The 144,179-nt window shown below is 35.5% G+C and overlaps 3 protein-coding genes and 1 pseudogene across 3 annotated transcripts; 1 reads left to right on the top strand and 3 right to left on the bottom strand.

The window, feature by feature from the left end:
* The first annotated feature begins 22,446 nt into the window (after window positions 1–22,446).
* Window positions 22,447–31,651, top strand: LOC131380849 (putative uncharacterized protein encoded by LINC00615; annotated as a pseudogene).
* Window positions 31,652–35,845: 4,194 nt separating this feature from the next.
* Window positions 35,846–37,741, bottom strand: CCER1 (coiled-coil glutamate rich protein 1). The gene is made up of 2 exons (XM_058425625.1): window positions 37,582–37,741; window positions 35,846–37,447 (listed from the first exon to the last, which is right to left on the bottom strand). Exon 2 carries the CDS (start codon window positions 37,198–37,200, stop codon window positions 35,998–36,000), a length of 1,203 nt encoding a protein of 400 aa, XP_058281608.1. The 5' UTR covers window positions 37,201–37,447; window positions 37,582–37,741; the 3' UTR covers window positions 35,846–35,997.
* A 9,114-nt stretch (window positions 37,742–46,855) lies between these two features.
* Window positions 46,856–89,625, bottom strand: EPYC (epiphycan). Its single transcript, XM_032171678.2, has 7 exons — window positions 89,600–89,625; window positions 87,057–87,234; window positions 61,462–61,636; window positions 55,995–56,153; window positions 54,970–55,172; window positions 53,260–53,355; window positions 46,856–47,500 (listed from the first exon to the last, which is right to left on the bottom strand). The coding sequence occupies exons 2-7, from the start codon at window positions 87,219–87,221 to the stop codon at window positions 47,330–47,332; spliced, it is 969 nt and encodes a 322-aa protein (XP_032027569.1). The 5' UTR covers window positions 87,222–87,234; window positions 89,600–89,625; the 3' UTR covers window positions 46,856–47,329.
* Window positions 89,626–135,148: 45,523 nt separating this feature from the next.
* On the bottom strand, window positions 135,149–142,658 carry KERA (keratocan). The gene is made up of 3 exons (XM_032171679.2): window positions 142,378–142,658; window positions 140,046–140,939; window positions 135,149–136,174 (listed from the first exon to the last, which is right to left on the bottom strand). Exons 2-3 carry the CDS (start codon window positions 140,929–140,931, stop codon window positions 136,002–136,004), a joined length of 1,059 nt encoding a protein of 352 aa, XP_032027570.1. The 5' UTR covers window positions 140,932–140,939; window positions 142,378–142,658; the 3' UTR covers window positions 135,149–136,001.
* Between the last annotated feature and the right edge of the window lie 1,521 nt (window positions 142,659–144,179).

Below are 144,179 nucleotides of genomic sequence, written 5' to 3' on the forward strand. Positions count from 1 at the left end.
CAGTAATAGGAATTGAAGAGAAAGTTGAGAATAGATTTGAGAGGTTTTTTTTTTTTTTCAACCTGCGATGGAACAGAGACAGTAGAAATAAGGTGAGGTGAATCAATGCAGATGTTATTTAAGTAGCAAAGTTATAGTTGGGATTGCTTATTTTCATAATAGAAATGACAAAAGAATTGAGGTGGACACACAACGTGAGACAAAAGCAATAGTTACTTTGGGGCTTACTGGAAATGCTTTTACACAGAGCCAACGGGCAGGGATGTTTGAATATTGGAAGAACAAAAGATAGAGTAGATTCTATTAATGTCTGAAGTTGTGACCTTTTTCTAATGCAGAACTTGTGCTTATAAAAATTTCTTCAGTGTTCACCAATGTTTTAATTGTTTCTGGAAAGTGTATTTCCCCAAATCATCAATTCTATTTAATTTTGCCCAGTTCTGTAACAACAACAACAAGCTACTTCATCTTTTGTTCTTGCCTATCTTGGAAAAATTCCTAGAAAGTGCAACATACAAATTGTCTTCAGTAGTTTAACTATTTTTATACAATTTTGCATTAGAATCTGTCTATATCATAAAATTATTGCTTTGCAGGAGAGCCTGGAAAGTCATTTTTACTCTGATTGAGATAGTATATGCTGGATCTCATATAAATATTTTAAAAGGACAAAAATTAAATGCAATTGAACAGCTGGTAACTCTAACAATTTTTGTGGCATGTATTGTGTTTTCATTAATATAGAATTCTTTTCATCAATTTAGATAATTCAATTGGTAGGCAGTTAACCAACTTGCTCAGGGTTCATACTTATTGAGTAATAATAAAATGTTCAATCAATGAAACTGAAATTGCATATTAAGTCTTGTCACAAAAGAATCAAACAACACTACTATTATTCTAAAACATAATATTGATACAGTTGCTTCAATTAAGAAATAACCATATGGACTGTATTTGTAATCTGACTGTGTGAATAAGCAACAAAGAGGATCTAATTAAATGACCATACTTTACAATCTTTTCCATAATAAATTGAGATTAAAGCAGACTTTTGTTTGCAGGAAATTTGTGCTGATGCTAACATTCTTCATGATTTTCTTCATGTCTGAACAGGTTTATGTTGTGCAGAATGCAAAAATAGTAGTTGCATTTTGATAGGTTTCATATATATCCGAGCAATTTTCAATGAAATCTACTCTGATGGTGTTAACATAGACACGACTTCAAATTTCAAATATCCTAATGTTACTGGGAAGTGTGGAAATCCTGGTCCTTTGTCTTTCTTGGGAGAAAGAATTTGGCCAAGAGACAATTTAGCCACAAAAGAGAATTTATTGAAGGAAAATAGAGAGCAGAGTTTATTTAAAGATACAGTACACTTTGAAGGATGAGGCGCAGCTGGCTGCTGAAAGAGAGTGAGCCAGCAGCCCTCCAGAGAGTTCTGCATTGGGGTTTTAATGACGTCAGAATCTTTTTTTAAGTTCCTACCCCTGTCTGGGCTTCTTTTGTCTAGTTTTTTCCATTTCTGCCTTTCTCCACATAGTTCCCATCCCAGGTTTGTGGGACTCTCCCTTACTGTTGGTTAATGAGCATGCTTCGGCTTGTGTTGACTACAAATTTTAGGTAATGATTGCCTTGCTAATTACTGCTACCCAAGGAAGATTATATAGCTGTTAAATCTATACTTGCTGCACATGTGCATTTCTTAGGAAATTCTCCTTTGCCCTTTCTCCTCCATATCAGTATGTAGCTCTAGCTACAGTTTGACCGTTTGACTGCAGAGTGAGCTGTTACTGGGCATCTTAAGAGGCGTTCCTTTTTGCATAGGTTTCTCTTTTCCTTGCTTACACTTGACTAATTGCCCACCCACTTCCTCATTAGAGATACTATCAACATGCAGATTTTGGGTGGTCCCTGGGCGTGAGTGAGGCTTCCCAGACCTTCTTTTCTCAGGGCTTCCTCTCCTGCCCATGTATATCTATCTGCCTACTCTTAACACTAATACTTTTGCTAAAAACAAACAAATGGAAACAGTTATCTCATTCATGTTATGCAATACCCTCAAAAGAATCACACTTGATAGGCTCCCATGAACACCAATATTCAACTATATTTTTAATCCAACATCTTCCTGGGCTGGCTACTTGGGCAACACAGGACTGAACATCTACTTGGAGGATGGAGATGAGCAAAGGGTCTCAGGGAGTAGCATTTGATCTGGAAGTTGTATATTTCAGTAAGATTTTGTTAGGAGTGTTTGGTAGGAGGTAGGCTCTTGGACAGCAGAAAATTTCCACAGGTCTAAACATACTTTGGTAAGCATGGGAAATGCCAAGTGCTCTGAAGTGAGTTTGGAGTCCAAGTTGGTGAGAATGAAATTAGATGAGAATTTAAATATTTTTATAAGAAAGGATGGACCAACAGAGGTGTTTAAACAGAAGGGAAAAAGGTTATATCTAAAGTTATAAAAGATCAGACTGGCCTCTGAATGGAGCATCAGTGAGCTGGAAAACAGGAAAGCCAGTTAGAATCCTATACTATCAATCCAGGTAAAAATTAATAGACACCTGAATTTAGGCAAAAGTCAGGAAAATATTCTTTCGAATTTAATAGCCATTTCCACCACCCTCCAGGCCCATTTTCATCCTTCACACTCATATATTTTAGAGGGAGAGTATATACTTCATTATTATTCTTTCCTTTCCAACTTCTAAGTAAAATAGTTATTGTCTTCTTTTAAATTCTATGGCTCCTGACCCACAGTATCGCACTGAGAATCCAATGAAAGAGCACATTTGAACGTATATACTAACATGTATAAACTCTCTATTTTATATATGTATATCTACATATATAACATACAGTTCAGTTGCTTTCATTTTTTAGGATTTAGTATTATTTTTAAGAAGATGTCTTCAAAATAATCCCATTCCAACCACTCTCATGATACATATTTACCAACTGTCCATTTAAATGTTTTCACTTTAATGTCTCTTGGCCCTTGAAACTTAAGTTGTATAACATGAAACTCAGTCAGTTGCTTCTGAATTTCCTATGACCATGAATGGTGCATCCATTCTTCTAGTAACTCAGACTGGAAGGTCCAGCTGACTATGTATGCAACCTCTGCAAAGCTTCACGCCTGTCCTCTTTTTCATTTTTAAATCCACCACAATTACATAGGCCACAAAATCTCTCTTAGGAACTACATCCAGAACCATTTACCTGTTCAATGTGCTTCCTCCTGCACTCTACCTAATAAGATGAAACTTCCTAAAGTAAAGTTCTCCTCATAATTAGTCCCCTGCTCAAGAACCTCCAATTGCATTTAAAAGTGCAACCTGCTTTTCTAGTCACAATTCCTGCTTCTTGCCTTTAAAAAGTTTATAATAAAGCCAAACTGGGTGCTTTCTTCACTGAATTTAACGCGTTGGGTTTTCCTGACTTTGGATATGTTCTTTCTAAAGTATGGTGGAATATCATCTCCATATGAAGATTTTTTTTGCGATATTCTTCTTCCCACTACCAAATAGGGTTTCAGCCACCATTAAAAGTTCATAGTACTTTAATTCATTCTCTTTAAGTTTTCTACTTCAATTTACATCTTGATAAGTAATTGTCTTAACATAAAAAATTGACTATATTGTAAATTCTGTGTGGGAAGAGATTGTTGTCCATAATTAATACTAGCACAGAGACATGCATGCAGAAGCAGTTCAATAAACATCATATTTATATTTACTTAATTTTACTGGACATGCCCTCAAAGCACATATTTTCCCAGCCTAGCTGCATTTGCTCTATTTCGGTTGAACATGCAACATTCGCTCATGCACCTTTTTGTCTTTCATTGTCAACATCACCACCATTATGTTCATCATCAATAAAAATTCATTGAATTAATACAAATGCAAGACATTCCTATTTTAGTAGAGTTGTATGTAATCAGCAGAGATTCAATGCAAATAATAACTTGCACTCCAGAACTTCATTGATTGTGATGGTCAAAGTTAAGTATGGTTTGGTAATACTGGCAATGCATTTAAATCATGAAATATCTTCAGGTACCCCTCATATTGATGGAATTTAGAAGTTTAGGCGCTGCAATGCTTTTGTTTGGAGATGCAGCTCAGTTCTTGTTAGTTTAGCCTTTCTACTTGTTTTGCTGTTGTTGTTGTTGTTGTTACCAGCTGGTATATTGCACAATATGCAGTTGATTCTCCTTATTCGTGGTAGTTATATTCTATCACATTGCTGAAAATACTGAATTAGCAAATGCTGAACTATTGCTCCTAGGGGAAATATAAAATTATGTTTCTGCAAACTCTGGTCACAATATTTTTGGCAACTGATCAGTACATAACTTTGTTTTACATATGTTTCTGTTCAAAGGCAACTAAATTTAATGTATATTGTTGATTTATTAAAATTAAAGTCGCACCCAACAGTGTTTTAACTCAGGCCCAAAGGAAGCTTGTCTAACATACACATTTTCTCCATAAAGCACATTGCTACCTTCTTGTGCTTATGAATGCTAAACAGCACTTCCGCACTATACTTTGGGGCCATTTTGAGCAAATAAATACATACATAAATAACCAAAAAAAGTACAAAAATGCAAAATGTATGGCACAAAAAAGGCCTTGAAAAGGATACTTGTTTACAGTCTGAGAGCTGGAATAAGAAGATGGAGCATTGCCTTGTCTAACGTCCAATGGGAACGTGTAAGTTGGGCAATAAGATTTTTCACCACTATGCGCCATGTACACTAATTCCCACAGAAGTGCTGGCAGTATTGATTGGGGAATTACAAATAAATTTTAGTATGTAGGTGAACTTACAAATACGGAATGTAAGATAATGAGGATTGACTGCACTAAAGACAATTCAACCATGAGACACCAAAGATTACATGTTATTAGGTTGGTGCAAAAGTAATTGTAGTCTCTGCTAGTACTGGTTTTTGTTTTCTTCTGTTGTTTTTATGCATATCCTCTGAGGCCTCTCTCCTTTGCTTGTATGTATTTATTTAGAGACACAGTCTCACTCTATCACCCAGGCTGGGGTACAGTGGCATGATCTCAGTTCACTGCAACCTTGCATCCCAGGTTCAAGCAATTCTCGTGCCTCAGCCTCCTGGTAGCTGGGACTACAGTCACACAGTCACGTGCCACCACTCCCAACTAATTTTTGTATCTTTTTTTAGTAGAAATGGGTTTTTCCCATGTTGACCAGGCTGGTACTGAACTCTTGACCTCAAGTAATCCGCCTGCCTCCACCTCCCAAAGTGCTGGGATTACAGGCGTGAGCCACCGTGCCCAGCCCTGCCATTACTTTGAATGGCAAAAATTGCAATTACTTTTGCACCAACCTAATATTAGTTCTTTAGTGAGGTTGAAATAATGTTTTTAACTTTTTCACCATTTTTCAGCTTGCATTTTATACTAGTGGTAAGAAGCTGTTTACAGTTTCCAGATACATTTATTCTTACAAGCCTCTAAATTTTTGATGTCATGGCTCCCTCTGCCTGGAAAGCTGCAGTCCTATTTTCTTTCAATACTTAATTTTCATGCAATCTTTAAAGCTCAATTCAGCATAATCTCCTCCAGGAAGCCTACTTCCAAGCTGACCAAGGGAACTCTGAATTTTTGCATTGATCTATTTTCACATTTGGAATTTAACAGATTTTCTGTCACCTCTATATTGAGAACTTCTTAATAAGGCCTGTATTTACCATTTTGTAGCCTTAACATCTAGCACAATGCCTGGCTGATAATAGGTGACAAATATTGACTTGAACTGAGCTGAATGAGGAAAAGCTTTGGAAAAAAAACTGCTAATTTAAAAAAGGATGATAATTCAACTTAAATATGTTTAAAAAAAACCTACGACTGAATTAAATAAATTTAAATTAAAGATTACAGTGAGGAGCAAAGTATAAATTTGATTGATTTAAGAAAGGAAAGATTTTGTGTGCTCAAGTACAGAAGAAAAAAATGACTTACACTCATCGTGTAATACAAATCAGATGAGTCAGCTGCATAAAGCAATTATTTATAAAGGAAACATTATGCTGGAATATATTAATGGCAGTATGACTAGCTTATCATGAGTGAGTAGTAATCTTTCTTCCATATTTGGCAATAATCAAGCCTTTCCTAAAGTATTTATGAAAGTTGTAGAGAAATTGGAGCACATTCAAAGAAGATCAACAAAAATGAAAATAAGACTATTAGAAAAGATGAAAGGGACTCCAGGACTCCAAGCAGGGCAGAGTACAGCAAGAAAGATCATGAATTAAAACTTGTCATCAAGCCCAGCCCAATATTTGGCACAAAGCTCAATAAGAAACTATTTGATTAGTTAAAGTACTTAAATTGAGGCTCAAAGGACAAAGATCAGTAGTCCTACATTAGCATAGTGGCCAAAACTGTATGAAATATATTAAAATTCAAGAAATAGATTAAAAGTTATTTGAAGGATGGTACCTGATGGTACCAAGTAATTAAACACTGGAACAAAAACTTCAGTGGGAATCATGAAATATTTCTGCATCCATATCAATTAGAATCATTTAGATGATAAACTGCTTTGAATGGTGTAAGTTTAGCCTAGAAACAGAGAGCTGGGCTAGTTGCCCTTTTAACCACTCTCTCAGAATCATAAAGTTGATTGGTATACCTAAAAATCTGTTACTATAGTTTTATTTAATCAATTTAACCTGTATGTTAAAGAAAGAAACAAACAAGAAAGAAAGAAATCTTGATTGGGTGAGTAGACTATATCTCTTGTATAAATAGAAAAAATAATTATTTTTATAGTGTCTATTAAGAACATAATTTCTAGGCCCTATGATTCTGGCTTTATATGCTTCATCTCCTTTAATCCTAAAATAATCTGAGAAAGGTACTATTGTAATCTCTTCCATGGATAATTTTAAGTAAATTAGTCTAAGTCGCAGGAATTAAGAGAAAGAGTGAAGATTGCAATATAGATTTTTTTGACTCCAGAACACAAATTCTTAACATTTTCTATTCTAGGCCATTCTTTTCTATTCTATTTTATTCTCTATTCACCCATTTATTCAAAAAGTATTTATTGAAGCATCAACTGCACATCATGCTTTTTACAGGTGCAAGGGTATAGATTGGGTTCCCCATGAAACAAAGTCTGAGATGGTTTGCCTGCAGGAAGTTTATTGCGGAATTCTCTCAGGAACAACATTTGGAGGGAAATGAAAGAAGCAGATGTTGGCAGAGGGAGAGTTGAATCATAGCACAGTTGGAAAAAAGACCTCCACCTTTGAGCTGAGCTCATGAGCTCAAGCTCCATGCACCTTGAACGTTGTCCTTAAATGTGGCAAGGAGCCTTGGCCTTCATACTCTCATCTACCAGTCATGGAATGGTGGCTTCTCCCAGGGGAAGCACTTACCTTGCTGAGGTATATCCTATTTGGCCAAGGGCATTTACAGGGAAGAGATTCAACTGTGGGCCCACTCCCAAGTGGACACCACAATGCACCAAAACAGAAGAGTACCTACCCTCATGATGCTTACTTACCAGTGGGGAATGGGATAAACTATCAATTAATCAGTGTGTTGTTTTGTATTTTTCCTATGGCAGATTATGATATGTTGTAAGGAGAAAAAGATGAGAAGAGGTAGTTTAAAGGGAGAGGGCTGAGTGTGATAATATTTAAGTAAAGTTTCATTGAAAAGGTGACATTTGAGCAGATTTGAAAGAGATGAAGAGGAGATACACGAGTACATATGGGGGAAGATCATCGTTGGTGGGGAGAAGAGCTCCATGCACACACTCCAAGAGGGAACATGCCTAGAATGGTTGAAGCACTGCAAGGAGGTCAGCTGGCCATTGTGGATAACAGCCTGTAAATAACAGAATTATAAGAGATAAAAGTCAAAGAAATAATAAGAGACAGAAGCCTAAATAATTCAGGGACTCTATGACACATTAAGGACTTTGCTATTTATTCTGAATGAAGGAAGTCCTTTGAGAGTTTTGAGGAGGGGTGTGAATGATCTGACATATTTTAGAGGGCTCCCTCTTATGTGTTAAGAACAGACTCCAGGGAGCTGGCAAAAATAAAGCATGAGTTGAACTGCTGCAATAGTTGAGGCAATAATTGGTGGTAGCTTATGCCAAAGTGGTAATCGTGAAGATGGTGAGAAGTAGTTAGATTCTGGACACATTTAGAAGATGGAATCAGCAGAATTTGCTAATCACAGCTCCACAATTTACTGTTTAGCCTTAAGCAAACTAGTTAATTTCTTAGAGCCTTAAAATCTTCTCCTTTAAATAGGGATAATATGTCCATACTACAGAGCAGATTGTGAGGCTTAAATGGAAACTATATGTGATGTGCTTGGCATTGTGCCTGAAATACAGCAGATGTCCAATAAGCACAACTTTCTCTCCTATCTTGTGGCTCCTATATTTTTCACTGTGCTTTTTCTTTCATCACTACATGTGGTCTTAAAAAAATACTCTAAGGTACCAGAGTACCTCAATAATACCTTAAAAATAAAATACTCTAAAGTGCAATACTCTAAAATACCAAATCAACCTTGATTTATAAATAAGGCAATCAATACAATTAATTTAAATGATTTATATAAAATTGCATCAAAAGTTAATGAAAACATCTCCGGACTTAACTCCCCATGCACTGTAGATTCGAGTGTGGAGTGAGATTTCTTACATGTTGATGTTTGAATCTTTTCAGATATCTCAGAAGAAATTAAACTCACCCTGATGGATTTTAAAAGAGTGCTCTCCAAATTTTAAATTTTAAAGGTTTCTTTTAAAGAAACATATGCTATCCCAGCTGTCTACATCTAATAAAGCAACCACTGACATAAGGGGGAGAAAAACGGAATATAACATTTCAGAGGTTTTTCAGATACACTGGGGACTTTTGAATAATATGAATGCTATTAAATCAAGTTAAAATGTATGTATAGGAATTATGGAAGGGTGAAATTCTCTGCAAGGCAAGTAGTATCTAAGACTTTCAAAGGCAATACTGTCTACAGTGCATATATTATTAATGAACTAGAAATATCACAGGTTATTAAAAACAAAATCTCAGTTGTTTCAGCTATTGACATATTTAAAATAATGTGTTTTTTAAAAAGATTCTTATATAAGATTTTATTATAACAAGATTTATAATCTTGTTCATCTAACTTTTATTCACTATGTGAATAATTATGCAGAGTACCAGTGCATATCTCTGTGTGTTATACTTGCTCCTGGTTAGAACTAGAAGTATTGCAGCATTCTGTTGGTAATATTGCTCACCAAAAAAAATTTTATTGAAGGTCACAATAGTCAAAATCTGTGGTAGCACTCCTCACAGCAGGCACCAGCTGTGGTAGCACTCTTATGTAGGCCTAAGACTAACCTTTTTCCTACCACAGATGCTTAACTGCCCCCTACTGGGGGGTCGGCAGAAGTTTATTACCCTCAAATGGTGTTTGCTTTAGGCCTTGGGACCTGGCCTTTAATCTTTACCCTCTAGTGGTGTTTACTCACGACCTTTTAATCTTTACTTAATAAACGCAAGTCTCACCGATGGAGGCTGAGTCGCAACGGTTTACAGGACTCTGCTGGAGTCTATAAGTGGCTCGGACACACTCAGTTGGACTGGTAAAGCAGAATATCTGTGTGTCTATGTACTTGATTCATCGGTCTCTGGGTCAAGGGTCTGCAGGGGACAGAACCCCCGCAGCTGTTGCCCCCGTGAGAGGAGCGCTACCAGAAAAGTCAGTTTAAAAAAAAAATTAACAGTATTATCAGACTTGCTAATAACTAATGCTATGCTTTCAAGTTGAGTCAATAACTTAAGTAAAACAATTTTTCATATAACTGATTGATCATGAGAGCTAATATTTTCTGTTATTCATTGTATGACTTAGTTTTCAAAGTCAACTTAGTTTCAGGCACAAATAATTCTAATCTTAATTTGCTCATAAAGGGCAAAATTAATGAGCCAGGGCCAAAAAGAAAGAACAAGGGCTCCCCAAGCTGTCTACTCCCTCTTGATAGTCTTTCTTCTGCTGGGCAAGTCCAAATAAAGACCTAATAAAAGGAGAGTTATGAAAGGCCCAAGTGAGCCTCACTATCAGAATCATCTAGAGGTTTATTAAACATACAAATTCTTATACCACACCCACCCCTCCAAAATCAGAATCTCTAGGGTGGGACCTAGAAATCTTACTTAAGATTTTAGATGGTGTTGGCCTACAGAACTCTCCACCCCAAATCAACAGAATATACATTCTTCTCAGCACCACATTGCACTTATTCTAAAATTGACCACATAATTGGAAGTAAAACACTCCTCAGCAAATGAAAGAGAACAGAAATCATAACAGTCTCTCAGACCACAGTGCAATCAAGTTAGAACTCGGGATTAAGAACTCACTCAAAGGTGCCCAACTACATGGAAACTGAACAACCTGCTCCTGAATGACTACTGGGTAAATAACGAAATTAAGGCAGAAATAAAGAAGTTCTTTGAAACCAATGAGAACAAAGACGCAATGTACCAGAATCTCTGGGACACAGATATAATAGTGTTTAGAGGAAAATTTATAGCACTAAATGCCCACAGGAGAAAGTAGAAAAGCTCTAAAATCGACACCCTAACATCACAATTTAAATAACTAGAGAAGGAAGTGCAAACAAATTCAAGAGCTAGCAGAACACAAAAAAATAACTAAGATTAGAGCAGAAGTGAAGGAGATAGAGACACGAAAAGGCCATCAAAAAATCAATGAACCCAGGAGCTGTTTTTCTGAAAAGATTAACAAAGTAGATAGACTGCTAGCCAGACTAATAAAGAAGAGAGAAGAATCAAATAGATACAATAAAAAATGATAAAGGGAAAATAACCACTTATTCCACAGAAATACAAACCATCATCAGAGAATACTTCTATGCAAATAAACTAGAAAATCTAGAAGAAGTGGATAAATTCCTGGACAGATACACCCTCCCAAGACTAAACCAGGAAGTTGAATCCCTGAATAAATGAATAATAAGTTCTGAAACTGAGGCAGTAATTAGTAGCCTCCCAACCAAAAAAGGCCCAGGACCAGACAGATTCATGGCCCAATTCTACCAGAATTACAAGGAGGAGCTAATAACATTCCTTCTGTAACTATTCCAAACAACAGAAAAAGATGGAATCCTCCCTAACTCATTTTATGAGGCCAGCATCATCCTGATACCAAAACCTGGCAGAGACACAAGAACAAAAACAAAAATTTCAGGCCAATATCCCTGATGAACATTGATGCGAAAATCCTCAATAAATACTGGCAAACTGAATGTAGCAACACATCAAAAAGCTTATCCACACAGCCAAGTTGGCTTCATCCCTGGGATGGAAGGCTGGTTCGACATATGCAAATCAATAAACATAATCCATCACATAATCAGAACCAATAACAAAAACTACATTATTATCTCAATAGATGCATAAAAGGCCTTCCAACATCCCTTCATGCTAAAAACTCTCAATAAACTAGGTATTGATGGAACGTATCTCAAAACATTAAGAGCTATTTATGACAAACTCACAGCCAATATCATACTGTATGGGCAAAAGCTGGAAGCATTCTGTTTGAAAACTGTCACAAGACAAGGATGCCCTTTCTCACCACTCCTATTCAACATAGTATTGGAAGTTCTGGCCAGGGCAATCAGGCCAGAAATAAAGGGTATTCAAATAGGAAGAGAGAAAGTCAAATTGTCTCTGTTTGCAGATGACATTATTGTATAATTAGAAAACCCCACTGTCTCAGCACAAAATCTCCTTAAGCTGATAAGCAACTTCAGCAATGTCTCAGCATACAAAATCGATGTGCAAAAATCACAAGCATTCCTATACAACAATAACAGACAAACAAAGAGCCAAATCATGAGTGAACTCCCATTAACAATTGTTGCAAAGAGAATAAAATACCTAGGAATACAACTTACAAGGGAAGTGTAGGACCTCTTCAAGGAGAACTGCATACCACTCCTCAAGGAAATAAGAGAGGACACATACAAATGGACAAACATTCCGTGCTCATGGATAGGAAGAATCAATATGTGAAAATGGGCATACTGCCTTAAGTAATTTATAGATTCAGTGCTACCCCCGTCAAGCTACCACTGACTTTCTTCACAGAATTAGAAAAAACTACTTTAAATTTCATATGGTACCAAAAAAATCACATGCATAGCCAAGACAATCCTAAGCAAAAAAACAAAGCTGGAGGCATCACACTACCTGATTTCAAGCTATAGTGCAAGGCTACAGTAACAAAAACAACATGGTACTGGTACCAAAATAGATATATAGACCAATGGAGCAGAACAGAGGCTTCATCCCTGGGATGGAAGGCTCGTTCAACATATGCAAATCAATAAATATAATCCATCACATAAAGAGAACCAATCACAAAAAACACATGATTATCTCAATAGATGCATAAAAGGCCTTCAAACGGAATGCTTCCAGCTTTTGCCGTTCATATTGGCTGTGAGTTTGTCATAAATAGCTCTCATTGTTTTGAGATACATTCCATCAATACCTAGTTTATTGAGAGTTTTATCACATGAATGGATGTTGAATTAACACCACACATTACAACCATCTGATCTTTGACAAAGCTGACAAAAACAAGCAATGGAGAAAGGATTCCCTATTTAATAAATGGTGTTGGGAAAAATGGGTAGCAATATGCAGAAAACTAAAACTGGACCCCTTCCTTACACCTTATACAAAAATTAACTCAGGATGGATTAAAGATTTAAACATAAGACCTAAAACCATAAAAGCCCTAGAAGAAAACCTAGGCAATAATACCATTTAGGACATGGGCATAGTCAAAGACTACATGACTAAAACACCAAAAGCAATGGCAACAAAAGCCAAAATTGACAAATGGGATCTGATTAAACTAAAGAGCTTGTGCACAGCAAAACAAACTATCATCAGAGTGGATATCCAGAATCTACAAGGAACTTAAACAAATTTACAAGAAAAAACAAATGACCCCATCAAAAAGTGGGTGAAGGATATTATTGGAGGAACCTGCCCCCGATATTTCAATGTAAGTTCTTTCTATTTTCCATAAGTGTTGGCCAGCTGAGAAATAAAGAGAGACAGTACAAAGAGAGGAATTTTACAGCTGGGCAGCCAGGGGTGACATCACATATCGATAGGACCGTGATGCCCACCTGAGTCTCAGACCGGCAAGTTTTTATTAAAGGTTTCAAAAGGGGAGGGGGTGTAAGAACAGAGAGTAGGTACAAAGATCACATGCTTCAAAGAGCAAAAAGCAGAACCACTAATAAGGGTCTAACAAAGATCACATGCTTCTGAGGGAACAGGACAAAGGGCAAAAGCAGAACCACTGATAAGGGTCTATGTTCAGTGGTGCACGTATTGCCTTGATAAACATCTGAGACAACAGAAAGCAGAGTTTGAGAGCAGAGAACCAGTCTTGACCACAAATTTACCAGGGCAGAGTTTTTCCCCACCCTAGTAAGCCTAAGGGTTAGGCAGGAGACCAGGGCATATCTCAGTCCTTATCTCAACTGCATAAGACAGACATTCCCAGAGTGGCCGTTTATAGACCTCCCCCTAGGAATGCATTCCTTTCCTAGCATATTAATCTTAATATTTCTTGCTAGGAAAAGAATTTAGTGATATCTTTCCTACTTGCACGACCATTTATAAGCTCTCTGCAAGAATAAAAATATGGCTCTTTTTGCCCAACTCCGCAGGCAAACAGACGTTATGGTTGTCTTCCCTTGTTCCATAAAAATCGCTATTATTCTGTTCTTTTTCAAGGTGCACTGATTTCACATTGTTCAAACACACATGTTTTACAATCAATTTGTACAATTAACACAATTATCACAGTGGTCCTGAGGTGATGTACATCCTCAGCTTATGAAGATAACAGGATTAAGAGATTAAAGACAGGCATAAGTAATTATAAAAGTATTATTTGGGGACTGATAAATATCCATATTAATATGGAATCTTCACAATTTATGTTCCTTTGCTTTGCCGTGGCTCCAGCTGGTCCCTCCGTTCAGGGTCCCTGACTTCCCACAACAGGATATGAACAGACACTTCTCAAAAGAAGACATTTATGCAACCAACAAACATATGAAAAAAGACACATTATCACTGGTCATTAGAGAAATGCAAACCAAAACCGCAATGAGATTCCATCTCACGCCAGTTAGAATGGCGATCATTAAAAAGTTAGGAAACAACAGATGCTGGAGAGGATGTGGAGAAATAGAAAACTTTTACACTGTTGGTGGGAGTATAAATTAATTCAACCATTGTGGAAGACAGTGTGGTGATTCCTCAAGGATCTAGAACCAGAAATACCATTTAACCCAGCAATCCAACTACTGGGTATATATCCAAAGGATTATAAATCATTCTACTATAAAGACACATGCACACGTATGTTTATTGCAGCACTATCCACAATAGCAAAGACTTGGAACCAACCCAAATGCCCATCAATGATAGACTGGATAAAGAAAATGTGGCCCGTATACACCATGGAATACTATGCAGCCATAAAGAAGGGTGAATTCCTGTCCTTTTCAGGGACATGGATGAAGCTGGAAACCATCATTCTCAGCAAACTAACATAGGAACAGAAAACCAAACATCACATGTTCTCACTCATAAGTAGGAGTTGAACAATTAGAATGCATGGACCCAGGGAGGGGAACATCACACACTGGGGCCTGTTGGGGGGTATGGGGCTAGGGGAGGGATAGCATTAGGAGAAATACTTAATGTAGATGATGGGTTGGTGGGTGCAGCAAACCACCATGGCACTTGTATACCTATGTAACAAACCTGCATGTTTTACACATGTATCCCAGAACTTAAGTATTAAAAAAAAATTCAGATGGTATTTTCTTTTTATAATATAATATAATATATTTATTATTTTTCCATAAGTTATTGGGGTACAGGTGGTATTTAGTTACATGAGTAAGTTATTTAATGGTTATTTGTGAGGTTTTGGTGCACTCATTACCAGAGCAGTATACAATGAACCATATTTGTAGTGTCTTATCCCTGAATTGTGCCCCTATAAACATGCATGTCCAAGCATTCTTTTTGAATAATGACTTATTTTCCTCTGGGTAGATACACAGTAGTGGGGTTGCTGGATCAAATGGTAGTTCTAATTTTAGTTCTTTAAGGAATCTCCACTGTTTTACACAGTGGCTGTACTAGTTTACATTCCCATCAGCAGTGTAGAAGTGTTCCCTGTTCACCGCATCCATGCCAACATCTACTGTTTTTTGATTTTTTTTATTATGGCCATTCTTGCAGGGGTAAGATGGTATCTCATTATGATTTTGATTTGAATTTTCCTCATCATTAGTGATGTTGAGCATTTTTTCATATGTTTGCCATTTGTATATCTTCTTTTGAGAATTGTCTGTTCATGTCTTTAGACCACTTTTTGATGTGATTGTTTGTTTTTTTCTTACTGATTTGTCTGAGTTCACTGTAGATTCTGGACATTAGTCCTTTGTCAGATGTATAGATTGTGAAGATTTTCTCCCTCTCTGTGGGTTGTCTGTTTACTCTGCTGACTGTTCATTTTGCCATGCAAAAGCTCTTTAGTTTAATTAGGTCCCAGCTACTTATGTTTGTTTTTATTGCATTTGCTTTTGGGTTCTTGGTCATGAATTCCTTGCCTAAGTCAATGTCTAAAAGGTTTTTTCCAATGTTATCTTTCAGAATTTTTATAGTTTCAGGTCTTAGGTATAACATCTTAATCCATCTTGAGTTGATTTTTGTATAAGGTGAGAGATGAGGATCCAGTTTAATTCTCCTACATGTGGCTAGCCTACTATCCCAGCACCATTTGTTGAAAAGGGTGTCCTTTCCCCACTCTATGTTTTTGTTTGCTTTGTCGAAGATCAGTTGGCTGTAAGTATGTGGGTTTATTTCTGGGTTCTCTATTCTGTTCCATTGGTTTATATGCCTATTTTTATACCAGTACCATGCTGATTTGATTACTATGGCCTTACAGTATATTTTGAAATCAAGTAGTGTGATGCCTCCAGATTTGTTCTGTTTCGTTACTCTTACTTTGGCTATATAGGTTCTTTTTTGGTTCCATATGAATTTTAGAATTGCTTTTTTCTAGTTCTATGAAGAATAATGGTGATATTTTGATGGGGATTGCATTGAATTTGTAGATTGCTTTTGGCAGTATGGTCATTTTCATAGTATTGATTCTATCCATCCATGAGCATGGGATGTGTTTACATTTGTTTGTGTTGTCTATGATTTCTTTCAGCAGTGTTTTGTAGTTTTCCTTGTAGAGGTCTTTCGACTCCTTCATTAGGCATTTCCTAAATATTTTATTTTTTCTGCAGCTATTGTAAAAAGGGTTAGGTTCTTGATTTGATTCTCTTTTTGGTCACTGTTGGTGTATAGAAGAGCTACTGGTTTCTTTACACTAATCTTGTATCCAGAAATTTTGCTGAATTCTTTTTTCAGTTCTAGGAGATTTCTGGAGAAGTCCTTAGGGTTTTCAAGGTAAATGATCATATCATCAGCAAACAATGATAGTTTGACTTCCTCGTTGCTGATTTGGATGCCCTTTATTTCTTTCTCTTGTCTGATTGCTCTGGCTAGGACTTCCAGTAGTATGTTGAAGAGGACTAGTGAGAGTGGGCACCCTTGACTTGTTCCAGTTCTCAGAGGGAATGCTTTCAAGTTTTCCCCATTCAGTATTATGTTGACTGTGGGTTTGTCATAGATGGTTTTTATTACATTAAGGTATGTCCCTTGTTTGTTGATTTTGCTAAGAGTTTTAATCATAAAGGGATGCCGGGCTTTTAGAATGCTTTTTCTGCATCTATTGAGATGATTATGTGATTTTTGTTTTTAATTCTCTTTACATGGTATATCACATTTATTGGCTTGCATATGTTAAACCATCCCTGCATCACTGGTATGAAACCCATTTGATTATGGTGGATTATATTTTTGACATATTGTTGGATTTGGTTAGCTAGTATTTTGTTAAGGATTTTAGCATCAATGTTCATCAAGGATATCGGTCTGTAGTTTTATTTTTTAGTTATGTCCTTTCCTGGTTTTAGTATTAGGGTGATGCTGGCTTCATACAATGAATTAAGGCAGGTTCCTTCTTTCTCTATCCTGTGGAATACTGTCAAAAGGATTGGTACAAATTCTTCTTTGAATGTCTGCTAGAATTCTGCTGTGAATCCATCTGGTCCTGGACTTTATTTTGTTGGTAATTTTAAAAATTACCATTTCAATCTGGCTGCTTATTATTGATGTCTTGAGGGTATCTAATTCTTTCTGATTTAAGCTAGGAGGGTTATATTTTTCCAGGAATCTATTCATCCCTTCTAGATTTTCTAGTTTATGTGCATAAAGATGTTTATGGTAACACTGAGTGATCTTTTATATTTCAGTGGTGTCAGTTGCAATATCTCCTGTTTTGTTTCTTAGTGAGGTTATTTGGATTTTCTCTCCTCTTTTCTCAGTTAATCTTACAATGGTCTATCAATTTTATTTATCTTTTCATTTATATTTTTGTATTTTCATTGTCGTTGCTGTTTCAGTTTCATTGAATTCTGCTCTGATCTTGGTAATTTCCTTTCTTCTGCTGGGTTTGAGATTGGTTTGTTCTTGTTTCTCTAATTCCTTGAGGTGTGACCTTAGAATGTCAGTTTACGCCCTTTAAGTCTTTTTGATGTGGGCACTTAGGACTATGAAACTTTCCTCTTAGCAGTGCCTTTGCTGTATCCCAGAGGTTTTGATAGGTTGTGTCATTACTGTCATTCAGTTTGAAGAATGTTTTAATTGTTATCTTGATTTCGTTTTTGACCTAATGCTCATTTGGGAACAGGTTATTTAATTTCCATGTGTTTGCGTGTTTCCGAAGGTTCCTTTTTGAGTTGATTTCCAGCTTTATTCCACTGTGGTATGAGAGAGTGCTTGATATAATTTCAATTTTATTAAATTTATTGAGGCTCGTTTTATGGCCTATCATATGGGCTATCTTGGAGAAAGTTCCATGTGCTGTTGAACAGAATGTGTACTCTGCAGTTGTTGGGTGAAATGTTCTGTATATATCTGTTAAGTCCACTTCTTTCAAGGTATAGTTTAAATCCATTGTTTCTTTGTTGACTTTCTGTCTTGATGACCTGTCTAGTGTTGTCATTGGAGTACTGAAGTCCCCCACTATTATTGTGTTGCTGCCTATCTCATTTCTTAGGTTTACTAGTAATTGTTTTATAAATTTGGGAACTCCAGTGTTAGGTGTGCATATGTTTAGGATTGTGATATTTTTCTATTGGACAAGGGCTTTTACCATTATATACTGTCCCTCTGTCTCTTTTAATTGTTGTTGCTTTAAAATTTGTTTTGTCTGATATAAGAATAGCTACCCCTGCTAACTTTTGGCACCCATTTGCATGAAATGCCTTTTTCCTCCCGTTTACTTTATGTGAGTCCTTATGTGTTAGGTGAGTATCCTGAAGGCAACAGATAGTGGGTGGGTGAGTTCTTATCCATTCTGCAGTTCTGCATCTTTTAACTGAAGCATTTAGACCATTTACATTCAATATTAGTGTTGAAACATGAGGTACCATTGCATTCATTGTGCTTTTTGTTTCCTGTGTACTTTGGGATTTTTGTTTTATGTTTTTGCTTTTTAATATTTATTTTTGTTTTATATGTCCTGTGTAATTTATGCTTTAAAGAGGTTCTGTTTTGATGTGTTTCCAGGATTTGTTGCAAGATTTAGAGCTCCTTTTGGCAGTTCTTGTAGTAGTGGCTTGGTAACGGCGAATTCTCTCAGCATTTGTTTGTCTGAAAGCAACTGCATGTTTCTTTCTTATATGATGCTTAGTTTTGCAGGATACAAAATTCTTGGCTAATTGTTTGGATTCTGAAGATAGGGCTCCAAATGTCTTCTAGCTTGTAGAGTTTCTCCTGAGAAATCTGCTATTAATCTAATAGGTTTTTTTTTTATAAGTTACCTGGTGCTTCCGTCTGACAGTTCTTAAGATTCTTTCCTTCGTTTTAACTTTGGATAATCTGATGACAATGTGCCTAGGCAAAGATCTTTCTGCAATGAATTTTTCAGGTGTTCTTTGTGCTTCTTGTATTTGGATGTCTAGGCCTCTAGCAAGGCCATGGAAGTTTTCCTCGATTATTCCCCTGAATATGTTTCCCAAGCTTTTAGAATTATCTTCTTCCTCAGGAACACTGATTATTCTTAAGCTGTTTGTTTAACATAATCCGAGACTTATTGGAGACTTTGTTCATATTTTCTCATTATTTTTTCTTTTTCTTTGTTGGATTGGGTTGATTTGAAGACTTTGTCTTTGAGCTCTGAATTTCTTTCTTCTACTTGTTCAATTCTATTGCTGAGACTTTCCAGAGCATTTCACATTTCTAAGAGTGTGTCCAAAGTTTCCTGAGTTTTTAATTGTTTTTTCTTTAAGCTATCTATTTCCTTGAATATCTCTCCCTTCACTTCTTGTATCATTTTTTTTTTTTTATTTCCTTGCATTGGGCTGTATCTTTCTCTCATCCCTCCCTGAAGAGGTTAATAACTAACCTCCTAAATTCTTTTTCAGGTAAATCAGGGATTTCTTCTTGGTTTGGATCCATTGCTGGTGAACTAGTGTGATTTTTGGGGGTTATTAAGAAGCTTTGTTTTGTCAACCAAGGTTGGTTTTCTGGTTCCTTTTCATTTGGGTAGTCTCTGTTGGAAGGAAGGTCTAGGGCTGAAGGCTGTTGTTCAGATTCTTTTGTCCCATGGGGTGTTCCCTTGATGTAGTACTCTCCCCTTTATCCTGTGGATGTGGCCTCCTGTGAGCCAAACTGCAGTGATTGTTGTGTCTTTTCTGGGTCTAGCCACCCAGAGAATCCTGGCTCTGGGCTGGTACTGGGGGCCGTCTGCACAGAGTCCTGTGATGTGAACCATCTATGGGTCTCTCAGCTGTGGATACCAGTGCCGGCTCCAGTGGAGGTGGCGGTGGGGTGCAATGAACTCTGAGTGTTCTTAGCTTTGGTGGTTGAATTCTCTTTTTTTGTGTTGGTTGGCCTCCTGCCAGGGGGTGGCGCTTTCCAGAAAGCATCAGCTGTAGTAGTGTGCAGAGGTACCAGCAGTGGGTGGGTCCCTATAACTCCTGAGATTATATGCTCTTTTTCTTCTGCTACCAAGATGGATAGGGAAGGACCATCAGGTGGGGGCAGGGCTAGGTGTGTCTGAGCTCAGACTCTCCTTGGGCAGGTCTTGCTGCAGCTGCTGTTGGGGAAGGGGGTGAGATTCCCAGGTCACTGAAGTTGTGTACCTAGAAGGATTATGGCAGCCTCTGCTGAGTCATGCCGGTTGTCAGGGAAGTGGGGAAAAGCCAGCAGTTGCAGGCCTCACCCAGCTCCCACACAAACCAAAGGGCCTGTCTCACTCCCATTGTGCCCCCACGCAACGGCCCCAAGTCTGTTTCCAGGCGGAGAGCAAGTTGGGCTTGAAAACTTGCCTGATGCTACCTGCCTCCCAGCTGGGAAAGAAAAGGGCTTGGTTCTTCCCATGTCTGTGGAGTCTGCACACCACATATGTGCCCTCCTCCAAGTTCTGGCCAGGAGACTTCTCACTCTGTTCAAATTGTTACAAATTTCAGCTAGAGAATTCTTTCTCTCTGTGGAGTTTTACTCCCTGCTCCTCTGGTCACCCTCCCTATGGATCCCTGTGGTGCCAGGCAGGAATGGCCTGCTAGGGGATGCAGCAAGCTCCCAGGGCCTTTCTGCTGCTTCCTGTACCCCTGTATTTCACTCAGCTCTCTAAATTGACTCAGCTGCAGGTAAAGTCAGAAACTTGTCCTGCAAATAGACCTTCAGCTTCTCCGGTGGGAGTGTGTGTTTGGGAGAGAAGGGTCTCCCTTTCTCACTTCTGCAGTTGAGGCCCTCACAATATTTGGGGTGTTTCACAGGTCCTGCAGTAGCAGTCTGCTTCATTCAGAGGGTCTGTGGGTCCTCTCGGGATTGCTGGTTTGTTTTCGCAGTCAATCTGGAGCCAAAATTCATAAAGTGAGTTTCCACAAGCTGCTCTGTACTGAGCTATAATCTAGTCCTTCCTCCTGTCTGCCATGATCACTTCTAGATCACTTTTAATTTCTTAGATGGTATTTTCACATACTAAAGTTTGAGAGTCACAAATCCTAACTTCAAAAATAACACAAACAAGTCACTGAAATTTGTTAATGCACAATTCTTTTATATGTAAATTGGGGATAATTGTATTCACCTCATTAGATCACTGTGAAGATTAAATCAGATAAAACCAAGTTAAAACACATGAAACATGCAATGTTTGGTACTATTTTTTGTCATTTTTATTGACTTCAAGTTTATGGTTTCCTGGGCCGGTTCAATGGAAAGAGAAGAGATAAGATATTTTGAAAGACAAGAGATAGTATATTTTTAAGAAAGCAATTCAAGTAAGATTGTGAAATGTATACATTACTGATTACAGTGAAGCCAGAAAAATTTGGCAGAGTGAAATAAAAATGAGTTCTGGAGGGTCTGAGACTCTTAACAATTTCAAAGAAAATTTGTAATGAACTTATCTGGAGAGTTAGCAGGATGGAGAATGGAAAGAAAGCCTGTGCTCCTTCACCTTAAATTTCCAGAATCGAAGTGCGTGTGCAAGTGTGTGTGTGAGTAGTATGCATATAAAATTGTTGGAAATGTGATAATACTATCAAACATACATGAAATCTACTACAAAGATACAAAACATATGACATTGGGCATTTGATATGTGATGATTTAAAATCTTTGAGAGAAAATAAAATCCTATCTCTATTGCATCCAAATAATCTTTTTCTCTCCCCTAAAAAGTTGGGTCAGTCGTTACAAGAGTAAAGGGTTAGAGAACACAACAGGGGAAAATTGTCAAAGAACAGGAGGTTAAAATGTAAGATTTCCTAGTTCTAGTGCCTCTTGGCTATGTCAAGGTGCAAGATATAACCTCAAAATTATTAAAGTGGAGTTGAAGAGCAATGGGGCTGAGGTCAAACGCCCGTGACAGAGATTGTTGCATGGATTTTCAACATAGCTGGAGGATGGCAAGGTTTGAGGGGGAGAAGAAGATTGTACTCTAGAGGCAAAGAAATAATCAGTGAAAGAGGGAATAGAATACAGGAAGCTGACTGATGAAAAGTTGTAGAGTGTAGTGGAACCACAGTCAGGATATGCACCTCGTTGACATTAGGTTGAAAGAGTAATCCTTTATAAGTGAGTCAGCATTGTGAAGTTGAAAATTCTTCCTGCTTCCCTTTCCTCCAGGTCCCATAAGCATGAGAGAATAAGCAATGCATGCTCAGGCAGATTCCAAAGAACCAAATACCTCTGAGGAGCACCAGATTTCAGTAAGACAGACATCTGATCTGTAAAAAGGTTGAGAATGTGGGGAAAGCCATTTATTTTGGAGGGGGCAGGCACAATTTTGTGACTGCTCTCAGTGCCCTCAAATAGAGCCTCACTCTAAAAAAGGAACCCTGCTCTTTGGGCTTAATGCTCTGTGGACATATCTTGAAATTCTTAACAAGATTATCTTGGAATTTGTGTTCTGTAAATGGAATCTGATGGAATATTAGTAGATGTGCCAGAGCTTGGAATCTTGTCCCACCTGTGATACTGCCTTTCCACTGCTTTCTTGCCTCCTCACCTTCTCAGGACAGAATCACAGCTATCTGCTCCCCCTGACCTGCCCAGTGACCACTGCTACCCATAGTGGAGGCCTAAGCATGGGTCTGGGAAGGGACAAGGTCAGGTGTATGAGCCCCACAGTTTGAGTTGTGGGCAGGACCCAGGTACCTGTGAGGGTTTGCACTTGCCTCGCATGTATTTCCATGCCCCAAAGGGCATGAGATTAAATAACAAAACAAAAGAACAAAAATGCCACATAACTGGTTTAGAGATAAATCACAGGAGGAATGTGATTTTTTTTTTTTTTTTTTTGGCCTACTTTTTGTACAAAGAGCCTTGCATTGACATTTTGCACTGGGCTCCACAAATTTTACAGCTGGTTCTGATTGGAGGTTTCCAAAGGTCACAGTGGAAAGAGTAGAGAAGGAAGGCAATGGTGAGGAGTTGGGAAAAAGGAACATCAACAAGACTTCATGGGAGGATGGATTCATACATTGAGATAATGGAGCTGATGAACTTAACATTTTGAAAAGTGGCCAAGGGTAAGTTTGCAAGATACAGAAAGTTAGTCTGTCAAAGATCCAAATGGAACTTGGGCCAAAATTTTAGTAAGTATACGGAACTCCAGTGCTTAATTTTATTGTCCATGGCCTCTGCTCAGGGTACCAAACATAGAGTTGAGAGGTTCTTATAAGTTACTTCAATAAATCCTTTCCCAGGGGCTATTTAGACACTTCACTTCAAATTTGAAACCACTCTTCTAGTGAATACAGGAGTAAACTCATGTTATTTGTGAGCAGGACGAAGCCAAGGGAAGGCAGTGGAGACATAGTATGAGTCTCATTATGAAGAGCTGGTTACAGCCAAAACATTAGTGAACTTACAAAGGAATCAGAAAATTCTTTGAGTCTTGGGTTTCTGGTGGCGAACTTTTTAACTCTAATGAAAGACCTTAATTCTTCTCAGGTTTATCTGTATAATGGAGATGATGATGATTCCTGCTTTTTGACTGCTCAGGGCAGTTGCAAATGTCAAACTACATAATTAATATAAAGTTTCTTTGCAAATAGCAAATATCGTTATTTTAATTCTATATCCCCCCCCTTTTTTTTTTTTTTGAAAGCTTATGGGATGCTTTGATTGCTCTGTGGCTGCATTTAGGAGAAGGAAGCTGCAGTCATGCGTCATCACTGCCAGCCTCACATCTCTTGATGGTTAAAGCCTTAGGGTGCAGCAAGGGAAAATTTAAAATAACAAACAAAGCAAAAGCAGGAGGTGATGTTCCAAAGCAGAGGAAGGCTAAGTTTATATATACAAATGTCAAGTGTGTATGGGTGAGTGTCTCAGAAGGTTTATATGTTCTATATAAATATAGAAGTAAGGAGACTGTCTGAATAGGAAGAAAGGTCTTTTTCTTCTGAATTTTAGAATATTTTCTGCTCCATATCATTTATCTACATCTAAGTAGTCTGTTTTTCTATTTTAATGTCTCCTCCTGCCTTTCAATATATTACAGAACGGGCTAAGATGTAAGCGGGCTTAGCCTTGCCTAGTCACCTGTTTCATTCACCAGTGGGATATCCCACCTAAAGGAGCTGTCACAAAAGAGCAGCTATGAACAGCATGAAAAACAGCAACAACAATTATAACTCTAAAGAGATGGATGAAACCCATTGTTATTTCATTAAACACTAGTGTTGGGGTTTTAGGAAAAAAAGCTGTAAGCAATGAGTCCAGAAACTAAAATTTGAGTGTGATTTATCATGCTACATCCACAATTAACCAATATCCCAGAACTAATGTTTTTGAAATATCTTTTCTCCAACAGGTATTTAAGTTCTTAAAGTAGATAATATCGATATTATTTTTAAGGTTTTTGAGAAGAGGCTTTAAATTTATATTGTGTCCCCACCAAAAAATTGTATTTTCCCTTCTGTGTAGATGAAGGTAGTATTATTAATAGCTAGAGTGGGGTATATATACATTTATATTAACTCAATTTTCTTAGATGGAAGTGCCTGTACAGCTTCTTTGAAAAGATCGCCACCTAGGGGAAATTAACACGAGTTAATGCAACATCTGCAATGCACCACATATGCTGCGTAATATCTAATGGCATATGTATTTAAGGAAAAAAATTATGCAAAACTGTGTCATATTTCAGCAAATGTGGTGGGCCACCTAGGAAAAATAGACTACCTTGTAGACCTAGAAAGTGTGCTTGTGCACAATTTTATTGTTTTTTCTAACACAGAACTGCATGTAGCTTTTGTTTATTCATTAGGGCTTGATTTTAATGACTTTCTCCATATCCAGAGAGATTTTACAATATAGAATTTTTTACAAAATAGATATCCATTTGATTATGAGTATAAAACTTATATTTTTGGCAATTTTTACAATTAAAAAATAGTTTTAATTAGTACAATTGTTAAGATTCTTACATGTAAAAGAATTTCTATCTGAATTAAGCCTCAGAAATTAACAAAGATGTTTCTCCTTAAACTCATTTATTAGTTTCTGAGAATTTATAACTAGATCTCCAAATGAGAGCAAGTAAAGTGGGAAATAATTTAGTTGGTTCATTCAAGTAAAAATGGGTTATTTTTCTGTACTTGAATTTCTGATGTTTTTGATAAATGTCTTAGAGAATCACTGCATTTTCTGAAAGCACATTTAACATAAAATATGAGCCATGTTATAATCTTTACATGCCACGTTGCAGATATGGGAACTTGAAAGAATGCAACATATCTTTAAGTTGAAATGGATGCTTTAGCAACCATGAAAAATTTGTTTCATTTCATAAAAACAAGCTACTAATTTCAAAATCAACTTTCCAAAAAGTCAAAATATAATTTTAAATTAAATCACATGCTCTGAAGATAATTTTTGGTTAATTAGATACTTTTGGATCATAAATTTTAATGCATCAAGATTATAAAGTAGGCAAGAGTCTAATAGGGAAAAAACTTAAGGGATTATTTGAAAAAGTTTTATGTATGCTGTGTTTACAATTATTAGAACAGTTGTCAAACTGTCTAGTGACTGCCTGTTAACTCAATCTTCCCCATTAAGTGGAAAACCTCTTGGTAACAGTGAATATTTTTATATACAATTATTCCTGAGGTGCTATTTGAGCAGTGTCTGTTCTGATTACTTGGTGCCCATAGAACCAGTGGTTAAACAATTTGAATATAACTCCTAGATGTATCAATAGCATTTAGAAGAATGCGTGGCATTTAGAAGGAACATGAGACACAATGGGTGAATGAGTGAATAAATAGCCCCTCAAATTAGGCCTGTCCCCTGCTTTAAGTATATGTTTATGGAATCTATAACCCTCTCACAAAAAAATGAGTCTACTGTAGAAGGCATAGTTAATCTTTGTAAGGTAAAGGTAAATATGAATTATTCTATCACTTTTGAGATTATCCCTGCCATAATCATCTTGATAGATAATCAAGAGCTGGCGGTACACCAAAGGAATCTGTTTTGTCATATGAAATTATATGTATGTAATTATTTATTTTGTGTATATATATACACTATATATATATATTGTGTGTATATCTCTCTATATATAGATATAAAATTTTAGAAATCAGTAGTATATTTGATCATGGGATAGAAAAGATTCTTTGATGAACTAAGATGAATTTATATACCTGGACAAGTAAACTTGATATTTTATCCCTGCTTATTAAAATCATTTAAATTATTTGGCAATCCACCTGTAACATTCCTTAGCTATGCTAAATTCAAGAAGCACTAATTATCTTCAGTTTACAAGGTGAATATGTTTTAAGGTATACCAACATTTAAACTCTGTCTTTTCCTTTACTTCTGGCTGAATCTGATGGTACTCTTAGTGAAATAGGAGTTATAATATCTTACCTATAAGAGTGTTCTTAGACAAGTTCTTATTTCTTACTAAATCTAATCCATAGTGTCTATTTAGATTTTTGCCTGCCCTGAAATTTCTGATACTTTCATGGCAAATCTTTTCACCCTTTAACTGTCATTCTTCATTATATCCATTTTCTTTCAACTGACCTTAGATAGTGCTATTACTTTGCTTTTATACTGTATTTTATTTTTTTCCTAATTGTGACTGCCACATAGCAGCTCTTGGGCTCTTCTCCTGCCAGTAGCTAGCAGTTTTCCATTTCTACCTACTTCCATTAGTAAAGGCTGATTCCTAATTTAGAGAATTAAGAATTCTGCAATCAGAGTGAACTTTATACTTTCACCTTAGAAGAAAGGGAAAAGGGGCCAGGGAACCGTTTTAATGATGTGAATATTCTAGCACAGTTTTGCACTCTGCTTCTTTACTCTCTTTAAAACGTCTCATCACATAAATAATTTATCACAGAACTTTTGGACATCAATTACTGAGACTCAGCACTTTTTCCAGGACAGCATTACAATATGCAGTATGACTGCAAAAGTTTGGCTTTGGCTATTGACTCAAAGTTATGTCCTTGAATAATGTGAACTGAATCTAAGATTTCATCACACTCCCCTCCATTTCAGAGTGGACTTAATGATATAAGGAAACAGACTATGTGGTTTCCAACCTCTGTCACCTATTAGCTGTGGGATCCTGGATAACTTGGTCAAGAGCTCTTAGCATTGGCTTTCTCACTGCTAAACTAAGCATATGTTCTTAGCACAGGTCCTACACAAGGTAAGCACTCAGCAAAGTGAAACAGAATAAAGTAAGTGTTGGCTACGTTAAGCTTCACGAGGTACTCTAAACTGTAAAATTATAATAATCTAAAAATGTATTTTCCTGTGCCTTTTAGAAACAGGAACATTGCCATGAGCATTTTTAAGATGGTTTATACTCATGGTGATTCTGTGGCCCAGCAAGTTGGAACCAAGAGCTTCTTGTTACATTAAAAAATTTTGTGTTCAGTTCCTGTGCAAATCTATGCATGAGGACAGGGCTATTATACCACACAGTTTAGAGTACAAGAGATGTGGTTGAGTCTCTACTTACTCCTTCTTCTGCTTTACTAATGAAGTAGGTTTTAGTACACCCATGTATAAGTCATTATGCTTCTCTGTTGGAACTACCTAAGAATCATAGATTATTTCATAGATTTATTTTTATTTTATTCTTTTTTAAAATATTGAAATTACATATTAAGGGCTTCTTATGTGCAAGATTGTGCACTGGAAGTAGAAAGATGATCAATTCCTTGCCCTATAGCCTTTTCTAGACAGAAGAGAACCACAGGTAATTAACCAGAATTTAGAAAGGATAATGGAAATACCAATAAAGTGAAGTGTTAACGAAGTACAAAGCAAGAAGTACAGAGCACCTCTTTCTAGAAGCACTGTGGAGGAACTGATGAATGCATCACTAAGGCAGTTGTAAATGCAGAAACTCTCTCTCAGGCTAAGGCAGAGCCCACTCGTAGCATTGATTTGTGCTCCCACTAGACCTAGACAGCAGCTGGAAAGAGCTGGGAATCAGGCAGCAATAAAAATATTAATTATCTTCTGGGTGCCAGACCAACAAGCAAGCAAGTTTGTTTCTTTCCCTAACAAGATGTACTCTAATTAGTGGCCATGAGCATTAACAGATTACACCATGTTTGAGTCCCAGGAGGTGATTGACTATCACAAGTCCTGCTTTCACTACCAGGCCAATGGATACATACTCTCATTTTTATTTCTCGAGATTAAAGTGTTAAGCATTATTTAGTTTAGCAATTTCAAATTTGATAATTGTCTTGTTTATTGTCAGTATTTAAAGGAAAACAAATACACTGTCAGTGCAGATTGTGAATGTTAATTAGTGGTGTTACTGTCAAAAGGAATTCGAATAGACAGATAAAACATGATTCATGGAATAAAATTATTATAACTTTATCAAAATAATAATCCACAGGCCTCAAGCACTCTTGTGGGCCAATGTTTTCCCCCTTTCCTTCACACACTTTGGTAGTTTATGTTTATGGCTTAGCCTTATAGGTCAAAAAGATACTAACTTTTAAACACCAAGCCATATAGCAGCATATTCAAATAAATACTTTAAGGATCTATCTTAATACGGTGCTTTGTCACAATACCATTACAGTACTCTTTTTGCATTTGTATTAATGTATTATGTGTTCTAAAAAATGCATCTGTGAATATAGTACAACAGCTCATCATTAGCTTACCTTTAAATGTTTTGCCTTTGCCACCAGGTGGCACCTATATATTAATAGTTGTAGAGCGTAAGTTCTACGTAAGAAGGCAATATAGACAGTGGAGAGAAAAGTAAGCTATTTTATTAAATTTGTTTTGTATTTAAATATTTGTTCAGGAAATAATGTAGAATTCACAAAATTTTTTAAGACTAAGGGAAAACATTAAATACTCATTATTCTTTTTTAAAAAAAGATGAACATTGATTTTGGAAAAATCCACTGGGGGCTGCCAGGGGAACATATAGAGCCACTTAGTTTTGACCTCAGCTTGCCATCCTATATTATAATCTCCCAGTTCAAGGAAATTCTGCAATCAATAAAAATTAATAAAAAATGAGAACTGTAATTATATATGGCAGCATTAAAATTCTGCTTTTGGTGATACTATTTAATGATAAATGTCATATGAAATGTGCAGTCTAATAGAAATTTTTGTGATAAATGATACATTAACACCAGTTAAGAGTCTTAAATTACTAGGACTAAAAGTGACATGCTAAAAATCTAAATATATTCATAGGAGAGGATACACAAATAATGCATGATAACAGAACTATCAATCATTATAAAAATTTCAAATGCCCTCTGAAACCATCAGAAGATGCCAATATTAATAGCTTAAATAACAGCTAAAAATGCCAGTTAATGTCAAATCTAAATTTTTAAAGAGAAATGTGGATTTCTAGTCTTAGGTGTTAAAAGTTTACTCAAAATAACCTTCCCGGGATAATAAAATATCACCAATAGAATTTGAAAGAAATCAAAATGTAAGAGAACATGCAGTAATCATTAAAATTTTATTACAACTCTTGGTACTGTCTATGCTTCACTAAATATTGCATTGCATTTATTTATTGAAATCACAGTATTGAATTTAGGCAGCACAAGCTTAATAGCTGAATAGAAAGAGTGTCCAGCTCATGAGAAGAGTGCATGGATAGTATGTGATTAGTGTCTTAAGTTGAGAATAACCATTCTAAAAGCAACATCCAAAATAGAAAAAGAAAAAGATTTAGAATGAAGCAAGCAGCCTAGAAAGAAGGTAAGTCAAAACCTATGTAACATGAACAATGGCGTAAATAAGTAGGGGAGCTTCTTCAAAAGATAGTCCAAATACAGCCAAGTCCTTTTTGTGTTTGAAATATAATACCTTTGTTTATTTTCCTATAGTGCAAAACTAGGACCAGTTGGTGGAATTGGTGGTCAAAAGCAAAAGCCTTCCTTTTTTTTTTTTTTCAAGGTAAGCGTCTTGCTCTGTCACCCAGGGTGGAGTGCAGTGGCTTCATCTCTGCTCACTGCAACTTCCACCATCTCCTGGGCTCAAGCCATCCTTCCACCTCAGCCTTCCGAGTAGCTGAGACCACAGCCATGGGCCACCATACCTCAGATAACAAACATTACTTTTTTTTGATAGGGATGGGGTTTCTCCATGTTGCCCCCGCTGGTCTCGAACTCCTGGGCTCATACAATCTCAAAGTGCTGGGATTACAGGCATGAGCCATTGCGCTGGGCAGGACAATTTTTTTTTTAAAATTAAAACTAGAACTTCTTATTGCGGGAAATAGGACCATGTATTTTAAATTGTAAAAAACAGTTCTGCATGTGATCTTCATATAGAAAACGTTAATATATTTTCTGTATAAAAAGAAGGGAGGAATAAAAGATTTGAGCTGATGACCTTTCAACATACAAAGTCTATAAGTTTTTTATTTAAAGCCATTGTTTGTATGTTTAATTTTACAATAATTGAGATAATTATAGATACTCTAGTAGTTGGAAATGAGTTAGAAATGCATGCATGGTCTACATGTTGGAAATAATTTTGTTATACTAAGGTAGACCCACTAGGGTACTATAGCATCTGCAGTGGAGAAATGACCCTAGCAAGCTGTCAAAAGTCACTAGGGGCTCAAAGTTGTAGGGCATTAGGACCTAGTGTTCATAGTTACAGAGAATATTTTAGCTCTATTATGTAGTATCCTATAGCTGCCCATTATTCAAGGAGGGCAATTGTCAGTCACTCCCCTTGGGAATCCTTCTGAATATAGGATTTTTCTGTTAGAGAAACTCTGCTATGTACCTCTATTTATACAAGTATTTATATGTAAGCGGATTTCTAAAATGGTTGACATCTAAAAGTTAAATTCTGCACTTGTTATACCCATCTTGACTGGATTTATCTTGAAATGAAAGTATACTTGATTTGAGGCAATGCCAGAGAAGTATTTAAATGTAGTTTGTTCCAGGAACACATTTGTCTCAAACACTCCCTCCCTGCCTCCCACCTGCCCCTTGTAGTAGAACTACTAGATCATATTACCATGCAGCAATATATAGGTAGAGCAGTAAAAGATTCTCCCCGGGGCCTGAAAGCTTAAGGGAATGAATAACTCCCCCCTTCTGAGGCCCAGTCCCAAGACGCAAGACCACTTGCACCAGCAGCGTGCATCAGCAAGACAGCAAAAGCAGTAAGAGAGCTGCCTGGAAGACATCTACCCTGGCCAGAAAACACCTACGCTTGCCGGAAAACATGTACCCCTGAAGATACTGAAAGAGGCCATCCGGGTACTACGCAGCACTCACGTCAGACTGGGACACTTCCTGTTTACCGAGGACTGTAAAACCCCTGTCCTGTCCTCACTTGGGGCTGACACCATCTTAGGCCTCAGCCCGCCTGAACCCAGGCGTTCATTAAAACAGCGTGTTACTCCACACCGCCTTTTATTGTTTGTTGGTTCCACTCTCTGGGCTCCAAGCAATACAAGCACCTTTCAAGCAGTATATTCTTCAGTGTCTTGATCCTCCAAATAACTCTCTTCTAATTCCTCCTGACCACAAAAAGCACTTAGACTCTAGGATGACTGATTCCAGCCCAGTGGCCTGGCAATGGTGAATTATACCTTGCGTATCACATTCTTGACATTTGTGTGTGCTAGCATAAGAATTATAATTGAAACAGGGATTTAAGTATCTCCTCTCTAGGTGCCTACCCTCCTTGGACTCAGGTCAAAATTTATTAAAGGAAGTTTTTTTCTAGATAGGTTGTTTGAAATAAAACAACAGCAAGTTCAAGTAACACAGTGTACCTACAGCTTTTAACTAAAATAGAGGACTTGGGTCCTGAAACAATTTCCTTTGATTTTCAGGTACTTTATCTATAAAAAGAGAGATAAAGCATTAGTTCATAGGATAGCTGTATGTTTAAATGTGATAATGTATGTTAACCACCTTGCATGTACTCAAATGTGTTTTGAAATCTAACATCTACATTTTGATAGTTTAACCGTTCTACATAAGTGACTTACAACAGGCATTAAATATAGTTTGGCGTTTTCATATATCTGTATCTGTATCTTAATCTACAATGAGCTTAACTTTAAGTGCAGCATAAAACAGAACCTTCAATAAAGTGGTAATATTAGGAATGATATCCAGTTATCTTATACACCTATAAAGTTACCTATAAATTCTTACGAATATTTTTCTAAAGTAAAATTTTGATTTTACTTTAATTATAGATGAGAAGCAACAAAGCAACATTTATAACAATTTATCCCACTCAGGCATTTTTTCCCACCAAATGTGTATATTGATATATATACACATAAAATATTCCTGTGTTAGATCGTCATCACATCACTTATATAAACTATTAATCCACTACAAACAAATTTTTTTCAAGTATTACAGTTGCATTGATTTTGATTTTGAAAATATGCATTCAACTATCCATTACTGCTATGGAAAAGGACAGGTAATTCTTAGCACCAACCATTAGAGCATTAGTGTCAACCATAAAAGGAAACATCATTGACCTGGGGCAAGGACAAGGACAGAGGGGAGATAAAGGACAGAGAATATTATTTTGGGAAAGAGTTCAACTCTAGAGATTTAACTGGTTCTCATATAGTCTGCATAATGGTATCTGCAGCTCAAAGGTAATGTATCTGATTAGAGTTATACTAGGGGAAATAAGACAGAGTTAATGAATCATTTTGTTATTTTGGGAGATTTTACACTTATAGTTGCTTGCATCACTAACAAGTAACTTTTAGACACCACATAATATGTCTATGACCTCATTTGTGTATTTACTGAATACTAGGAAGTATTGAATGCCACTGTTTGGAGTGCTTGGTAACTATTATCTCACTTAGTCTTTACAATCTCATTTCATCCATGAGGTAGGTACTATAGATGAGGAAAATGAGATGTCAAAATTTCAGTAACAACACTGAGGTCACACAAGTAAAAAAATGATAGTTTTGAATGCATAAACCACAGTCTTAATCATTAAATTCCCATGAGGCTTCTGCAATGGATCTAACACCTGGGTGTCAGTGCTGTTGGTTCATAGAACACACTTTAAATATCATGGCAGTAGACCATGTGAAGTGTCCATTTACACACTATTTTACCAGAAGCCAAAACTACATTTGAAGGACAAGCTGGTTCATACTTAGTTCTGTGGCATTAATAACAACTGAAATATCTGATATGTCAGCCCAATAGAATTGCTATGAGATTTTCTGGGCCTTGCTAATAAATTTAGACTGAACTAATGTTCAGAAATTATGTGAGATGACTTTGTAAAATGTAGTTTAACATTGATCAACAGCATTTTGCAGTTATAATACAATTCTTCTTAAATATTGAGTATTTTGTCTTCACAATATACCTAAGTGATAAAGTCTAATCACTAACACTGAGGAAACAGAAACCCAAGGCCAGTGGCCACCACCACAGGTCACTTAGGCAGCATGAACACACATCCAGGCCTTCCCATGCCACATCCAAATCTTTTCTTCTCTTCCATTAGCCGACCTTGACATTGGACTGTATTCCACTAATTAACTAAAACTAAATAAAGAAAAATCCTACTTAGCTACTGAAACAGCTAAGATAGCCACATTCTGATTTCCATTTTAATATATAAATAATCAAGGCCAAAGTGATTTGACAACATTGAGTAATTTTCAGTTGTTTTACATTAACATAAACCTTATTGAATACAAAACATGGCTGCATGTATCATTTTATTATGCTGCTAAAAAAAAAACTATAATTTAAGGACTTTTTTTTAGTCTTATCGACTCCCTTAACCCAAGGTCACCTATGGGAGATGTATCATTTATTTCCCAGATCTGTAGGTTTGGTGTTAGCTGGAGGAAATTGGTCATTTCACCTCTTACATTTATTTTAATGGAACTAAATATGTTACAAATACTGTCTTCCTCATATATGGATGTTCTAAAACTTTATAAAATCATACTCAGAGTTCAGAGTTGATCTCTAGATGTAAAGTGTATTTACCATCTTTAGAGGGCTAATATTTTCACGGAAAATAAAATTCCTCTAAGTTACTGTGGAGACAAAGTAATGAAGACAAATCAAGAAATGCTGTCAGTCTCTAGAGGATGAAAATGCCAGAATCTCTACGTGAGAAGAAAAACCTCAGAATAGACAGCAACGATGCTTATCAAGTCCAGCCCCTATAATCATGTTTTATGATTTATAATGTTCTTTTTCTGACAACTGGCAAAATAGCTCCATTCTTGAAAGAAATGCCTAACTAGCACCTCATCCTCACTGTGTTCACCCAATAAAGTTTGAAATGATTTTAATAATAATGAATTTATTTTGGAAAATTGTATTTTCCCTTCAAGTGTACACATACCTCTAAAACTAAAGACTGGGTTATTCAGAGCCATACTAACACTGTAAAGGGCACGGGATCATCAAGTTGTACTGAATAAACTGTGCAAGAGGCTCTCCATGGGAGTTGAGAACTATGGTGCTCCAATCATGCTGAGCAGGAAACCCTAAGATCCCCCTCATTACATGATAGTGGGTGGTTAGAATGGTGGGTGTCCTGGGATGACCAATCCCTTCAACCCCTGACATGGGTTGATTATTTCATATTAGCCATCAGGATTAGTAAAGCAAGCATCACAATATCTGGCTAGTTAAAAAAAAAAAAAAGGTCAGCTATTATTTTGAATGATGTATTCTCTATAGGTAATTGCTGTTTAGACATCAGAAACTAGCTCACAGAGACTCACACTTACACATCTTTGTTTTACTCTTTATAACAAAGACAAATTCAAAAACAAAATAAGATATTCCACCCCCAAAAGGTAGATAATCTTTTTATCTAAAAAAAATCCATTCTGGAAAACTATTTTTATGGCTGCTCAGAACTTAGGATAAAGACTATATCCAATAATGAGGCTTCAAAACCTAAGCTATGTTCCATTGTTTGCAGTTACCTTGGACTTTAACTAGATGTGCAAGTTGACTTCTGACCATGGGGAATCCTCTCCATGACTGGATTATGGATTGTTGAGGCCATGGCTGATAACCAGTTCCACAGAAGCAACTTCATGTTCTCCTGAGGAAGATCCATAGCACTGTGGAACAAGGAATATCAATAAGCGATGCCACAAGAGACTGCAAATGGGGTTAACAAAATACAACCCTCAAAAATGAACTCTGATGGTGGAAAAATCTATGAAGAAAAATATTGTTGAAAAAATACAGGGATTGAAAATGGCTTCAGTTATGTTAAGAGCACTGGTGAACATTTAGTAGCGTTAGAATGTGCTTCTTACACATTTAACAATCTCTTGATTCCAAACTCATTAAGTGGCCAAGTTGTATAAATTTGTTTCAAAAACAAACGCTTTTTCAGCATCGCCAGATTTAAAAAAACAACAGCAACTCTGTTTCCTAGAGGGGAAAACACCAAATGAAAATATTCAAATGATAGTAATAAAATATTTGGCCTTTAGTAAGTTCCAGTAAAATTATATTTGAAAGTTCCCCCACCACCCACCCACAGTCATACACATACGCATCAAATTTTAAACATTTTATAATGGCCAAAGAAGGTGTTTACATAGATCTGTTTATTAATGGAACTCACTTTTTAATCAGTTTTTAATAAATTGATAATCCAGTTTAGCCTCAAATCAGTTCCATCCCTTTTCTCAATCCCTTTTCTGATGTCTAACAGTTAAAGTCCTGTGCCATGAACAGGGATTCCTGTGGCACTTTGGGAATTATCTGCTCTGGGTTTAAAAAAGTGCAGCTTATAAAGTTCTCTCTCTTTTCTTCGGCCCCTACGAAGATTGATAAAGGCATTTCCAGAGGCAAGTGAAATTCTTCCCCTCTCTGCTCGTTCTCCTCCAGGACCTCCTCTTCCTCTTCCAGCTCCTCCTCTTCCTCCTCCTCCCCCTCCTCCACATATTCAGCCTCTTCGACCTCTTCCTCCTCATCTTCGACCTCTTCTTCTTCCTCCTCGCTCGCCTCCTTTGCATCACACACCTCCTGGTCATACTCCTCCTCATCATCATTTTTCTTCTCCTCCTCTTCCTCCACCAGCAGCGGGGCAAGAGACTGGTTTTCCTCTGGGTTGGGACTGAATGCTAGAGAGGGATTCTGCACAAAGCCATACAGAGTTTCCTGCAGTCCCCAGGCTTCCTCGCCGCCGCCAGGGGGCGCGTCGTTTCCGGAGGATCTGGCCGGGGAGGCCTCGCCGCTCGCCGTGGCCTTCTGCGACCGCAGCGCCTCCTGCTGCCGCTTCAGCTTCTCCTGCTGCCGCATGTCCTCGTAGATCTGGTTCATGATGAATTGGGTGGTGTTGGGCGGCGCTCGCATGCCAGGCTCTCTCCACTCACACAGCTTGACCGGCTGCGGCAGCGTGCTCACATCCGCTGGCGGGCTCCGCGGGGAAGAGCGACGAGGGTGGTGGCGCAGGCCGCGGCCTCTGCGGCCCCAGCGCTTCTTCCTGCCTGGGGGCCTCACCCAGCCAGTGTTCCAGGACCTGCTCCAGCAGGAGCAGCAGCAAAAGCAGAGAGGGTGCAGGCCATACACCCGAAACACTTGCACCGGGCAGGGGAAATTCCGGAATCTTGGAGGAGGTGGGCGCCAGGGCCCTCCCCAGCACCCCCAGTTAGAGCACACGGGTGGTTGGAACCAAAAGCCCGGGCCGTGCTGTTGCTTCGGCTGCCTCCTTGGTGGCCCATACTCGGTCTTGGGGCTATAGCGGTGCGGCCTATTGTACACTGGAGCACCCGGGCGCCTTCGATGGCAGGACGACCAGGAGCTCAAGGAGGCCGAGTGTGCCCAGCCACAGCCTCCGCTGCCGCCGCCGCCGCCGCCGCCGTCCAAGTTCAGAGGGTCTTCCCTTGTGTCGAGGGTCTGAGTCATGGTTCAGGGAGCTCCGAGAGGTCTGGATGGTAGCGACCTGAAGCTGTCGTCAAGTTTTGCCAGATGGGACGGTCAGAAGAGCCTCGTCTCGTCAACCTGTCTCTCCACGCAGCCACGTGTCTACCCCTGGGATCACGTTTTCCTCTCCGGTAGGCCGCTCTCTTCCTGGTTTGCACGCTCTTCAGTAATAATCGCTTGTCCTTCGCACCTGGGTTGTCTCGCCCAGGTGTGCTGGGTGGGACTGGGGCTGGGTAAGGATGGTGGGGGAGGAAGGTGTTGGCAGGCGACACGCGCAGTGAGACCCACTCCCGGGTCCTCCCCAACACCCGGCTCTGCTGAGGCACGGGCTGGGGCCGGGGGAGGCAGGGGTTGCGCAGTTACCTGCTGCTCCCTCTCAACCCAGGTGCTTCACTGTCGCCGTCCTGGCAGGACTGTGGTGGCGAGGGCAGCGGCAGCCCTTAAATACTGGCTGTGGTGTCCCTCGTGCCCACCGCGTTCTTGGGCACCCAGGGCAACAGCCAATTGGGGTTGAAATCGTCCTCCCTGTGTGCAAGGCCGGGCTCTGTCTAGAACCAGGCTTCAGGTGAACATTCGCAGGGGGCTTGTGACGCAGCGTTTGGGGGAGGTGAAGAGGGACCCAGATTGGGTTTCTGCTGCTCAATTCAAGCAAGTCTGGAGGCAGTTTATCCGAAAGCTTTTTATCACCTTGAGGCGGGGGTTTAGAAGATGGGCCTTCATCTGAACCCGGTGGGGGCGGGAGAACTTGAGTTTTGAAAACCCCACATTCTACACCTTTGGAGGGCCGAAGGGATAATGGAAAATTACTGGAGAAAGACAACTTGGCCCAACCTCTTACCTTCTGACCGGTGCCAACTCTTCTTACTCCTGAGAATTGGGATTCATAATACATAAAACAAGACCATAAACATTTATTATTGCATGTGCTCACTGACAAATAATCCTGTCATCTACCCTGAGAGGCGTAACCTATCACAGATGAGGGAACTGAGAGGTTAATTTCCCCGTGGTCGTGGGGCTAATAAATTTCTGGGCTACGATTTAGGCCTAAACCTGTTTGACCCAAAAGTTAGGTTCTTAATGACATTGCTATATGTTCTACCAAACCACCAGTAGGACCCTTGTGATAACTAAATGACATACATTTGGGAAGGTACTTTGCTATTGGTAATATACCATACGTGTGTACCTCAATTAAACAAATATTATTATTACCAGGATGAATACCACAGGGTTGTCCTTGGAAAGAGGAATATTCTGATTGTCCTTCCTTTTGTCCTTTCACTGACCATACAGCATATACACAGGAAGCCTTTAAAGCATTGTGGTTAAGCATATGGGTTTTAATTTAAATAAATGGGATTCAACTTCAACTCACCAATTATTAATCTCTGTAAGCCTCAATTTCCTTACCCATCCCATGACTATACTACATTTTCCATACAGTTGTGTAAATAATTAAATGCGTATAGTAGGTCCTCTAATATGAACGTCTTGCTCAATGTCATTTCCTTATAACGTTGCTGAGGCAAAGCAACAACAATAACAAAACCACGTTTCATTATATATCTTCTCATTTAAAAGTAGCAGTTTCCAACAACCTACGATGCTAAGTGAGGATTTACTGTGATTTCTTAAAGTACTTAGTGCAGGTACCCTGTAAGTACTCAGTAAGCTGTTAACTATCATCCTTATATTTAAATACTTCATGACTTCTAAAAGAGGTGATATAGTACATGTAAAGGCACTTGCGCTTGATGCAAAAATAGGCATCCCCACCCTGGCTTCTGTCCTTTTCTTGTCCTTCTTTGTAAAACGTCAAGGAAAGTGCTACCATACTTGGTCCTGGAGAAAACCGTCTCAGTGTATATCCCTTTATTACTTTTCTGTGCTGAGTGGAATTGCACAAAATGGAAAACTGCCTGCTGGGAACTTTAGTTTATATAAGGCTCCATTAAATGCCAGAAAAGCAAAATGTGTGAAAGCCCTGAAGCTGGCAAAGGTCATTTATGCATTCCTGGCTGAAAATTGAGAACATTATAGGGGATCTTGGATCAGGACTCCAACATTTGCCCTGAGACCTGTAGAATCCACAGGCTTCATTTAATTTCATTTCCTCTGTGGTTTGCTGAGGACATGCCTGCTCGACTCAAAGTACAGAATGCTGACATGTTTAGCCTGCAATATCCCTTTCTAGATATGGACTCACCTTTGGCAGCTGTTCTGACCCTGCTCTGCTTACTCAAAATGGAATGGTGAGAGCCCAGATTTATTTTTTCTAAGTACATGTGTGTTATGCAAAAATGGGTTTTAATTGAGAGCATTACAGATGGACCATGTTGCTGTATTGGAATTCCAATCAGTTTCTTTTTGTTTTTTTTTGTTTTGTTTTTTTTTTTTTGAGACGGAGTCTCGCTCTGTCTCCCAGGCTGGAGTGCAGTGGCGCAATCTCAGCTCACTGCAAGCTCTGCCTCCCGGGTTCACGCCATTCTCCTGCCTCAGCCTCTCCGAGTAGCTGGGACTACAGGCGCCCGCCACCACGCCCGGCTAATTTTTTTTTGTATTTTTAGTAGAGACGGGGTTTCACCGTGGTCTCGATCTCCTGACCTCGTGATCCGCCCGCCTCGGCCTCCCAAAGTGCTGGGATTACAAGCGTGAGCCACCGCGCCCGGCTCTTTTTGTTTTAAAAGAGATGGTTAACTCATTTTACAGGTAATGAAGGACATCATTTTTTGATCAGTTGATGTGACCTTTATACGGTTAATCTTGGCATTATATACTTTTTGCATGGTGAGAATATTTATTCTCCCTACTAAACAACATTGACACGTTATTGGCTTGCCCAAATTTTCTTAAGAGAAGCAGCAATGTATTATTTTGATTATGATTTTAGTTTTACAGAGATTGGAATTATAATACAAGTTTTGAATGTACTGGTAAATCGTCCAAGAAAATTTGCCACTAAAGCATGTTAAACAAAAAGACAGACATTTAATTAATTTTTAAAAACACACTTTATAGTTCTTTTTTTAGTGACAAATGATTTTATATATATATATATATATATATATATATATATAGCACCATGTGATGTTTCCATACATATATACTTTATGGAATGATCAAATTAGGCTAAGTAGTATATTACTTCAAGTATTTGTCATTTAATTGTGAGAATTTAAAATCCTCTCTTGTAGCTATTTTGAAATACACAATACATTAGTGTTCGTTGTAGTCACCTTGATGTCCATTAGAACACCAAAACTTACTCCTTCTCCCTACCTGTAACTTTGTACTTGTTGACCAATGTAAGGACACATTTTTAATTGACTCATATTCTTTCAATACCATGAAATATTCTGATTCAATATTGAAATATAACACATTCATCCGGTTGTTGAATATTGTATTAGCTTTCTGTTGCTGTATAACAAATGCTCACAACCTTGGTTACTTAAAACAATATACATTTATTATCTCAAGGTTTTCGGGAGTCAGGGTTCCAGGAATATCTTAATGGGCCCTCTGTCCAGGGGCTCAACAGGCTGTGATATGGTTTGGCTGTGTCCCTACCCAAATCTCCTCTTGAATTGTAGCTCTCATAATTTCCGCATGTTGTGGGAAGGAGCTGGTGGGAGATAATTGAATCATGGGGGTGGTTTCCCCATACTGTTCTTGTGGTAGTGAATAAGTCTCACGAGATCTGATGGTTTTCTAAGAGGAAACACCTTTTGCTTGCTTCACATTCTCTCTTGCCTGCCGCCTTCTAAGAGGTGATTTTGTTCCTCCTTTACCTTCTGCCATGAGTATGAGGCCTCCCCAGCCAAGTAGAACTGTGAGTCCATTAAACCTCTTTTCCTTTATAAATTATGCAGTTTCGGGTATGTCTTTATTAGCAGCGTAAGAACAGACTACTACAGGCTGTAATTAAGATTTTGAATAGTTTGAGTTCTCATTGATGTGCTCAATTCAGAAAAATTCACTCCTAAGATCACTTATGGCATTGGCAGAATTTATTCCCTGTGGCTCTAAGACTGATGGCCCTGCCTTTTAGCTTTCTGTTGGCTGGAGGCCAGCTTTAGGACTTGAGGCTACCCACTAGTCCTAGGGGCTAAAGGCAGTTCTTAGACACTGCCCACAGCAAGAACTGTGGGCTTCCTCAACGGGGCTGCTCACATCATCAAATTGGCAAAGAGAATCTCCATAGTTTCTCCTAGCAAGATGGAAAGTTACAGACGTAAATACAGACATATACACATGTGTGTGTGTGTGAAAGTCTGTGGCTGTTTATCATAATCCTGGCCTTGACATTCTTGCCTTAACATAATCCTGGGCTTTCCATCACCTTTGCCATAGTCTGTGGGTTAGAAGCAAGGCCCAGGTCCCCGTGGACACGCAATGTGGAGGGGTTGGGGGAGTGGGTATTACACAAAGGTGTGAACAGGAGACCAGGAGGCAGACAATCTTACCATCTGTTTCCCACATATATAAAGTAAATTGACTCAAATATGTCGTTCATACTCTCTTGTTACTACTTTATTTGGAAGATTTTAATGACACCGTTGGCCTTTTTGAAATTGTAATAAGTGCCGTATGATGGAGTAGGCTCTGCTATGTTTTATGCTGTGCAGAGCATTATGTTTTTAAGTTGAAAACATATTGCAATTTTGGTGTTGGTTTTTGTGCATTTTTGTGACTTGTAAAGAAGAATTCTAACACTTGATGGCAGTAGTAGCTCATTCAAAATACAGTCAGCAACAGTTCTTATACAAAACAGAGAAGTAAACAACTCATTTTTGTGTTTTATCATGAATTCCATTTTTAAACAATTCCAGGTTGCAATATTAATCACCTTTTATTCTTGTGTGTAGAATTGGGTGTTTTTATTATACTTTAGCATTTTTCAATTGGCTTTGAAAAAGCAAACCTCTGCCAATTAAACTTGTAAATAAAATTCTTCAGAGAGAAGTTGGATATGCCCGATCCAGTCAGATAAATTAAATTCAACAGATTTTTTTAGATCCATTTATGTCACTAATACAGTACTATGTGATATTTATATTCATGTTGTACATTGTTGACCAATGTAAGGACACATTTTTAATTGACTCATATTCTTTCAATACCAAGAATGCATGCTTGCTTATAAGTAGTTTTAAAGTATAATGTATTCTGGGGCAGTAGGATGCAGTGCTCATTTTTTTCTTGACAAATAACCTGTAATATTTAGAGAAAAATAAACATATATAGCTATTAAATAGAAAAAAAAGCAATTCGATGCTTAAAAATATATGTTCTGTCAGGCTTGCCTTTTCCTACTGCAGACATCCACGCAACAGGATTTTAAAACCAAAGGGTCAACGCCATCTTGTGGTCACAAAGGCTAAGTACAAAGTATTAAGCCTTTCTGGCTTTTCAAAGGTGAGATAAAAAGATTCAAAGGTACATATTGCTTTCTCTTAATAATTTGGGAAGTTTTGGTGTTAGTTTGCAGATTTTTGAGGTGTATTGTGCATCAGGGAACACCATTGTGGTTTTTGTCCATTTATGAATCCTCGAGTCATTTTAAGCAAATTTTGAAGAGGGAGTTAACTTTGTGATGACAATGTTTCTATAGATTCAGAGAAATAGGAAATGCCAGTTTTACAAATCATAGTACTATGTGTAGATATTATTTGCTACCACCTTTTGAAATTATTATTGATCCTATAACGATTGAAGATTTGCAGAGGATTAACACAATATATTGTAGTTGTCACATCTGAAAAACCTGGACACTCAGAAATACGTAGATAGGAATTGTTAGCCTGGTCATGTTTGCTTGTAAGTAGTTTTAAAGTATAATGTATTCTGGGGCAGTAGGATGCAGTATTCATTTTTTTCTTGGCAAATAACCTGTAATATTTAGAGAAAAATAAACATATATAACAACTGAATAGGAAAAAAAAACAGTTTGATGCTTAAAAATATATGTTGTGTTTTAATCAGAAGTCAGTTTTAAATTTAGAGTTTTCAAATAAGACTGAGGTATTTGAAATGGCCACTTAAATATGATACATTTAGCAGGATCACTAAAATATTATCATCACATTTTAAGAGTTATATAAACACTTTGTCCTTCTAGAGTTCATGTCAAACTACATCTGCAAAGCGACCTTGTCAGTAGGCTGTCATAATGCCTGTGAGAATGTCGGTTAGCACCATAACATTTGCCCTTTTTGTCCCAGTATTTTATTTATTTTATTTTATTTCACTTTATTTCTTGCTAAAGTCTCTTCTTCCCCCAGATTCTGTAATAATTGTATGCTAAGTAGGCTGTGACGACAGAAAGTTATTCTATGCCATTTGTGGGGGGAATCTGTTATCAATAATGTTCTTGTAGGCAGGACCTCATTAAGACTTCCGTGGACCCCTTTCTTCATAAAAAATTAATTAAACTCTATTTTATGGCTTGTCGCTACAGAAAAGAATATAATCCAGGTTTGACTGATTATTGCACATATATTATATTACCACGTTCTCTTTATTTTAAAAGAAACTAAATATTTTCGTACGATCCGAAGACTCTTGCAAGCTGTGGGCACTGTGCCGACTGTACCTAATGAATAAGTCAGTACTGTCTGCTGGGAGTCTTCTCTTACCCTGATGGCACTAAGTATCTCAGTCCGTCTTTTTGCTGATTTTCCAGAGGCCAGTTATCTGGAGGACTACTCTGACCTCGGGAAGTGGTCCCTCCATGGTGCTTGAAATAAGGCACTAGACCAGTGGGAAGTCACTGTTGCATACAAAAAGCTGGCACTGATCTTTGCATCTTTGTCCAGCCTGTACACCATTTTCTTATTTTATAAAACTGGAAAAAGGCATGTCTGTGGTACTTTAAGTGCAACAATGGAGTCAAATAGCACAGGATTTAGGAGTCGGCTGTGGATCCAGGCCAAGTTATTTAAGCTCTCTTCTCTGATTTGTGACTTGGAATAGTGATTATCTCCAGCTTCTAGGATATTGTGAATTAATACATGCTGAACACCTTCGTAGATGCCTGGCACATAGTTTGTATCCAATAGTTGGTTGCTATTATAACAATGTGTGTATACATGAATTAACTTTAAAACAACATTTAATATGCTTCAAAGTTATAAATGTCTCTTTTAGCTTGGTGGTTTGTGACTCAGACACTAGAGACATTGAGGTTTCATTTATAGAATATATTAAAACTTTTTTTATTTCCATTGATTAGAAATAAATTTTATTCTGTAGTTTTTATGAGAGACCAAGCATTCTTCTATTTAGTACAGTAAAACGAAGTTTTGTAATATTTTTCTTTAATGAAAAATGTGTTTGCCAATTAAATTTGCTCTAATGTTAAGCATGATTAAATCACATATTTAATCTGTGTAACAACTAGGAATTTAATATAAATTTTACTTGAACATCTTTCTCTAATAAAAATTAGACATCAAAAAAAAAAAAAAACAAAGTTAAACGCCAGGCCTAAAAATGATTTTCTGACACTATCCTCTAAAGTACACTGTTATATGGCTTCTTCTATTTTATAGCAGTGATGTTGTGTAGCTCTTATTTCTGTTTTAATAAGAGTTGTGCAAAGTTGTCCTGTGGCCGTATGGACACTCTGGGAGCTGCAAGTTTGTCCATTGACAGTGTTAATCATTGAACCTCATTAAAATGCATACACAATAAGATATAGCAAATGATTTTTCTTTCTCCCTTATTACTTTCATTTATATTTACCACAAATGCAAGCAAAAGTAACATTAGAAGATAGTTTTGGCTAAAAATATGTCTACATGTTTAAAATAACTTAATTTTTCAAAGAATCATTGCAATTCTTTTTCTTAAACTATAACAAGAGAATCAAAACCAAGTCATCCACTTGTCTACCTCATTGGCACAGCAGAAATTGAAAAGTCAGTGACATTGTATATTTCTTTGTCCACATAGAGACATCATCAAAGGATAACTATTCCATCCCAGAGAAACAATAATAAAAGACTTTCATTAAATGTTACTGTTTCCTTATTATTCCCACTGCTATCATCGCTATTTTTTATGTGTTTCTAGGAGGATTTAGGAGTAGAGAAAGAAGGTCATTATCTATGGTGAATCACCACTTGCTTATACTACTAGGATTTGGAGATTGTGTTGGGTAGAATTTTAAAGATAGCTCTCTGAGATTCCTGCCTTCCGGTTATTCAAACATTCTTCTAGGTACTGTTAAAAAACAATTACAGGTCCAGGCGCAGTGGCTTATGCCTTTAATCCCAACACTTTGGGAGGCCAAGTCGTGCAGATCATGACTTCAGGAGATTGAGACCATCCTGGCCAACACAGTGAAACTCGTTTCTACTAAAAATACAAAAAGATAGCTGAGTGTGGTGGCATGCACTTGTAGTCCCAGCTACTTGAGAGGCGGAGGCAGGAGAATCGCCTGAACCCAGGAGGCAGAAGTTGCAGTGAGCCGAAATCACGCTACTGCACTCCAGCCTGGCCACAGAGCGAGAGTCCGTCTCAAAAAAAAAAAAATGCAGATGTAATTAAAGCACCAAACCAGTTGGCCTTTTTAAAGATCATATGGAGGTTATCTGGGTTAAAATTAGACAAATGGTTGCAAAGCTCTGTTAATACACTACAAAACAATTAATTGTCTCATTTTTTAATATGTTAATTCAGAAATAGACTATGAAGTGATGAAAAGATTTGATACTAAACCATCTTAGTTAAGTTCTAGAGAATTATGTACTTTCCCACACTGTTGGTGAAAGTGTAAGTGGTTGCACTGTCTTTGAAGGGCAATTTAGTAATATTTATTAAAATTTAAAATAATAATCTTTAACCCAGAATTCTACTTTCATGATTTTATCAATACATGTACTCTCACATGTATACAAACTCATTCATGTTCCAGCAAGGGTATTCTTTGAAGTTTGGTGTAAATGAAAAAAATGTACATCCATGTGATGGACTGATATGTGGTTTTCAGAATCAGTACAGCTATATGTGCTGATATGGAATAATCATCCAGCAATAATTTTAAATTAAACAAGCAAAGTTCAGAATAGTGTTTATCTTCTGAACTTCAAAATGCATATTTTATGTATAAATACACACATTCTGGTGAAATGCACATGTAGCATGTGCACATATGTATTTATGTAAAAAAGAAAAAGTTACTTATATGCAAGTTTTTGTTTCTTGTGGAAATCTTTATGAAATCATGCAGGAAAACATTATTTCCGGGGAGTAGACCTGGAGGTGTTGCAGCTAGAAGGAAACTTACCTTTCATTGGATACTCTTTTATTGTCTTTCAGTTTTGAACCATGTATGTGCCTGTATTATGATTATACATTTTAGAAAGATGAACTCTCCTAAGAAAGTATTACTTCTTCCCTAATATGATTATCATATCATCTTCTATATTTTCAATTTTCTATATTTTATTTTCCTTACAGGCATAGAAATACACTACATAACTAACCAGTTTATCAAAGATCTAAAATGAGTTGTCAGCTCTTTAAGATGATAAAAAGTTATCATTCAAAAACTGGAGGTTATGTGTATTATTGTTGGATATGATTATTTGCATGGTGTGATTATAATGAATACTTCACAAGGCCATTATAATTTTCAAATACTTTTATTCTTTTCTTCATGCTCTTTAATGGATTAGGGGAATAAACATGCATTAGTGGAAAAAAAAGGAAGAGAAAAGTTTAATTAAAAATATCTAAATCTTGGCAAAAATACCTAAAGTGTTCATTTCAAAATTTTACTTTATTATGTACTTAATTTGAAATTACATAGTATATGAACTCCTAAAACTTGCAAGTGATACATGATCTATAAGAACATATGTGAAATATTTTCTATCACTTAGTTTTGTTCTTTTTGTAAATGTTATAGGTTTATTCCTAACTCATCTGGTGTTTTCTTAAATTACTACATTTTCATTATAACATTTTTAATTGTATTTTATGTAGTAATATTATCTCTCAGAACACAATCTCAAAGTATCATGCTGAGTTTTGTTTTGGAAGAGAGCAGTAAGAATGGTTTATTTATAGTAGCCATCATAATGCTAACCATTATCTGAAATTAGACAAGGCTCCCAACAGGCAGACGAGGTAGACACGTGTATGCTTGAGGAGTTTTGCTGAGATTAATAGGGTTTCCATCCAATCGAATGTCCTCTAGTGCCTTACGAATATAAGTCAAATTTTTAACATTGCAGAACGTATCTTCATGCATCTCCAGAATGTTGTTATTCTAAAAAAGATGAAAATAAATTATGACAAGATATAACACATCCTTAGTATTGATTGATAGCGCAGTCCGCTGTGCTTCACCCTTGTTTTTATTCTTTTGTTATTTTCCTCAATCAAAATTACTTAATGTATATGCCAAGCACTTTCTAAGCAATGGGGATAAATTAGGAAATAGACATGCTCCTGTCTTTAAGGAACTTATACTTCAGTAAGATAAATACAATTTGAGGTGAAAAAACTACTGAAAGAAAAACAAGTTATTTCCAGAAATGTTGAGTATTGTGAAGAAAATAGGATGACTATGAAAAGTTATCTTTAGAGGTAACAATTGAACTGAGAATGGATTGACAAGAAGAAAAAGGCATGAAAAAACCAAGGGAAGAACATTCTAGGCACAGAGAACATAGAGTTTAGAGTCCTGAGGAATCAACATGGAATGCTCCTCCCTCAACATTCAACATTCAAGTCAATGTGGCTGAAGTGAGGGGAAGGAAGGAGGGAGCAAATATCTGGAAGATAAGCAGGGCCCAGGATTGGATTTTTATTATTTATTTATTTATTTATTTTTTATTATTATAGGACTGGATTTTTAAACCTAGGTTTATTTACTGTATCGCACATACCATAAAATTCACCCACTTAAATGGTACAGTTCAGTGTTTTATAGTGTATTAACAGAGCTTTGCAACCATCTGTCTAATTTTTAAGCATTTTCAACACCCCCAAAAGAAAGCCACACATTCCCCTCCTCCCACCCTAGCAACTGCTAATCTATTTTCTTTTTCTATAGATTTTCCTGTCTGGACATTTCACATAAGTAGAATTATGTATATATGTTTTGGTACTGAGTTCTTTCGCTTAGTATTGTGTTTTCAAATTTCCTACATGTTGTAGGATGTATTGGTACTTCATTCTTTTTTGTTGTCCAGTAGTATTTCATTGTATTGATATACCACATTTTTGTTTATTCATTAATTAATGGAAATTTGAATTATTTCCAAATCCAAATTATGCCTCTTATGAATATACTTCTGTTAACATTTGTGTAAAAGTTTTGTATGTACATATGCTTTCAGTTCTTTTGGGTATATACTTAGACATTGAATTGCTGAGTCATAAAGTAACTTCATGTTTTATTTTGAGGAACTGTCAGACTGTTTTCCAAAGTAGGTGCACCATTTTACACTTCTACCAACAATGTTTGAGGGTTACAATTTTGTCTGCATCTTAACCAACGCTTCTAATTGTCTCTTTTTTTTAGCCAAATAAGTGAGTATAAGTTAGTATCTCACTGTGTTTTTGTTCATTGTTAATGTATTGAAACATAATTGATAGTTTATATTGATTTTATAACCTATAACATTGCTGAACTTATTTATTAGTTCAAATACTTTAGTGGATTCCTTAGGATTTTCTATACCTAAGATTTATAGATTAATTTGGGGACCATTTCCACCTTAGTCGTAAGTCTTCTGATTCATGAATATGGAATTATGTTTTCTTTATTTAGATCTTAATTTCAACAATGTGTTGTAGCTTTAAGTATACAGAGCTTGTACTGCCTTTGTTAAATTTATTTTAGGTACCTTTAAAATTTTGCGACTATTGTAAACAGGATTGTTTTCTTAATTTTTTTTCAGATTGTTCATTGCTAGTGTATAGATATCCTGTATGCAATTGGTATTTGTGTATTTATTTTGTAACCTGCCACATTGCTGAACTCATTTATTAGTTCAACTAGTTTTTAGTGGATTCCTTAAGATTTTTTATATGCAAGGTTATGTCATCTGAAAATAGAAAAATGACCTTATTTCCAATTTGGAAACCATTTACTTACTACATTTTATGTATTTATTTGTCCTAATAGTCCTAGCTATAACTGCCAGGCTCAATACTGAATAGAAGTGGTGAGACAAACAATTTTAGTCTTGTTTCTGTTCTTAGGAAGAAAGCGTTCAGTCTTTCTCCATTGAAGATGATGTTAGCCTGAGTTTGGATTGAAGAAGTTCCTTCTATTCCTGGTTTTATTTTTAGTAATATTATAATAAAATGGTGCTGGATTTTGTCAAATGCTTTTTTTGACATCTACTGAAATAATCATATAGTTTTAAACCCTTTATTCTATTAATATATTACACTGGTTGATTTTTAAATGTTAAACTATTCTTATATTTCTGCAATCCCATTTGGTCATGATGTGTTATCTTTTCTATATGTTGGTGAATTCAGTTTGTTGTGTTTCGTTGAGGCGATTTGCATCAATATTTATAAAGGATGTTGGCCTGTAGTTTCATTTTCTGGTGATGTATTTGTCGAGTATTGTTATTGGGTAATATTGGCTTCACAGAATGGGTTAGGAAGGAAATGTTCTCTTTTTTTGTTGTTATTTGAAATAGTTTGTGAAAGATTGTTATGAATTCTTCTTTAAATGTTTGATAAAGTTAACCAGTAATGTGGGAGTGGGTTGTCTTTTATGGAAGATATTAAATTGCTAAGTTAATATATTTGCTTATTATAGTGCTATTCAGATTATCCATTCTTTAATCAATTTCAATAGCTTGCATTTTTCTAGAAATTTGTTCGTTTAATTTGTTGGTTTACAGTTGTTATAGTAATCCTTATGATCCTTCTTATTCCTGTAAGGTTGGTGGTAATGTCCCCTTTCTTGTTCCTGATTTTAGTAATTTGTGACTTTTTTCCTAGGTCACTTCAGCTAAAAATATGTCAATTTGTTGATCTTTTAAAGAACCAAATGTTAGTTTTGTTTCTCTATTATTTTTCTATTATATATTTTACTTATTCTGCTTTAATTTTTATTATTTCTATCCTGCTTGCTTTGGGTTAGTTTCCTCTACTTTTTCTATTATCTTAAGGTAGAAGGCTAGGTTATAGATTTGAGATCTTCTTTTTTAATATACATATTTACAGCTGAAAATTTCCCTTTAAGTGCTGCTTTAGCTCCATCCCATACATTTCAATATGTTTTATTTTTGTTTTTATTTATCTCTGATTTTTTTAACTTTCTTGAGATTTCTATTTTGGCCCATTAGTGATTAAGAAAAATTTTGTTTCATATCCACATATTTGTGAATTTCTTAAATTTTATTTTTTGTTGATTTCTAATGCAATTTCATTGGAATCAGAAAACATACTTTGTATAATTTTAATTATTTTCAATTTACTAATACTTGTTTTGTGGCCTAGTATGTGGTCTACCTGGGAAATGTTTCTTGTGCACTTGAGAAAAATGTGTATTTTGAAATTGTTGGGTGGAATGTTCTGTCGATGACTGTTATGCCGAATTGGTTTTCAGTGTTGTCCAAGTTTTCTATTTACTTAGTGATCTTGTAGATAGTTGTTCTATCCATTATTGAAGCAGGGCCAGGTGAGGTGGCACATGCCAGTAATCCCAGCACTTTGGGAGGCCGATTCAGGAGGATCACTTGAGGCCAGGAGTTCAAGACCAGCCTGGGCAACATGGTGAGACCTGGTCTCTATAAAAAATTTAAAAAGCAGCCAGGCATGATGGTTCACACCTAAAGTTCTAGCTACTTGGGAGACTAGGGTAGGAAAATTGCTTGAGCCCAGGTGTTTGAGGCTGTGGTAAGCTATGATCATACTACTGCATTCTAGCCTGGGTGACAGAGCAAGACCCTTTCTGTAAAAAAAAAAAAAAAAAAAAAAAAAAATTAAATTAAAAAATAAAAATAAGAAGATGGAATACTTCATTACTATTGAACTGCCTATTTCTCCTTTCATTTCTGATAGTTTTTGCCTCGTGTATTTTGGGCCTCTGTTGTTAGATGCATATATGTTTATAATCATGTATGTATTCACCCTGATGTATTAACCCTCTTATCATTATAAAGTGTCAATGAGGAATAATATATATTTTGTGCCTATTAACTCTGCTATTCCCTTTGATATGTGATAGATATGTGTTGTTAATAACTGTGACTTACATTTAAGTATTTATCATATATCAGTAGCTATATTAAATGCTTTATAAACATTGTTTCATTCATCCTCCCAGCCATCCTGTGTAGATCACCCTTTAATCCACACAAGAAATCAGAAATGCAGGGAGTTTCAGATAGTTTTGGGTCTAGAATTTCAGCCCAAGGCATATGTTTTTGCCAGAGCCTTCAGTTTTAACTGCTATACTACATGTTGGCAAACATTTTTCAAATGAATAAAAAAGGGGATTTATTTATGTATTAAAAATATAGAAATTGAAGACAATGTAAGCTAAAAACAGACATATATATATTGGATGTTGTGAAGTGACAGTGACAGAGAAAAAATTTTTAAGTTGCACTTATTGACTTTCAAAGCTTAGAATGGGAATGTAAAAGCTATTACTTTAAAAAATTCCCTCATATATATAAACAAACTATGTTTAAATATAACATCAAAGACTTGTTTTATTGGTAGAATCAATATCATCCCAGATAATGGTAATAAAATTTAATTCATAATTGGAAAACACATTCCAAAATCTCTTTAAGTACTCCCTTGGAAATCTTTCCTTCAGTCATAAACTAGGAAAGACATCTTTATATGCATAGAAATTCACTCCCAGAGAAAAAGAGAGAGCCATCCAGAAATCAAACCAAATGGCTAGAAAATACATATACAATAGGCAAGTAAACAAATCAGACAAACCCACAAAAAGAGACAGATATCCAGGACACAGACATATATATATATATATATATATAGTGTGTGTATATACATATATGTATAGAGATATATATTTATATATATGTAGACACCAAAAATATGAAAATATTTATATTAATAGGAAAAAAGAAAAGGCACAAAGGTAAATATTCACAAAATCCACAAGGGGAAACACAGGAATTCATGTCCAGCTCTTAAATAGCAAAATCACTTTTTGTACATTTTCTGCCATAAAAGATAATGTTAAACTATAACGTTGTTTCTTTGTTTCCTTGTTTCTTTGAGCATGAAATGGGTGTTTTCTCTATATATTTATTCCATAGAACAGATCAATTTATTAGAGAATGTTTATTATAGCTACAAACTAAAATTTACAACTGAAATAAGAAATAATTTATATTTAACAACCAAAAATATTCATTATGATTGAACAATTTTTTAATCACATAGGTGAAAATAAAATATTCATTCATTAAACTAATCAAACTGAATACTTCAAAGATAACATGTAGCTTAATGGGATTTAAAATAACCAAAACTTTCAAATATGGTGTGTTTTTTTGTTAAAAAAAAAAAAAAAACCTGCACTTTGTTTATCCAGAGAGATGGAGCTTGCCATCTCTCAGCACATAGGAATGCCTTAGGACTGAATTTAATTCAATGCATAAAACCTAAAATCACAGGCTGAAATTGTTTTTTTCCCCCTGACGGCTAAACGTCAAGTTAGATTTTTATTTCTCCCTTTTCTTTTCCACTTCTAATCTTTTCATTTTCTTCAACAGATGAAACTTTCAGTGTTTTTTTTTTCCTAAAGAAGATTTGTGTACCAAAAGGATGCATTTTGCCTTGGAAAATAAGGAAAAGAGTAAAGTTATCGGAATTCAATTAGAATAGATAGAGCTATGAATGTATAAAGATAGCTTTGTACTCAGAGAGAATAAATGAGAAAAGGGAAAAAGAAGAAAAGTTATCACAGTGTGTCAACATGCCATTTCAGACAAATTCTTGTGTCCTGATGTCCTTCTTGGCTTTGCTTTCTCTGAAGCTCTTGGGCACACCTTACTGGTAGACTCCTACCTGGAGGTGAAGGGCTTGTAGATTTTCTGGGAGTGGCAGAGGGATGTGGTCCAAGTTGTTATCAGTGAGGTACAGATGATGGAGATCATACATGTCCTGTAAACATTCCAAATGTGGGAACTCAGTAAAAACTAGTGGTGCCACAGTTGTATTTCCCATTCCCTCTACATGCAGATATTTGTAAAATAGCATGTTCCAGTTCAGGTCTTGTTTTGTAAAGTTGAGGCAGCTTAGTTTTCTGAGTTACTAGACAATTCAGATGAGTTTAGGAAAAATTGGCTACAAGCAAATATTTCTTCATGAAAATACAATGTGTTTCTCAGTCTCTAGGAAGAACCATGTTTTGTTCAGTCTGACTTTCTCAATTTAAGCAAGGCTGCTTCTTCCTATGAAAGACATTCTGCAGTGGGATTTTGAGGATTTTGATGAGGCATAGCAAGCATTTCCTTTATTTTATAGGCATGGAAACAAAGAGTTCCTCCCCAGCAATGGCCTGGTAGCCCAAGTACCAGGAAAGGGGCAGCCTAGCAAGACAGAAAACATTTAGACAATAGCTGTTCTACTCTAGCCAAACACCCTAGAATAAACTGTGACTCATCGCCACCTGTGCCAACAGAGGCACAGTGGGCACAATAGACTATGACCCTTGCCTGGCTATAGTGAGATGTCCTAACTACCATTGATGGTATCACAGGAGGCCTAGCAGAGAGACAGGGCATTCACCACCATCAAGTGGTAATGAGGCCACACTATCCCCTATGCCATCCCCGAGAATAATGTGGTGTCTCTCTAAAGAGTATTTTAAAATTATGTATTCAATGTACACTGAGAGGGGCTGCTTGAATGCTGTAAGAGGGGGCAAGAAAGCCAGTTGGTTACTGTTCTCAGAGCCTATGCTGTTTTTCCAAGCAAGTCCTCTAGCCCCAAACCTGTTTGCTTCACTTAGAAAACAAAATCTCTAAGGTTAACTGAATCCATCCTCTTTATAAGGTCATTTAGTAGACTTCTGTCTTCAAGACACTGCCCATTCCCTGCCAAGTAGCTATCCTTTTAACCAGATAATCTTTCTGAGTGGAGGGTCTGATCAATACAGATTCTCTGGCTTGCACCACTTCCAGGTGCTCCTGTAGATGGTGCTTCAGGTAGCCACCAACTTCTTATTCTAGCCCTGCTTTGTGTTCTTGGTGCTTGATTACCCTCACAATGTACCAGAACATGGTATTTCTCAAAAGCATGATAGATGCAGCTGGGAAGTTTATTCCGAAAGTTAAAAGTCTCACTAAATTAAATCCCCTTATAGAAGTTGGCCATAGTGGCTCACACCTATAATGCCAGTACTTTGGTAGGCCGAAGCAGGAGGATCACTGGAGCTCAGGAGTTTGAGACCAGCGTGGGAAATATGGTGAAACCGTGTCTCTACAAAAATATACAAAATTTAGCCAGGCATGGTGACACATGTCTTATAGTCCCAGCTACTTGGGAGGCTGAGGCAGGAGGATCATCTGAGCCCAGGGAGGTCGAAACTGCAGTGGGCCGTGATGGCACCACTGGCACTCAAGCCTGGGTGACAGAGTGAGACCCTATCTCAATAAATAAATAAATAAATAAATAAATAAATAAACAAATTTCCCCTATACAAATAAAAAGGCTAGTCAATGACAGCAAATAAGATTGGAAGATAAAAGTCTGCATATCAAACTTAAAACTTACTTTAAATGCTTCTTGCTTTATCCCTTTCCTTCCAAGTCTATTGTTGCTAATATCAATAAATGTCAAAGTGATTGGCAATTCTGGGAGCTGCCTTATTTTGTTGTCACGCAGGACAAGCTCTCGAAGTTGAGGCAGTTTTCGGAATGCATCTTCATCAATCTCAGATATTAAATTTGATGTCAGATCAATCCTTCTTAAATCACCTAGAAGAAAAAAATAAAGGAAGTAGTTAAATATTCTTGTTTTGCTCACATAAAAATATAAATGTAATTTTCCTTTATTTTGCAAATGTAAATATAAATTTAGCAATGCACAGTTAATGAAATGATTATCTTTCTTTTTATAAAAATTATTTCCTCCAAATACTAGTCATATGTGTGTACTTAGGAGTATAACTTTAGCAAAGAAATTGGTACACCACATTTAAAATAACTAGTCTTCTCTCCATAATCTTCATAAAGTTTGTCTGGATTTTGTCATTTAAAATGTTCCCCTCAATGATAAAGAGTGTTGTGTTTTCTAATAGTCAGATACAGGCATTAGAAAGAAATCTTCAAATGATTAAAACACTTTATGAAGACACATACCAAAATTCTTCTAAGTTGGCAACAACTATAAAGTCAGAATTTAGGCTTACATTCATCCATCATAAAGCAACTATGCTTTAGTGGAAGTTTATTTTTGAAAAGCCAGCTCCTTATAAATATGACCATAATATTTTACTCATAATGTCATAATATGATAAAACGTTCCAGCATGTAAAATATAATTATTTATCATGCATATTTAGTTTAAATTGCTCATTTGAAAACATCACCTATGTGGTTTTGAAATGACCATTGTTTGTTTGTTGTCTTTCTTATAATTATTAAAGCAAACTCTCAAATTTTTAAATAACAAAAAACTATCGATTCATGAACCAGGCTTTGGCATTCAAGTTTCATTCTCAGTGCTAACGTTTAACAATGTAAAAATTTTAGGGAAGTCTATAAAGCGGTGAAGGCTGTTAATGCTGTCATCCATACTTAGGCTTGCAAAGTCGTTTTTGTTGATCTTTTTAATTCTGTTAAAGCGGGAATAGAAATAAGCAGTGTTCTTGGGCAGCGGAGGAATAGCATCAAGTTCATGGTCATCACAGTACACGGTGGTACTTATACAAGTACACAGAAGACAGGTTGGAAAGTCTAAAAGATAAAGGAAAATAAAATTATATGTAAGTACCAAATCCATTTCTAAGAAATAATGTGGAATGTTTGATAAACAAGATTAGAGTCTCCCACTAACCAAGTAGATTTTATATTTTCTCATAATGCGTTCTGTAAATAGAATATTCAAGTCAAACATACCAATTAAAATTGTCTCAACAATTAATATATTCAATGTAACATTTTAAAAATAATTTAAAATTAGTACTTTTCTATTTATTAGGAGTTCTATATTCAAAATTTAAACATTATTGTGCTTTTCATAAAGTTAAAATATCACATGTAATATTTTTATTAAGTCTGGTTTACTAATGAAACATTTCACTGAAAACACTTGCTTCAAGAAAAATAAAAGATAATTATTTATATTATATTTTATTATATTAATAAATAATATATTATTATATTATGTTATATTTATATTATATTATTTATAATATAATATATAATATATATTATAAATAATATAATATATAAAATAATATAATTAATTATATTTTATTTATATTATTATTTATATTATTAATAAATAATATAATATTTATATTATATTATAATAATATAATAATTATATTATTAATATTCAGTTGCTCACTACATATTATTGAATCCTTTCTATGTAAATGGCACCATGCTAGCTGGTGAAACAGTGGTAAGCACAAACAACGCAGTTGTGTTTTATGATCTGCTATGTGAAGTGAATGTTAATCACACAAAATTATGAATGTGATAAATGTCATGAAGTGTCATCTGAACATAACATAGGGGGATTTGACCTAGTCTGGAAGTCATGGAAGGCATCTCTGAAGTGAAAGCTGAGCTGAGATCAGCAGAAGAGGAATAATTGACTATGCAGGTAGGAAGGGAATAGTATGCCAGGCAGAGGAAGCAGCATGTGCCTTCACTTTGGAGGGACTGAAAGATAGTCCATATGGTTAAAACTCAGAGAGCATTGGAATGTATGGGACATAACATGCAGGGGCCTTGTAGGCTGTGCTGCAGCTTTTATTCCTTCCCATAAGGATGGGCAGAGGTATCATACAATGCAGTTTGCATGGTAAGAGTTAAGTCTGCTGGAAGGTGTAATGGAAGACTGAAGCAGGGCAACTGGAAAAAGTGGAAGTGAATCATAGTGTAGATAAAATATGATAACTTGGCTAGGGTAATGGTGATAGAGGAGGCAATGGAGCCAAAAATGTTTCTGAGGCTGAGTTATATCTTGACATACTGATTTTTCTTTTCTGTCTTACATACACACGCACACACACACACACCCCTACCTCTCCACCCCTTCTTCATTTTCTGTTTAGTGATCATGGAGAGGACAGTAAACTTCTAAAGGAGATGGAGAATTAATGACCAGAGGAAAGGAGGAGAATCAGGATAGGGCAATGTCATGGAGGCCACGTGGGGAGAGAGTTTTAAGGGAAAGGAAATAATCAACAACCTAAGCCTCCTGAGATGTCAGGTAAGTTAAGGACTGAAAAGTCTTCTTGGATTAGTTATTGTAGTGGTTATCATAGTGTTTACAAGATTTGCAAAGTGAGGGAGCTGAAATCCAGATTACAGTCCATTAAGGGAGAAGTTGGAAGTAAGAGAAAAGTTGCCACAAATGTCGAAAATGCTGAGAGGTTTGTGAAGAGCAAGGGATGAGACATAGTGATATCTATAATAAAATATGCTTGGGATTTGTTTGATGAAGGGGGTGATTAACGTGGAAGGAATTTGGAGAAAAATATCCAGAGGAGGTGAAGTTGAATATAAAAATGATCATGAGAGGACAGGAGGAAATAGAACTCAAAGAACATGGAAGGATTCTCATCCCACGTGTGGAAGGACAGAGTGTCTTTGTTGTGCTAGAAGGAGAGGGAGATAGAAGAGCACATTGATATAGATGTAGGTAGATTATTTGTCTGGAAACACGAAGACCAAGGAGCTGCTGACTGAGAAATTGCATTTTCTTTGTGAAGTAGGAAGTTACCTGACAGGCTTGAGGGGTGTCGGGATGAGGTAAATAAGGGTTGTAAGCTGTGAAATGAATGGAGAAAGTGAAATCTCTATGACATAAACTAGAAGAGAAAAGTGGTGGAAGAAATGTCCTGAAATTTCTCAGTGATCAATTTGTCTTAGTTTACCTGAGACTTTCCTGTTTATAACATTGAAAGACACTTGTTTCAGGAACTCATCACACCCAGACAAACCAGGATATTTGATCAACCTAGTTGAAAGGTCTGTTAGTGGTTTGTAATCAAGAACTAATAATATACCCATTAAGGTCTTATTACTATCATTAAATACAAAAGTCATTTCCATTTTAAGAATGGAAAGCCAGGAAAAAATGTTTAAGCAGGAGCTGTAAAATATTTAATATGTGCTAATTTCTCCAGTCATTATAAATTATTATTTTCTACTCATAAAATTTTAAGAGTTAAGGCATTTGATTCTTCTATATATCACCTTGATAATTAAGAAATGATTGCTTAGGGTAATTTATATATATTCGCAGTAGTTACAGTTTAATTCTAAGTTTTTCTACACTTAACTCAAGGCTACATTATACGGTTTTAGAATGTTATTTTTAGAAATTTGTTTTAGTAGTAAAAATATGGTATTTTTATTTTTAATATTCTAAATATTTCTAAATCAATTTTGATGAATGTGCCTCTTCTTTGAAAATTAAAATGTGAGTTTGAGTTTTTAACTTTTTTATCCTTAAGTACTTTAGAAACAAAAATTTTCTTTAAAAGTCTTAGTTTTTGTTATGTTTCTAAATTGACATTAGTGAAGCATTACTTGACTCAAGCTTCTGAAAGGATTGGGCACTCTGCTTCTCTGTTGTTTCTGGCTCAGCTGAGAGATCCAAAGTACAGGTACTGATATCAGGTTGGTCAACTTTTGAAGGATCTGAAATCATTTAAACATAAGTAATATTCTAGGGATATTTAATTTTCCTATTTTGGGTGCTTTATGCTGGATATTTACATTTCCTTCTCACTGTGTCTCTTCCTTTTTCTACTTGTAGAGTGTTTTACTACACAGAAATTTAACTACACAGAAAGGATATAATATATTCATTAATGACACTGACAGGATTTATTGGTCTCTGTTGCATTCCATATATCACCTCTGTGATACTGGACACATTTTATACTATGTTGGAGTTTTAGTTTTCTTATTTTTAAAAATGGGTAATCAGTGCCTAGTACGTAGTATTATGACTCTTCAAAAAGTTAATGTAGATAAAACAATTCAACTGTCTGGCATATAGAAGGCATGGGATGAAAGGGCAACTTTTCATATTACTTATTGAAGAACAGTTAACTAAAAACAGTTAAAGAGGCAAAGAGTAAAATGGTGGTTATCAGAGCCTAGGGAAATGGGGAGTTGTTCAAGGGGTATAAAATTTCACTTATACGGGACGAATAAGTTCTAGAGGTCTGCTATATCATACTATTCGTAGTTAACAATACTGTATTGTACACGAAAAATTTTAAGAGAGAAAAAAATGCATGAACTCCTTTATCAATAGTAGAATTTTCATAACTAACACTTACTATGTTTACTATGGGCCAGTAACTACATGTATTCATTTAATCCTGACAACACCTCTATAAGGTAATTTCTATTATTTATTATCCCATTTTTTTAGATGAGAAAACTAAGACACAAAAATATTGAATGCCTTGCTCAAGACTATAAAAACCCCACAAGTCACAGTGCTGGGATTTGAATCTATGTGTTTTGGCTCCTTTGTCTCTCCAAGAAACTCTCAGTTTTGATTCCTGTACTTTGCTCTTAGTCGTGCCTTAGGTAATATTGCTCCTCCCTCTCTTTTTGTCTCCCAATGTGTTCTAGACAGACTTTTCTCATAACACATGTAATACAGTGACATGATTTGGCTGTGTCCCCACCCAAATCTCGACTTGTAGCTCACGTAATTCCCACATGTTGTGTGAGAGACCTGGTGGGAGATAACTGAATCACGGGGGCGGCTTCCCTCGTACTGTTCTTGTGGTAGTGAATAAGTCTCATGAGATCTGATGGTTTTATAAGGCATTTCCTCTTTCACTTGGCTCTCTTTCTCTCTTTCCTGCTGCCATGTAAGATATGCCTTTTGCCTTTCACCATGATTTTGAGGCCTCCCCAGCCATGTGGAACTGTGAATCCATTAAACCTCTTTTTTCTCTATAAATTACCCAATCTTGGGTATGTCTTTATCAGCAGTGTGAAAATGGATTAATACATACAGTATTGCCTCTAAATTTGTTTCTATGTCTATCTTCCTGTGCTAGGCAGAAATATTCATGAGAACAGTAGTTATTTAAAACTAAGTTTTGTGTCTACAGAACTTGGAATACAGAGACACTCTATATTCACTCAACCTTTGCAGTGGGAACTCTCCTTATTTTTTTCTATACTCCCTAACTGTGCCATTCTCTCTGTATATAAAAGTATTCCAGTGTGAGTCCTCTCGAATACCCCCAAGGTTGACAGTGACACATTCGAACAAGAAATATAGACATATTATAGAATTACATGTAGCACCAAGAATTCCTTCTCATTAACTAAAAGGCTCTGGTTTCATCTGCAGGCCATGCAACATGGTGTCTGATGTTGTGCAATATTTTCCTCTCTCTGTTGCTTCTTAGGATTGAGTGAGAAGAAGCCTGTTTTTAAATAAATAAACAGCCAAGAATCTGAACAGGCTGGCTTCAAACCCGCTATGTAACAGCTTCGTGATGTCTGGCAAGTTACTATCCCCTTTGAAGTATAGTTTTCTCGGTGATAATGAGAAGAGTAATATTAACACTCTCACAGGGAGGTTTTAATAATCCAATGAGATAATGTGAAGTGCTGAGCATATGGGCCACAGATAGTATATGCTCAATTAGTGCAAAATATTATTACTATTACCATTATCTTCATCCTCATCATCTCTTATCCCCTTGAACTGCTATGGCCTAATCTCAGAGGCAAAGATTTTATCCTGCTCATCATATGCTCTCTGTTCTACAAATACATTCCACCACCAGGTTTTGAGTAATGATGCACAATATTTTCATCCCAAATCTTTGGTTATTTGTTCATTTTAATGAGACCAAAGCTGAATGATTAAAACTGCTTTATATTTGAATATAAAATATATGTATAAATATACTTCAAACCTAGCCTATTCCAAAACTTTTTTCTTGGGTCATGTCATGTGGTTTCCCTGTAGAGTTGAAGCTTTGCAGTTTTGAGGATAACAAAGTGGACTCAATTGTAATTCTGCTTTGATGTACCTGACCTTCATTTGTGTGTGGCCCCAGAACCCCTGTGAATTCAGGCTCCTGGGGGGAAGAGCCATCAATCAGCCTGGGAGTGGATTCCTCCTCCTCTTCCTCTTCCTGGGCCTCCTCAGGCTGCGGGGGTGGAGTGAGGAGCTCTCTGTTCCCTGAAGGCATCACAGTGGCTATTTCAATCTGAAAAAAAAAAAAAAAAGAGAGAGAGAGAATTTCTTTAGGCAAACTTCTCAGTCACTCTGTGTGGCAGTGACACAAATTTAAAATGTACACATATTTGCCACAAGAGGACACTCATGTTCTAAAGTTCAACAGTTTGACCATCCTGCTTCCTTGGAGAAACACACAAGGTTCTAGTAACTGTTGTTGTTTTTAATTAGTTTTGTTTCTCAAATCTTAGAAGTTGTTTCCAATGCCTTTTTTTTTTTTTTTTGGTCTTCTTGTTCTTTAACATCTTGTATGTCTGTTCATTTCATAGGTTTTAAAAAAAGCTCATTTATTGTTTTCTAATAATAAGTAGCATTATAAGAATGCATCAGTGTTGTGAAAGCTTCACATTAATTCAGAAGTGTACAGAGTAAAATTCAAAACTCCCCTTCACCATCTAGCTCTCATTCTACTCCCCTTGAAGGTAATAACTGAGCAGAAATTGATACTATTATCTTGTCTTTTCAATCTTTGATTTCTTAGGTTCAAATATTCTATTCCTTACCAATGACTTATACTGTCTCCAATGGCATTTTACTGAAAAGTATCCTTTATACTAAAATAAAATATATAGTGACATAAAAACTGTGATTTGATTGTGATATGCCATTTCTCATGTGTTTTCAATATTATTAAAATAACAAATATTGTAACGATATCTAGGTATGTTAAAATGGACTTCTTTGAGAACTTTGACACTAGGAGGCAGTTATAAAATTACAAAATTATTCAAAGGTTATTTTTTAGATATTGTATTTTAGATTATAACTGCTTTGTTCTTATCTAACTTGTACGTTTTAAGTAATAGAGTCATTGCTTTTAAGAATACTGTTTGGATTTAGAAGAAATCTTCTCTTTCAGATTTCTTCCCTTGTCTGAATGTCTATTTCTTTGTGGTACTTAGTAAATATCTACTTTTCTCACAGTCTTGTAAGCTTGGGCTGAAAATTTGCTCCAGGCAATTGGGATGGCAACATCCAGGACTCACCTTTTGTGGCCCCATGTCCTTGTGGTATCCCCAGAAATCCCAGAGTTTCCCTTAACCACACCAATATGGGCTTTTGCTTTTTTCCACCCTTCTTTATTTGCTTTCATTAAGAAAGTAAAGAAACACATAAATTATTTCTGGATTACTTTATACCAAATGATGTGCAAACTATTCCTTTCATCTATAACACAGGTATATTTTCAGACCAGATATTTTCTAGGTGTTTGAGTAACCAAAAAATTTTAAGGATACACTTATGATTTAATGTCACTTTTAATAGATTTAAAAGCATTGCAAATCACAAATGAAAATTATCCTTTTTAAGGAACACTAAACTTTCTTTTATCAGTTTATATTTCTGAATTGTGCATCCTTCTGTGCTTCCATAGAGTCTATCTATTTCAGCTTTTTCTGTGCTGTATTACATTGGTTCCATTTGTTTTCTGCATATCCAAGCCTGCTGGATGGTAAAGTATGTCATGTCTTTTATCTGTGTACCTCTAGGCTGTAAGCATAATAGGCAATCAGCAAGTACTTCTTGAAGTGTAATTTTTTCAAACTTTACTTGTCCAAAATATATCTAATTCACAGCTCTATGTTTAGAGATTTTCTGAGACAAATCAGTGAATGTGCTAATACTTACTTTAAATTATTTAAAGCATGAAATCAAAACAAAAACAGATTATACTGTCTTTGATACTTTAGGAGCAATACATGAAGATACAATAAAGCTTGACCAGAAAGCTCCAGCTGAGAAGTTTGGGCACATTTTCTTAAACAGAAAGACATACGGTTTCCATCTGTAGGTCAGAATGAGGCAGATTCAGAAGGAATGGATTTGTAGAGAGACCAAAAGGAGGCTCCAGAAAGAGCGGAAATTGAGACAGATGTTTCATGGAATGGAGGCAGCCTAAAGGGAGAAACAAATTCCAGACACGTTGCCTTGAATCTTAGCTTTGTAAGAAAAATGTTTGCACATACTTTTTACAGATAATTGTTTTTCCACTGATTTGATGTGAAGCTGTAAGATCTCACTTGTCATCCAATATAATGAGGCAAAACAGCTTTTTGTGTTTATCAAAAATTGTTTTGTTCATGCTTCCTTGCAAATAAAACATAAATGCAATACAACTTTGAAAACCAAGAAAAAGGAATGCCTTTTCACATCAGCAAAATTGAAGAACCTCAAAATACTATGCCTGGAGAGACTTTTGTTTTGTAGACACATTTATTTTCACTATTAAATAGAAGTGATTTAGGCATCTTTTCCCCCTCTTCAACAATCTTCATACTGTGGTATGAAGTTATGAGGCAATGCACACACACACACAAAAATAGTCCAGGGAAACAAGACCACCTGGCCTTCCGTGTGGCAGACTTGTATGCTTATGTTGCAGAAAACCATATTTGAACATAAACACAAATGACCAGAAAAAAATCCCTGCCCTTTTTCTCAAGCTACAATTGGTAACACTTGGATGCAAACATAATTGAGCCTCTTCTACAAATATTCATAAATTCTTTCAGCTTTATCCTCTATTCTTTTTTATTTGGCTGCTTGTTTTACGCTGACTTGCTTCTTCCTGAATTAACTTTTAAATCTGTTCATTATCTTTCCCTAAAGTTTAAAAATATAATACAAATGGTCATTACTACGTATGACTTTGATTTCAGTCAAAGCCACTGCACTTGTGTGTCTTCTTAACATAGTACCAGCAGGGTACATCTTTGAGTTGACTGGTTTGCAGTAAGTTACCTATTTTTATTCTCTTGTGTACCTGGTCTTAGAACTGTAGATAACTTTTTTTTTTTGGTTTTAAATTTATTTAAAGAGAATACAGTTAATATTTCCTATATAATAGAGTTTTACAGAATGTGATAATACCCTCCCATATATTTTCTTTTTTTTTTTTTTTAATTATACTTTAGGTTTTAGGGTACATGTGCACAATGTGCAGGTTTGTTACATATGTATCCATGTGCCATGTTGATTTCCTGCACCCATTAGCTCGTCATTTAGCATTAGGTATATCTCCTAATGCTGTCCCCGCCCCCCCCACCCCCCACCCCACAACAGTACCCGGAATGTGATGTTCCCCTTCCTGTGTCCATGAGTTCTCATTGTTCAATTCCCACCTATAAGTGAGAACATGCGGTGTTTGGTTTTTTGTCCTTGCGATAGTTTACTGAGAATGATGTTTTCCAGTTTCATCCATGTCCCTACAAAGGACACGAACTCATCATTTTTTATGGCTGCATAGTATTCCATGGTGTATATGTGCCACATTTTCTTAATCCAGTCTATTGTTGTTGGACATTTGGGTTGGTTCCAAGTCTTTGCTATTGTGAATAGTGCTGCAATAAACATACGTGTGCATGTGTCTTTATAGCAGCATGATTCACATGAAGAAATGCTCATCATCACTGGCCATCAGAGAAATGCAAATCAAAACCACAGTGAGATACCATCTCACACCAGTTAGAATGGCCATCATTAAAAAATCAGGAAACAACAGGTGCTGGAGAGGGTGTGGAGAAATAGGAACACTTTTACACTGTTGGTGGGACTGTAAACTAGTTCAACCATTGTGGAAGTCAGTGTGGCGATTCCTCAGGGATCTAGAACTAGAAATACCATTTGACCCAGCCATCCCATTACTGGGTATATACCCAAAGGAGTATAAATCATGCTGCTATAAAGAACTGTAGATAACTTATATCATGGTAGCCTTTGCTTAGGGAGTACATTCTGTGTCCACAAAACAGTATATCTATTCCAGAGATGACAAATGGATAGCTCACAGTGACCTAGGCTGAGTGAGAGATCAGCAGATGTCAGTATGAGAGATCAGCAGATGTCAGTATGAAGAGATAACTACCAAGAGAAGAAGTACTTAGGCCTGTCCCAGTCTCTGCACCCTGCACAGCCCTGACTCCATGTAAGCAACATATCACCTCAACCCATTCTCAGGGTAAAAGCGGTTGAAGTGACCCTGAAGTGTCTCAGACTAAGTTTCTGCTCCCTGGAGAAATAAAGAGACTCTCTGTAGAAAATCATCCAATTACATTTATTGTATCAGATTGAACTGGGACTTTTACTAGCAATATTTATGTTATTATTAAAAATATGACAAAAGATTTAAAACTTTTATTTTCTAATAATCACCATTGTTGTCCACAGAAGGTTATCTCTATAAAAACACTCAGAACCATTTTAAGTGACAATAAGATTTGGTTAACAATAATTTTGATGAAATTCATTTGCCCCTTAGCAAAAAGTGCATTTAAATGATCTATATAATTATATTGCTGCCACTAAGCCTACTTTTTTGTCTTAATTTCAGGGTAAAAATATGAAAAACTGGTATGTTCAGAAACAGCAATCACACTTCTTCCTGATTGCTTCATTATCCACTGAGTCCTTTTAGTACAGATTTCTTGTTGAACATGTTAATTATTCCTGTTTATAAGGATCATAAACCATTTTCTGCCATTCAACATTGTGTTTGAATTAATAAAACTCTTTTTTTAATATTTTAATTTTAGTTAATCTACAGCTAAGTTTCTAATAAGGAAATCAATGATAGTGTGATATATATGTTATGAAAAAAATGCTGTTAAGAAATTCAAATAAACCAGATTTGATTCCTGCCTTTATGAATGAATAAAAGGGTCACCAGGTGAATGTGTGAATTTGTAAATGATGGAAGGTTTGCCAGTCTTTATAATTATCTAAAATGTCTATGTCAAACATTATGCTTAAGTTATGATCAACTCTTCATTTTATTTGTCAATATTGTTTTCTAAACATCTATCAATATCATTCCTTTCGCTCCCTATCTGCCATCATCACCATTATCTAAATTACTATCCTCTCTTAGCTGGAATACAGCAATAGACTACTTATATAAAGTTAGGATGTCCTCTAGTGTAGATGTAGTAAGAATGGACTCTTTTAAAAACAGCTTTATGGAGATATAATTCATATATTATACAGTTCATCCATTTAGAGTATACAGTCCAATGTTTTTTAGTATGTTGACAGTTATGCAACTATCACCCAATTTTATAGCATTTTCATCACCCAAGAAAAAACTCTACAACCATTAATAGCCATTTCCAACTTCTCTCTTCTCATCCTCTCTCCTTCCGCCCTCCAACCTCCTGGCCCCAGGCAATCACTTACCAACTTTTTGTGGTTGTACTTTTGCCTAATCTGTTTCTGTATTTGCCTATTCTGGACTTTTCTCTCCTCTTTAACTGTAATTATGTATCTTTTGACCAACATTTCCCCATTTCCCTCTTCTGCCTAACTACCTAAGCCTCTGGTAACCACCATTCCACTCTGTCCTATGCAATTAACTATTTTAGATTCCACATACACCGAGATCATATGGTATTTATCTTTCTATGTCTGGCTTATTTCACCTAACATAATACTCTCCAAGTTCATCCATGCTATCTCAAATGACAGGAGTTCATTCTTTTTTATGTCTGAATAGTATTCCATTGTGTGTATATACCACATTGTATTTATCCATCCATCCATCCATTGATGGACACCTAGGTTGATTCCTTGTCTTGGCCTTTGTGAATAGTGCTGCAATAAACCTGAGAGTATGGATATATCTTTAACATACTGATACATTTCTTTTGAATCTATACCCAGTAGTGGGCTTGCTGGATCTTATGGTAGTTCTATTTGTAATTTTTTAAGGAATCTTCACACTGTTTTTCATAGTGATTGTACTGATTTACATTTCCAACAACAGTATGCAAGGGTTCCCTTTTCTCCACAATCTCACCAACACTTACATTTTATCTTTTAGTAGCCATGTAGTCAATGTGAGGTATGCATTTGTCACCTCCGGAATAGAGATACTGTTTCATGGACACAAAATGTACTCCCTAAGCAAAGGCTACCATGAGATAAGTTATCTACAGTTCTAACTACTAACAGTTCTAACTACTAACAGTTCTGATATCACCAAGCGGTGAGTGCCATTGGACCCCTTTAAGCTTGCTATTCTGTCCTATTTTTCCTTAGAATTTGGAGGCTAAACACTGGGCACCTGTTGGCCAGTTAAAAGCAACTAGCGCAGCTGCCAGACTAAAAACATGGGTGTCAGGCTTTCTGGGAAAGGGCTCTTTAACAACCCCCGACTCTTCAGAGTTGGGAGCATTGGTTTGCTTGAAACCAGCTTCCACTTTTCTTGTACTTCTGCTCTGAGCTGAGGGTCGACAGAGAGGAAAGCCATTCAGCTCTGGGGTCCCGACAAAAAGTTGGTTGACCCTGCAACCATGAGAGGAACTCTCAAAGTCACGTCACCCAAGTGAGACTTGCCCATCTATCCTATCTATTCTGACCCTTGACTCCTGGGTCCTAATGCCTGTCAGACAAACTTCCTCCCACATCTCTTCTCTGAGGCTAGTTCTGCTTCTAAAAACCACTCCGTCTCTGGTGCTTTTCTGTTTTTTTTCATATAAGAATGATTTCTAGCATAAATTTCGTGACTCTGTTCCTTTCTTTAGGCACCCAGGCTCACCAATCATAAAAACATAATTTTTGCCCAAAGCCCCACTGTGGGGGTTACTATCTGGAATTTTAGGATCCCTCCTCAGACAAGCAGGCCTAACAAAAGCTATTCCTAAAGCTAGGATATGGGGAGCCTCAGAAATGATATCCTTCCTATTCATATGATGAGAAGTAAGGACAAAAGGCATCACTCTTCCAACCCTGGAGATCCCATCCCTCCCTCAGGGTATGGCCCTCCAGTTCATTTTTGGGGCATAACATCTTCATAGGACAGGGGTAAGGTCCCAATACTAACAGGAAAACAGGACTGTAACAGGTTTTTGAGAATGCATTGGTAAGGACCACAAAATCTGGCTTTCCTTGGTCCTCTTTGTGGTCTAAGGAAAAGTGGTGTTTCTGCTGCTGCACTGGTGAGTGCAACTATTCTGATCAGCAGGGTTCAGGGACCACTGCAGGTTCTTGGGTTGGCGGCAGGGGGAACAAACAAACCAAAACTGCAGGCGGTTTTTTCTTTCAAATGGGAAAGACTCAGGCATCAACAGGCTCACCCTTAAAATGCATCCTAAGCTATTGAGACCAATTTGACCCACAAACTCTGAAAAAGACGTGGCTCATTTTTTTTCCTGCACTATGGCCTGTCCCCAATATTCTCTCTCTGATGGGGAAAAATGGCCACCTGAGGGAAGTATAAATTATAATACTATCCTGCAGCTTGATCTTTTCTGTAAGAGGGAAGGCAAATGGAGTGAAATACCTTATGTTCAAGCTTTCTTTTCATTGAAGGAGAATCTACAACTATGCAAAGCTTGCAATTTACATCTCACAGGAGGACCTCTCAGCTTACCTCCGTATCCTAACCTTCCTACAGCTCCCCTTCCTATTAATAAGCCTCCTCTAATCTCCCCCACCCAGAAGGAAACAAGCAAAGAAATCTCCAAGGGACCACAAAAACCCCCGGGCTATCGGTTATGTCCCCTTCAAGCTGTAGGGAGAGGGGAATTTAGTCCAACTTGGGTACATGTCCCCTTCTCCCTCTCTGATTTAAAGCAGATCAAAGTAGACCTGGGGAAGTGTTCAGATGATCCTGATAGGAACATAGATGTCCTACAGGCTCCAGGGCAAACCTTCAACCTCACTTGGAGAGAAGTCATGCTATTGTTAGATCAAACCCTGGTCTTTAATGAAAAGAATGTGGCTTTAGCTGCAGCCTGAGAATTTGGAGATAACTGGAAAGGGACAAATTCCTTACTGGTCAGCAAGCCATCTCCAGTATGGATCCCCACTGGGACCTCGACCCAGATCATGGGGACTGGAGTCATAAACATCTGCTGACCTGTGTTCTAGAAGGACTAAGGAGAATTAGGAAAAAGCCCATGAATTATTCAATGATGTCCACCATAACTCAGGGAAAGGAAGAAAATCCTTCTGCCTTCCTTAAGTGACTATGGGAGGCCTTAAGAAAATATACTCCCCTGTCATCCAACTCCCTCAAGGGTCAATTGATCCTGAAAGATAAATTTATTACCCAATCAGCCACAGATATCAGGAGAATGCTCCAAAAGCGAGCCCGGGGCCCTGAACAAAATCTGGAAGCATTATTGAACCTGGAAACGTTGGTGTTCTATAATAAGGACCAAGAGGAGTAGGTTGAAAAGGAAAAATGATATCAGAGAAAAGCCACAGCCTTAGTCATGGCTGTCAGACAAACAAACCTTGATGGTTCAGAGGACAGAAAATGGAGCAGGCCAATCACCCAGTAGGGCTTGTTATTTGTGTGATTTGCAAGGATTTTTTTATAAAAGATTGTCCAATGAGAAACAAGCTGCCCCCTTGCCCATGTCCATTATGCCAAGGCAATCACTGGAAGGTGCACTGCCACAGAGGACAAAGGTTCTCTGGGCCAGAAGCCCCTAACTAGATGATCCAACAACAGGACTGAGGATGTCTGGGGCAAGCACCAGCTCATGTCATCACCCTCACTGAGCCCCAAGTAAGTTTAACCATTGAAGGCCAGGAAATTGACGTCCTCCTGGACACTGGCGTGGCCTTCTCAGTATTAATCTCCTGTCCCAGACAGCTGTCCTCAAGGTCCATTACCATCTGAGGAATCCTGAGACAGCCTGTAACCAGGTATTTCTCCCACCTCCTCAATTGTAACTGGGAGACTTTGCTCTTTTCACACGCCTTTCTTGTTATGCCTGAAAGTCCCACACCATTATTAGGGAGGGACATATTAGCCAAAGCTGGAGCTATTATCTCTATGAATATGGGGAACAAGTTACCCATTTGTTGTCCCCTGCTTGAGGAGGGAATCAAGTGTGAAGTCTGGGTATTGGAAGGACAATTCAGAAGGACAAAAAATGCCTGCCCAGTGCAAATCAGGCTGAAAGACCCCACCACTCTTATCAAAGGCAATATCTCTTAAGGCCTGAAGCTCATAAAGGATTACAGGATATTTTTAGACATTTAAAAGCTCAAGTCTTAGTAAGAAAATGCAGCAGTCCCTGCAACACCCCAATTCTAGGAGTACAAAAACCAAATGGTCAGTGGAGACTAGTGCAAAATCTTAGACTCATCAATGAGGCAGTAATTCCTCTATATCCAGTTGTACCCAACCCCTATACTCTGCTCTCTCAAATACCAGAGGAAGCAGAATAGTAGGAAGCAGGATAGTTGTCCAGAAACATTGCAAACTTTCATTTGTCCTCTATGAACCCTATTTAATAACCATATAAACAAGCTGGGGCCAGCTTGTTGGAAGATGAGAGAGCACATGGTGGAGGGGAGAGGAAAGTCACTTCAGCTGAGGCCAAGCTAGTCCAGCCAGCACTGTACCAACCTAGCATATACCTGAGTCAACCCAGTGAAAACCAGCAGCACATCAGAACCCATATATCTGAACTACAGAGCTGTGAGCTGAATAAATGGTTGTTTTAAGTAACCAAAATTTGGGATTGCTTGTAACACAGCAAAAGCTAACTGATACAGATTTTTATATTGTATCTGTGAGTATTTGATTAATCTCTCTCTCCCCATGAGGATAAATACTATATATTTCTTTTTTTCCCCATTATAGTCCCAGCTGCTACTCCAGTATGCCTAGCAATTATTGGCCCTCCTGAAAAATACAGTTGAATCAGTACAGGTAAATCATGGCAATTTTTGATACATTAAATGATTGTTCTGTGTATAAGACTAAGAAAATATTATAACAAGGTTAAAGTTGCATGAGAGTGACAGAGCAGGAGTATCACCATCTTGGACAAGCACTGTCATTTTAAAGTTTCTGTTGATCAAAAACTGCCTAAATTCAAAGGGCATCAACCTAATGGCTAAGTTCAGCATAACCATAAACCACAAATAACATCTCCAACCAGAAACATTCCAAACCCCTCCCCGACCACAGACATGCTAGCCCCGAGATAACCTCCCCTCTGCCCAGATACATTCCAACCTCACCATAAAATTTCCCCCACGCAGAAACATTCCAAGCTTGTGATGGGCCCTGTCGCCCTAAAACCAATATATACTCTTAGTCTGTAAGGGAGAATGCTCCTGACCAAAATTGGCCATAAGCCCCTTTCAGGTTTATTTCTCTAAAATAAACCTGTCTTTGATTGTTAAACTACATTTCATGTGTCTTTCTTATTTATCTCATAGGGAAAGCAGGTATGAAAATACATTAGTTATGGCTCAGACATCTCCATGTCTGCCTATGGACCTTCATTATATGTGCTAACATATTATGAAAGGAAACTAAAGAAGATGTGCTTCAACTTCTTTAGATGAAACTAGCTTTGAATCTATTGCTGAGCCAGGAATTTTAGCTAGATATGCTCTGTATTTGAGGGAAAGATGGAAAAATTATACACCTAGTGGTAGAACCACTCCATTGCACAACTCTAAGAAGCACTATCTATGTGGTATTCTATGTAAATGGTGCTTCCTAGATGTGTACAATGTAATAGCCTTACCTGAGTACATATTAACTCTAAGTGATCAGTTAACCAGTCTTCACACCTAGGTTTCTCTTTTATTTCTCTATATCCTCTTTATCTCAGTCACACTCCTTACAATTTAGACTTAAAACCTCAATTTAGTTAGGGAAGCATAATTTTTTATTAACCTTTCCTTTGCCTGTATGTGCAAATGGGAAATAAGGATAGTCCAGGAAATCCGTGAAGAAAGAGAAAGCAAAAACATGTATACACTGAGATCCTTATTGATTCATTGATATTTATGAGGATACCATTTTTCCTATTAGAATAGGAAAAACAAGGAATATTTTAGTGTAGATACACCTAAGGCCAGAGATAGTCACATTAAGGTCCCCATGCCAAGCAATTGAAGTTACTTTCAGTTGTTCTCATCATAGAAAAGTGATATTTAAAATGCCCAATGAGAAAAAATGATTCTTCTGAAGCCATTAGGAGCAACCTCTTTATTCTTGACTCTAGCTGATTAGTGATGATGATATAGCTAAAGAAAAGAAAGTAAGCGAAGGAGGTAGCCTAGAAAAACTGAGTTCAGAGAAGAATGGTTTGTTATTATGGTCAGCACTGTTTGGAGGAGGGAAATACTAAATTTGTTGAAAATGAACAATTTAGTCCACTAAAGAGATTATATCTGACATGGAGAAGAAAGGTTTCATTGGATCTCATCATGGGCTAGATGAAATATTCTCCAATTATGAAAATAACTAGCATGAATTCTGTACTCAGCCAAGTATATTTCTGCTTAAATCATCTATAAAAATGTTAAAAATTGCTCCCTTTATACAACTGGGAAATGGATAATAAAGCAAAAGTTGAAAATGTCTATATTATGGCAAGTCACATTAGTAGCTGTAACAAACAAGTCCAAAATCCCAGTGGTTTAACACAGTAAAAGAGTCTATCTTGCTGACATACTATCTAATGCAGGTAAACAAGTTTATGACTTTCCTCTATGTAGTTACTCAGAGATACAAGTTTCTTTCTTGCTAGGACTTCACCATTTTCAGCTTGAGACTTCAAGTTTCACTGGTATTGTCTGTCCATTGACAGATTAAGGGAAGAGAACTAGCCACATGAACCAACTTAGAAAAAGTAAACAATGTGTTTTAGCTAAATGCCCAGAAGGGAAATGAAACAGGTGAATACATGGAATTGTCTCACCCATCATGTAGATATAGCTTAAAATTTCATTCTGACACAATACTTATTTCTCATAAAAGTAAGAAAAATTATAACAAACACTGATTGTAGTTTGCAAACCTCCTATATCAATGTTAAATAAAAGTTTTCAGCCGGGCATGGTGGTTCACCTGTAATCCCAGCACTTTGGGAGGCCGAGGCGGGCGGATCATGAGGTCAGGAGATCGAGACCATCCTGCCTAACACGGTGAAACCCTGTCTCTACTAAAAAAATAAAAAAAATTAGCCAGGCGTGGTGGCAGGCGCCAGTAGTCCCAGCTACTCGGGAGGCTGAGGCAGGAGAATAGCGTGAACCCGGGAGGCGCAGCTTGCAGTGAGCCGAGATCACGCCACTGCATTCCAGCCTGGGTGACAGAGCGAGACCCCATCTCAAAAAAAAAAAAAAAACAAAAAAGTTTTCATACTTGTCAATTTTAAGGGATGACTAATTATAGGTTGATTTATCTAGTACATATCATTAACATTAGAAAAAAATAAGGGTATATTTTTGTCACTTTATCCTCTGATTTCCTTTTTATAAACAACTGTTCTTAGATCTTATTTGTTGTGATACTTACTGAAATATAATATCACCAAATTTGTGTAAATTCACCATTATTTCCATTTATTTATTGTTAAATCTCAGTTTTTACTAACTGAAGTCAAAATTGATAAAGTTATGTAATGAATGAATATTTGTAAGTCAAATGTCGAAATAGTTAATGGCATTTCGATTACACCAAATATCATAAAATCATTATATTTTGTATTGACTTGCTAGGATATCAAGTTTAGAACATGTACATGCTTTATTTTTTTAACCTATCCCAATGTATAGTTATTTTTCATAGATTCATAACTCTAAAAGATAATGCTTATTCATACACAATGCAATGTTTAAGTGAAAAATTCCATGCCAAAGAAACAAGAGCTGATTTTAAAGTTTCATTTAATCATATCCTCTAGTCTTTGTCTCTTTGGGGACTTTAGTATTTTTTCTTTGCTCACATACTTCTCTTCTTACTTCCTTTTCTTATTGTCAGAAAATGGCAGTATTCCATTTTTAGTCACCAGAAAGAGTTTCTACTTCAGCTTTATCCCAGTTTATTCAAGACTCCATTCACCATCGTCTCCTTAGGCTCCAGAAACTTAATAAGTTTCTTAAAATGTGTCATCTAGTTCTAATTAAATGTCTCCAAATAATATTGGTAGAGAACTTTGGCAAACGCTTTAGACACATTATCTAATAGCAAAGTCAGTTCATATTCCCTTCCCCCTTATTGCCCTTGTTCCCCATGTAAGGATGCCAGAAAGACAATTTAGGCAATTTAATGTAGGCTGAAATCAGTAATCTCATGAGGATGAGAGGAGGGGAGCGAGTCAGTCACAGTAATTGAAAACAAAGAAGTTGGACTGAAAACGAAGATATTTGGAACCTTCAAAACTCTAGCTCTTTATTTCTGATGGAGTAATTTAGTATTTTTTATTCAGTTTCAATCTTTCTCAGTGTAACACAAAACAAATTGTTTCTTCTAACACAGCTTTATTGAGGCATAAATCCATGCCTTTTAATTTGTAGAACTTTTTTGGATAAAACTACTATTTATACATAATGACAATGATAATGATGATGCATATATTATCACAGGGTAACTATACACATTTTGTATAAGAAAAAAATGTGTATTTACAGAGGATATCCCAGAGAGGACCAGCTAACTGCCAATTGCCTTTGAAAAGGATAATCATTACGTGTTAATTTTTTATTGCTGTCCAGTATCACTGGCAAATTCTTGCAAATTTTACCAACTTAGAAACCTGACTTTATCTCTTGGGGCAATATTATCTTAAACAAGTTCAAAGACCACATTAAAGCTGAAGGCTAACCTTCATCCTCTTAGTGCCACCACATTCTCTGTAGGTAGTCCCACTTGGGAAGCTAATTATAGTCAGAAGATTGTTGATGATCGTAGAACCAGTACAAAGGATAAATCAGCTCCATAATAGCATAAAGCAAAAGAAGGACTCTTTTCCAAGGGATCAAACTCTTTAAATGTGTTAACTCTCATAAATTTTTGCAGTCATTAGCATGATAAAAAAACACCCTGCCAAAAAACGACTGCTGAATAGTGATTTATTGGCCTTGACAACATTAGCCTCTGGGATCTTCTTTTTTTCTCTCTACTTCCAAAATTTACTGATTCTCTTCAATGTCCATTCTATCCTTTTATACATTACAGATTCAGTGTAGTGATAGTAGAATAAATTATTTTATCTTAAATGGCCTAGATTTAATTTCTTTCAATTTTATGTCTTTAATCAGAGTTATGATATTATAACTCTAGAGAGAACATACTGACAAAAAGATTTTATCCAGTCTCAATATTTTTTAGATATATTTCTTTGTTCTTCTTAAACGTCTCAAGGAATGGAGCGTATAATATATATTTGCATACATGTTATTTAACTATTTAAAGCCCACATTGAATATTAGTAAGGAGATTTTCATGCCTACATGTGTACACATTAACCAACAAAGGGTAAGTTTCTCTGTCCCTGGAAAATTCAAGACAGGGTTTACTAGAATTTGCCCTAGGAGTGAGAATGAGAAATGCGGAATTAGGGAAGATCCAGTGAAAATTAGGCGTATTAATGGAGGGCTAGGCAGGACAATAACAAGTGAAGTCCCAATTCTGGCTTAGAAATTAGTCCGATGGGACAACATATCCAATTAAAAATATCCAACTCAGAAATGTGAAGATTTCCAAAATGTTTTGGACAGTGTTACTTTTAGCAGATTCATAAGTTACTGATTTACAGAATGTAGAGAACTATGCCAGAAAATGAAGGTGTGGAACAGAAAGAAAATAAAAAATAACTTTAAAAGAAAGTTATTTTTCTAGAGGACACAGTACTAGAGAAGTAAAGAGGTAAAATTAAGAAGCATATTAATTTTTTTTAAAACAACTGCATGTGACACTGAAAGTATAGATGAGGAAAGTCAAACACCAAACCTGGGTCTCATCCACAAATCATTCCAATTTCAGTAGTCCCGGGTATGGCTTAGGCACTGGGATTTTAAAAAGCTCTAGAGCTGATTCAAATATGTGACCAAGGTTGAGAATCACTGCACCAGAGAAGTGACTTATGATGCAGACTAGGATGTAGGAGACAGAAACACTAATTAAGTCTGGAACATTGAACTATTGAACAAAGTCTTGAGGAGAATGTGGTATGTTTTTTACTAGGCTCCTTGGGGCACAGACTTCAAAAATATCAACAGCAACTTCAGCTCGAAAATATGCTGAGGTTGATTCTTCAGATCAGTAACCCCCAACCTTTCTGGAGCCAGGGACTCGTTTTGTGGAAGACAGTTTATCCACTGGGGATGGTTTCAGGATGAAACCGTTCTGCCTCAGATCATCAGGCATTAGATTCTCATAAGAAGCAGGCAACTCAGATCCCCTGAATGCGCAGTTCACAATAATGTTTGCATTCCTATGAGAATCTAATGCTGCTGCTGATCTGACAGGAGGTCGAGCTCAGGCAGTAATGGTGGCTGGCCTGCCGCTCACCTCCTGCTGTGTGGCCTGGTTCCTGACAGGCCTCAAAGCTTGTTAAGAACTGCACAGCCAGGGGATTAGAAATTCCTGCTTCAGGTGACAAAAGCATGGGGAATGGAGAAAACTCTCTCAGAGGTAGACTTCTTGAAATCCATAGCAGGAGAATAGGGAGAAGCCACTGGGCATATAACATCCAGGCTGGAGAATCCTCTGGCTGAAAATACTTGCTCACTAGAGAGTCTGTCATATGATAGAACACGTATGCCATGCAGCATCAAGTGCCAGAAAGACAGGTCTTAGCACAAAAATGGGAATTCAAAGCCTTCAAGTATTCAGAAAGAAAGAAAAACTTCAGGTAAGACTGGATGACTGATTCTGCCAACATTGCATATTTACAAACTGTGCCAGAAAACAGAAAGATCTCAAATGTTACTCTGAGAGAAGGAACATTATATTGGGGAGAATTTTCCAAGTTCAATTCTTCTTAAATCATAGGCTCATCGAATGATCTGGCTTGTTCACTGAGCTCGTTCCATAGAGTTTGTGATTCCCTAGGTCTGGAGTGGGATCTGAGTATTTGTAGTCGTGACTAGCTCCCAGGTGATGCTAATGCTGCCAGTTCAGGGACCACACTTAGAGAAGAACAGCTCTAATATTCGTCAAATGTGGCTTCATAATTTAACTCTTAGTGGGGCATTTCTCCAAATTGTGTTTGAGTACACAGGTTACAGACCAGAGTCAAGGGACATAAACTGACCAACATCTGGATGAGGCTAAACCAAGTTGGTTTCCATCTTATGACTTTCCTCTAGAACAATCAAATCTCTTCTTAGATCCTCTGTTGATCTCTTTTCTCGCTCCTAAGCTAATTGATGATTGAGAGAAGGAACTGGCCCCATGGTTCCCCTTCCCTTTTGGGGAGATTTGACTGTCTTATCAATTGCATACATTTCATTTTGCCCCTGCATGAACAAAGATTTATGGGGGTAGACTCTGTCCTGAGGCTTGTGGCTGGCCAGCATTGCCTGTGACTGATGGCGTAGTTTATTTCTGAAGTTTTGTATTAGGAAGCTCTTACTTGCTTCACACTGAAGTCATGCATTAAATTCAGGAGGTACACCTTGTGTTTATCAACATAAAATAGAACATTTTGAGCTCTATTTCTGTGTGAATCCCATTTCTCCTTCTCACCTGATCCTGAATTTAGATAGGACATAGTGGGAGCAAGTATAGGGGTCCCCTAAAACTTAGCATTACTGCCCAGAAAAACTTTACTATTTTTATGCATCTCTATGAGTTACAAAATGGTTTCAATTTTGATATATCTATCTGACTCCTGGCTTTGTATTATGTTCCCAATTGTTATTTTTTCTTTGTCTTACTTTCTTAGTTTGTATTTGTCACCTCATAACACATGATCAGTAATATATATATAAGGTATGATATAGCAGATAATGTAATAGAAAATAATATATAATACATTTATTATATATATTTTGAGATAAAATTATTGTACTAAGATTTATATTTTCATCTTTTTGTGTTAATTTGTGTGCACATTATAGCATTTATTCATGTAAGTAACCTTAAATACTGTTAAGAAAAGCTGATGGATAAACATGTAAATACTTTATATCTCAGATTAGCTGCCAGGTTTAAAGCTAATGACAGATTCAAGAACATCATTTCTCGGCATATGCATTTTGTGAGTGAACTCATAAAAACTTACATTCCAATAGATAGCTATAGATCTTGTATACATATACCTTATATGTGTCTTTTTAAACTTCCTCTATTGTGCTGAAAATACTTATAAGACTACTAGACTGAAAATGCCAAGGCACAGGAAGAGATTTGGTTTAATTTGCCTTCCCGAATTCTTGGCTCTCAGCAAAAATTGGTAAGTGGATCTAGTGTGAACCCAAGCACCATGGGGGTTAGCCTTCATCATAGCCCAAATCCCATCCCTTCCTTTAAGGCATCTGTGATCATTAGCACATAAGCTTCAGTGGCTTTTAATTGAGTGAGTGATTCAATGGTAAAGTTACTTGCATTTATTAAACATTTGCTATGTACCAGGCTCTCTATTAAACAGCTAACATGTTTATCTTACTTAATCCTCAAAAGGTATCTTCTAAATATAAAACTGAGGCCCAGAGAGGTTGTATGACTTGCCCAAGGTTATACAGTTTGTGTGACAGACCTGGCACTTACATCTGGAAGTCTGACTTTAGGCCCTGTGTTATTCAGCATTATGACAGGACTGTCTCCCAATGAGGAGGAAATGGGTGTAGAAATGAGCAACACCCAAAGCCAATGGTTTCTCCCGTTATTCTTTAGTATTTGTGTTAATGGTTATGTGCTCAAGCAGAGCCAAATTGGAAAGGAAGTATCTGTACCTATTTATTCACTTAATTTAGGATACCCATTGCACCAGTCAATTCCTAATGAGAAAGCCCAGACCTAGAGCAGATAATATTCAGCTGATAATATTTAAATTACTGGTCTTCCTTGTTTTGTTTAAAAAAAAAAAAAAAACGCATTTGAAATCCAGAATATTTGGACTTTTACTCAGGCACAGAATTAAGGTTTTCATTAAACAAAATGAAATTTTGAATTTATCTATCTCTCAATTTGTTCTATACAGTTGAATAAATTAATCTTGAAGCTACTCCTCTGTATTACCACTACGGCAACAATTGACTTCTAAAGGCGTTAAAAGGCTCTGCACTGTTTGGCCTGAGTTACTAAAGATGTATTTTTATGGGTTTAACATACTGATATATAGATATGTTAAGCACAGTGAAATTCTGCTTTAAACATGAGCCGGGTGCTCACATTTGTTTCCGTGATCTACATTAATTATCTAAACGACCGTAACCATGAATACCTGGCAATGAACCTATGTCTTACTTTCTATTTTATCTTGAAAATAGATTAAGAAGAAATGTATTTGGCACAGCTTGCTCAATCCTCATATTCCTGACAAAGCAGCTTTCAGTTCAGAAGGATCGTATTACCTCTTGCCCCTTTAAACACTTTGACAGCTAACAGAGATGTTTGAATATTGTGTTGATTGTAATCACTTGGAAATGGTTGTTTTTCTGATTCTTAATAATCAAATCACTTAATTTCAGAGAAAAGAAACCTCAGTATTGGACACAGCTCAAAGAAGTAAAGATTAAACAGAAGCAGCAGAAAAAGAATGGGGGCTTTTAGGGCCAAAGTCTCTCTCCTTTAGCATTAAAAGACTGGATTAAATTTTACTCAGAAACTTACTAGATGAAAACTCTGGGCAAAATTCTGTTCTGCAGTTATCCTTATTAAATGGTTACAATATTATCTTATTTCCAGGGTTAGTCATTTGAGTTATCTTATGTTTGTGGTCTCATAAATAATATATAATACAAATATGAAGAAGTCACTAGCAAAGATTATCAGTATTTGTTTTCCCAATGAGCCTACATGAGTGTATATTTTTTGTTGCTTAAGTTTTTAAGGTTCTTAAATACTATAGCTTAGGATGAGAATTAAATAGTTCAACACTGTTTTTAAAAGAATCTGATGGAAAGTCAATGAGACAACCATATTAAAATCTCATCAGCAAAATTCTTTCCTCCCTTCCTGTAGATCATCTTTAGTAAAGAGAGAGATTAGCTTTTATTTTTCACATACTCTGGAAAAAGATATTTAATTCAGGCTGATTGTGTTAAAGTTTCTTCTTCCAACGTAAAGTGTTGAGTATGCAAACCATATGTATGAAACTTGAAACTATACTGTATAAATTGGCCAAAGTAGGATATATTTTAAATATAAAGATAAGTGTTGCATATCTTTTGCCACCAGAATAGTATAAATATTACTAATATAAGTACTTTGTGTTCACGAAATACAGAGACAATTTCCTAGACTAATTACCCTTTAACATCAATGCAGTCCTATACCAATTTATTTTATTTAGAAAAATTAATGTTAAGATGCTTTTTATATATCATTATCTAAAATGTACTTTGATTTCTGGAAGTTGTCCGGAATTAGCTTGATTCTCCTTAAGCAATTTCTGGTGTTACAGAGCATCAACATATATTCCAAAGTTATTATCTATTTTTTTTTTAATTTTATTTTTACCTTAAGTTCAGGGGATACATGCACAGGTTTATTATAGGAGTATATTGCTTGGTGCCGAGGCTTGGTTAGTTTGCACTGTACCATATTATAATAAAGACAAATAAAAAGAAACCATCCCTCAAAATTTAATTGATACAACTGCCTTTATTGAGTTCTCTACCATTCCTACAACTTTGCTAAATATAATTTTCATTCCTTTCAAAAATCTTCTAGAGTTTTAAAAAATTCATCATCTGTAACTGTTGTATTTTATGGCGCTTTTCTTTACAAGGATGATTTTAAACAATCTAGCCACTTTATCTGTCCGTGGAAGAGAATTTGCCTCAATTTTAAGATCATTGGTGGGTAATATCAAGGAAAGCATCTCTCATGCAATAAATTTTCTATGACCAGTTTTTACTGATATTCCTTTATTCATTGTTACTGTTATTTACTGATGAATGCATATACCATATCATTCCAGAAAGGATATGGACAGTTTTAAAACAACATATGGTAATACTTTTTAAAAATCTACATAAGTAGTTGAGGTGACAAGAAAATAAAGGTAGGCGAAGTTATATGAAACCAGGGAAGACTGAGACAAAAATTGGGCTCCAGGTTGCTGAGCAGGCAAGCCATAATGACAAGCACAGTTACCAATACAGAACCCAGAGAGGAAGCAACTGTTTTTAGAAGTTGTAACCCATCTGACACTGAGACCTGAGAGAAATTTTTCTTACACATCTCCACAAAGACCATTGCTTAGTGTCATTGTAAATGCCCTCCATGTCATCATACAGCAAATACAATTAACAGCTCTATAGCACTTTGTAGTATAACATTTCTTGGTGTTTATTGAATACACAGGGGTAGTACAGGAAAAGTAAAAGTAATTATATAAGGCTACGTTAATTAATGTAGTAGAAGTGAGGAGGAGTTTATTAATCTGGATGAAGCCAAGAAAATTTTACTGGATGAATGGATGTTGACATCCTTCCATAGAGCCTCTATACATCTTAAAATTGCTACCAAGCACTTTGCGGGAAAAATGCATTACTCATAGGTAGGGCTAATGTTGTTCTTAGAAAACAAGTTGAAGCCCCCTCCAACCTAAGCAAAATGAAATATAAATAACTTAAAACTATAACATGAAAATGGAGACATCAAATAACCAACCTTCATCAAAAAGACTATCTCAATTTAAACCCCTCAAAGAATATCAACTTTTGAACAATGCAGTTTTCTGATGAACCCTTTAAGGCAAATGGAAAAATGTTTTCCTAGACTAGTAAATACATGATAAATATAAAATTATAGTCCAGAAATTAGATATATGTTGAGGAATGCATATTTACAATTAGAAGTAGTCTTATGCCATTCTTTCTTACAATAATTAGATAACAGAATCGGTTATCTATAAAGGTTACCTCTAGTTCACATTATCTACCCATAGAAAAAGGCTTTTCTTTTCCTTTTAGGAGTCGTCGAGTAGTTGGCATTCAGTTCAACTAAAACAAATATCAAGTTAAAGGAACAATTTAGAGCTTGACAGAAAATGGGGGCAGAATAATAGTCTTTTATTACCCTTTTGGAAATTATTTTGTGATATGAGAAGACAGCATCACTATTAGGATATATAATTACTAACTTTAATCTTAGTCAAGTTACTTACCTAACTGCTCTTTGTCTGAAAATCCTCATCTATTCTCTAGGAATAACAATAGCAATTTATAATTTTGTTGTGAGAAATAAATGAGGTAATATATGTAATATGACTAGAACAGCACCTAGCACATAATAAATGCTCACTTAAGGTTAGCTGTAGTTTATCAGAAAGCAAAAAGTCTACATTTTGATCATATAGCCTACAACCAATTCCTATTCACAGCACTAGAGTAAAATGAAAGTGCAGTAAAAGCTGCAACCATTTTATGTCACACCAATAAATGTATGTACTGGGTAATATATAGCACTCTGATGGCATTGTTGGGTCTAAAAGTTGCTTCTAATATAGAAAACAATGGATGATAGATATTCTAGATCATGATAAATCACACAAATCATCAGTTTGAAATTATATTACTGAATATAATTTTCAAACACAAATAATTTAATAACCCTTTCTCAACAACTCAGGAGGCAATAAATCTACCACTATCAGTAGAAATCAACAAAGTTCAACTGGGATTCTTCCCCTGGGTTTTGGGGATGGTTTGACTTATTGACCACCTGAATCCCTAGACTCACAAATGCAACACTTACAGTGGAATAATTCAAATTTGATTTTCAGATAAAAAACTTTTAAGTTGTTCTATCTTGTTTTAATTTTTTCACTGCTGCATAACAAATTGCCATAAACTTAGTAAACCTACACCCATTTTTTAGTCCACAGTTTATGTAGGTCAGAAGTTCAGGCCTGACCTGACTGGCTTCTCTCCCAAGGGTCTCACAAGGTCAAAGTCAAGGTGATGACCAGGGCTGTCGTCTCATGCAGAGCTCAGAGTTCCTTGTGTCTATAGGCCTGAGGACTGCATATGCTTACTGGCCATCAGTTTCTCTCACCATTTACAGGCTTTCTACATTCCCTACCAAATTGGTCCTTCTATCTTTTAAGTCATCAACACACAGTTCACTTTGCTTTGAATCTCTGTCATGCTTCAAATTTTGACTCTGACATCAAGATGCTGATTTAAAGAGCTCATGAGTTTAGGTCAGGCCCTGTTACATGGTCTCCCTTTCTTAAATTCAACTGTGCCATATAGCATAGCCCAATTATAGAAGTGATATCCCCAAATACCCATGATATTAAGGATTATAGAGGGCATTGGTATACTAGGAATGGGCCTTTTAGGGAACATCTTAGAATTCTGCCTACAACATACATCAAAGGCCTTAAGAATTAATCTGCCAAAGCCTAAACCAAGGGTCTATTACACTAGTCCAAAATGCCAAGTCTTATAACTTATAAGAAACTGGCATATATGTTAAAGGCATTGTTCAGTTATCCTATAAATTTATAATTTTAGAATAAAAGTTTTCTATTCTACAGATGAGATAAATTCTAGGCTGAAAAAGGCAGAAACATATACCCTTGCCATTGGAGATTTAAAAAAAATATGAAGAATCTCATCCTACCATTTTCCATGTGCTTTACTTACCATGGATTTTTTTTTCTTTAATTGTACCCTATATTGGTTATGTTAGTAGTATTTAGTCAGATTGTTTCATATGAAATCAAGAATATTTGAAACAACTCACCTTAATATATAAAAATGAGATAAATATGCTTACCACGAGTCAATGAAATCTGGACTTCCAGGACTGCATGAAGAAATTCATGTCATGAATAACTCTATTAATCTATTCACATGACTGGATCTATCATCTTTACTTCACATCACCCCATAAGAAATTGTGTACTGTTTTTTTGCTTGTTTGAAAAGCAATTCATTTTAATTTGTTAATATCTGAGCTAAAGTTCTTCTAAATTTTGTTCCTCATGTCATCTTACTTACTTTATCACATATTTTTGTTTTTGTATTTCTTTTTTTCTTAGGTAATGGATGAGTGAGTTGGTTGATTTCTTGTTACTAGATCTACCCTATAAATATTTTTAAAAATGATTTACAGGTTTTATTTTGTGCATTAGAGTTATTATAGCATATGTATATGCCTATTGATATCTATATCTATACCGTCTACCTACAAACTGGTTTTTCTGATGATGAGTTCATCACCAAGGAATGTTAAGTAAGGGATAACTAATATATTTCAGTCAACCACAAGGGATTGTTAGTGGCTCTCTGGATCCCTCAGTCAGTGAGGATTCTAAGTTTAGTTTGAAGTAAAATTGCTCAGAAAGGGCTCTGTGTAAAATTAGAGTTGTTTGTATGTGGTAAAGGCTGAAGTATGTAAAGATGCAATGCTTTATATGTGGTATTTCACATTATATTTGGCATTCCACAGGAAGCTGTTGTTCCAGAAAACACAGATACTAAGATAATGTTGTATATTAAATAATCTTTATATAGGTATGTTTGTTAGCTTAAATTTCTTGATGTCATGAAAAATGTCCGAACCTCATGAGAATGCCTACAGCTTTATGGGCAGTGAAAATGATCCTGATGGTAAGGGATGGGCTAAAAGAGCTCTGCAGATATAGTCATTTTTTTCATTTTTGCCTAGAGAAGCCATGATCCCAAACAGCATTTTTTTTTCTATTGTGTATTTGGTCTTGTGAAAGGAATAAACAGCACTCTTGAAACCATTCCCAAAACCTACTCAAAATAGAAGATTCAGTTACAGTGATCATCAAATCTCTTTGATCCTCTGGAATAGTTTGGGGGGAAATGACAAATAAGTTTGAACTAAAATGTTTAATTTGATAGATAAATTCAGAAATGCACTAAAATTTTTTCTTAAAATGTGTTTTTATGCAAGATGAAAGAAGAAGCAAGGCAGATGAGTTAACCACTGAAAAACTTTCATCTTATATTCTACATTGATGCATCACATTGGAGATATAGAAGTCACATAGGGCAAGACTGTTGTTATCAACCATAAATTCTCATCAGAAAATCCTGTTAACAGACAGAATCCATACAGTGAAATAAATCAAACAGTGAATATTAATAAAGACTTAGAAAATGAGTCAGAATCAAACGTGCAGAAGAAAAATAATCTGCTATTGAGCCTAAACTTTACTAAAGAGAGGAAAAATGGGAGGGAAAGATGAAATGAGGGTCAAAAGAGGGTGAGGGTGAAAGTAAGAGAGAGAAAGAGAGAGAAGGGGGAGAGGGGAGTAGATTTTTAAAAACTATCACATTGTGAAAATCTGACTCTTGTATTCATAAGGCAACATAAACAATATTGAAAAATTTTAGTATCTTCTTAGTAAAGATATATCTAAGTGCAATACAAGTTAAATATACAATTTCATCTAAATATTTTCTATGCTTGGTTATCAAAAGTAGTTATTCTAAGAAGATTTACATTTTAAAGATTGCCCAAAATATGTTATGATCCTTTAAAGGTGATATAATTTCTCTTTTTGTTTATTTATAGTTAATTAGTCTTTGTCAGTGTTGCACATTAGTTACACTCCTGCATTTCAAGGTCTGTTTGCTTTCTGATTCATAAAAATTAGCCTGTATCCTTTAGTTATATTAAAAGCCTTGTATTTAATAAGGAGCATGTCATATCAGATTTATGGAGCAGGCTACAACCTTGCCAATTTCTACATTACTACCAGAGAGACAATCAGTTATTTAGGGAAGCACATTCACTCTTGAGCTACAGTGGAGTTCCGAACTATTGTTCTTTCTCTGTATTTTTATTTTCTTCTGGTTTATTTCAATCTCACATCTTTCTCCTTTACCCCAAATTTTCCTCATCATTGCATGCATACCATTTTAACTTTTCCTTGCTGATTGACTTTTTCTAATTTTCTCTGTTCTAACTTCACAGAAATACATTTTTATGTTCAATTTGGCAATAAAATTTGAAGTAAATAACATGAACTTTAAAAAAACAAAAGGCTGGCCAGGCACAGTGACTCACTCCTGTAATCCCAGCACTTCGGGAGGCTGAGGGGGGTGGATCACGAGGTCAAGAGATCAAGACCATCCTGGCCAACATGGTGAAACCTCGTCTCTACTAAAAATACAAAAATTAGCTGCGTGTGTCCTAGCTATGTGCATGTAGTCCTAGCTACTCAGGAGGCTGAGGCAGGAGAATTGCTTGAACCCAGGAGACGGAGGTTGCAGTGAGTTGAGACTGCGACACTGCACTCCAGCCTGGGAGACAGAGCAAGACTCTGTCTCAAAAAAAAAAAAAAAAAAAGACTGTTCTGGTATTAACCTCCAAAAGATTGAACATGTTTTGGAGACAAGGTTAATATGAAATTATTATCATAAAATCTTTCCACTTATAAAAAAAACCAAACATCTATTTGAAGAGAACAGACCCCAGTCATTCCTCATCCCATGCTTTTAAAAGTTTCAAGAGTAGGAGGATCAATTACCTCAACTTGATCAACAGGTATGTTTTCATAGTTGTACAAATTATCCAGGTCTTCTAAGGTGGCATCATAGGTTTCTGAGTCATAGTTGATAGACTCTAGAGTTGGGGCAGTCACAGCAGCATCAAAGATGACAAGTCCCAGAACAATTCTTGCTAATGTCTTCATTTTTCAAGCTTTCCTAATTATAAAATATTAAAATGCATAAATATTTAATTGATAACTTATGAATAGTTTGCACTAAATAGAAATGATAAATTAGTGTCAATATCAAAGAACTCAAGCTGGTAGCTTTCCTTCCATGGATAATTTATAAACATAACACACAAAATCATCTGATTTCCTAGGACCATTGCTGCCAGATGTTCAAATTAATTCACAAACCTGTCTCTAATTTTACAGTGGATATTTTAATTACAGTAAAATTTTATTTTATTTTATAGAGAAAAACAGAGCTTATTCACAAAAGCTTTTTCATCATCTAATAATTTTACCATTTAATAAACGTTAAGATCCTTCATCAACTCTGGGATATGAAGTTGAAGATGATGAGCATAATGATGATGCTGGTGATGATGACTGCAGCTGTCATACCATTTTATAGGTGAAGAAACTGAGACAGAGTTGACTGGTAATACAACTAGGATATCCACAAATAATTCCAATTTCAGTGATCCACAGTGTGGCTTAGGCATTGGGGTTTTAAAAATAATTAAACAAAATAGGGCTTATAACTGTTTCTTGTACATTTAAGCCTAAGGCCTTCTTCAGAACAAAGTAACAAGGTTTTGTTTGTTTTTTCTGTTACTTCTTTGTAGCCTCTAGATATATAAATACATACATTGTTTATTATGTACATTAGTATTTCATGCAATATTGTTCAAAATGTTCCTAATGAAATAGAAGAAAAATTTCCTTTAGACCTCAGTATTTTATTTAATTCTTAATAGCTATCTAAGATTTGAACTCAGAACCAACAGGAATACATGTTTAAAAGGCACTATTTGGCAAGATTCCCTTGTATGCCTATGGGATTATAGCCATCTTTGTTTTTTAATTCCTTAATAAGCACAATTCTTATTTTCCATTATAACATTATGCTTTTTGAGGATTCAATCGAGATCCTATAATTTTAATTATTTTTTTAGTTCTGTATATACTCATTTGAATACATTTTGGTTTAGAAAAAAAACTTCATGTTTAATTTGAAACATTTAAGTTAGTCTTACCAAAATGTTACCTAGTGATCCCTTATTGAGTAGGCAAAGTATTGTAAAATTCTTTATCAAGCATGTCTAATTTTAGAAGCTTTTACATTTTGGACACACTTCTTGTGTTTACTTTAAGAACAGTACCTGTGGTGTTAGTACCTATGCATACATACAAAAGGGAATTCATGATAAATATTACTTTTAAACTTGAATGCACTGGCAGACAAAATGACCTTCAGTTACTTGAAAGAAAGTCTTTATGAAGCAGGTTTAGGCAGAAGGATATGAAATACCTCTGAGAATAAGAAGCAGTACAAGGAGCTCCTTCTTAGCTCTCCTATGCTTTCTTCAAATAAATTTCTTATTCACACTGGATAAACTAAGCCTCTATTTCAGTTGCCTTTGCAGAAGTCTTTGCAGGATTGCAGATTTGGAACTGTTGTAGGCAATTACCAACGAAGTCCTACTTAATAAGGCAGTGGGTTTGCAAATCTTCCAGGAACAATTCTCCCATAATCAAGTTGGAAATATTAACAGAAGCCACTACCAACTTAAAAAAAATATTTTCCTTATATGTTTCTGGCAACTTCCATTGTTCAAAGAAATTATACACTTGCTGGCCTTTTTTCTCATGTCATACTGTATTTGATTACATATGGCTACGTCTCAGAATTTACTTGCATTTTGCATCACTCCTAGAGCTATCAACTATAAGGCAGTCTGTGTGAATCTTAAAAATATAAAGAGCACCTATCTATGTTTAGTTAAACAATTTATATTCCTTTCTTCAAGTAATTATGTTAGCATTTAATGTAGTTTCTTAATTAAAACTTTAATTTTGTGTTCACTTTATACCATTTCTTAATATTTTAAAATTTGTCTATTTAAAACTTTCAATATATAGCTCAAAAAAAATTTAAATGCATAATGTCATGTAATCATTACAATACTTTTAATCTCCTGAAATTTCACTATTTCCTCCCTTTTCATAAAATTTCAATTAATATCAATCAATAGTGCCTGTCTATACTGGCAAAGAATGTGGTCTGTGTCAGGAAACTTTACTTAAGGCATATAATGGAAACTACTATAATTTTATTGGCATCTCATGACTGCTGAGATTAACTATTTGCTGTACGTTATTAGTTCCTAAGCTAATTCAAAATTTTGGATTTTCCAAGAATAATATAAATACAAAGTCAATAACAAAAATAAACCAAATCCATTGAATCAAAGTTCACCAGACGATATTAAGGCAAGTTAAATTATTTTTTAAAGGTTGTTATAGTAGGGAAAAAAGTCTGACCCAAGAAGAAAGCAAGTATAAAAACTTACCTTTGGCGCTGACTTGATGAAATGGCACAAAGTGACTGAGGATGCAGAGCTAGTGGTATTTGCCCCTGACCAATGGATGTGAATTCTGGTCTGTGGGAGGTGGAATTTATAACACTCAACTTTCTGTTTGCAAAACCTAACATTGAGAAATACTTCTCAGTCTTTAAAAAACCCCAAATTATTTTATAGTCCCCCTAACTAAGCAGTAGGATACAAATTACATAGCATATAAAGTTCTTGAAATTATGTTAATGGAGTTATAATTGCCAAAGTATCACCTTAAAATTTTTTAATGGAAAAAGTTGGATTTAACATACCTCACCTATAACAGATTCACCAATTAAGAAATGAAGTTCATGTATACAGTGATATTATAGATGGATATTTTAGTTCTAATAAGAAATAATTTTCCCAAAACTTGAAGTCTTGAATTGCTTTCTTCACTTTTCATTAATGTTAAGTGAAATTTGGTATGTGTTGCAGAAACCTTACCTGTTTAATATTGGGTAACTAAAAAAAGATATCCCAATTATTTTGATTGCATGGAATGCTTTGATAGCAAAGCAGGGAAAAATGAACCTTTTGCATAACTTTAAAAAAATTATGCCCAGAAGTAATGCATAAATATGATCTGCGTGTTTTGGGGAGAAAAGGGGCTCTTTTTTAAAAAAGTTATTTTATCTATCATAGACAAATAAATCAAATTACACATTTTTTCCTTAGAATAGAAGCTTTATTTTAAGCTCTTGTTAACTTCCATGGTTTGTAAAATTGAACTTTAATACAAATATGAAAAGAAAAAGATATGCTTTAAATTTCCATACCCCAATTTTACATTACATAAGTCCTAGAGAAAGGTGAAAGTTGCATCTTGTATTCTGGTATGCTTTAGATAACTCTAGGAATTTTGTTCTCATTTATGCTTCAGGAATCTTTTCTTTCATGTCTGCAAGTGAATAGATGTATTGAATTTTGAAAGCGGGATTACTCCTGGGCCAAGTGATGGGAGAGAAGAAGGTTTGTCTTTAGGATTCTCTCACTCCCCTTCCTGCCTCTGCTCCCATCTTCCCTGCCCTCAAAATGTCTTTGCCCATCTATTCAGGGCATTCTCATTTGTCATCCCCATCGTCCAACCCTGTTTCCTAATGATTTGTTCTTAGTATGCATTGTTTTTCTCAAAAACAATTTTATTTGGAGCAGAAGCAGTGATAATGGGTAATGTATGAAGTCTACCAAGACCTCTCAAAAAAGAGAGAGGCCATCTTGGAGACAGGGACTTGTTTCTGGTATCTGTTGGATATCTCACCCCACCATATAAAGGCCACTTTTAGAAGCAGTGCTGGAAAGATGCCTGAATCCAAGTTTTTAGGCTTGTCCTCTTTAGCAGCAAGGTCCATGTAGGGTGTCAGGGGACTTCATATATGATTGTTAATCACCTCAACACATTCTTAAGCAGAGTGCTTACCACTATCCACAGATGGGACTACTGAGACTCAGATGTTAAATGATACAGCACTATGTGTGACACAAAGAAAGAGGAAATCAAATTGTCTTTTCTCTGTGTCAGGTCCCTAGACATGATTGAGTCTGTCTGAGGGATAGGAGTATACACAAAAAGGCAGTGTTAGCTCTCAGTTCCACAGATTTCTGATTCAAAGCCTATTTATCTGTCACTAGCTGTAGGCTCTGCTGAATGTTTTAGAAGAAACAACAGAATTCTCGAGTATCTATGAAAATACCTAACTTTCTTCCTTTTCCCTCAATATTTGATCTAGTACTCTGTGCACCTTGTTAGGTGGCAGAGAGGTGAGAGTTACCTAGTTTCTTGCTTTCTGGAGGGCTCTGGTTAAACTTACAAGACTATTTCCAGAAATATTGTTTCGTCACTATCCTTTGTTGAACTGTTGGTGTTTAAACTGTGTCTCCCTTAGGCTTCAGAACACTGTGCAGTTGAAGTTCGATTTTCATGACAATTTAAAGGCCAAACTACTTGTCTTTGTATAGCATTGCAAGCAGAAATGATCATTCTTGAACCTTTTCTTCCTCCAAATAAATACGATTTTTACATTTCCTTATAACAATTAATTTCTTAAATCATTTCTCTTTATCTTATTGGGAGCCTCTCCAATATTTCAAAATCTATTTTGAAATATTGGTTACAATCACTCGAGGACCTAATCAAGACTGAGCAGTGAGGAAGGATAAGTTACCATCTCCAGCCTTTCTTATCCTTGGTGAATATCTTCTAGTCTCATGATAGTTTTCTTAACAGTGCCCATGCTTGGTTATTAGAAACCCTCGGGTGATCAGTTATTATGACTCCTGGTGTTATCTAGAAACAGAGGCTTTGCAGCTTTATCCCTTTAAGCCCCAAAACACTTTACAAAACCTTTTGACTGTAACTCTTTACAAAATTAACTAAAGACCATCCTGCTTGCTTAAACAGAATTAATTTTAAACCAAACACAGTCTTCTCCCAGTGATTACTTTCTCTCTGTTCTACAGCAAAGGTGAGCAGACACTGTGAGGACAGCCCCCTGCTGCCTGCCCTTGCCCCTGGCTTCAAAAGGTGACATTATTAAGAGCTATGGGAGGGTGTAGATATTCCACCTCACTGATTATAAGGGAAAACAAAAACAACAACAACAACAAAAATTCACTGCAATGATTACCTATCTTCCAAAAAAGAACTATTAAGCCTCATGGTGTCTCAGAGGCCTCCTACTCAGCAGAAATCCAAAGCCCTAGGCCTTCATATCACCATAAACCCATATGTACCATGCTGATTTTATCCAATCTTTTCCTCCCAGTATCTTTCAAACCTTCTCTGCAATCTTTGTCTCAGCTTCTTTCAGAAAATGTTCCTTTATTTCTATTACCTTAAAAGAATCTGGCTGTCTCCTGACAAAGGTTTTCCTCTGCAGTCCTTCCAAAGTGGTGGTTGGTTGGCTGTTCTTCCTCCTTCTCATAATTCAAGAATGCAGAGTTTTTTTGTGCTCTACATTTTCTCTCCCAAATGATCTCTTAACTTTTTCAAAAACATTATTCATTCTGAAACTCATAACATGTGGTTTAGTTATCCACAACATCCTCCCTGTTATCAGCTGCTAGACATCCTTGTCCAGCTCTTTTATGGTTGATGACTTTTGTGACTGGTTCATTCATTCCCTCCACACATGTCCATCATCATTCACAGTTACATGAACCTCCGTGTGTGATCCATCTATCATGGTGGCCTGGTGGTTGCTTTGTCTTCTCACGGATCGAAGTTACCACATTCCTACCCAGCCTCTTACCATCATTGTTGAACCCATCAGCTTGTTATCACCAGGCATTATATAACCTACCAGTAGGGTACTGTTACAATTTGTCTTTTTGCCTCATGAGACTTTGATTCCATAGACCTCATCATTTTTTTACCATCCATTAAAACTTCTATCTTCACTTTCTCCTTACCCTTGGATTCCATGGGCCATTATCATAATTACTCCCTTTCAAACACTTTTGCTCTTTCTCTTTTCCCTTCTATCGTACTTACCAGGGAAAACCTCAACTTTGGTTTAGAACAACTCCCAAGTGTCTCCCATTCTGCATCTGAGAAGCTGTATATTACTAGTGAAGATCACATACAATGATAATTGGTTTCACTTCAAGTTCTTTCAGATAAGCTTCAACCTTGGCTGGCAGATCCAGTGTGTTTCTGACGTTGATTCCCTTTCCAACATTAAGATGAATATTTTATAACATAACTTCTGTCCTCTAAGAGCCTATCTTCCATTTCTCTGCTCTGAAAAGATAGAAGTCACCAGAGAAATAGTTAACTTTCCACCATCAAATTCACCTGCACTTCCGCATATCTTCTTTGACTTCCCTGTTACAACAGTGCAAGAAGTTAAAAATACATTCCCATTCCTAGGCTCCTATTCCCTTTTCTCTTCTCAAGGGTTGTGTTTATTCAGTTGTCTCCTCCTTCTAAGTAAAGTATCCCATGCTTCTACTAGATCAATTCCATGTAAATGCACAGATTCTCTGAGCACAGGGTCAGGCGGTTATTCTATATAAACCAAATGAACTGAATTAAAGTCAATCGAAAGTGGTAGATACAACAGCAAGTTAGAGAGAACATGCTAAGTCTAAAGGAATTCAAAATCAAATGATTTAAAATTACTATAGAATCCAAAAATGTATCTGCAGATTTATTTCAGTCTATAAATCCTTCAAATTTTGTTTCTGCAATTATGCTTTTGTTTTTTTACAATATAATGCCCTTGAAGTCTACATTTTCATCTGCTACAGTCCTATTTTTATGTGCCCTTTTTCAGAAAAATAAATTCCCAAATAAACAGTATGCATTGGCTGTTTCTGCTTGCTCTGTTCCCATTCACTCATCATTTCACTGCAGTCTGGGTTCTGTATGAATAGTTTTCTGGCTTTGTCTTCATTAATGTCCCAGCAGCCTACCTTGGCCTTGATGTGGTTTTTCTCTGACCACATTAGCTATGCTTTCTCAGTTTCTTTGTTTGCCTTCTTTTTCTTGACCCAGCCTCTAACTTTTAGAGTGCCTCAGGTTTTAATCATATGACTCATCTTTTCTCTAGTTATCCTCTCTCTGTGGGTGACCTCATCTGCTTCCATTCTATAATTACAACAAAAACAATAATATGTTAACAATAACTAGTTTTGAATACATACTATGAGGCTGACATTGCTTATTATCCTCATCTATGGAAGAGGAAACCAAGGTCCAGGGAGGTTAAGTGACTTCAACAAATAAGAAGCAGAGCCAAAATCAAAGCTGAAGCAGTCTGGCAGCAAAGCCCAAGTTCTTAACCACAACAGTGAGCTAACATTTTATGTGTAAATTGTCCAGCTTTACATCCTCAGCCCCCATGTTTTATTCTGAGCCAAAGATCCATATATGCTGTTTACTACTTAGAACTTGACATCTTCACTTGGATGTCTAATTAGAAAATCACAATACACCTGATATGATGGCTTTTAGACCCACTCTAAGTTTGATCATCTCCTCTTCCCAGTGGTTAGGTGGTATCACATTACCCTAGTTGGCTCCAGCCCAAAGCCATAAAATTGCTATTGATTTCTTCCATTTCCTAATGTTTCCCCTCCAACCAATCTATCAAAAGAAATTAATTCTACTACAGATGAATCTCATTTCACAATCATCTCTCTCCTGTACTACCAGAAAAGCATATTACCAAGTCTTCCTGCTTCCTTTTTTTTTCTGTTTCTATGATTCATTCATCAAACATGAGCCAGAGAGATAATGAAAAAAAAAATACATAAAACTCCACATTTTTGTCCGTATGTTTAATCTACTTTATTTTATTTTTAAATTATATTGCTTGATTTTTTTCCTTATAAAGTTCTGGGATACATGTGCAGAATGTGCAGGTTTGTTACATAGGTATTCACATGCCATGGTGGTTTGCTGCACCCATCAACCCATCATCTACATTAGGTATTTCTCCTAATGCTATCCCTCCCCTAGCCTGCCACCCACAGACAGGCCCCAGTGTATGATGTTCCTCTCCCTGTGTTCTTGGAGATGTGTTATTGTTGTTCAATTCCCACTTATGAGTGAGAACATGTAGTGTTTGGTCTTCTGTTCCTATGTTAGTTTGCTGAGAATGATGGTTTCCAGCTTCATCCACGTCCCTACAAAGGACGTGAACTTTTTTATGGCTGCATGGTATTCCATGGTGTATATGTGCTACATTTTCTTTATCCAGACTATCATTGATGGGCATTTGGGTTGGTTCCAAGTCTTTGTTATTGTAAACACTGCTGCAATAAACATACATGTGCATGTGTCTTTATAGTAGTATGATTTATAATTCTTTGGGTTTATACCCAATAATGGGATTGCTGGGTCGAATGGTATTTCTGGTTCTAGATCCTTGAGGAATCACCACACTGTCTTCCACAATGGTTGAACTAATTTACACTCCCACCAACAGTGTAAAAGTATTCTTATTTCTTCACATCCTCTCCAGCATTTGTTGTTTCCTGACTTTTCAGTGATCGCCATTCTAACTGGCATGAGATGGTATCACATTGTGGTTTCGATTTGCATTTCTCTAATGACCAGTGATGATGAGCTTTTTTTCACAGGTTTATTGGCCACATAGATGTCTTATTTTGAGAAGCATCTGTTCATATCCTTCGCCCACATTTTTTTTTCTTTGCAAACATTGAATAGCTTCACATTTCTCTTTGAGTGAAATCAAAACTCTTAAGCCGTGGCCTGCAAAGCTCCCCATCAGCTAGATCCTCCCTACTAAGCACCTCTTCCTCAGTCACTCTACTTCAGTCATATGGATGACCTTTCTATTCTGGAATCAAGCCAAATCAGCGTATCCTCAAGATACTGCACTTAATATTTGTATCCACACTTTAGAATGGCTGCCTCACTTTTTAAACTTCTGCATAAATATCCCCTCAAAAGGGGCTTTCCCTGACCCCCTCCCCATCAAGGTAGACCGTCTTCCTTCCCATTATAGTCTACACACCCTCCACATTTGTTTATTTATAGCCTTTGCCATATTCTGTTATGCTTTTCTGTTCTAACATATGTCTGTCCAAGGTGAATAAATATACTTTACTGGTCAGATTTACAGTTATATTCTCAATGTCTCAAATAGTTCTTGGCTCAAAGTTTATGCTCAGTATTTTTGAATGAATTAATCAATTAATGAAATCATGAATTAATAAATAATCAATGAATAACCATTATGATTTGCTTGAGATATTCTAATATATAGGAGGTTGTTTGTATTTATGATAATGATAACAGGTTCTTGACCAACATGCTAAATTAATTCCTTTTGCTGTTTTTTTTAATTACTTTTTTTCTATTCTTTCTAGCCAAACTACCAAGCTGTTCAGTGACACTTTTCAAGCTGCTATCCATGGGCCTCTTGAAGTGAGGTTTTACTTTTATTTGCTGCTAAGACTTTCTTATGTCACCTACAGAGATACATGGCATGGACCTTTGATGAGAATCTGAAAGAGTTTCTGTACCACTTAAGACTCTGTCTGGCTAAAGGTTAAGAAAACCAAAAATCAAACTGGCTTAGGAAAAGATAATTGATTTGCCCAAGTAACAGAAAAGTGCAAGTTTCTTTTTCAAGAAAGCTTCCTTTGGTAAGCATCATTCTCAGATGGGTTTCCAAATGGAGGAGATGGCTACAGCTGCTCTGTATCTTACAAATTTTTTCAGGTTGAAATCCAGAATTGAGGAATAATTTATTCTAGAAAGCCCTCCAAAATATTTTCTTTGTGTAGTTGATTCTGATCAAACTACATACTCATCACAAAAAAGGGGGGGGGTGTTTGGGGGAATTAAAAGTCCTTATTCCCTGAATCCTCATGTCATTCAAAGCTCTACTCAAATGCCAAATGTTACTTCTTCAGTGCTTCTTCCTTGACCACTTCATTTAAAATAGATCCAACTTCATTATAACACTTAATACTATATGACATGATTGCATAAATTATTAGTTTATGTACATCCGCCACCAGAATGTTACCTTCATGAAAACGCGGTTTATCATTTTTGTCTACTGCTGTATTCCTAGCCTATAATACATAGCAGGCATTCAGCAAGTATTTGTCAATTAAATACATGAACTGACTTAGACCTTAGGACAAATTCTTTCATCCCTTAGTTCTCAGAGAACTAAAAAAAGGGTGGAGTGGTTCTCAGCAGGGACTAGTAAAAGAATAGCAAATGGATCATGAGTAGTAGTAGTCTTTGAACCTTAGCACATGGCCTTTCTGACACCTGTTTTGGCTAAGCTGAAGCCTCTTTTGCTGCATTTCTCAGTCTTAGCTGTGTTCCAAATGAATTGGATGCAAGATACTCATAGTTCAATTGATAAACAATATGTTACAGTAATATTATTAAATCTCTGCTTCATGAATAGCATGTGGTACACTATATCATATCACTTTTCACAGTACACATGCTATATCAATAATAAAATAATAGTTATAGTCAACCACTATGAATACTCATTTTATCATTATAATTTGGGCTTCAGATTCTTCTCTTTTACTTGCCTTTTTTATATTGCATTTTTTTAAAAAAGCTTACTGTTTTGGTATGCATCACATCTTTTATCATTATAAAAAGAGTAAGAACTAGATATGTTGTTCTCTTTTGGCTATTTTGAATAGGATTGCGTTTTTTGATTTAGCTCTCAGCTTGGATGTTGTTGGTGTATAGAAGTGCTACCGATTTCTATGTATTGATTTTGTATCCTGAAACTTTGCTGAAATTTTTTATCAGATCTAGGAGCTTCTGGGCAGAGCGCAAGACTATGTGGTTTTCTAGGTATAGAATCATATCACCTGAAAAGGGAGAGAGTTTAATGTCCTCTGTTTCTATTTGGATGCCTTTTCTTACATTTCTCCTGTCTGATTGCTCTGGCTAGGACTTCCAGAACTATGTTGAATGGAGTGGGGAAAGTGGGCATCCTTGTGTTGTTTCAGTCCTTAAGGGGAATGCATCCAGCTTTTGCCTGTTCAGTATGATGTTGGCTGTGGGTTTTTTCATAGATAGCTCTTATTACTTTGAGATATGTTCCTTTAATGCTTAGTTTGTTAAGAGTTATTAACATGGAGGGATGTTGAATTTTATTAAAAGCCTTTTCTGCATCTGTTGGAATGATCATGTGGTTTTTGTTTTTCAGTTTTATGTGATGAAACACATTTATTGATTTATATATGTTGAACCAACCTTGCATCCCACGGATAAGGCCTTCTTGATTGTGGTGGATTAGACTTTTGGTGTGCTGCTACATTCGGTTTGCTAGTAGTTTGCTAAGGATTTTTGCATCTATGTTGGTCAGCAATATTGGCCTGAAGTTTGCTTTTGTTGTTGTTGTGTCTCTGCCAGGTTTTGGTATCAGAAGGATGCTAGCCTCATAGAATGACTTAGCAAGTAGTTCCTCCTCCTTGATTTTTTGGAATAGTTTCAGTAGGATTGATACCAGCTCTTCTTTATAAATCTTGTGGAATTTGGCAGTGAATCCATCTTGTCCAGGACTTTTTCTGTTTTTTTTTTAAATTAATGATTCAATTTAGGAATTTGTTATTGGTCTGTGTGCAGTTTTAATTTCTTCTTGGTTCCATCCTGGGAAGTTATTTGTTTCCAGGAATTTATCCATTTATTCTGAATTTTCTAGTTTGTGTGCACATTGGTGATTATAGTTGTCTCTGAGTGGTTTTTGTTTGTTTGTTTTGTATTTCTATGGGGTCAGTGATAATGTACACTTTGCCATTTCTGATTGTGTTGTTTGAATCTTCTCTCTTTTTTATTAGTCTAGCTAGCAGTCTATCCATCATATTTATTCTTTCAAATATCCAGCTTTGAGTTTTGTTGATGTTTTGTATGGGTTTTCACATCTCCATTTCATTCAGTTCAGTTCTTTTTTTTTTTTTTTTGTCCTGCTAGCTTTGGTGTTGGTTTTCTCTTGATTTTCTAGTTCCTCTAGGTATGATGTTAGGTTGATCATTTTAATTCTTTCTAATTGTTTGATGTGTGATGTAGAATATCTCTACTATGAGAATTACAAAACGCTGCTGAAAGAAATCAGAGATAACGTAAACAAATGGAAAAAACATTCCATGCTCATGGATAGGAAGAATCAATATTGTTAAATGGCTATATTGCCCAGAGGAATTTACATGTTTAATTATATTCCCACAAACTACCAACAACATTTTTTTCACAAAATTAGAAAAAACTATTCTAAAATTCATATGGAACCAAGAAAGTGCCTGAATACCTAAAGCAATTCTAAGCAAAAATAGCAAAGCTGGAAATAGCACAATACACAACTTCAAACTATAATAAAAGGCTACAGTAATCAAAACAGCATGATACTGGTACAAAAACAGACACACAGACCAATGGAACAGGTTAGAGAACCGAGAAATAAAGGTGCACACCTACAACCATCTGATCTTCCAAAAACTGAAAAAACAAGTAATGAGGAAAGGACTTCATATTTAATAAGTGGTGCTGAGATAACTGGCTAACCATATGCATAAGATTGAAACTGAACCCCTTTCTTTCATCATATACAAAAATCAACTCAAGATGGATTAAAGACTTAAATGTAAAACCTGAAACTACAAAAACCCTAGAAGAAAACCTGGGAAATACCATTCTTGACACAGACCCTGGCCAACATTTCATGATGAAAACTCCAAAAGCAATTGCAACAACACCAAAATTGACAATTAGGACCTAATTAAATTGAAGAACTTCTGTACAGCAAAATAAACTATCAACAGAGTAAACAGACAAAGTACAGAATGGGAGAAAATATTTGGAAACTATGCATCTGACAAAAAAGCTAATCTGGAATCTATAAGGAATTTAAACAAATTAAACAGCAAAAAGAAACAACCCCATTAAATGAGCAAAGTACATGAACAGACATTTCTGAAAAGAAGACATACACGTGATCAACAAGCTTATGATAAAATGCACCACGACACTAATCATTAGAGAAATTCCAATTAAAACCACAATGAGATACCATCTTATATCAGTCAGAATGGTTATTATTAAGGTCAGAAAATAACAGATGTTAGCAAGGCTGTAGAGAAAAAAGAATGCTTATACAATGCTGGTGGGAATCTAAATATTTCAGCCTCTGTGAACAGCAGTTTGGAAACTCCCAAAGAACTTAGAACTATCAGTTGACTAACAATCCCATTACTGGGTATACAACAAATTAAATATAAATTGTTCTATCAAAAAGGCATTCTCTCATATGTTCATTGCCACAATATTCACAATAGCAAAAACATGGAATCCACCTAGAAGCCCATAAACAGTGGACTGGATAATGGATAATGAAAATGTGGTACATGTAAATGATGGAATACTATGCAGCCATAAAAAAAATGAGATCATGTCCTTTACAGGAACATGGTTAGTGCTAGAGGCCATTATTTTAAATGAATTAAAGAAGGAATAGAAAAACAAATACCACATGTTATCACTGATAAATGGGAGCTAAACAATGAGTACACATGAACATAAAGAGGGAAATAATACACACTGGGGCCTACTTGAGGGTTGAGCTTGGGAGGGGGGTGAGGATTGAAAAACTACCTATTGGGTACTCTGCTCACTAGCTGGGTGATGAAATTTGTATACCAAACCCCAGCAATATGCAACTTACTCATGTAACAAACCTGCACATGTACCTCTTCTCAATCCTAAAATAAAAGTTGTAAGTAAAAGTAAAAATTCAAGAACTATAATTATGTTGAGAAAAAGGAAAAATAATCCACCTTAAGTATTATTTACCACCTTATTATTGTCTCTGCATATCTACAGATAAAAGAGAGGTGATATATATAGCTACATGTAAATAATATTACAAAATATAAGATATCTGATTTAAAATATTTAATTCTACTTATATTTCATGTTAGAAAAATACTGTAATTGAAGGAATAGATAAGAGTCATATAGATGTTTCATTACAATAAATATTATTTCAAAAATTATCAATTCAAAGATTACTATTAAGAGTAAAATTATTTTTAAAATATTTCCAGTTAAATGCACCTATTTACATTTACATTTTACTCTACTTTACAATGTTTGTTATGTTTTTACTTTACAGAGATTGACAAAAATTTTCCTATATCTCAAAGCACACTGCTTGCTTCAGCTAGTATATTTTGAAGAGTTATGTCTCCTGCACTTTTATTTATATACTATAGCACATTTAATCTTCACAAAAACCTATGAAATAGTTCTATTATTAACCTGCCCAAGATGATGCAGCTAAAACGCTTTACAGCTGAAATTATAATACAAAATTGTGGATCCAGGCTATTCTCTGTCCAATTATACAACATGATATGTTTGTTTTACCTTTGATACACACATACTGATGTTTGACCTTAGATAAATAAAACAATGGTTTATTTAAATTATTTAATACTGATAATACATTTTTTGTCTCTGCCTCATTTTTGAAATGCACAATTTTGATACAATTTTCCTTTTCAGCTATATTCATTTCCAGACAATTTTTTTCCAAAAAGTCTTATACGTACTATGTTCTTTGAGTCCTTGCATGTTCGAAAATATCTGTGAACTTTTTATTCTGGGGACAAATTGTTCAATGGAATACTATTGGGTAACATTTTTCTTAGGACACTGAGACATTGCTTCATTTTCTTCTGGCACTAACAGTTACAGTGGAAAAGTCTGATGCCAGACTGATTATTTTTCACTGTTTAGGTCACTTGCTGTTTCTCTCTGGAGGCTAGTAAGATGTTTAGTAGACCTTGAACCTTAGTAACATCACCAAGTGATGACTGGGACTTAATGTTTCCAATCTTTTCTGGACAATTTGCAGTTTGTTATGCTTAATATCTTTTTTTTTAATTTGCAGTTTGTTATGCTTAATTTCAACACAAACCTCTTCTACTTTACTTTTGAATTTTTATTTCTGCTGAATTCATTGTGATCTATTTTCTGAGATAATAATTATATTATGTTGAAATTCACAACATAATTATGGCAAAAAATTATTTTGCTTTTTTCCCATAACTATCATTTTTCTCTCTAGTCAGTTTTATTGTTTTAGCATTTTATGAATTCTGCCTTTCTTCTACTGATTTTAGCAAATATTTTGAAATATGCCCAAAGAAAGCATAAAAAAGGCCTGCCCTTCATGGAAACCTACTCTAACAGGGCCGTATCTGGTGTGAACTAGGAGCAACCAGCCAACTCTAGCCCCGTCTAAACTTCCTATCTCATATAAGGAAAAGAAAAAAGGGGGCTAAGGATTGCTTCTGAATGTCATAGCCCAGGAACTCATATCTACTGAAATCATGGATTTAATCATAAGATGATAGAATGGTTACCCTCCCAACACCTTACCACTATATCAACAGGGCTTCTGTATAAAAACAATAGCTCACAACTGAGAGAGGTTCAAAACACAGACTCTGTTTAATAAGGAGTTTTTAGAAAAACCCAAAGACAAGAGGAAGAAAAAGTTCAACAAGGAAATTACTGCAAACAGAAGGTCGTGGCACCTGTAGCTACTGCAGACATTCAACACAGCCCAACCCTGCCAGGTTAGCATAAAACTTTACACCAAATGCCTGTTTACTTTAGTGCCTATTACATAATACATCATGTCAAGTTTTTAACAAAAAAATTACATGACATTTTAAAAGGCAAGATAAAAAAGTTTGAAGAGACAAAGCAAGCATCAGAACATGACTCAGGTATGACACATATTTTGGAATTATCACATAGAGAATTTAAAACAATTACAACTAATTCGCTAGTAATTAATGAAATGTAGACAAAATGCAAAAACAGGTAAGTAATTTAAGCAGAAAGATGGAAATTCTAAGACAGAATCAATAGGAAATTTGAGAAATCAAAGACACTGCAATATAAATAAAAAATGCTTTTGTTGGGCTCTGTAGTAAACAGATGGCCAAGGGAAGAACCAGTGAGCTTGATGATATGTCAATGGAAACTTCCAAAAGTGAGATATAAAGAGAAAACTCTTTTTTAAAGGAACAGAATATCTGAGAAGTGTAAGACAATTACAAAAGATGTAACATATGCATAGTGGAAATACCAGAGTATAAGAAAGATAGGAAGAGAAGAAATACTTGAAGTAATAATACAGTATTTTTCAAAATTAATAACAGACACCAAACTACATATTCACGAAAGTCAGAACACTAAGTAGAATAAATAACAAAAACCGATACCTAAGAATATTGTATGCAAACTCAGGAAACCAAAGACAAAGGGAAAAGCCTGAAATAATCCAGGCCAGGGGGTGGGGGCCTTATCTTTAGAGGAATAAATGTAAGAATTGCACTGAATTTCTCATCAGAAACCATGCAAGTGAGAAGACAGTAAAGTGAAATATTGAGTTTTGGAAAAAAGAAACCCAAATTCTAGAATTGTGTATTCATTCAGATTAGCTTTCAAAAATGAAGGAGAAATAAAGACTCATTCAGTCAAACATAAATGGAGGAAATTTGTCACCAGCAGGTCTGCTTGCAAGAAACCCTAAAAGTTCTTTTGAGGGAAGGAGAATGATATAAGTCAGAAATGTGGATCCACATAAAAAGTGGAAGAGCAGAAGAGAAGCAATAAATTGAGAGAAATTAAAATGTCTTATTTCTCTTAATCTTAATTCATCTAATAATAGTTTTTCAAAATAGTAATAGCCACAATGTATTGGGAGATTATTGTATGTAGACAAATGAAATAAATGGCAGTGCTATAACGAATGGGGGAGAGAAATCAGGAATACTTTGTTTATAGCAGTTTTATTCATAATTGTCCAAAACTGGAAACAATAAAGATATTCTTCAATGGATGAAGGATAAACACATAGTAGTGTATCGATACAATAGAGCATTTTTCAGAAATTTAAGATAACTGAGCTATCAAGTCATGAAAAGACAAAGGAAAATTTAATGCTTATTGCTAAATGAAAGAAACCAATCTGAAAAGCCAACATGTGGAATGATTTCAAACATATGACATTCTGAAAAAGGCAAAAATCTAGAGACAGTAAAGAGATCACCGCTTGCCAGTTGTTGGGAAGGGCTGGGTAGGGATGAATAGCGAAGCATTGTGCATTTTTAGGGCCATGAAACTGTAGTGTTTGATACTACAGTGGTGGACGCATAACATTATGCATTTGCCAAAGCCCATATAACGTACAACAAAAGTAGTGAACTTTAATATAAACCATGGACTTTCATTAATAATAATGTATTAATATTGGTTCATTAGTTGTTACCAATGTCTCAAACTAATGGAAGATACTAACAATAAGGGAAGTCTATGCAGGAAGGGGGAGGGTATTTTGAGAATCTCTGTACTTCCATTTCTATTTTTCTACAAATATAAAACTGTTCTGAAACACTTCACTATTTGTATTTAATATCAATAACAAAGATCAATATATTCATTTATTCAGTAATTTGCCTTAATTGTTAAGTACCTGCTGTATCTCAGACACTGTACTTGGGGCACAAGCTCTTATGAAATAATGTAATGAAAACATAGACTAATATAATATCATACTGGATTAAAGAGAGACCACATCTTAACATGAAGTGATTACTCTTAGGTGTACTATCAGTCCCACTGTTACTACATCTAGTTATGGATGGGTTGCCACATTCATCTGCAAGGGTAACCACACACTATGTACATTTTACATAGACTCAATACATTTTGTGTCCTTTAGCAAATATATTTTTTTTAAGGAAAACATTTGAAATCAAAAGAGGCTTTTACTAGAGCAGGAAACTGTATCACAGTGCATTAATGGTGTTCTTACTACAGAATATTCTCTGGCTTCCAACTTTTGAGGTCTACACATGCAAATAAATGTCAGCAGTCTTAACACTTTTCTCTCAAGTTTTCCAAGTCTGACATTTGTTGGCTCTGTTATGATTAGTATCTAGTCTTTCTTGGGCTGAAGTTTCTTTGTGTTGTCTAACATAGTTAAATCACTCATTCTAAATTAAATAGGCTATTTCATGTACTTGTTTACAAAATGATATGTTTTTCATCTTTGTTTTCACAGCTGGTGTAGGTGAATAGGGTTTTTGCTTTAAACTTGATTCTGATTCCAAAACATCATCCAGCTTTCACTCTTTCTACACCTCAACTGTGAATTTTACTCTGGCGTTTGCAGCTTGAGATAGCATTCAGTACAGTTTTTACAAGCTGCTACTAAGTTTTTCCTCTCTCAAGCTTTAGATTTTAAAAAATATTATTGTCGTTGTTAATGAAATGAATAGTTAGATAATATAAATACATATACCTAAGAATTAAAAGTAGGATTTTAGTGGGTTTATTAATACTTATCTAAATATTTGAAAAAGTGACTATGTCATGGCTCAGGTAACTTAGAACCAAATAAACACATCAAAAAAATCAGAAATGCTTTTCTTTTATAAAGGAAAATTTCGATGTTTTGTTTGTGACAACCAGGGAATTTTTCCAAGTAAAGACTATAGAAGTTTATTTTTACTTAGTGCATTAGGTCTAGTTTGAGCTTCTTTAAATTGTCTACAGTGCATCGTTTTATACTGCTGCTATTTTTTAAAAGTTCTCTATTGATATTGTTGGTCATTTATGACAAAGCAATAACTCTTTCTTGTGCTTAGAATTCAATAATGAATCCTTTATGTAGCCTAAAATATATTTTGTAACATGGCCTCCTGCCTTTCCAACCTCATGCTACCCTGTCACTTGCCTCACTTTCCATGTATTGAATCACACTAGTCTTTCACTTCCTCCAATAAGCCAAATTATTTCTCGCTACAGTTTCCTTATCTATGTTGTTCCCTTTGTTTTCTATGCGCTTTTCCTCCTTGCAAAATACCACCACTGATCATTAATGCCTCAGAGAGGCCTTCATAGCTGCTCCTCACTCAAATATGTTTCCTGTTGTTATTTTCCTCCATAGTATCCTGCTTTATTTTCCATATCACTTGTTGAATATTTTGTATTTATTGTCTAATTTAATTTCCCCAAAGTGGAATTCTATGGTGACAACAGTCATGTTTTACTTTCCCATCTCTGTCCCTGGAGCAAGGAAAGGTTCCAATCAATGTTTGTTGAAAGAAGAATGATTAGCTTCAACTTAATTTCATTGAGTGGAATTAGTGCAGAAGTACATCAGATCCAAGTAAAGACCACCCAAATCACCTCTTTCCTCCAACATTCACAGCTTCTGTGGCTAGAAAGAGTACTTGGTACTGGTGACTATTTGGTACACCTCTTGTCCTCTTGTGAACACTTCTGGTACCACTTACTGAATGCTTGCTTTTATGAAGTACCATTTTAGCCACTCAGTGAGAAATACTTTGAGTTTTCCTAATTTTTCTCCCATTCATCATTTTATAATAGCCTTTCCTTTATTCCTTTAAGAAGTGTTTATTAAATGTTGACATATAAGTCATTGTTTGGTATTATGAAATCTAAAAAGAATAAAAGATAAAAGCTTCAGAGCTGGAGAGGTTGGAAGAAGGCAGAAGAGAGAATATAATACCAATTCGTCATTCTATATATGTATATATATCAAATTTGGTGCAAATGTACATACATACATGCATGCACACGCACGCGCACGCGCGCACACACACACACACACACACACACACACACACACACACACACACACAAAGACTGGAGGCAAATACACCCAGAGGTTAATCATGTTTATCTATATGTGCTAAAATTACAATGAAAATGATATATGTTAAAAGTTCTTTTTATACAATTTCCACTTTTCAAAGATTTTAATTCCTAAATTTAAAAAAATGTTATCTGCCTTCAACCCTTTCTAGATCTGAGCAAATTATCTATTGAACTATGCTGCCTGGAAAATCCAAAGCTCTTAAAGTTTTCATGGCTATAATTTATTATAGTATTCAGATCAGTATTAAAGTCAAAAATCTCTGGAACGTATTAATTATTTTATAAATATTTTTCACGATGACGATTATTATTATTTGGAAACAGGGCCTCACTTTGTCGCCCAGGCTGGAGTGCAGTAGTGCAATTATGGCTCACTGCAGCCTCAACTTCCCAGGCCCAGCTGATCCTCCACCCTCAGCCTCCCAAGTAGCTGGGACAACAAGCCTGCACCACCATGCCCAGCTAATTTTTGTATTTTTAGTAGAGATGGGGTTTTGCCATGTTGCCCAGGTTTGTCTTGAACTTCTGGGCTCAGTCTACCCGCCTCAGCCTCCCAAAATGCTAGGATTACAGGTGTGAGCCACCGTGCCCAGCTATTGATTCTTATATCAATAGCAAATGTAATATTTTGCTCTCATGCCTAATTTACCTGGTAATTGTATCTCTCAGTTACTATTGAGTATTACCAGGCTTAGCAAATAAAAATACAGTATACCCAGTGAAATGTGAATTTCAAATAAATGACCATTTTTTATTATAAGTATGTTCTGTGATATATTTGGAATGTATTTATACTAAAAAAATTACACATTGCTTACCTAAAATTCAAATTAACTGAGCATGCTTCATTTTGCTATAAACTCTAATTAGTTCAGGACTTGAATAGGAAAGAGAAAAAATAAATTTTTTCACACCCTAACAAATCACTACAAAGATTGCTCATAGAAGCTTGCAAATCTTGGAATCTCTAGAATGGCATGGAATATAAAGTTCATCGACAAACGTAAATGTACAATACTTAATACCTCTCATGGGAAATTCAAATGAAGTTTCATTGAAGGTAACTGAATCTAACTTAATCAAGGAGAATTTGGGAGCATATGTGTAGAGGCTTGGGGTAGTGGGAGTGGGTCAAGGGACCCACTCCCTTGACCTTTGAAGTCTCCCTTTTAATCCTTTGAAATCTAAGGTGATATCCTTGAAGTAGCCTGAAATCTTAAAGGCATGTGTTTTAAGGCATAGCAGAGGCTAGGATTTCTGTAAAGTGTGCATAAAGAATTTTCTGTGGTTTATAGTGGTTAGCATGAGTCAGTATGTAACATAAGAAGGTATTTGTGGGTTCTGTTATAGCAAAGTCTATTTTAAGCAGATTTGTGACCAACATCCTCCTGTAAGAGTTAGCTAGGTATGTGACATAACTCAGGGTAAGTGTCAATGTCCCTTATGTCAGGGTTCTCCTAAGAAACAGAACCATCAGAATATATGTATATATCTCATAGAGATTTATTTTAAGAAATTGGCTCACAGAATTATGGGGGCTGGCAAGTTCCAAATTTCTAGGGCAGGCCAATAAACTGGAAACAGGCAGGAGTTGATGTAGCTTTGAGTCTGAAGTTTGTAGGGCAGGATGTCATGCTGGAAGCTCAGGCAGAATTTCTATATTACAGTCTTAAGGCAGAGTTCCTTCTCTGCCAAACCTCCATTTTCCCATTTAAGGCCTTCAACTGATTGGATAAACCTCACCTACATTATGGAGACTAATCTCCTTTATGTCAAGTCAACAGATTGTAGATGTTAATTACATTTACAAAATACCTTAGCAACATCTAGACTAGTGTTTGCCCAAACTACTGAACATTTATAACCTAGTTAATTTAACACATAAAATTAACCATTACACCAAGCTATATGCTGACATTCTGCCTTGACCACTATTCCTCTTCCTGGCAGATTTTCCCAGGGAGTTCCACATATGAGGAATATCACGAAGAAGGAAGTTAAATACGGCATTATTATTAGCCTGTATACTTCCCGATATCTTTGGTAAGCTTTTTGGGTAATCTCAGTCATCATCCTAAAATGTGACCATTCAGAAGAATAATTTACCCTTTTGGGGTGGAAGAGCTGGAAGAAGATGTGGAAGAAAGTGTGGGAGAAGCTTCAGATGCATGCCTTTAGCAGAGATGTCTGTGAGCAGCCTTATGAGAAGACAACCTGTGCCTGAAGGGGGTTGCAGAATATAAGTAAAATTAGAATGTATTCAAAGTCCAACTAATCATTGCCTTTCTCAAAACGGCCACTCCTTTTGAGAGAACCTAAATCCAATTAAAACAAGCTAAGACATAGAATCCTTATCTTTTCCCTCCTGCAGACCCTCTTTTAAGTCAGCAGTGTGGGGCTGCCTTGCTGAGGGCCTGAGTTCCCATTTTCTTGGTTGAAGATAGTAGGTAAACAGTGGCAGGGATAGGGGTCTTACAGGATATTTGGGGAGAGAAGCCATGGGAAAAGGCTGTCTGGGAAGGTAAGAGATTGGGGTAGTTGCAATCTGACTAATAAAGAAAGGTAATCTCATTTTATAGTTACAGGCTAGTGTGGCTTAGTAATGCCTTGTTTAAATATATGAATCAATGCAACATTTTCCAAAATTCACTATTTCCAGACCACTTTAGTGATTTTCATCATAGCCACATAAATCAATTCTATCACTTAATCTTTTATAAAATCAAATGCAATTTGATTCCTTTAAAAATGTAGCCTCATGTTGTCTAACAATTTATGTGAAATCATGGGTGATGTTGTGAGTGTATGTATGACATTAAAGAATAAATTTTTAACTCATAAATGTAAACTACTTAAATCTGTATCTCGTACAACGAATTGGGAGTATACCATACTTTTAATAAAACATTAGTTTTATGTAAGTGAAAATTTAGGTTTTAAACAGATATTTCCTAAACTCTGTCTCAATAAATATGTCAATTATGTTATTAGTTTTCCTATGCACCATGATTGCAGAATAACTGAGGCAGTCAAAATTCCTGTTTTAATTGAGTTTACTTTTCAAGTTGGGGTAACACACGCAAAAGAATATTTTAAATAATGATATAGTCTATAAAAAATAAAACAGCTTAAAAGAAAAGTAAGTTACTGAGAGGGTGAATTTTTATATTTAATGTGGCTGGGTAAAATCAATATTCCCTTCTTGAAAATCATTCAGAGGCACCATGAGGGATAAAAAATAGAAACATTAAGTCTCTTCTATAAAAATAAATGAACAAAAGCACAGATGTATTAGCAAGAACTCTAACATATTAAAGAGAAGAAATGATTGTCCAAATAGTGCATACCAATAGGGGTATAGAGAAAGTATCCTTGTGGTTGCAGAACTTAATTAAAAAACCATAAGCATGGCTTATTGTTAAGTAAGTGACACAATCCTAAGATTCAAAAGCAACAGTTTCTTGTTTGCAAAATTGGCAATAGGGTGCCTGGACTGATGGGAGTGGGGATGCTTCTCCAGGGCTGGCTTAGTTTTAAGAATGAAAAGATGCAGAATGGTGAGTGGGAAATCATACAGACAACACACAGGCAGGTTAGTCCAACGGGGGATGAGAGATTCTTCACATCATCGTAAGCTGCTTGCCCCTTGTTAACCTCAATATTTTTTGATAAGTAAAAGCTAATAAATGTTTAACAAACACCAGCCTAGGGAATAAAAAACATTTCCAGCCAGCCTGGAATATAACACTGGTACATCCTTTGGAAAAATCTCCTTCAAATAATAAGGATAGCAGAAAAATATGTTATTCACACATGAGTTATCATAATGGACCCAGCAACAATATAAACTCTAAAAATTCCAGGCTGCCTATTCTAATCCCTAGAGCAACCCCTAATAATACCACAGAAAAGGTTGGATGACTAAAAGGTAAGTAGATACATTAAAATAGAATTTTAAAACACACTCAAATAATCAAAAAGAAAAAAATGAATAAGGAATAGAGAATAACAACAAAAAAAATAGAATGCAAGCAGATCATAAAGAGCAAAAAAGTCATAGACCTAAAATTAAGCACATCAATTCCTTTAAATGTGAATCGACTAAACAAATAAAAAGCAAAGGCAGAGGTTATCAACATAGATTTTTTCAAAAAAAGGAGAAAATACTACATAATAACGAAAAAGAATGGACTATTGGCAAACTCACATTGAAGTTGAATTTTTTAAAAAAGCATTATACTGATTTAAATAAGCCTTATTTTTATTAGTCTGTTTTACATTGCTCTAAATAAATACCTAAGACTAGGTAGTTTATATAGAAAAGAGATTTCTTTGGCTCACAGTTCTGCAGGCTGTACAAGCACGGCACCAGCATCTGCTTAGCTTCTGGTGAGGCCTCAGGAAGATTTTAGTCACGGCAAAAGAGAAGGGGAAATGGTGTGTCACATGGCAAAAGAGGGAGCGAGAGAGAGAGAGACAGGGGAGAGTTGTCACACTCTTTTAAACAATTAGATCTCACATGAACTCATTACCACTTGTTACTGCAGGGAGGGCACCAAGCCATTCTATGAGGGATCCATCCCCATGACCCAATATCTCCCACTGGGCCCCACTTCCAACACTGGAGGTCACATATCGACATGAGATTTGGAGGGGACACACATCTAAGTCATGTCACTTATACAAAGGGTATATATTCTATGATTATATTCATATCAAATTCTAGAACAGGCAAATTATCTTAGTCTGTTTGAGTTACTATAGAAAATACTTGAGATTGGGTAATTTATAAACAACAGAAACTTATTTCTCATAGATATGGAGGCTGAAAGTCTAAAATTAAGGTGTCTAGTGAGGGCCTTGTCTCTGTTTCCAAGATAGTGCTTTGTTGCTTCATCCTCTAGAGGAGACAATTGCTGTGTCCTCACATGGCAGAAGAAATGGAAGGAGGTGAACTCACCCCCTCAAGCCCTTTTGTAAGGGTCTCATCTCAACCATAAGGACTCCACTCTCATGATTTAATCACTTCCTAAAGCCCTACCTCTTAATATTACAGGTTGAGTATCCCTCAGCAAAAACTGTTAGGACCAGGAGTGTTTTGGATTTGGGATATTTTTTCAATTTCAGAATATTCGCATATACATAATTGAGAATGGTACCGAATCTAAACACAAAATTTATGTTTCATATATACCTTATACATATAAACTGAAGGCAATTGATATAGTTTGGGTATTGGTCCCTTCCAAATCTCATGTTGAAATGTGATCCCCAGTGTGGAGGTGGGGCCTGGTGGCTGGTGTTTGGGTCATGGGGGCTGATCCTTCATGATCATCTTGGTGCTGTCCTCATGGTAGTGAGTGAATTCTCATTCTAATAGTTCCCGCCAGATCTGACTGTTAAAAAGAGCCTGGCACCGCCTTTCCTCTGTCTTCCTCGTCTCACCATCGTAAGTGGAAGCGTCCTGAGGCCTCCACCAGAAACAGATGCTGGTGTCATCCTTCTTGTACAACCTGCAGAACTGGGAGCCAAATAAACCCTTTTTTTCCATAAATTATTCAGTCTCAACTATTCATTTATAGAAATGCAAATGAACTAAGACAGTAATTTTATATAACACTTTTAATAATTTTGTGTATGAAACAGTGTTGACTGTGATCCATCACTTGAGGTTAGGCATCAAATTTTTTACTAGTGGCAATGTGTCGGCACTCAAAAAGTTTCAGATTTTGGAGAATTTCAAATTTCAAATTTTCACATTAAGGATGCTCAGCCTGTATCACATTGACAATTGAGTTTTAACATACAAATTTTGGAGGATACTTTTGGACTATATCACAAATAAATATATAATAGAAAAAATTAGAAGAGTGGGTGTTTATAGGAAATCGAGGGCAAGAGACTGGGAAGGCTAATGAAGGAAATTTCTGAGCTGTTGTTAATATTCTATATCCTAGTAAGAATTTGATACACAGATGTATATGTGTGTTAAAATTCAGCAAATGCACACTAAAGGTTTACATATTTCATTGTATGCAGACTTTATAACAAAAGGAAAAATACCCTAAACTATAGATAATAACCATAATATATAACATATATCAATATATAGTTATTATATATGCTGATATAATAATAATATCAATATACCCATATCTGGGATTTATTTTGAGAAGTGACAAAAAGTGAAGTGGTTGATGGATGGCTAAAATAATTTACATATGATAAATATAAAAACAAGTAGGTAAGAATGTTAATTCTGAAATCATGGTGAATATATGAGTATTCAATGTAAAATTCTTTCAAATCTCTACTATATCTGGAAACTTTTGAAATAAAATGTCATAACACAGGCCAACATGAAATCTATAGGAGGATAACGTTTTGAAACAATATTGACAAACTCAATGTCCAAATGCGTTTTTGGTGAATTACATTGATATGGAAAACAGAAATAAATATTAGTTAGGATTTAGAAAATCTGAAGAACAAAATTGCAACAGCTAGCTATTATCACAATAATGTTACATAACAACTCACTGAAAATTCCATAGCTTAAAATATCAGTTATTTATTGTCATGGGTCTGAGGTTGCCTAGGACTCCTTCAGGTTGCTTTCAGTGTAATGGCTTTGCCCTACCTTGGACGGATAAGTTAGATGGAATATGCTTATTTCATGAAAATGGAAAAAGTACAACAAAACAATTGGAAATTTGTGAGATATCTTAAGGCCTAGCTCCAAACTGGCAGACTATTACTTCTGCCCACATGACACTCACCAAAGCAAATTATATGACCAAGGCCAAAATCACCTGACAAAGACGTATACTCTATTCATGAGGAGGCCATGAAAAAGATGAAGGCAAAGAGAGGGAAAGAGGATTGGGGCTAATTGTGGAGTCTACTACAAATACAACATAACAAACATAGAACATTGCACCCCAAATAGCAGAATACAGATTATTTTTAGTTTCATACATAACATTTACAAAAAGTGATTATTTGTTGAGCTATAAGGCATGTCTGAAGACATTTTAAAGCACAAAAATCATGTGGAATATAGTCTCTGACTAGCCAAAGTAAGCTACAAATCAACAACAAAACAATAACTAAGGCAATGAGAAATTAGGAAATACATTTCTAAATGACTCATGGCTCAAATGAAAATATTTTGAATTCAATTATAACAAAATACCATATATCAAAGCCCATGGAACATAGCTAGTCATTAGTAGGAGGAAATTAGTAGCCTAAAGTGCATATATTTAACCTGAAGAAAAGACAAAATATCAAGGATGTAAATATTTATGTAAAGTGTTTAGATACAAGGCAGAAAAGTTCACCAAATGAAAGAAGGAAGAAAATAATGAGAATATAAAATTAAATAATAAAATAGAAAACAAAAATAGAAAAAAATCAAGAGCACTTTATTTGGTATTTGAAAAACTGATCAAACTGATAAATTTCTTATGAATTTGATCAAGGAAAAATGTGGGAAAGGAGACACAATATGAAGGATGAAATGGAAAAAAATTACAGTTCCCATAGATGTTCAAAAACTGAGGATTTTTTAGCACATTTATGTCAATAAATTTTGTTCACATCTTTCATCATTTAGCTAAATAATTTTCTATGTATGGTTATACTTCTATAAAAATATTTAAAAATAAATGAAATAACAACCTTGATAAAGTAATAATTAGTGACATTTAATGAATGCTGATTTTGTGTCAAAAATATTTCTAAAGTTGTGATTGACACATATCTCATTTAATTCTCACGAAACCCCTGTGAGGTAGGTAATTTTGTTATTTCTACATTAAAAATAAGAAACCTGAGGCACAGAGAGTTTAAGTAACTTGAGATTAATTTGACCTAAGTCACAGAACTAAGCAGAATATAAGCAATCAAAGAAAAAACAGCAAGACCACAGAAAAGCAGAGCTAAGGAAAGTGAAAACATAAAATCAGTACCTAAATGAAGACAAAGCAAAAGCAACACAAAGCAAAGCAAAATAAGTGTGACAAATAACAATAAGGGACAGAGAGGAATGAGGAAAACAGATGCATTAATCTGTCACAAACAAAGGGAAGATCGTGATTCCATAAAAAAGACATTGTGAATTAAACAAAGAGGTTGCATCAGTTAAGGATTCTAATATACTATATGTAAAATATGGTTTTTCTGTGAAGCTGTAGTAACAAAATGCTTCACCATCTCTAACTTTCTGTTCATTTTGCAAGCAGAAAAAAGATGGAAGCAACAAAACAATGGATATGGTGCCTACATCTGTAAATCTTAACATACTCTGAATGTTGTCTTCAATTTCCATCTCATCAGGCGGACATCACGCGAGGAAACACTACTGCATTGAAAACCAGGAAATGTAGCAGGTGGCGGGTATTGGATAGAACATTGTCACACCAAAGAAAATTGCAATTCTCTTTGTACAGAAGGAAAGAATAGATATTGGAAAGAATATTAAAAGCCACACTTCAAGTTAAAGATAGAAGTTAGCAACATGGATGTCCCTGGTGATAAACAGTTCCAGTAATACGGTAGGATTAGCAGCCAAATTAGAGTTACTGGGGTTAAAAGAAGGGTAAAGAGAAGTGAAGAAGTGTTAAAAGCATGGAAGGACAAAATTTTCATGAAATTTTGCTCTAAAGGAAAGAGTAACTAAAGAAAATCTGAAGTACTGGATGAGCTTTAAGCACCACACAATTATATAGACATACAATGTTTCACTTTTATTCATTTTAAGTTTATAATGTTTTGAATTAAAATTTGTTCCAAAATCTCAAAATATGTTTATATATTCTCAAATATGAACATTAATATGAACACAAATGTATATATGCATAGACATTTCTGACTTCGGTTGCAAAATTTTCTATTTAATTGCAAAATTAGGGAAAGTATCTCATGAAATGAAATAGAGATCATGACTTATACAAAAAACAATTTACCAAAAATGTTATCTTTGAGAATATTAATACAGCAGTGGCCTCTGGGCTGCTTGTTGACTTGGAACCATGTGGTCTATCGGGGAATCACTTTTTATTTCTCATTTGTAGAAGGGAATATGTGATCCCTACATGAATATTTTGTAAATATTATGCCTAAGAAATGAAATGATGATGTGGCACTGCTGCTGTTTTAAAAGATTTGTATTGAAAGTGGCAAATTTTTAAAAATTGGGGGAAGTTGATAGTGACAGTTGGAGTCTTCTGTTGCTGTTTCCCACTGAAGGTAAGGGCTGTGGAACATTTCAAACATGTGGACTAGGATTGGGAAGTAGGGTGAACTTTTTATGAACTTTCTGAAAAAACTGTGTTTAGACAAGTGTTTATGATTAGTAGGTAAATCCAACCATGTCTTTTATTGTAAGGAATGCATGAAGAATATTTAGTTGAGGAAAAATAATTTCCTTTTAATTTTACTGAGAAATTCAGAATTATTGAATATTTAATTCATAACTTAGATTTCCAAGTTAAGCCTTTTCTAGATTTAAAGACAGAAAAGAAGGAAACATTTGTTTTGTTTTGTGTTCTGTTTTTTGAATGTAATACTTTTTCTATGACTTGGCATTCAAATCGTGATACCCCAATTGTTTTGCTGAAAATACTTAAAGATAAGAAGGATAATTTTACCCAGTTGGTATCCTATTTTGTATTAAAACCAACTAATTAAATATTTTGTGTTTTACTCTTTATTTTTCTATGCATTATTCTTCTCCTGTGCAACAATACTCAGCATTATGCTCAAGATGTTTATGAGTCCAATAAATATTAGCTTATTTAATTTAAATATTGACATATCTTTATCGAACACTAACATTTGAAGTTATAAGGTCATTAAGAAGTTTAATGCACATTGGAGTTTAGTAAAAAATAGTAATATAGTTATTCTGTATGAAATTTATTCTATCTCTTCCTGTGTTTTAGTGGTCATTTTTGCATAAGGGTTGCCTTTGTTTCAATAAAAATTTATAATTCTGGAATTGTTTAATTTTATGGAATGAATCACAGTCAATCCAGGAGTCCAAAATGTTCATTTTAAAGAGACAATTTGTTGGATACAATTATCTTACCTCTCCAGTCCACCTAATTATTAACCCTAATCAAGTAGAGCTACATGCCATATTATCATATTTATAAAATGTCAATATGTTATAGCTGTAGTTGTAATAAGTATTAAGACACTGATGTATAAACATATTAAACAGAAATTTGAAAAGAGTAATGATACATTTGGCATTTGTAATAGAAATATAACCAACTGACTTTATCTAAAATAATATTTATTCAACTAGATATGACAGTAAGGATATTGGCCAAGCCCAGAACCACTTGTAAGGGAAGCAGGTTCACTCAGGGCTTTTATGACAGTGAAAGCCTATGCCAAGTTTTATACTGTGGGACACCACTCATAAGCAATGCCTAGTTTTGTACAGTGTGACACCACTCACAAGCACTTACTACCAGACTATGACTGAATGTTGCAGCCAAGAAAAGTATATCCACGAGAGACTATGAGGGTGCTCCGTGGAAAATGCTCTGAACAGCAATATAATCATTGTCAGAATCTGAGTTAGGTACTACGGTGTATGGTTGCTTTCTTTTCTTTTTGTTAATGTCTAATAATTATTTCCAGATTTTTTCTAGATATAGAACAATCTTACTTATGAGAAACCTGTTGAATATGGTTCAGGAGGGCCTGAAACTGGTCCTGCCCCCACTACTACAGGTATGACACAAAGATTGGTTCAGAGATGGGCTCATAATGTTATGTCAATTAGAGTCCATCAAAATCCTCCTTGAGGATATTATGTTGAAGCAATTGGAATATACATTCTCTTCCATCTAGGTCACTATATGAAATGCAGTTCTAGAACTGGTAGTGTCAATCTAGTCCATTACGTGGAACAAGCTTGTTTGAGACAGAGAAAGAGATTATTTAAGCCCCTGTTACAACTATTCCAGACTTCAATAATAAACTTTTACATATCAGTTCTGTACACCAATAAATTGTGGTTTCTGATAATGCTAATTTGCTCTGGGTTTCTATTAACTGTAACTGCATGTATCTCAATTAATGCAGAACCTTTATTCATAGGCAAAGTGAACTGAAGCTTAAAAGGCACAGAAACATGAGAAATCATAAGAAGTGCAAAGTTAGGAGGAAGCAAAAGCAATTCAGGAAATAAGTTGGTTTTGGGGAGAGAATGAAGAACAGATGTTTAGAGATAGTAGCAATAAATTAAAGGCTAACCAGTACTGAATTATCTAGATCTTCTTAGAATCTAGCTTCCGTCTTTGTGATGCCTTGTACAACTATGATTTTTCTTATTCTAAGGTTGTGTGCCTTAGTTTCGTATTTCCTAACAATATATTCCCCATTGGATCCTTGTAATAAGCTACCCCTGACCCTACTGTTTGCAGCTAACTTGAAAAATTATATTTTACTTGCATCTACAAGGGATAAATTAAGATAAATTATTTCAAAATTTTTAATAAAATACTCAAAATTTCCATACTATGAATTGGTGTCAGTTATACAAACATTTCAAACAGAGAAATTGTCATTTTTTCTGAAAAATTTTATTTGATGGCAATCTATAAACAATAAATTTTATATAAAAATTCTGAATCTTAGCAACTTAATTTATATCAGCATTTTTGATTACATATTCTTTAGTCAAAATGCTATGAGACAAACAAAATTTTCAATTTGACTCAAATTTATGACTGCTAAGGTAATATTACATAAATCACAACTCAGAGTCTAGAGGCAGGCCATGCACCAAACTCTGTAGGATATATCACTCAAGAGTACAACCAAAGGCTCAGAATATATACAAATACATTTTAAAAAATGATGTGAAATAAACAAGTACTTACAACATACAACTTACTAAAGACCACAAAAAAAGAGAAAAGAAAAAAGTGAAAAAATTTGATGTGTCCAAGGCACTCTTAAGTTGATATATAATACAAGCTGGAATTTTGCTGAGTTGGGAAGAGTAAGAAAGGAGATCCCGAAAGAAGGAATAACAGAGTAAAGAGCCCCACATCTATACATGTATTCCACCAAAATTATTTTCTAACTACTGAACTGCACACATGCAGGGGAAACTTCAGAGAACTTAGTGAAAAGCAACAGCTGGAAGACTGAGATAAATGCATAGTTTCAACTGATGCCCACTTCTAGAAAATCAGAATTTTGAGATTGAGTCAAGCAAGTTAATAATTTATTCTACTAGAATAAAAAAAATCTTTTAAAAAAATGTAAACTGCAGTCTCTACAATGTATCATTAACAATATTCACAATGCAATGAAAAGGTAGTAGGCAATGGAAAAAATTAATTGCAACCCATATTTAAGAGAAAAAGCAGTTAACAGAAACCAATGGTAAACTACTTTGAATATTAAAATTAAATTACAAAAACTTAAATAATTATAGATAAAAAAGTTTGAGAACTTGAGTAAAATATGGTCATAATAAATAGGTAGATAAGGGATCTCCAAAAAAAAAAAAAGACACTCTAGAAAATAGCCCAATGGAAATTTTCTAAATGAGCAAAACAATATGTAGTATTAAAAATGTTCCTATATATGGCAGAATAAATGGTTACTAAGTTTGAGAATATGTGAATTTTAAAAATATATCAGATTCGAATAGCAAAGACAGAGGAGAAGTTGGAAATAAAACAGTAGTCTCAGTGATTTTTGAGATTATACCAAGGGGTCTAAGATATACGTAACTGAAATCCGAGAAGGAAAGGAGAGAAATAACCAGTTGGGGAGATGTTTAGAGGACATATTAGTGTTCTCGGGACACAATACCACAGGTTGGGTAGTTTAAGCAACAGAAATTTATTTTCTCACAATTTTAGAGACTAGAAGTACAAGATCAAGGTGCTGTCAGGTGAGGGTAGGTTTCTGTTGAGGCTTCTCTTCCTGACTTGTAGATGGCCATTTTCTTGCTGTGTTCTCACATATGGCCTCTTCCCTATGCATATGAGAGGAAAGAGAGAGAGAGAGAGATCTGTGTTGCCTCTCTCTCTCTCTCTTTTTTTTTTTTCCCAGGCCATCAGTCTTACTGAATTAAGGTCCCACACTATGACATTATTTAATCTTTATTACCTCCTTATAGTGCCTGTGCCCCAATATAGTTATATTGGAAGTTAGGGCTTTAACATATACATCTGGGGAGAATATAAATTAGTCCATAACAGAGGAAAGATGCCTGAAATTTTTTCTAAAGGTGGTGACAAACAGCTACCATCATATCGAAGATTCTCAGCAAACCCAGAGCAAGATAAATACAAACACACACACACACACACCTAGTTTTATTAAGTGATAAACTGTTAAAAATAAAAAAATAAAGAGAATATTCTAAAAGTAGACAGAGGAAAATATGTCAGATTTGATATATTATCTATAGGGGATTAACAATACAAATAACAACGGACTTCTGATAAAAAACAATAGAGGTCAGCTGATAGTGGAGTGACATCTTTAAGTGCTGAAATGATGTCTACCATGAAGTTAATATACAGAAAAAAATAATTATCCAAAAATGAGGGAAGTAAGCCAGGCAGAAAAACACAAATATCACATGTTCTCACTCATATGTGGGAGCTAAAAAAAAAATCAAACTCACAAAGATAGAGAGTAGAATGATGGTCACCAGAGGCTGGGAAGGGTCATGGGGAGACAGGGATAAAATGAGGATAGTTAATGAGTACAAAAATACAGTTTGATAGAATGAATAAGATCCTGGATTTGGTAGCACAATACCGTGACTACAGTTAGCAGTAATTTATTATATATTTTAAAATAACTGAAAGAGTGAAATTGGAATGTTCCTAACAAAAAGAAGAGCTAAATACCTAATGTGATAATTACCCTGATTTTATCAATACACAAAATATCACACGTACTTTATACATATATGTAACCATCATATACCCACAATAATTAAAAATAAATGTAAAATAAAAGGAAAATAAAGGCATTTTCAATAAATTTTCAAAAAGAGTAGGTCGGCAGTGTTTAGTACTTCTAGAAGAAGTGCTAATACTTTTTTTCAGGCTGAAAGGAAAGTTTGAAGCTGGAGGAAGAAATGTGGAACATCATAATGAAAAATATATACATACGCATGCAACAATATTTTATTCTATTTATTTAAAATAATTATATATGACCCTAAAGCAAAAATTATAATGCTCTTCTATGGGAATTATAACACATGTAGATGTAATATATGTGATAACAACACACAAAAAAATGGGGATAACTGGAACGATACCCTCTGAAGCAGGAATCTAGAGTTTAGACATGCTACACTTCACTTCCCCCATCTCTTTGATTGTTTTATACTGTATCACTGCTTCTCTTTGTAGTCTGTGAGAAAGTCATTCAACTTTCAAGTCATGTGACTCTATCCAATGTACCTTCCTGAGAATTTTTAGAGTAAACAAGTGTTGTAGACTCATTAACACCAATGATATACTTATTCCATTGTGTTGTAACTACCGCATATGACAATCCTCTGCTAGACTTCTTGAGAGCAGGCACTATAATTTCATTGTTCTGTGTACATGCTGTAGCTTTTACAAATATATCTACTTCCTGGAAGACACTAAATGTTCAATGACTAAAGAGATGATTAACTGAAGGAAAACACGATTGAATGAAAATATGCATCATTGATTAAAAGGGAAATTAGCAAGAATAAAGAACTTTTAGGGAAAAGAAGCTAAGTTTGGGCATACCAAATTGGTAGTGCTTAAGTGGCAATCACGTCAAGATGTTACAAAAGCTCTGAAATGTGGATTTAAATTATAAGAGAAAGGCAGAATTTAGAGATATAGCTAGTGGTGATAATTGAGACTAATCTCATTACAGGAAAATAAAGAGCACAGAAAAGAAAAGCTCTTAGAAATCTCTTAAAAGTAACTTTCTTTTAGCTTTAATCACATGGCTGCTAACCTCTGGCAGCCTAAAACTCTATCCAAAATTTATGTATTTCATCCAGCAAAAAAGATTTTGACTATATAAACTATGGTTGTCAATGGAAAAAATGTTTTAATATGTTACAGAAGGCTTATTGCCTAACCAGACTTGCTCTGGTTCTTTATTTTCATAAGTTAACTTCCTACTGTTTAAAATGCAGCTTTCTCTCTCCATGAGTTCTTTATTATCTGCTTTCATGATTAACATCTGGCATCAATAATATGGTATTTTGGGAAACAATTTTAATCATAAGGCTTTCTTGAGGATCTGGGTTTGTTTGGGATTTTTTTTTATTACTTAGACATGCTATCATTCCTTTTCTTTCTTTCTTTTTAAAATTCAAAATTAAACATTGAGTAACTTTTTTCCAAACCTTGAGGTAATATTGCTTGTACTACATGAACTATAATGAACATTTGTGAGCTTATCCAATTACTTTAACAGATGATTTGTCTTCTCCTGTGGAGAGATTTTGTTTTAGCAGTGATAATTTATTCACTTTACAGATGGTTTCCTGACATTGGAAAGACATTCTGTTTTCTATTTAATGAAAAAAGGTAAATGTGGACATGAAGATTTTGGGGCCCAAACAAGAAAGAGTAGAATTATCGTAAACCTCCTAAAAATGTATTTAATCAAATACCCTTGGAACTTGGAACTAGAAGAGCAGTTAGTTTCATCAGTGCTTCAAGCTCACCATTCTTTCAATAAAAAAAATTCTAAGGCCCAGACAGAAAGACTATTCCATTTTGCTATCAGCAAGTGGCAAGGCCAGAATGAGTTAAAACTCAGGTACCCTATTAAATTCTGTACTGTATCTACTACCAGGACAAATTTGCAATGCTATATACACATTAAAGCACATATTTTAGCATGACATTTTTCAAAGTATGTCTTCACCTCCAATTACTCTTGATGCAGTCATGTTCAACTGCCCATTTTATAGAGGAGAGAAATTGAATTGGTAACAATGGGAGTAATTATATAAAGTCCATAGCTTCCCCACCCCACAGTGGATATTTCCAAGAGATGTCCTACAGTCTCTCAGACAGCCCCCACTGTGTTTCATCCTCAGTTGTCGAACGTGGTACATACATTACCACATTCTTCATTAATTTTTCTTGCTTTTCTGCCTCAATTACCCCTTAATTTACTCCAGGGATAACTTACATTAGCTGTCCACACCTAAATCCTTGTCTCAGAATCTAATTTATGGATATATAAAATTAGGACAAAGGGAGAATTGGGAAGTAAGTAATTTATCCTTTCCAGTCTCTGTAGAGAAATGGGAAATAGAAAATGGGATCTGGGAATGGATTTTGGTAGCCAATCGACTATTTTTACTATAGCATCTGTTATTAATCACACTTAACTAATGAAAGCATTATAGTCTAGATATGTTATAAGGAGTCTGAAATCAGACAAGAAGTGAGTTAGTGCTGTGACTGACAAATATAATCTATTATTTACTTGTCAACAATTACAGGATGTGAGAACACATTCCCTGTGGCTAAAATAAACTAGAAATAGAAGTGGACCGAATTTCTTTTGTCTTATTTGATTCTACAATTTATTTTCTCTACTTTGAAGACTGAGAATTAACATTTTTGATTTCTTATTTATAATAATTTTACTGGCTTATTTACGTAGTTAAAGGTTCTATTACTATTTACTATTCATGGGCAACATGAGTTAGATCCATGTATACTTACAAAGTTATCTATACACTTTCCAGTTTACTTTTGGTGATTAAAAACAGCATTTTTTCTTTAAATTTGTTTTTCATTTTAATCTCAGCTATAAACTCAATGACTATACTACCCTCTTAGACAAGGGCCGAACTGATTATAGGAAATTTATTCTACTAGGACCTAAGACTCTGGTAGGAGTTCTAGTTTCTGATTTTTTTAAATGTCATATAGGCATAGCATAATATTTTTGACAAATTATCTTCTGTTCACATTAGACTAATTATTTTCTTTGCTATTTCTGGCATATTGATGATTTTTGTGGCCACTGTATTACATAGCTTGTCACACTCCCCTAGACAAAGTATGTAGCTCAACAAATGCTTATTAAAAGAATTGTGAGTAGAGGCTGACTTTCTACTTAGAGAAAAAGAATACTGGTCTCTGAATATTTATTTCTTTTCAAATATACCATTAGATGTCACCCTATCAGAAATTAGCGTCACCGCCACCACCACAAAAACAGGGGGAAAAATAGAATTTTAAAAAGGAACAATTCAGAGAATTTTTTTTTGAGATGGGGTCTTGCTCTGTCGCCCAGTCTCGAGTGCAGTAGCGCGGTCTCGGCTCACTGCAAGCCCCGCCTCCCGGGTTCACACCATTCTCCTGCTTCAGCCTCCCGAGTGGCTGGGACTACAGGCTCCTGCCACCACACCCGGCTAATTTTTTTGTTTTTATAGTAGAGACGGGGTTTCACCGTGTTAGCCAGGATGGTCTCGATCTTCTTACCTCGTGATCCGCCCGCCTTGGCCTCCCGAAGTGCTGGGATTACAGGCGTGAGCCACCGCGCACGGCCCAGAGAAGTTATTTTTTAAAGAGTTTTATGTGCATGGAATAAATACAATTTGGATAAATGACATTGTGTAATATGTACCATCTGGAATCAAAATACTTGCCATTTAATAAAGTAGATACAGAAGGAATATTAGGGCATTTTTACAATATGATTGTAGAATAAGTATTCTTCTGATTTTAACAAATCATACATTAAAACAAATTTTGTTTGCCAACACTGTTTTTGGAGGTACATAAAATATGAGAAATTAAATGTAAAACTAATTTTTCTTGTGAAATTTTCCTTTACAGTTGCCAGTAATGGAGATCATACAATTCTTTCCAGATTTGCATTGGTTTGATTTTGTTGTATATGTGTGTATGTGCATGCGTGTGTGTGCAGTAAAATACGCAAAATGGGCTATCATTTTGGAACATTCATTCTCATTTACCACTGTGCACAATTTAAATTTAGTAAAATTACAACATACTTTTGGCATGAAGCCCCTGAACTAATTATATGGTATTTAATTGCAAAGCTGATTGGTATATATTTACACGGCATCTGTAAAGATCATTTCAAATGACTGTGAGCTTATTATATTTTCTTGCGAACATGTTCAAATTCATAACTCTGTTTGAGAAGGAAAACCTTGAATATTAATTCATTGCCCTCGGGCTCCTTAGTCACAGCTGTTTCTTTTATAAACACAGAAGCTTTGATGTGGCAATTCTCATTTTATTCTGTTGAGATCTTTCACCAAACATTTGGAATTATTCCTTAGGACCAAAATATTCTGTCAGATAACTTAGAAATTATTGAAATATCTTGATCATTAGTGTTGAAAATTTACACTGATCATTTTTTTAAAAGTTTGTTTGCTTAGATTGTGAGGGTAAAAAGCTTCAATTTTCATAAGCAATGGATTGGTTTTACTCACTTTATTAATTAGTTTTATTTCGATCAGAAATTATGTATGCCTATATTTAAAGTTTGACATATTTTGAAGGATTGATAACTGAGGTTGAATCTAGAAGTGACTGATGTGTTTTCCTTTTTCTGGGATGTCTTGCCTTTAACCTTTTGAAAAAAACAAAACAATTGTATCAATCTTCAAACTACAGCAACTTAATGTTGTCTGATTGTCCTGTAAGCACTAAAACTTCTAGCATGAATTCTTGCGTATAGTAGTAATAATTGATCTGCCAAAATATGGGTAATACACACATGTAATCTAACTTTATGTACCTTTGTTAGTTACTCAAAATGTTTAAATTAGTAAGTAAAGGAAACATCACATTTTCAGATGCTGTCTTAGTCCTTCTGAGCTATTATAACAATACTTGAGAGTGGGTAATTTACAAAGAACAGAAACTTATTTCTCACAGTTCTGGAGGCTGGGAGTCCGAGATTAAGGGATCAGCCACTGAAGGCCTGGTCTTTCCACTTCCAAGATGGCTTCTTGTTGCTGCATTCTCCAGAGTGGGGAATGTTGTGCCCTCACATGTTGAAAGTCAGAAGAGCAAGAGAACAAACACTGCTTGATGTTCCTTTTATAAGGATCTTAACACCAATCACAAAGGAAGAGCTCTCATGGCTTAATCGCCTCATAAAGGTCTTTAGAGTGGGTCCAGTTTGACTCTTGTGCTTACAAGCAGAGGAAATTTGAACATGCTGAGAACCCCCAGGGATGTGCACATACAGAAAAAAGACCCTATGAGACACAAAGAAAAGACAACCATTTGCAATCCAAGGAGCGAGGACTCAGGAGAAATCAAACTTGATCCTAAATTTTCTAGATCCTAAATTTCTAGATCCTAAATTTCCAGAACTGTGAAAAAATACATTTCTATTATTTAAGTCACCAAATCTGTGATATTTTGTTATGGCCGCCCTAGAAAGCCAACACACCTACCATGTTGAAGAAATCTATGAATTCTAGTGTTTTGAGAAGAAAGAAACACAGTAAACAATACATTTGGAAAGCAGTTGTTTGGAGTTCCATAGATTTGAAGGAAAAATGGAAAGCAACTCAAAGTAGTTTCAATATTTAACTGAAAAAAAGAATCTCGCAATTAGAGGAAAGAGGAATCTTATTACTATTAGGCATTAGAGAGTGAAAGTATAGGGAAAGGAGGTGTGGGGGTGGTTGTTGGATTATCAGTGGGACAATTGAGCAAAGTTTCTTATGTAGACCAAGTGGAGAAATGAGACATTTCTAAAAGCATAAAAATAATATTCGTTGAAAGTTACTTACCTCTCAAAAGTGAAATTAATATCTACCTCTACATATGCAAGTCCAAATGTAGTCAGAATTCATTTAGGTTTAGTTAGCTCAGTTAAGCGACTCATGGTACCATACACAATCACTTTCCCTTCTGTCTGTAGCTCTCTTTTGATGCTTTACTCCATGCACCTTTACCTTTAACTCTCTACTTTTAACACTTTCACAAACACTTCTCCTTCCTTTTCCCAGGACTCATGAAGATATTTCAAGTGGGAGGTCTCAAACGCCTGCATGATATTAAGTCTTTAATCAAGGTAATAAAAAACAGAGAAGATGCTGTCTAAACATATTTGCCTCATATTCCTCCTAGAACCTCACCGAAGTCATTGTGCAGAATTTTTATGAGGAATAAATCCATTACTGCAAAGAGAATTGAAGGGGAGATCAACTGTGGAAGACAGATTTCAACATCTCTTTGGATGATAATGGAAACAAGGTGGAAATGTGTTAATTGGTTAATTAGAGAGGACAAGGCTTCAGTTTAATGTCTGCTCAGGGATGAACACAGAAAAGGGATTCAATCTCCTATTGGAACCCAGGAGAAAAAAAAAAACAATATTTAGATACTCATACTGTGACTGTCCTTTTTTTAATCTTTCACGTTTTAGAATCAGTTTATAGGAAATGTATTGCAAGCCTAGTTGATGCTTTAGTACAAGTTTGAACAACTTTGACCATGAAAATAAAGGTATATCTGAAAAAAGGTGATGTCAAAGTAGAGAAGATGGTTAGAAAATTACCTCCTCTCACAAAGAGAACAACTGAGATGGCCTTGTAGAGTTGTTGCAACTGGAAATAGAAGTATAAGAGTTTCTTTTCCTCCCAAAGTTTATTAACTAAGTTAAGAAATTCAAGTATTAACACAGCTATCAAAATATAGGAAGAAGGGAGTAGATAAGTATACGTGTGCTAAATGATCTTCCATAACAGAATCAATACAGGTTGCTTAAAGCTGCCAAATCAAGAAAGATGAAAACGTTATTAGCAGTATGTAGATAACTTCACAAAAACAGTAAATACTAAGAACTGTTATTTCTAGGGAGTAGGACTGGGATAGAAAATGTAGGGCAGTAAATTACTGTTCTCACTAGAAGCTTAGCTATTGGACTTTACAAAGCTCATGCATCATTTAGAGACAAATTTAACCTTAAATTGGAAATGCTGTACTAATTTCATAGCATTAGGTTTTCATAATTTATCAATTCCTGTCACTAAAAAGACATGCAAAATATGAATGAATTATTCATGATAGACTGTTAGGATGTAATGACATATACTACAAAATTCAGTGGCTTGATACCCCCCCTCCAACAAAAGTTAATTTCTCTCATGTGGTACACGTTCTTGAATCAGTCAGCAGAGCAGGTCTGCCTTATGTAATCTCTCAGGCATCCAGACTAATAGAATGGCAGACCTTCTGCCATCTGTCACCTGAAACGTGCTGACTTTCCCGCTCTCCACAACAATGGAAAGGAAAAGAGAGTTGCACCTGAGCAATGCAATTCTTTGACCCAGAAGTAATATCTGTCACTTCCAGTTACTACAGAGTGACCAGAAATATTCTTATGGTTTCTTTGTTTTCTTTCACGAAGATGAGAAAGTTTAATTCCACTATGTGTCCTGAAAGAGAGAAATATGGTCTGAGTAAACACTGGACAGCTTCATTAAAATAAAGAAATTTGCATTTAAAGATTTTAGGTAAGTACAATATTGTGATCAGTATTTGGAAACCTGTACAAACCACTAGTACATTATAAGGGAAAATAACTAATACATTATCAAGTCTTTTTCTCCCTCTATATATTTTTTGCCAAACTTTTATGATAAAACTTTTGAGACAACAAACTTGAAAGAATTTTACAGTGAATACCTATATACCAAGCACCTAGACTCCAATATTAGCATTCAACTATTTAACTCTATCACATTTGTTCCAGATATACGGCCATCTAAAATCTCTTCGGTGCATCTTTGTTTAAGAAATTCAAATGTTAATAATACCAGTAATATTAATGATTATAATCTTGTTCATCAGCACCTAGTATATTTAGGCATGTTAACTACACTATTACTCTAAGAGGACTCTCAGGCAAAGCATATTATTCTTTGCCTACTGTAATTAAAGAACCAGTGTTGCAAGCATTTAATTAACTTGCTCAGTTCATTTAGCAGATAGAGAATTCAAACTCATTTGTATCTGAGTCAACAGTCTCTATGCTCTTCGTAATATACCTCACCATCCTTGCTTTTTGATACATTGGTGTACTAAGTAATTCAAAACATTTTGTCTCTTTCCTCTTAACCATATAAAGACCTTCTATATGATCTTATTATTCAGAAGTAGCTTATCTTGTGTAGAAATCTTCTTTGTTCCATGTCTGTTTCCATTTCTCTGAAGGCAGAGTCTCTACCTTTGAACCTGAGTCATGTGCTTGGTTTATACTCCCATTAACCAACAGCTTTTTTATGTCATTTTTAATGTAAGTGAGAGGCCAGAAAATTGAATGTATGGCAGAACTCTAGCCCTATTGGAAACAAATCCTGGCACCATAATATACACAATGGATAGCTTTTCAGATGACTTTTGCAAAACACAGTTCTGCTAGTCATTTTACGGTTCTGATCTTTTTCCAGGACAACTTTAACTTGTCTTAAGAAACCGTTAAGAACTCAAGACAATGAATCTTTTACTACACTTGAATTTTGTTTGCTCAGCTGAATGTTACAAAGAAAGTAATATTTTTGAGAGTTATAAAAATAAATACAAATATAAAGATAATAATTCTGTGATTTGCTGAATCATGTTATATTTGCTTCACAGTTTTTTCTACAATGTGCTCATATATTATTTGCTTTCTTTTCCCAGAATAGAAATATTCTTGGCAAAATGTCCTGAGATCTGTCACAGCTGCATAAGGAACATAAATTTTTTAGAATTTTTGGTAAATATGACATTTCACTGTTTTGCTAAGTCATAAATCACCTTCGTTATATGCAGTGCTGCAGATGTTGTGCAAACTTTCATTCAATGGGACAAATAATTTTTAAACAAGTGTTTTAATAATCAATTTCTATGTATTTATATGTATTATCCTCTAATAATCCTTTAACTATTTTTCAGTTATAATGACATATTTTATCATTAGAATTAGTATAACATAGTGGTCAAAAGCAGGGCCTCTGAAGCCAGACTGCTTAGGTATGAATCCTGTATCTGCCTTTCAGCAGCTATGTGACACTGAACAAGACATTCAAACTATTTGTTTTCAATAGTTCAAAATTTTCATCATTTTATGCTCTCTTCTTTCCTGGATTCTAAAGTAAATAATGATCACTTGCATCAGAGATTCCTACCAAATCCGAGTTCCTTGATCTTTTGACTTTGTGACTTATTTCCTCTTAATTTTTGGAGTCCCATCCTATGACCACACCCAGAATCTTTTCATCTCTCAACATTGAGCCTCTTAAGATATCCTAAGCTGTAGGCTCCCAGGCTCAGGTTACTCCTTTTCTTCCAGCTTATATATGCCCTAACGCCTCTCATACCTGTACTTCAACCTACTGAGCCTTCAGTATTTTTCTCCCAGTTGTCTGTCCCCTCCTGACCTCATTATTTTGTTCACTATCCAACTTCAACTTCATAGTTCACTAGCCCCATTCTGTCACCCTCAACTTCCCTTGTCTGTTTGCCCATGCATTGCATAAAAATTTAAAACCTTTGACGTGGATGAGGTCACCATTTATTTTTCTCAGTTTTTTATTCATAAAATGGTCTGATCTGGTGGAGAAAGTCTATTCAATTGTGTGTATCAGAGTCCCTCCTAATAATAAAATTCCAACCTATCATTTATTGGGTATTTTCTATGTGTCAGATGATAAAAAGTCTTACATCTGTTCTCTCTTAATTCTCACAGTAACTGTGTAAGATAGATGATATTGTTCTTTATTTTACAGATAAGGATCCAGTGCTTAGAAATGTTAAGACATTTACCAAAGATTAAAGAGTTAGTAACAGCACAGGGTGGATTTGAAACTTGATCTTTTCTCTCCATAGCACAAGTTTTTAACCACTGTACATATAATTACCAATATGTGTAGGTTGAAATGTACAATTTTACAATATTCTTTCTATTTGTTTTTTTAACTTTCTGTTCTTCCCTTCTTTTGGATTCTGTAAATAACTTTTCACTCTTTTTTTTCCATTGTATTAGTTTGACAGTTGTACATTCTCTACCTATATGCTGTGGTTAACTTTGAACAAAAAATGCATCCATTCTTTATGACATACAACCTAACTGTAACCAATAAACTTTACACTCCTCCTAGGCAATGCACAATTCTTAGAGCACTGTAAATTTTAAGTATCTTTACCTACTCATCAATCTATCAAATACCCATATTATAAGAAATATTAGTGCATGTATGTGTATATGTTTGTGTGTTTGTGCATGTATATACACACACATATATATATATACACATACACATGCACACAATAATAATAAATAACACTTAGTACTTACCATGTGTTAGGTGCTGTTCAAGGCATTACATATTCCAATTCATTATATATATATAATATCATATTATATATAATTGTATTTTATATATATATATATATATATATGCACGTAGAGAGAGAGAGAGAGATTAATGTCTTGGCCCTTGGCTTCCAGATATAGAGCTTCTAAAACTCTTGTAGATGGGGGCAATAGGATAATCTTTTGTTCTAATATTTGGTTTTTGATCCCAGTTATTGACACAGCTCTTAAGATCTCTGTAATTTTCTGAATGATAGGAACACCTGATGCAGAGCTCCTAAATCCTTTGATATATCCTGGGTGATTGAAGCATCTTTTGTTCTAATGAGGCAAATCCTTGATAGCCTCTGGATGGAGGCTAGTTGCCCAGGAAACAACTGGCTTGCAAGGGTTTAAACTTTCATCTGCCACGACTGTCGGTGAGGAAAGAGAGGCTTAAGGTTGAGTTGACCACCAATGGCCAGTGATGCAATCAATTATGCCAACATAACGAAGCCTCCATAAAAACCCTTAAGCACGCAGTCCCAGAGCTTCCAGTCTGCTGAGCACCTGGAGGTGTCATGAGGCTCCATGCCCCTTTTTATATACTTACCCTATGCATTTCTTCCATCTGGCTATTCATCTGTATCCTTTGTAATATCTTTTATAATAAACCTATAAATGTAAGTAAAGTGTTTCCCTTAGTCTGTGAGCTACCTTAGCAAATTAATCAGACCTGATGAGGGGCTTGTGGAAACTCCAATTTATAGCTGGTTGGTCGGACATGTAGGTGAAAATCTACTATTTGCCTTTGACATCTGAAGTTGGGGCCTGGGGCAGTTTTGTGGGACTAAACTCTTAACCTGTGAGACCTGACACTGTCTCCAGGTAGGTAGTTCCAGAATTGAATTGAATTATGAAATACCCAGCTTCTGTCTGCCATAGAATTAGTTTTTGGTGGGTGGGGAGAAATTCCCTCACATTTTGGTGACCAGAGGTAAAGTGTTTGTTGAATGTGTGAGAGTAGGAAAAACACTTATTTCTTCCCACTTCTTACACACACACACACACACACACATTTTTACACTCAATTATTTTGATGATTTGCTGAATTCTTTGACACAAGTCTTATCAAATATGTCATCTGGAATTTTTTTCCACCATACCATTCGTCCTATCTAGGTTTTTTTTTTAAGGGTATTTGGAGAAGTTAAATAAAATAATTCTGCTGCAATATTTTTAACCACCAAAAATCTATCTTAATTTTTTAAAACATCATTTGCAAATAAATTGCTCAGTCTATCCTTGTGTATTTCTTTTCTTTGGTTTTTGCCCTTTTTTCTTGCTTATGAATTAAATTTATGATATTTACATGGAAAGATTATAGATAATATTATTTTGTTTTGTTTTGTATTGTATTTTAAGTAGGTCCATTAAATGATGGATTGAACATTTATAAGAGCCATAATTTACAAAATGGCTTGAACTTATCTCCTAGTTATTACCCCTGAGTTTTAAGAATGATAGTCACATTGTACGTAACATCAAGAAAGAGAACAGCATATCATTTGAAAGCTTCAGGGAACCTATAGTAGCTTTGTACATATGTCAAAAAATTGTATGAAGAAAGTGATTCCATTACTCTTAGCTTCACATGTCAATACTCTGAATGATGTCTGTATTCTCCCAGTCTGTCCCCTGTCCCTGACCAGTCTTACCTCATGGGAGTATGAATGTTTAAGTGCAAAATTCTTCCAAATTATTGAATAGATTAACAAAATCTAGAAAATCGTACCTATGTGTTTATATATTCATCCAGACCTCATTCAATAACTTATATGACATCTTCTTCTGGATGAATCATAGTTTGAACAAGTTCAAACTATGTGTAAAAACAAACTCATGATTCTTTCTAAATGTATCTCTGTTAGAAAATATACTGCCATCTATTCTGTCATGCAAGCCAGAAACTTTAATACCCTCGTTCCTCTCACTCCTGTTTATATGATCTGCCACCAAGTCTTGACAATTTTACCTCCTAATACTCTCACATTTGTCCATTTACCTCTAATTCCACTACAACCTTATAATCCAAACTTCCTTTTTTTTTCTAGCTTGTACTGTAAGACTGAAGTTCTAATCGATCTCTGAACATTTACTTTTGGTTCCCTCCAAACTGTTTTACTCACAGTGCCAAGGAGAAACATACACATGCACACAATAATAATAATAAATAACAGTTACTTAGTATTTACCATGGGTCAAGTGCTGTTCAAGGGACTTTACATATTCCAACTCATTTAATCCTCACCATATGGTAGGTGCCATTACCTGTCTCCATTTTACAGATAAGAGAACACTGAGGCATACATAATTTAAAGGTTCTGCCCAGGATATGAAGCCAGTAAATGGCGAAGCTGGGATTTGAACTCAGCAACTTTAGCTTCAATGTTAGTGTTCTTTACCACTGCATGATGTTACTCTACAGTGAAAATAATCCCTTATGATTTAAAACTCTTCAATGACTTTCAAATTATTCCTAAGGACTTATAATCTTTAAATTCTGCGTGGAATATTCTTCCCTTCTACCTTGCGCTGCTAAATACTTTTAATCTTTTATATGTTTCCTTAATCATTATTTCTTTAGGGAATCCTTCTCTCAAATCACTATTATTAATTCCTTTGCAGCATGTAGCTCTCTGTTAATAATATTTATCACATATGAAATTGTATATATTTTTGTGATTTTCAGTTAATTTGTGTCTCACTGTAGAATAAACCATAAACAATATGATTTCATCTGTGTGTAGTACAGTCATATATATGGCACTCAAGAAATACTTAAAAGAAGGAGGGAAGGTAGAAAATTCTTAGAGTTGAAAAGTTCTTGGAGAAACATTTCACGACAATGTTGTTTCCACATAGGACTCCATTTTATACTCTTCCTCTTGAATTATCACTCACTGTTTGAAGTCCAGAGGTGGGTAACTCTACCTCAAGAAAAGTTACTTCCATTGCCGGGTGACTTGGAACAACAATTAGAAAATTCTTTCTTAACTAGAGCCAAAATATGACTTCTTATCAATTTTAACCATATGTTCTACTCTTCATTCTGGGGCTTCCTGGCATATGTTTTGTGCCCTTTTCAAATGGCATGTTTTCAAATATTTAAAGTTATGTTCCCCTTCACATATTTTTTTCAGTCTAATGATATCTGATTACTTCTATTTTTATGACATAATTTTTATAATTTTATTGGTGTGCTTTGAGATCATTTAAAACACTTTTCTTTTTGTTAATGTCAACTGATTTGATTTATTACTTTCAGCCAGCATTTTAAAAACTATGTTCAAAGTTTGTTGATTGGTTCTCCTTCCTCAATCTCAAATAAGTTTTGGTGTAAAAATAAGTAGTAAGTTTGGTATAAGGTCATAGTAAGGATTGGTTCTTCTTCACCCTCAAATAAGTTTGGTGTAAAAACATAGTTGCACATTCTATTATTTTCTTGGAAATTTACATTATAAAATAGCATATTAAATTTCTGAGAGGCTTTGAAGTAAACTATTGGACATTTTTAACCTAGTATTTTACAAATATATATAATCATTTTTCTGTGGAAATGTGCCAGATTTGTAGGATTTTTAAGAATACTGTTGGGAAAATGTATATAAAGGCATCCATTGATCTTTATGGAACACAGATTGCTTATAGCACATGCTTGTAAAGTCAGAAGGCTAATGTAAAGTACACAGTACTTTGTTACTTAATGAAATTCTTTTTTTAAATTCACAAAAATCAGAAATATTATGTCAAGTGATTAGAATACAAATTTTTTGTGTTTTCTGGAAGAAAAGGAAAATGAAGGTAGGAGTAAACATATTTGAATATATTTATGCCAGAAAAATGAAAATAATTTTTACTATAACACATTTTTATTAAAACGTGTTCTTCAATGAAGCTTGCTAATTTCTTTGAAATATTCTGTTTTGTTAGGAAGCATTCAATACTTCTATTTAGAAATCCAAAAAACACAATCAAATATAAAGAATAATTTGCAATTTGAGTGGATTTCAAATATTAAAACACTAAGATTCCACAAGAAATGCATTATAATAAACATAAAATTTAGAACTTATAAGAATACAGTGGACTATATCTAAAAACAACAGCTACAAGAAATGGTAATGAACTAGAAATGACTGCTGTTTCATTATTTGATATTAAATAACAAGAATTCTTTAGTGATGAAGTATTTGATTCATTCCATACCCATTCTCAAGCTAAATATCAAACTTGTACTACCAACAGCTACTTAGCAATCTGCATTTTATTATGATTACAATTAAGAAATATCTTATTTTCTCATTTTCTTCAGGTCATTCTCCTCCTATTTGATTATTACATTTATACTGTAAATTATGGTATCTGCATAAGTAATTTTAAACATACACAAATAGGTCCTTTTTATTGTATAAGAATATAATTGTGTTATTTAGTGTTAATAATCTATGGAAGAGACCAAAATAAAACTATCTTTGAGTTGATAAACTATATTAACTCTGTGTCTGTTTTATTAATTAAAAGAAAAGCAAATTAATTCAGGCTGTGCTGCATGTAACTGGCAAAAGCATCTTTGAATAGAAAAAATACACTGCACAAATGAAAATGGTGGCCGAGAGCAATGGGGAATATGACTTGTGTCCTAAGCCTATTAATGGTAACCACATTTCATGTCAGACACATTAGCTCATTAAACTAATTTTAGATTTGGTGAGAATGTGTTTAAATAATGACAGCCTGCAGAAGTCTGAAGCAGGTCATTAAAGCCATTGGGATTGGTGGTTTGATTTCATTTCCATCCAGACGGAGGTAGCGAAGATGAGGTCCATAACTGAAGGAATCTCGTTCTGCAGGCAGCATTGATGGGCTGGGACATATTACAGAGACATTCACACCTACAGAGACAAAGAGAATAGATGGATGAATTGGAACACAAGAGAAACTAACAGTGGGAAGACCAAAAAACTAATGCCGCGGTCCTATGGAGGGCTTAGTGGCCTAATATATGAAAATGGTGGTTATACAAAACATTTGTGTCAGTGAGAGATTGTGCCTGTTTTCCCCAAACAAACGTTCAGCAAACTTACAGTCATCTCAGTCCATGTTCTGCTACTTAGTATAGAGCACTAGTAGGGAAATACTGTTAAGATCTGTGATAGAAACAAAGGTGAATAAGACATCACTTGTTTTCTAAACTTGAAGATAAGATAAAGCACATTTAGATTGCTGTAGGGAGGATTTAGGGCATCAGATGTGGAGACAACAGTTCAGATTTGGGACTGAACGAATGGGTAAGTACAAGAGTGGATGGATGGATGGATGGATCCTGGATGGGTAAGTAGAAAATCAATCTAATATAAAAGAAAATGCTTGAAAATTACCTTAAAAGATGCAAAATAGTGTACATAACATGATTTTAAAAGTACAATTAACATAAATTTACATAAGCAATACGGAAAACAATCTTGAATCTTCATCTTTAAATTTATTTAATTGGAAACTAAAATTTTGCCAAGAATTGAATGACAAAGAACTCAAGCCAGAAAATATCCCAGCAGCCTTTTCATATGGTTAGGATGGGAGTAATTGTGCACCTGCCTTGGATCAAAGCTCTTGGCACCAATGACTATGCTGAGATTTAGGAACATGCAGGAGAGAAGCCCAGTTAAACTAGCAAAATTCAGAGAACTCTGTGTAACAGCTGATTTTAACCATGAATCCATATATTACCTTTAAATTCCTTTTCAAAACCATTCCAAACAAGAGATCTTCCCTGATTAGACCCACTGAACTTGGGCAATGCCCCTCCTCTGTGGCCTATTGTTTTATACAGATTCATATTGTAGTGAATAATTTTATGTTTCCAGCAAGGTTGCTTTGCTTTGAATTTATGCCATTTTGTAAACTGAATTTAATAAAAATAACAACTCATTTGAATAGCAGTTTAGTTGTTATAAAATCAGGTTCTCTTTTTTTACATACATTCAAGTATCACCTGATTATCTCACAGGCTTTATCAGGCAATATTATTATTCTCCCTACCTGGGCATTTGTGGGAATTCTGGTTCAGAGAAATAAGCAAATGCACACAATGTATTTCAGCAAGTAAGTGGCAGAGCTGAGACCTGGCCTATTCTTTCTATTTCTACAATAGGTCTCTTGCCCAAGAGAATATGTCCCTTTCAATGTGCAATCCCCTTATCCTCATCAAGCTCATGTCGCATAATCAATGTATGTCTGAATAAATGAATATAAAAAAGAAGTATTCTAAATTTAATTACATTTTCATAAATTACAGTGTTTCTCAGGGAACACCAGAAAGTAATGTAGTTGAGTAAATAACATTTTTGCCTTATCTTAAATCCCTGAAAGTTTTCAGAAAAATAAATATTTCCATCATATTGCTTAAGACAAGTTCACTGTCTTGTAAATTTTGATGGCTTTTCATAGAAGAGGGATGTTTCTTAGAGACCACTTTGTTACAACTAGAGTAGATTACGTGGCAAGAAGAAGCAAGTACTTAAACAGTTTTGACACAGTGTGATATTATTATGTCAATAATTCTCTCCAGGGAAACTCTTATATTTATTTTCTTAAATATTGAGATGACAAAATTTGATATCTACATTAAAAAGTAAATGACTACGTTTCTCTTTGTTGCTGTTCTACTGATGGAATTTTTTTAAAAATTTGTATTCGTGACAATGAAGGAAAGTATTGTTATTATACTGTATGAGTGAAAAAAACACTTTAGACTCAGCTCTTGGCTATTGCATTTACCCTTTGTCCTTGGGCAAATATCCTCCCCTAGCTGATCTTCAGTTTCTCTTTCTTCAGAAATTCCTAATAATGTCACACAAGTTTCTTGCAAGGATTAAATAGTAGTTCTCAAATCGTGAGCCAGCAACATCAATACTATTAATACCCGGGGACTAAACTGTGAGGCTCAACCTCTGACCTAGCAAGTCAGAAATTCTGGGGGTGGGAAACAGCAGCCTGGGTTTACAAGATCTCCAGGTGATTCTGATGCACACTAAGATTTGAAAACGATAGAAAATTAGGAATCCATGAGAAAACACTTTGATAAAACTCTAAAATGTGGGTCTATACTACACACATAACACTCTATAAGCTAAAGTCTTATACTTCTCAACTGTGTTTTAAATATTGCTACCTCACTCCTAACCACCCTAATTCACAAATGCTCAGGATGAAATGCCTAATTCGTAAGCAAGGGCTCTATGTGGAGTCACTTGAAGTTTACTTCCCACATCAATTGTCTGTGGGGCTTTTAAGGAATGTACCTGTAATATACCTGTAGAAGCACAGAACACTCGTCAGGAAAAGTTATATGTTTAGGTCAATATTGTTGTTGTTCTATTTGATTCAGCTAAACAGATTCATCTCTTAACATTTTTTTTCTGTTGCATCTTTTGTTTTTGACTACAGGATTAAACAATACATTTCATCACCATGGAAAAATAACCGCTGTGATGGCAGGCTGCCATTTAATTCCTGTATTGTGGGCTCAAGTACACTGTTATTTAACTCCCCCCACCAAAAAAAAACAAAAAAGTCTTAAATAACTGAGCAGTACCCAGTGGAAAAATAGTCTGTTCCTATAAATGATATGTTTATGTGATTATTTGCTTAAAAAGCTTTAGTGAGTAATACCCAGGCAGCACAACCTTTTGACAAATTATCTTTGTTATTCTCTTACAAACTATCCTGACTGAATACTACTTTTGGAATGCATTTTCTTAGGTTGTCCTGGAGAAATCTCCCCAAAGTTATTTTTAAAGGGTCTACTCTGAGGTTGAAGATGCATAGATAAATTCCAGGCTAGGTATCGTATCCCTGTGGCTGGACCCATTTTTACACCAAGTCCAGCCTGGTCTCATGCATAATTGTGAAGAAGCCAAGTTTGTCTCTAATGTGTCCAACATCTGCTTTCGATAATCACTTCTTCTCTTGATGCCTCTGCCTCCAAAAACTTTGAATTCATCTCTCACTCCTTTATGAAAAGCTCTTTTCAGGAAAGGAGAGAGTATTCTACCTGACCATTGCCTGTAATTCCCAAGGAGTTGCCAGCTACCAGGGAAATTTCTTTCCATTTTAATTAATAAAGCCTTAAACTATAGTAGTGGTTCTCAATGTGTAGTTCCCAGAACATCAACTGGAAGGCTGTTAGAGATGAAAATTCTCAAGTCTCACTCCACATCTACTGAATCAGAAATTCTGGGGGTGGAGTCACCAGCCTTTACGCATTGTTTGAGACTCCCACTGTAATTAGGGGAGTTTAATTAGAGACTCCAATTAGGAGGGTTTCAGGCATCAGCTGTCATATAGTGTTTAGGACAGAGATGCCTTCCTAATGCCTCTTAAATCATATTTTCTTTATTACTAGTCGTGAGGTTGTTTGTGCCTGGTATGGTTTCTTAAATAAGCCTACCCAATGGGGCAGAAATATTGGAATCTCCTGGAGTAAAAGAAGATAGAGGCATTTAGTTTCTCTAATGGATAATAGTCCTCTGTAGATGACTCAAGTCCACTTTTTAGTCTTCAGTTTGAAGATTTGGACTTCTTGGTTCATTAAGACTGTCTGTGTATAGACAAAATTTAATACTGAAAATTGAAAACACACTAAAAATCTAAAGGAACATTAGTGGGGGAGGGGGCAACACATTTGCTCTTTTTAATGAAAATAAAGATACATTTAATGACCATGAGCCCTTTAGTCAAAGACATACTCTGCAGGTTACTTACTTTTAATTTTGTTATGATCAAGGTGAAGGTGCTGCAGATGAGCACTGATTCGGGGAACCTTTGTGAGTTGATTGTGCGACAGCTGAAGATCTAGAATTGATGATACATCAAATCCTCTTGATGGGAGACCCTCATCTGATAATTTGTTGTGATTTAGTCTCAAAAAGGCCACTTTAGGAATCACATTAAAATAATTTTCTGGTATTCCTTCAATGGAATTGTTGTCTAAAAACAATTGCATTGTATTGGCTGGTAATCTTGGAGGCATATTCCTCAGGGCATTCTTTGCCATGTTTAGCTGCATGAGGTTCTTGAGTCCTTTAAAAGTGTCTCTTTGAAAGGCGTTGTCCACTAATTTGTTGTTCTGTAGGTCAAGAAGGGTCAGGTTCTCCAGATTGCTAAAGGTTCCTTGAGGAATTCTGGACACCTTATTTCTAGCTAATTGTAATTGTTCTAAACTTCTTGGCAATGGAGAAGGTACCTCCTCTAGCTCATTATCTTCCAGAAATAAGAAGAGCAACTTCTTCAGCTGGCTTAGGGCTCCTTTTTCAATTCCATAGTTGGTTATTTTGTTCTTGTTTAGATTTATCCATCTTAGCTGGGTGGCATTCTCGAATGGCTTTTCAGGAATGGTTTCTATCAGGTTGTTTTGAAGATAAAGATACCAAATTCTTGAAGGAATAGCAGGAATTTCTTTGAGACCTCTATTTTCACAATATAAAGCAGTAGGAAAACTGGGTGGGCAGAAACATTCCATGGGACACTCGAAGTCATGAATAGTCCAATCATCTGAATCGTGTACTTCATAGACCTGCCTCACACTTCTAGACCACACAGTGTCTGTTATGAATAACACCCACATGATGAAACAGATTTTGCCTGCCATTATAGCACCTACAGGAAAAGGAACACAACTGTTAGATGTTTGAAGATCCTGACCTTTAGATAATTTTATACATCAAAATGATCAGTAAACATTGCTTCTTCAGGGAAGAGGTGAAAATATGTCAACATTTCATACACAGATCTTAATATACATTAGTTAGTAGGCACCATATGCAAAGCATTTTGCAAACATTGAGAATAATTCACCAACTTGTAGCTTTCTGGTTGTAACCCAAACACAATAAAAGCTGAGAAATGGAAAGGAAATTTCAGCAGCTCTAAGTGTTTTTCCATTTCAAGCTATTTAATTTAAAGAACTGAACTGAAACCAGTAGTTGAATACGAGAGTACAAAAAAGTGATCTTTTAAAAACTCAAACTGGGAATCTGTGTTGTTCCTGAGAGGAAGGCATATGCTTTTACTTTTACTCTTAAATGAGCAGAACATCTGGATGAGATTTCCTAGGCCTTTTGGCCCTTGAACCAAAGGAATGAAGAGATCAAAGAACATTTTAGCACTTTATGGTGAAGGAAGGTTCTAGGATCTGAATAAAAATGTGATTAATCTGTTATTCTCTAGCTCAACTTCTCAGGTAAGTTTTTTGAGGGTGGGGGAAGATGTCTATAATTTTAAGCACACAATTAAGTTGTTCAGCCAAGCTACTGAATTATCAATTCTCTCTCTCTCTCCCCCTCTCTCTCAGAGAATGTGTATATTCTATCTCTCTATATATATGTATATATGTATATATAGAGATAGAGTTTATTATATAGAGTTGAATACATTGTGATGTATAGCACAAGTACATGAGTATTGTATTCAACTATGCCATTATTATGGTTGATAAGAAACAAAAACAACCAAAAAACATATTTAGGATACAGGTAGAGAATTTCTTTATATTCATATTATCAGTGTGGATAATAGAAAGTAGGTTAGCATTTACTAATAGTTGATACATTTAAAACACATAAACCCTCCCCACTGATTATCAAAGATTATTGGTACAAATAATTATTTTAACAGGAAATATACATATATATTTTAATCAGTTATAGCATACATATGTTAGTTACATATATATTTATATATATATCAGTAACATTCTGATCAATGTACATTTATTGAACTGATTGATAATAGGACAAAATAAATTTTACTGATTCCTTAGGAAAAGATAAAGTCAACTTCATTTATGAAATGCTGATCTTTCAATTTTGCCATTAAATTGCAGAAAACAAGTGCAGAGTTGCTTCTGCAAGCTGTCACATTTTCTAGGACTGCAGAAAGCTGCTCTGGCCATGTTCCAACAAAGAAATATTTTTTTTTCTTTTTCTTTTTCAGAATAGGGTTTTGGTTTAGTTATTGAAGTTGTAACCCTGCGTCTGTTGAATAAGTACTTTGCATGCTTAACTTTAAGAGTTTTTAAAAGTGCAAAATAGTTTACCTTGCCTTCCAGGAATACACCGTTGAGTCCTGTGTCTGAGTCTGAGGTTTGCTAAAAATCAGTTAAGAGAAAAAAAAAATCTTTGACGAAAATAATTTGTTTTTACTTTAAGCTGTCAAGCCTCCTATGAAAAACAGTGAAACCTACTCGTCCCAGTTACCATGAACACCTTTGATCTATTGTTTCCACTTTGACAGGGCTTCAGAAGACTGCTTACCTCAGCCTTCTTGGATCTTCTTCTTCCTTTTCTATTGGTCACTGCTTGTACATGGTAATGGATTGACCCAGGCTCCACTGTCGTGTTTTTATGAATCCTCCGTAATATATATGCACTAGTAGATCCAAATTTAACCCCTCCAACAACCACGTAATCTTAGTGCCTACACAGCCCAGCAAAGGAAATTCTTACTTTAATCCTAAGAACCCATAAAAAAATTTCTAGGCAATTTTCATTCCTAATTCACAGTTCAATTCATTAGTACATGTTGTCATGTACTGATATCTAGACCTTATTTACCAACAGGCAGCTGAAGGCAGTTTTAAAGTATAACAAAAAGATATTTTAAAAGATTTTAAAACATTTTCCCTAGATGACCATTTCTTAAAAATTGAATACAAATAATTAAAAGCCAATGTCTTCTGTTTATATGGACATATGTTATCTGTTTCTGATATAAAATAGATGCTGTAATGTGTTTTACTAAGGGAAAAATAAATAAATATATGTATTTGAAAAAATGTCAATGTGATATCTGGAAAGAAGTACCTGATTTTGGTGCTAATCTTGGTATTATGCTTTGTTTCAGAGAAATAATTTTTGTATCCCTATTTCCTATTATATTTCTTTTAACAATTTATTCCAAGTACCTGCTAAGGTGGGATAATTTGTTATTCATTATAATATAACACATGTTTTGCATATAGTCCCTTATGAGACATTCTGTTACACTGCTTTTTTCTTTAACATATATCTAAACTAGTGTGTCCTCCACTTCTGATATTTGATGAAAAAAATATTATGCTTCTTTAGAAAAGATGCGAACAAAAAATATTTCATTTAGGTGTTATTATGTGGATTGATTGTTATGCTTTTGTTTTGCAAACTCTTATTCTAGCTTCAGTGAATGCTATATGACTCATTTAACAGCTCACAGGAGTATTGTCAAAGAGCACCGTGAAGAGGAGTAAGCATTGGATTCAGAGGACCTTTTGTGAACCACCTCTTTCCTCTCTCCTAACCATAGGAGGGTCAATTAGAGTTCAGTTTTGTCATCTACAAAATAGTAATGGATTGCTTCACAGGGTTAGGTCTAGTTTGCTATAAACAATTACAGAAATAATAGCCTTATTTGGAATTAGCCCTACACTCTCAACTGGAAAATGCATTTATATTTAAGGGCTTTTATAGATTAAGATCCTATTCTGACATGATTTTTTACTAGTCCTATAGGTATGTAGGTGTACTCACATCACATTTTAAGAAAACAACCAAGTGTTATTTGCTTTGTCACAACAATTGTCTCCTCTCTCTGTTGCATTTTTTCTCCCTCTCTCTTCTTTTCCTAAACCCTCAAGATTTAAACAACTGATGATCTTCAAATCTGCATGGCCCTCTTCCAGCTATTGTCTTACTGTTAATTTTTTTAGCCAAACTGATTTTATTCATTTTATAATTTTCTTACACAAATGTTGCTACATGTTCATTGTAGGAAAATTAGAGTAGTATACTGGCTGCCTCCAATCTATTTCCTCCTCACCATTCCACTCATGATCTGCCAACCAAAATATGACTTCTAATTCTG

The sequence above is a fragment of the Hylobates moloch genome, unplaced genomic scaffold, assembly GCF_009828535.3.
Source record: "Hylobates moloch isolate HMO894 unplaced genomic scaffold, HMol_V3 SCAFFOLD_12, whole genome shotgun sequence".
NCBI classification, from domain to species: Eukaryota; Metazoa; Chordata; class Mammalia; order Primates; family Hylobatidae; genus Hylobates; species Hylobates moloch.

Excerpts from the sequence above, each read along its gene's own strand:
- CCER1 (XM_058425625.1), bottom strand. The coding sequence starts at position 37,200 with ATGACTCAGACCCTCGACACAAGGGAAGACCCTCTGAACTTGGACGGC.
- EPYC (XM_032171678.2), bottom strand. The coding sequence starts at position 87,221 with ATGAAGACATTAGCAAGAATTGTTCTGGGACTTGTCATCTTTGATGCT. Across the intron at positions 61,637-87,056 it reads TACCTGTTGATCAAGTTGAG|ATTGAAATAGCCACTGTGAT; the intron begins GTAATTGATCCT and ends TTTTTTTTTCAG. Across the intron at positions 47,501-53,259 it reads TACAAGCCCTTCACCTCCAG|AATAACAACATTCTGGAGAT; the intron begins GTAGGAGTCTAC and ends CATCTTTTTTAG.
- KERA (XM_032171679.2), bottom strand. The coding sequence starts at position 140,931 with ATGGCAGGCAAAATCTGTTTCATCATGTGGGTGTTATTCATAACAGAC. Across the intron at positions 136,175-140,045 it reads TGATCATAACAAAATTAAAA|GTGTGAATGTCTCTGTAATA; the intron begins GTAAGTAACCTG and ends TTGTCTCTGTAG.